The sequence below is a fragment of the Indicator indicator genome, chromosome 10 (genome assembly GCF_027791375.1).
Source record: "Indicator indicator isolate 239-I01 chromosome 10, UM_Iind_1.1, whole genome shotgun sequence".
NCBI classification, from domain to species: Eukaryota; Metazoa; Chordata; class Aves; order Piciformes; family Indicatoridae; genus Indicator; species Indicator indicator.
Genome location: NC_072019.1, coordinates 34,396,404 through 34,537,748, shown reverse-complemented (window position 1 = coordinate 34,537,748; position 141,345 = coordinate 34,396,404). Strand labels below are relative to the sequence as shown.

Below are 141,345 nucleotides of genomic sequence, written 5' to 3'. Positions count from 1 at the left end.
TTATTCAGTCGTGATTAGAAGATGGTGGAGGTTTCCTGAAGTGATTTGGAAATGAAACTGAACCACTGTGAATTATGACAGTGGAGTCTCTGTGCATGTTTCAGATGTTCAGTGGGAATGGAAGTGTTGAATTTGAGAAGTACTTGGTCATTTTTGTATACAAATTTATAGTAAATACTTCATTGTCTTTTCTTTAGATCTTGCTGCAGGAGATGTGCAGGATTATATAATGGAAAGTGATAGAAAGCTTTGCCATGAAACTTCAGATGAGACAGTTAAGCAATAGAGGGGAAAAGACAAATTGATTATTGTTTGTAAAGGGCATTGTAAGGAAACCAGCTTGCCCTGGACTTTTCCTGCTTTTTGGCTGGCTGACTGCATGGGGAACACTTACAACCAGATTGTGTGTTTTGGCCTGGGAACTCTTCAAATGAATCCTAGAGCTTTGCATCATGATAGAATAGAGTATTTTTGATCTTCATCAAGACAGAATAGCTCGTTTCTCCTCTTTCTCCTTTGGGTTGGAAGAGAAAGGTGTGGTTTTGTTGGTGTTTTTTTTCCCTTTTATTTGTTTGGTTTTTATACCTTTCTGTGCAAAGGAAACTTGTGGATGGAGGGAGTGGGCAGACTGGGAGTTATATCTTACTACACATAAATGCCTGTGTGCCAGAGGGATGAACATGTGGGGTTATAAAAGCTTGATTGACAATAGAAGATGAAAAAACTTGAGTGTTGCTGTCCCTGAAGGTGTTTTAATTTCTGGGTCAGTACTCTCAAGTTCATATATTTGTGGCAAAGGTTATGATTACTAGAACAGATGTTACTCTCATGAAATGAGAAACTTTGAAATGGAACCATCATAAGGTTTCTGTTTTCCTATGCTGTGGTGTCTGACCTTTTCTACCTCCTTCTTTTTTGCATTGTAAATAAATTGAATTTGCTCTCTGCAATTGGTTGTTACAAATCCTGTGAAAAGAATTTTGCCAGGTAAGTTGTACAGCAGCACTGTGAAAGATGTTGAGCAGTGTTCTTCTGATCCCAGAAGAGTATCTTAGACTATATTTGTATCTGTTGTTTTATTGTGGGGTGTGCTTTGAAGGAAAACCAAGTCTGTCGCTAGTAAAACACCTTGGAAAATGTCTTCACTGCTTCACAGGAAAGTTTAGTGACTACTGTGATACTGATGTTCATAGGATCACAGGATGGTAGGGGTTGGAAGGGACTTCTGGAGATCTTCCAGTCCAACCCCCCTGCTAGAGCAGGACCAGAGAATCCAGCACAGGTCACACAGGAACACATCCAGACAGGGCTGGAAAGTCTCCAGAGAAGGAGACTCCACAACCTCTCTGGGCAGCCTGTTCCAGTGCTCTGAGACCCTCACAGTAAAGAAGTTCCTCCTCATGTTGAGGTGTCCCTTGTCCTATCACAGGGTGCAACTGAGGAGAGCTTGTCCCCTGCCTCTTGACATCTCACCCTCAGATAATTATAAACATTTATTAAATCTCCTCTCAATCTTCTCCAGACTAAAAACCCCCAGGGCTCTCAGCCTTTCTTCCTCAGGCAGTGCTCCAGTCCCTTAATTATCCTTGTAGCCTTCAATTGAATTCTCTTGAATAGATCCCTGTCCCTCTTGAACTGGGGAGCCCAGAACTGGATGCAATATTCCAGGTGAGGTCTCACCAGGGCAGAGTAGAGGTGGAGGAGAACCTCCCTTGATCTGCTGGACACACTTCTCCTAATGCACCCCAGGATACTGTTTGTTGGCCCTCTTGGCCACCAGGGCACATTGCATGTTAAAATGAATGCTGGGAACACTGAGGAAAGCAATGAGAATTACTGGTGTGTGCTCTCAAGTGCCGAACAAAAAGATTGTTTTGCCTGTAGTGTTTTCATTGCAGGACTTGAACAGAATGTTTCCTGTCCAGGAGTGCCAATGATCAGTTTGGCTGTAGGAATGAAAGAAACGTTTGGCTGAACAAAGGGTGATATTGGGCAAGAGGGATGATGCATGACAGCTGAGACTTTCAGCATATGTGCTGGCCAGCTCTCTTCTGGTTTTCTTCTCATAGCTTTGATTTGATTCTCTGCCTATATTTTTACACTGTAATGAAATAGTACTTGTTAAATAAAAGATGTGAATGTTTAGAACTCCCCCTCTAGAATGCTATCCAAAGTGGGGCTGAGTTGGTGAGTTGTCCTGGTTTGAGCTAGAACAGAACCAGTTCGCTATTCAGGGATTTTACTTTTCAGGTAATTTTCTTCTGTAAGTGACTTCGCTTTCTGTAGTCAATGGCAAAATTTTGCAGTCAGTGTCTGCTTCTAGAAGTGATGGTGTCTGATGTTTGTGGTAGCTACCAAGGGCTGGGGTGTAGAAAGGCTCTTGCTTATACTTCTGTATAGACCAAGGTCAGTGCTAAATCTTGTGTGCCACAGTATGGGGGGCATAAGCAAAAGGGTCAAGTATGTAAAACAGTTGTACTTGTGGGGGGAGTGAACAGGGCAGGTGGCCCACACCTAATCAACAAAATACTCCCTTCCATGTTTGTCATATTTAGTATAAACCTGAGGGATCACAGGGGTCAAACCCTCTTCTACTACTGCCAGTGTCTGAGGAGGACTCTGTTCTGCCTTTGATCCCCACCTGTGAGCTCCTGAATCCATTTCCCAAATCCAGTTTCGGAATCCCATTCCCATCTGCTGCTGAGTCCAGCCTGGACTCAAGGGGAATTTGGTATTTGTTTTCTGTATATATTTGTAAATATTTCATTATTTTCTTATTAAGATTATTTTATTTTCTTTGTATTGATACTGTTTTATTAGAGCTGTTCTTGTTGTGTTGTTTTGTTTTTTCCCCCACCCATAAGTCTCTATCCCTTACTCTTTTTCCTTCTGGGAAGAGAGAGGAGTTAGAGAGCATCATTTAGTGCCTGGCTCAGCCTCGACCCTTTACATAAGTGCAGTATTTGAGGTTTTGTTCAGAAAATTCAGTGTGGTTTGGAGCGTGCTGGAAAAGGATTGGAAGTGTTGTTTGTTGTGCCAGTGTTGTGGTGGTCAGAGGTTTGGCAAAACTGGGGAGTATTTCATTGGGCTATTTTAAGGGATGTGTCAGTGCATGCTTCCTCGATGACTGAGTGTCTTTGGGTAGCAGAGCAAAGTCAGAGCCAGGTTAAGCTGTGTAACTGGAAGTGTTACAGCGAATACCAATCATGGTTTCCCAGCAGACATAATACTGCAGGAGACACTTCCCTCACCCCTCCCTGACACACTCACTGATCTTCCCCCCAGCAGGACAGGCTGGGAGGTGATCTGCTAGGGAGCAGCCCTGTGGAGAAGGACCTCGGAGTGCTGGTAGACAACAAGTTCTGCATGGGACAGCAATGTGCCCTGGTGGCCAAGAAGGCCAATGGGGTCCTGGGGTGCATTCAGAGGAGTGTGTCCAGCAAATCCAGGGAGGTTTTCCTCCCCCTCTACTCTGCCCTGCTGAGACCTCACCTGGGATATTGCATCCAGTTCTGGACTCTCCAGTTCAAGAGGGACAGGGATCTGCTGGAGAGAGACCAACAGAGGGCTACAAGGATGCTGAAGGGACTGGAGCACTGCCTGATGAGAGGCTGAGAGCCCTGGGGCTGTGCAGTCTGGAGGGGAGAAGACTGAGAGAGGATTTAATAAATGTTTCTAAATATCTGAGGGCTGGGGGTCAAGAGGGGAGGGGACAGGCTCTGCTCACTTGCACCCTGTGATAGGATAAGAGGCAATGGATATAAGCACAGGAGGTTCCACCTCAACATGAGGAAGAACTTCTTCACAGTGAGGATCCCAGAGATGTTGTGGAGTCTCCTTCTCTGGAGACTTTCAAGCCCTGTCTGGATGTATTCCTGTGGGACCTGTGCTAGATTCTATGGTCCTGCTCTGGCAGGGGCATTGGACTTGATCTCCAGAGGTCCCTTCCAACCTCTAACATCCTGTGATCCCTCTGCAAATCAAACCAACCAATCAAAAATCCCCAAAAAAGCAGAGAATCAGAAACATTGTGTGGCTCTGGAAGAAACTGCCTGTCCCAGAGGCAGTGTGCTTACTGAGCAAGCAGGTGTCAAGCTCTGAATGAAAGTTCTCCTGTTCTTTCTAGCAGTTTTTTGTCATTCTTCTTTCAGCATGCTCTGGTGATGCTGCATGCTTTCTGTAGTTGAGCAGGATCACACTCAGCCCTTGATTTCTACCAAACATTCTCTTTCAGTGTTCTTTGCTAATTGGCATTTGTGAGCACCCAAGTGCCTGGCTGCAAGAGCAGCCTGGTTAGCTGTTGCTATGGGAAAATGTGTGTGGCTTTACTTGAGTTGTAAGCATTTGTGCCTGCTGTAGTGAAGTGTTTTCTACAGCAGTGTGATTGCCAGCTCTGCTGTACTCTCGGTCTCCGTATTTCAGTGCAAGCTTCTGAATTTTAAAGTCAAGATGGCTTGTTGGATTTGGTTTGTCCCAAGGTCTGAAAATCTGAGGTTTTAAGATCGTGTTCCTCTTGAGGGAGAGAGTTGGATTTTTGGATCATACTTCTGTTAGGTGGTTTGAGGTTTTTTTACTGTGTAATGGACTTTTATTACGCTCAGATCACAGTCTCACAATATATCAGAGGTTGGAAGGGACCTCAAGAGATCATCAGGTCCAACTCCCCCTGCCAGAGCAGGATCACCCAGGGGAGTCTGCACAGGAATGCATCCAGGTGGGTTTGGAAAGTCTCCAGAGAAGGAGACTCCACAACCCCCCTGGGCAGCCTGTTCCAGAGCTCTGTCACCCTCACTGTAAAGAAGTTTCTCCTCATGTGAGGTGAAATCTTCTGTGTTCAAGTTTGAACCCATTGTTCCTTGGCTTATCACTGTGCACCACCCAAAAGAGCCTGGCCCCCTCCACTTGACACCCACCCCTCAGATATTGACAGACATTGATCAGATCCCCTCTCAGTCTTCTCCAGACTGAACAGCCCCAGGGCTCTCAGTCTCTCTTCATAGGGGAGATGCTCAAGTCCCCTAAGCATCCTTGTGGCTCTTCCCAGCTAGGTTTGTGGGGGCAGCACATTGCAATGATTCCAGGGTTATCTTCTGCATAACTGCACCCAGCTGTGTGTGCAGTCTTGGGGCTAGGCAGCAGGAGCCTCACGCAGACAGTGGCTGGGTTTGTCCCCCTGACACTCCATTTCCTGGGAGTGTATTTGGTGTAGGCCAAGATGTTAAGTTTTCTGAGGTTTCAGGCCTTGGGCTTTTTTAGACTTTCTAAGAGTGCTTTAAAAAGCTGGTAAAGAAGAGGTCTGTTCCATCCTTGTTCACCTAAGCTTAGGTGAGCACTGGGTGTCTGCTAGATGGCAGTGCAGTGAAGGGAGACATTACCCCTGCAAAGGTTCCAGTTACAAAAAAACTGAGTTAAAATGCTGCTCTGTCTTTATTTGGTAGCATTGCTGTGGGTTTAGTTATGAATCTAGGAGTTCATTTGTGTAGCTAAAAACTGCACACAAGCTAGCTGCATATCATGCTAAAATCAAAAGAATGATGTATGATTAGATACCAAAATAAAACTCTATTGCTTTGTCCTTCCTAACTGCATCATTTCAGGTCTTTCTTTTGCCTAGAGATGATCTTGCTCAGGAATTTTTGTTTCATAGTGCTTACAAAATCACACAGAATCACAGAATCAGTAAGGTTGGAAAAGACCTCAAGGATCATCAAAGTCCAACCTGTCACCCAAGACCTCATGACTGCTAAACCATGTCACCAAGTGCTGACCTGTCTGATGATCTGGTACTGCTCAGTATCACTGAGCTCAAAACAGGACTTCTGGAAGCCGCAGCATGAAAAGCTGTTGTGGTCCTCATAAACACACTTATAGGAATGCCTAATGCTTGTTTGAAGACCAGTAAGAAGTGGTTTAGATACTTACCTAGAGACAGGGGAATTGAAATATGGATCCTTGGGCTTAATTCTCTCTCTTTCTCTCTCTCTGTCTTTTACAGCTGTCGAGTGCAAATGCGGTGTACGAGAAGTTCTACCGGCAGGTGTGTATCTGCTCCCTGGGGATCTAGTGAGATGAAGTCAGATTCTTTGGCTGTGGACAGCAGCATGGCCAGCTGTACCTAAACACAAGTTCAAGGAAAATTGTTCTGCTTTACAAGCTATTTCTACAGTAACTAACACGTCTGAGCTGTATCAGTAGAACCTTAATATTGGTTGTAAGGTGGTTTGCTTACTTTGCTGGGGAGCTACCTGTGGGTGGGTTTGGGAACTACCTCCCCCCAAACATAAATTACCCCCAAAATAAATCACCAGACTAGCTCAGAAGGTTTAGAAGTAAATGCAACTCTATTTACAAGCAAACTAAAATCTAGAACTATGAAATGCAATGAGTATGTACAAAATATATTTATAAACAGCACAAAGACCCCTCTGGACAAGCCAGGGGGCTACCAACAGCCTCCTTCTCCCCCCTTCCCCTCTTTCCCCCATTCCCTCCCTGTACAAGGAAGAGAGGAGAAAGCAGTTAGTATAGCCTGCTAGTACTTAGCCACACAAAGGAACACAGCCAAGGTCAGCAAAGCCAAGCAAAGCACCAGCTAGTAGCAGCTAGAGTGAAGAGGTGAAAAGAGACATAAATGTTTATGCAACTACTTTTTATCCCTATTAGCAACCCAATGGAATTATTTAGACCTTATCATTATTTTTCTTTTATATACAATGGTAATTTATTTATCTTTAGCTGTTTTCTGTTTCTGTTTACCTTTAACTGTTCAAGGTCTCTGGAATTTTCCTAGGCATCAGCTTCTAGCTGTGACAGTACCAGATATGTGTAGACATACATCACTTTACAGCTAGAGCAGGCTGTTAGCTCTTGGAGTGGAGTAGGCTCTTGCAAAATACTCTCTTGGTACATTCTTTGTTTCTTTGTACAAAGGAAGCTGCATTTCTTGTGTTTGTAGTGCAGTTAGTGTTAGGCAAGTGTTGTATCTCTCTCCCAGAGTATCCCCAGGGGTTCTTACAGGATGCTACAAGAAGTGAAATTTGGATGGAAGGCCACTGAATGCCACAAGATTGTGTGCAGTGCTTGCAGCTTCACCCAACAGATACAAATCTTTTAGACTTCAGTGTAAAAATAACATAAATGTAAAAATAATATCTATATGTAAAAATATAATAATGTAGATTTTTGTTGATCACCTCACTTTCATATTTAGGCACAGCAAGAAAATAAGTAAGGTGCAGTAATTCGAATAAATACAACTTTCTTTAAGAAATAGCTGTCTCAACTGCCCTGTCATGGCAGTGTTTTGTGTTCTGTGCATAATGCACATTATTGCGCAAACAGGCAAGATGAAAGCTTTAAAGGAAAAGCAAACTTAAATCAGTGACTTTCTAAAACAGTTCATTAGGTTTTATTTCATTTTCTTAATAGAAAGATCTGATGAGTAATTGATGAACCCTGTGGGGAAGAAATATAATAAAGGGAGGGGGAGAAACAAAAACACGTGGGAAGTTTCTTTTCCTTTGTGCAGCTGCTAACTTTGTCCTAAACCAGGATATAGTGTGCATGACCTCTTCATTTCTTTGGAGTGTCAACATTAGAATGTAAGCTTATCTGCTGGGGAAGGGAGAAGACCATGATTTCTATCCACACTCTAGTTGTGGCTGGTGCTTAGAGGATTAGCACATAAATCAGCTGTTCAAGCGTGTCCAGTGATGCCTGGGAAGTTTGTGCTTTCTGTTTGATTTGAACAAGAGTTTTTCCTCCACTGCAGGAGAGTAGCAGATTTGAAATTGCTAAACAAGAAGAGAGTTTACTGTGATCCAAGTTCAGGTGGCTCCTAAAGGTTGAAAGAGATGGTTCCACCCTCACAATATTCTCCTTCTGGTGGACAAATCCACTGTGCATCTGTTGGTAGGCATTGGATTATGTGGTGGCTTGAAAATTGCCTCCCCTCCCCCCCAACATTAAATTTGCCAGACCAGCTCAGTTGGAAGCAAATGAAGCTGTAGTTACAAGCAAACCTACAATCTACAATAAAATGCAATGAACATGTACAAAATATTTACAGTAGGACAAAGGATTTACAGTATTTACAGGTATTTACAATTAATAAACAGCACAAGGACCCCCTTGGCCAAAGACCACGGGAATAGCTTCCCCTCCCTGCCCCCCCCCCCCTTACCCCTTTGTACACAAAAGGGACAAGAGAAGGGAGCAGAGAGATGTTAGAACTTAACCAAAACAATGCAGCCAAGGTCAAGCAGAAGCACAATGTTAGTATCTCCCAGCCCAAGGAAGTGAGAAGAGAGAGAGATTGTTTTGGTACCGCTAGTTTAAGTCCCTTATCTCTCCAATGGGATTGTTTAGAACTGTCATGATTTTCCTTTTTACACCCAGTAGGAATTCATTTACATTTTACCACTTTCTGATCAAGATCTGTGGAAAATTCTTAAAGGCATAGCCTAAAACTACCGCAGATTAAAAGCCTTAGAGTCTCTCATATCGTGGTGGGTTGAAATTATCCCCCAACTAATTTGGAGAAAACTACCCCCAAAGTAAATTGCCAGACCAGCTCAGTTTGGGAGGGAAGCAAATGAAGCTCTCTTTACAAGCAAACTAAACCCTAGACATGTGAAATGCAATGAATGTGTATAAAATGTACAATACATAGGAGAAAAGAGAGCAAGAACTGTTTATGCCTCTGCTCTATATCCCCATTAGCAAGCCAATGAATTATATAGACCTTATCTTTCTTTTACAGCCAATGGTAATTTATTTTACTTTCAGTCTTTGCAGTCAGGGACTAGGCTAAAGTTCTTCCTTCCAGCTGTAACAACAAGGTCACAGAAAAGTCAAGGAACTAATTTTTTTGCATGTTAGATTTGCTAGCTCAATACTACTGTTACTATCACCTATCATTTCTGCCCTGTGCCTGTCTGTCTCTTCCCTGACTGCAGTTGCTTAACCACTGAAGTGTCACACACAAGGTTGGTTAAAGAAGCTGAATATAAGCACAAATAGGTTTCTAAGTCACTTAGTGTCTTGCATTCACTGGAACTTACAACCTAGTGAAACTGGAGCACTGCTTGTTGCCCAGCAGTCTCAGAACAGGCATGGGGATTCCTTAAGCCTGGTGTTACTGTTAGTGAAGCTGTGCCAATGCATTTGCATTCCAGAGGATTAATTTTGTGACTTGCTCAACCAAACTCTCTTCTGCTGGCATTTGTCCTAAAGAGTAGCTTTCAGATGTACTATGTGAAAGCCTCCAGTGGCACTAGGTAATGTTTTCCTTCTCTCCCTTAAATAAAATGTCAACTTTGGGAACAGAAACCTTAGAAAGACATTTCATATGTTGTCCTGGGATGATGGGGTTTTTTCTTCCATGCTAGAAGCACTTCAGAGCCTTCCTTGCAACTTGAGAATCTCAAGTTAATCACCTGAAACATCTCCAATGCTTAGTACACCTTCAGGTCTCTCACAGTCTTCAAGTAATTAGCAGAATGTGTGCTGTGCAAGAGGAGCAAATCCTGGTCCTTGTGCTTGGTATCCACTGAAATCTTCATTTTTTCAGTGGGGGATGTTTTTCTTTCAAATAAGTTTGTTTTTCTGTTTAACCTTTTCTAGACTGACTCAAAGGAGGGTGAGATTAAAGGGTTTGTTTAAATACCTGTGATGAAGTAGTAAAGCACGGCAAGGTTAAAGGATAAACTTAAATAAGTATGATAAAGTAGTAGGAAATTACTGCCTCATGTGATGCAGTGTAGCAGATAAGGAGTATGCCTGAGCTGCTGATTAATTCTTGATGAATCTGGAGCTGAAGTCCTCACTGGTCCCTTGTGACCTCATGACATCAGATCCACTTTGGAATTTTTAATTGCTTCTGACTCTGCTGGAGACAACTTGCAACAAGAGAGTTACTGGCTGCCAGCTCTCTGCAGTGTTTTAGTGTTTACCAGGTACCCCCATCCCAGCCTGCAAGGCTCCAGGAGTTTGTAAAGAAACTTACATCAACCCTTCAAAAAAGAAAGTCACTGACATTTAGGTAATTAGTTGCTCGAAATTAAATGGTATCCACATTGGGTGAAGTAAGAATCCTGCTTAAATCCATTAAAATCACTTTCCTCTGGGTTGGAGGTGGAGCAATAAAAAGTAAACGCAGCAGTGTTGCTTTGTGACTTGTCCAAAAGAGTAGAAAGGTCCTGGGCTGGAGGGTTCTTGCGTGGGTGCCAGGGTGCCTGTGCTAACGTGCAAGGTCAGCTCTGCTAACTGAAAAGAGGATTTGGTGCAGTGCCTTGGCAACTTTTTTTCCTAGAATATGAAGAACTCTCCCATGGAGATTGAATTAGCTGTTTGCAGAATCCAGGGAGCAGGCTGACTACAATTTGTAGTGTTTGTAATCTTGCTGCCTTGACCCGGGAATCCTCAATGATAGGAAACAACCACTCCTAATTAAAATCACGTCAGGTCCCTTGGAAACAAAGGAGGTTTTCACTTCCTGATTAAGCGATGCTTTGGGGATTGCTTTGTGAGTTGTTTTTTCTCTTTGCTTTCAGAAGTGCCTAGAGGCAACCTTTCTCTGCTGCAGAGTGCTTTCCAGATGACCAGTTCCCCACAGTCTTCCACTAGCTAGTTCTAGGCCTGTCTTTGGGCTGTTTTATTTCGTACTCACGTTTTGTGTCCTATCTGAAGCAGTAGTTGTCACTAGGCATTTCAAAGACAGCCAGGATGACTCAGTGTTCACCCAGAGCTCCGAAAACAGTTATCTTTCCAAAGCCATCTTCAAAAGGGGTACTGGGAAATCTAATGCTAGCATCAGGTTATTTCTTCTGTGCATTGCTTCAGTTGTCCATGCATTCTTTTTTATTTGAACAATTTCAGTTCTGATGCTCTGTCTCCTTCTCCCCAGAAAGACTGGAAAGTTAATGACCTCTGTTGCCTCTTTTCTGTCCTTTGTTTGTCAGGTTACAAATTCATCAGAGTTTCAGGACATCTCAGCTGATCCTAGATAGGAAGACTGTTTATTAGATAATATTACATCATTTTTATCTATAAAATGCAATGTATTATTTAATCTTTAGATCTTGTAGGGCCTGTGCATCTACCTGGCTGATGTAGTAAGCCTGACAATTTGAATTGACTGAAGATACCTTTAGACATCTTCTCCATGCTGTGCCCTCTTTAGGCATCCTTTTACTTTAGACGCTCAAAGACTGGCAGCTTTTCCTCTCTTTCCCATGTCCTCTCTTTCCCATGTCCTCTCTTTCCCATGTCCTCTCTTTCCCATGTCGAAGGAAGTGATTCTCCCCCTCTATTCCACTCTGGTGAGACCCCACCTGGAGTACTGCATCCAGTTCTGGAGCCTCTATTACAAGAGGGATATGGACAGGGAAGGTGTCCAGAGAAGGGCCACCAGGATGAGCAGAGGGTTGGAGCACCTCTGCTATGAGGACAGACTGAAAGAGTTGGGGCTGTTCAGTCTGGAGAAGAGAAGGCTCCGAGGTGGCCTGATTGTGGCCTTCCAGTATCTGAAGGGGGCTCCAAGAAAGCTGGGGAGGGACTTTTTAGGCTATCGGGGAGTGACAGGACTGGGGGGAATGGAATAAATGTGGAAGTGGGGAGATTCAAACTGGAAGTGAGGAAGAAGTTCTTCCCCATGAGAGTGGTGAGACCCTGGAATGGTTGCCCAGGGAGGTGGTTGAGGCCCCGTCCCTGGAGGTGTTTGCAGCCAGGCTGGATGAGGCTGTGGCCAGCCTGATGTAGTTTGAGGTGTCCCTGGCCATGGCAGGGGGGTTGGAACTGGATGATCCTTGTGGTCCCTTCCAACCCTGACTGATTCTATGTAGCTGACACAAGCTACTGCTCACTTCTTCCACTTGAAGGTGTAGCTGTGGAATTTGAATAATGATCTGTTTTGAAGACCTCCTTATTGACTCCAGAAAGCATGCATGCTGTTTGATATTCTAACAAAGCTATTAACAACAACTTCATTCTGTAGATCAGTTTCACTTTAGGGGGTAAACATTTCCTGCTTCTTAGGGTAGTGAAGATACCTGGAAGCAGAGTCTTCTTTTATAGGCCATAAGAGTAATGAATTCAGAGCTGGAAAATTAAATGCTACCAAAGGCTGGGATTTCTCCCTTAGAATAGAATGCTTTGCAGGCATCAAGAAGAAAATCCTGTGGTTGTGGAGGGTTAATTAAGATAGGTTCAGATGATGGCCTAGTGTGAGCAAGGAGCCCTCAATACAGGAAGGACATGGACCTGATGGAGCAGGTCCAGAGGAGGACCATGAGAATGCTCAGGGGGTTGGAGCACCTCTGCTACAATGACAGGCTGAGGGAGCTGGGGGTGTTCAACCTGGAGAAGAGGAGGCTCTGGGGAGACCTAAGAGCAGCCTGCCAGTACCTGAAGGGGGCTACAGGAAGGCTGGAGAGAGACTGTTTGCAAAGGCCTGCAGTGACAGGAGGAGGGACAATGGCTTCAAACTAGAGCAGAGCAGATTTAGATTGGATGTTAGGAACAAGTTCTGCACCATGAGGGTAGTGGAACACTGGAACAGGTTTCCCAGGGAGGTGGTTGAGGCTTCTTCCCTGGAGATGTTCAAGGTGAGGCTTGATGAGGCCCTGGGCAACTTGATCTAATGGAGGATGTCCCTGCTGACTGCAGAGGGGGGGTTGGACTGGATGACCTTCAGACGTCCTTTCCAACTGAGACTGTTCTATGATTTCCTATCTGCTGCATAATGTGAGAAATTCTTAGGCCTTTGTACTTGAATCTACTACTAGAGACCTTGAAATCCAGCCATAGTCCATTCTTAGAAACTCTGAGCAGTGGACATTTGATTGTTTGCATGTCTGTTAGTGGTTTTCTCTCTATTTGTAAGTGGAATTAATCTAATTCTTCCCTGATGACCTGTAAGCATGAGCTTGTGCTGGGTTGCTAGTTTGTGACTTGGGTGACCTGGGTTGCCTTCCTTGCTGCTGCCCCAAACTGAGTCACCTAGGCAAGATTTATTCCTCTCTGTGTCTTAGCTGTGTACAGACAGGTGAGCATAGTGGTGTGTTTTTCTGGGATGCTGGAAAACATATCAGAGTGTGAAAGAAGCTTAGATAGAGATGTATAATGTATCTTTAACTTGCCAGTGTTCAGTGAAGATACCAACTTCAACTTCCGAAGCATGCCTATAATTATTAAATCTGGAGCCCCCAGTTCAAAATGCCTTAATTGTAATGTGAGAGGAGTTTTCAATGAAAGAGAATTTAGTTAAAGCGTGAGTGCCAAGAGGATGGAGCCAGGCTCTGCTCAGTGATGCCCAATGCCAGCACAAGGGGCAATGGTGGAAGTTGAGGCATAGGAAGTTCCATGGAAACATGAGAAAGAATTATTTCCCTGTGAGTGAGGCAGAAGACTGGGATGGGCTGCCCAGGGGGGGTTGTGGAGTCTCCCTCTCTGGAGATATTCAAAGCCTGTCTGGATGTGTTCCTGTGTGATCTGTTCTAGGTGCTTCTGCTCTTCAATGGGGTTGGACTAGATGATCTTTCAAGGTCCTTTCCTGCCCCTGACATTCTGTGATTCTGTGATGTTATAAAAGAAGTCTGAAGATTGTTCTCAAGGTGACTGCAGTCACTGGAGCATTCTTCTTTAGTTTTTGAGAGCCTGTGTGGAGAGGATGCATAATTCCAAAGCTGGTTTATCATCTGAGGGTGTTTTTCTCTCCCCAGGTTGATTCTGCCAATACTGGAAGAGTGTTAGCTTCTGATGCAGCTGTTTTCTTGAAAAGATCTGGATTGACAGATTTGGTACTTGGAAAGGTATTTAACAACCCTTGGTTAATTATCCTGTCTCACACTTCAATTAGTAGCCACTGTAAATTAAAATCCTTGGTGGTACTGCAGGATACTTGATCTGCCCTCGTGTTTACAGTTGTGCTCTCTGGTAATGTCCAGTGTCAGTGTCCTTGCTAACTCTGTGGTGTTTGCAGCTTCTGGGCAAAGTTAAACCAGTGCTAAAATTAGTCACCAAATTATTTGTCACCAAAATAAGTGCTAGAAGGAAAGTTAAGACCTGAACTTTGATCCAAGAATGCATTGTTAAATGGAGTAAGAACTTGCCAGCTTCTTCTCAGTGTTGTGCGCCACTTTGTGTCTGTTGGTTTTGTGTTTCAGATTTGGGACTTAGCTGACACTGATGGCAAAGGTATCCTGAATAAGCAGGTATGATTATTTTATAGCATATATGAGGTTACTCTTAACCATTAGCAAGCCTTGAAATAAGATTGGTGGTTCAGGAAGGCAGGGTTTCTTACTAACACCTGTCAGAGTTTTCTAACTGGAACTAAATGGAACAAAACTAGAAATGGGTAGGTTCAGATTGGATGCTAGAAAGAAGTTCTTCACCATAAGGGTGATGAGACACTGGAACAAGTTGCCTGGGAGGTGGTAGAAGCCTCATCGCTGGAGGTTTTTAAGGCCAGACTGGATGTTGTTCTGAGCAACCTGATCTAGTGTGAGGTGTCCCTGGCCATGGCAGGGGGAGTTGGAACTAGATGATTCTTGGGGTCCCTTTCGACCCTAACAATTCTATGATTCTGCTTCCCACTTCCATGTTATGTATTTCCCAATTCCTTGTTTTGTACTTCACACTTAAATGTAAGCTACAATAAATGAAGCAGCTTTCAGCTACCTCAACAGTTTTCCCTTGAATCACAAAATGAGCTCCTGCATAGCTGTGAAATACAACATACTGAGAAGTAATTTGAGGGTTGATGAACTCTATTTACTACAAAGGTTGACTTTTCCTCTTAGTCTTGGAGGAAACAATGCAGAAATTAAAATTACAGTAAAGTCTTAAAAATTCTTCCTTTTCTCATTTTGCTGGCCTTGACATGAGTACATTTTGTTTGGAGTTTTCTCCCAACGTTGCAGCAATGAGCAGTGTGGCATTCAGACTTGTGTGTTGGTGGTCTGCTGAAAAGCTCTGATGTGTGTTGCTGTTCAGCTTGAAGTACAGTTACTCAAATAATGGCCTGTGGAGTGGGAACTGCTCTGACCCATGGTAGGAAAAGGAGGAGCTTGGAGCATCTGTCAAAGCAGGGTTTTAATTTTTTGGGTGTGGTGTTTTTTTTTTTTCTTTCCCTAACTCCTTTCTTTTCCCTCTATTCTGATGAATGAGAAGCTGGACACGAGCAGGCAGTGTGAGCTTGCAGCCCAGAAGGCAAATCACATCCTGGGCTGCATCAAAAGCAGCATTGCCAGCAGATCCAGAGAGGTGATTCTGCCACTTTGCTCTGCTCTGGTGAGACCTCACATGGAGTACTGTGTACAGGTCTGGAGCCCTCAATACACGAAGGACATGGACCTGATGGAGCAGGTCCAGAGGAGGACCATGAGAATGCTCAGGGGGTTGGAGCACCTCTGCTACAATGACAGGCTGAGGGAGCTGGGGGTGTTCAACCTGGAGAAGAGGAGGCTCTGGGGAGACCTAAGAGCAGCCTGCCAGTACCTGAAGGGGGCTACAGGAAGGCTGGAGAGAGACTGTTTGCAAAGGCCTGCAGTGACAGGAGGAGGGACAATGGTTTCAAACTAGAGCAGAGCAGGTTTAGATTGGTTGTTAGGAACAAGTTCTGCACCATGAGGGTGGTGGAACACTGGAACAGGTTGCCCAGGGAGGTGGTTTTGAGGCTCCTTCCCTGGAGATATTCAAGGTGAGGTTTGACGAGGCCTTGGGCAACCTGATCTAGCTGAGGATGTCCCTGCTGACTGCAGGGAGGTCGGATTGGATGACTTTTGGAGGTCCCTTCCAGCCTGGACTATTCTGTGATTCTATAACTGCACCTCTGGGATCAATTCAGCTCATCCAAGATGAGCACAGAACTGAGCACTGAGAACTAACTGTGCTTGCCAGGAAGCTGCTGCTTGTTTGGAGCTAGTGATGACAAACACTGCCTGGCTAGAGGAATCCAGCAGTGCTTCCCTGCTGTTCTCTGTCCCTTTGTGACACCACACCCATCCCTTTTTGAAGCCCTTTGCAGCCCTATTGCTCTACAGCAATACCGGCAAAACTCTGAGTTGTTTTGAGATCTGAGTGTTTTCATTTATTCAACCCTTTAAAATTCCATTTTTCCTTTAGGAGTTCTTTGTGGCTTTACGACTCGTAGCATGTGCACAGAATGGACTGGATGTTTCCCTGAGTAGTCTTAATTTGCCTGTTCCTCCACCCAGATTTGTAAGATTTCTCCTTTTTTATTTTTTTTTTACTTCAACATACCGACTCATTAGTAAGAATTGCTTTGAAGTGAACAATTAGCAAGGTTTGATATAAATACCAAACCCTGCTGGTGTTGAAGGGCCTCTACAACAGGAAAATTAAGCAATGTGGAATCAAGTGCCACATGTTCTAGTGGGGGTTTGATATAAATCTTTGTATAATGTCAATATATCTATATGGTGTTGGTTCTATAAATGTTGTCCTCAAAGGAGGAAACATTTTAAATTTCTTACTCTAATTTTTGGTGTCTTTAACTAAGATAAGAGTGCTTAAAGTGCAGCTCTGGCTTTGAGAAGGAATAAGGGACTGGTTTTGCAAGGTCGGAACTGCATCTCTGTTCATGTTTCTCTTTTCCTGTTTTTTTTTTTTTTTTCCTCAGACTGATACTAATAGTCCTTTGCTACTCAGTGCAACAGCATCAAGTGATGTACCATGGGCTGTTAAGGTAAAGTGAGGCTCAAGCTCCACTTAGAACAGCGACGTGGTTTGCAAGAAAGGATGAATCTGTTTGAGACAGAGTGCTCCTGCTAGCTGTAGTTTATAAAGTATTATTCATGTCACATCTGTAAATGGGCTGGTAGACCTAATTTGAATAAAAACCCTTGACCCTTGGGAAATCTCTTCACATTTAGCAATGTGGAAGATAACAACAAAACAAACAAACAAAAAAGAGTAGTTAACTGGGGCTGTGAAAATATTTGAAGAATAAATGAGAGACTGAAGAGGGACTGAGGGAGCTGGGTCTCTTTAGCTTAGAGAAAGGGGGACTAAGGGGTGACCTCATTCATGCTTATGAAGATGTGCAGGGTGAATGCCCAGAGGCTGGAGCCAGGCGCTGCTGAGTGATGCCAGCACAAGGGGCAGTGGTGGAAGTTGAGGCATAGGAAGTTCCATGGAAAAGGAGGAAAGAGCTTTTCCCTGTGAGGGTGACAGAACACTGGAACAGGCTGCCCAGGGGGGTTGTGGAGTCTCCTTTTCTGGAGATACTCAAAACCCACCTGGATGTGTTCCTGTGTGACCTGCTCTAGGTACTCCTGCTCTGGCAGGGGGTTTGGACTGGATAAGCTTTTGAGGTCCCTTCCAACCCCTGCCATCTGTGATTCTGTGATAAATCTGGCTGGATTTTGGATGAGTTTCTGGCTGACTTAGAAATAGTATTTTTCTTATCTTTTCTTTTAAGCATCAGGAACTGCAATATGTGTGTTTCCCCCTGTAGCTTAGAAGTTCACATTTCTGAAAGAACTACTGCTTCTTAGGCTCCAAGTGTGACTGTTTCCATAAGTAACTTTCTTTCCCTCCTGCAGCTGGAAGACAAGGCCAAGTATGATTCTATTTTTGACAGCCTAAATCCTGTTAATGGACTGTTGTCAGGTGACAAGGTGAAACCTGTGCTCCTGAACTCAAAACTGCCAGTGGATATCTTAGGACGAGTAAGAATATCTTTCTTTTTAATGGTTCATTCACCAATGGTAACTGTGCTACACTCAGCAACATCTCTTTTTCTGACTGAAGATTGTAGTAATGAGCTGAACTATGAAATGCAATCTCATGGAGTGGCCACACATTGTGTCAGTGCATTGTACTGTTTAACACTTGGTCCATAGTGCACTTGGACTGCAGTTTAAGAATCTCTCTGCTTTTTGCATGGTTTGTATGAGTGGCTCACTGAAGACTAAAGCTGTTAAGAGAATTTAGGATATGCTGGAGGGAGGTTGTTTTCATATTTCTTTATGAGGAAGTTTTAAGTAGGAAGCTGCTACAGTTCAGGCAAGCATCCCTGTGTTCTGCTTTTTATTGGTAGGTGTGGGAATTGAGTGATATTGACCGTGATGGCATGTTGGATCGAGATGAGTTTGCAGTTGTAAGTATCTTTTTACCCCTTTTGAAAGCCTCATGTCAGGGATTTCAACTAGATGCTCTGTGTGTTCCTTTTTGACTGTTTGTATGATTCATTTATTGCCTTTATTCAGAGACCATTAATCAAATTTTAGTGCTATTTAACTATTCTGTTAGTTTGTTTGGATGAATGTCTCTCAACACACAGCAGTAACCACTTTTTTGGGCTAAAGTAGCCATTAAAAGTAGATCTGTGATCTGCTGTCCTACAAGAGTCTGAGTGTTTTCACTGAAGAAGTTTTACCTTAGCTGTCAGTGTACATAAGTACTTGGATGCCTCAAGGTATCTTTGAGGAAAGTTTTGAAGAACTTGTACATGAAACTCTTCAAAAGTGTGGAGCAAGGTAGAATTTTAACACTCTTAATGCCAGGACTGGTTAAATAACTGAGAAGCAGTAAATGAGTTTCACTCATGTTCATCCAACAGAGAGTCACAATTAGGGAACTTGAACATCTCCCCTTTGAGGAGAGGCTGAGAGTCCTGGGACTGTTCAGTCTGAAAAAGAGAAGACTGAGAGGGGATCTGATCAATGTCTATCAGTATCTGAGGGGTGGGTGTCAAGTGGAGGGAGCCAAGCTCTTTTCAATGGTGCACATTAATAAGACAAGAAACAACAGGTTCAAACTAGAACATAGAAGATTTCACCTCAACATGAGGAGAAACTTTTTACAGTGAGGGTGTTGGAGCAGACAGCCCAGAGAGGTTGTGGAGTCTCCTTCTCTGGAGACTTTCAAATCCCACCTGGATGCATTCCTGTGCAGACTACCCTGGGTGATTCTGCTTTGGCAGGGGGGTTGGACTTGATGATCTCTGGAGGTCCCTTCCAACCTCTAATACACTGTGAGACTGTGAGGCTTCTCCCCAGAGACGGCAAGGGGGAAGAGAGTAAGGGACTTTTGGTTTTGACAATTAAGCCTTGAAGGGGATAGCATTCACTCATCAACTGTCTCAAACTTTGGAGCTTGTTCTTATATGTAAGTGAATTGAAGAGGAAGGAATTATGCATTCAGCCTGGAGGAGAGGCTCTCATTCCATGTAGAGAAATACTAAACCTGCGTTTTGCACTGCAGGAATCTGGAAAAAGTCATGTGACATCTCTGTCCTCAGCTGGGACTGAAGGCAGCCTTCAGTTTGAATTTCTGCATGCTGAACTTCTGCTTATCCTTTCAGAGTAAAAGATTAAAATTAAAAAAAAATTAAAAGTACCTCTTTAATTGCCACGAATTTGTCCTGGACGACATCAAATCCTTGCTTTGTTCCTTTGTAATACAAATGCCATGGATTTTCCTTTTTCTGCAGTCATGTGTGTCTTTGAAAAATGATAAAAAGTGTCAAAATTTGCTTTCTTGAATGCTGTTCTGGTCATCTTCAGGCACCTGTATGCTTCAGTCTCCTTTGAAACCAAACCCCTTTAAGACCCTAGTAGTTAATACTTGGTGTATTTGATTTCCTGCCTTTATGCTGTAATCCTGCAGAAATTTAGCTTTGAGATCAGAGGGTTGAGATGCTTTAGGGAAATGTTTGAGATCAATTCTAAAATGTCTTTAATATGCAGTTTGTGTTGAACAGCAGTCATAAAATTGTTAATGTACAGCTACAACAAAAGAATAAATGGTAAATGAAGCAATTCCTGGGGGAAAAAAAAAACCCAGTGAACACATTAAAATCAAGCGTTGGAAGTGTTCTCTCAAATAAAATTCAAAGAGTGGTGTGGTACAGGCTTTGTAGTATTTAGGAGAATCTTTTTAATGTTCTGAAAGATGCTGACCTTCACGTGCTGAGCACTGAACCTCCAAAGAAAGTAGTAATGGAAAACACAGGTCAACAGGCAGTGAGCTGCATTTCAGTTGAGTGTGCTTGTAAAGGAGAAGCATAATGCAAACCCCCCTCCTGAATGGTATCTTAACTGATTCTTGACACATATTTATTATTTCTTTTCATGCACACACTTTGTTTTCTCATTCAGGCCATGTTTTTGGTGTACTGTGCTTTGGAGAAAGAGCCAGTGCCAATGTCCTTGCCTCCAGCTTTGGTGCCACCATCCAAGAGAAAACCTCTTAGTTTTCCAGGGCAAATGCCATTAATTCCATCTTCAGCATCTACCAAAGAGTCTCATCAGTCATTGCCACCTGTGGGCATTCTTGCTGCCAAAACACCATTGACACAGGTATGGTTCTGAAGTTCCCTGGGGTAATGAGATTTTGATTTTTGCTTTTAATGCTTTGCTTTGGAGACTGCCAGTATGAAGAGTCTTGAAGACACCAAACTCAACCCAAAGGTCAGAATATTAGGAAAGCAGTTTAACAAAAATGTAGTGCAGGCACACATCTGCAGAACCTTCTGGCTGGAGACTGATTTGAGTATGGACAAGCTGTTAAATTGTGGCAGGTGTGTGTGTGTGTGTGTGCAGTCTGGTGTGTGAGCACTTGTGCAGTTTCCAGCAATGAAAATGGAATAGAGAAATACAAGCAGTGGGACAAAAAAGTAAAAGGTCTGGGATGCCCACCTAACCAAATCAGATTTGGTGTTTGTTTCAAATGTGATTATTAAGAAGCTTGATGCCTTCCACCCCTCCCCCAGGCATCTTGTTTAATTCTGGTTCTTTTAGAATCCAGAGTTTGGGAAAACATCTTTCCAAGTAGATGACAACTAACTTGTTCTGTTCAAAATAAGACAAAATTAAGAAGGGGATCTAAGGTGAGAACTTCAGTACTTCAGTAAGGACTGAAGCTCCTTCTCTGGAGACTTTCAAAACCCACCTGGATGCATTCCTGTGCAGACTACCCTAAGTGATCCTGCTTTGGCAGGGTGTTGGACCTGATGATCTCTTGAGGTCCCTTCCAACCTCTGATATACTGTGAGACTGTGAACTGCAGTACTTAATGCATAAGATGCTGCTTGGACATTTGGGTACCCATGTTTGGAGGTGCCAAGGTTTTCATCTGGCAGTTTGCTGGGTGCTGGTAAGTGTTGCTGTACATAGTACAAAGCAGTGCCATGCTGGATGCATGTTGCAGTATTTTGTGTAGAGCACCATTTGGTATTCATCTGTTAAGTGTCCTTGTGTGCTGAAATTAATTAGTGTTCTTAAGCATGCACTTGAAGCCATTTTCACCCCAAAAAACCCAGACATCTTTATAGCTCCTCGGTGTCTGGAAGAATTGCTGAAGTGAGGGAAGTAGCTTTAATTCCCATCTTTACCCTGATTGGAGGTAAACTTTACAAATTAGAATGTGCCAACTCTGAACAGTCTGGGCTTGAGCAGTTTTTCAGAAAGCTCTGCAGCTGTGTAAAGAGGAATAAAATGGGTAGAGCCAGCCAGTAAGCAGGACTGTGACTGAGTACAGTGATGAGGGCACAACCTCATGCTGGGAGATATGGCTCCAGCAGGCACTTTTAATACCTAGACAGAGGCAGAGCTGTGCCAGCCAGCCTTGGTGCTTCACTGCTCTAAATACTGTGTCTGCTTTTGGTGTTGCTTGTGGATCTCTGTCTCTCTCTTTTGGTGGGTAAAACTGGTTCATGAACCAGGCACCTGTACTAGTTTTTAGGTCTGTGCTGCAGTCCTTGAGTCTCTAACTGCAGACAGAACTGCTTCTGCCTTAGTGCTGTGGCTTTGAGGTTTTTTGTTGTTTTCCCCCCCTACAGTGGGTTGTATCGCCTGCAGACAAAATGAAGTATGATGAGATCTTTGTGAAGACTGACAAGGACATGGATGGATTTGTGTCAGGCGTGGAAGCCAGAGAACTATTCTTGAAGACAGGACTGCCTTCTGCTCTTCTTGCACATATCTGGTAGGGGCTTTTTTTTTTTTTTTTCCCCCATGACAGCTGTTCAGACGGTGGCGTGGTTCTGGCTCCTGCCCTGCAGCTTGCCTGCAAAGTGCTATGTTGACATTTCTGGAAAGCGGAAGTTGTTCCTTCTGTATCATAGCATGGCCTCTGTATAAGCAGTGGAAACTCATCTGGTTCTACTTCTGGACAGAAATGAAGGGAAAACAGGTCTATGCTGAGCATCATGTCTTAGGGGAGGAGGTGAAGTGCCTGAACACAGATGGTTACAACAGCTAAGTCTACATATTCAAGGCATGATGGTGTTGCTGTGTATCTGAACACTGATGCTGTCCATTCACTGGGTAAAGAGAATTACCTGTGGAGAATTCTTATCATGTGAGACTTATGGCTCATCTCATTCTGCAGCTCCTTTGTCTTTCAGTATAGCTAGTAATGACATCCACTGCTTTTTTGATTCTTTCCCCACTCTAAGCTGTTGCAGGGCACTCAGATTAAAAAAAAAATGAGCTTTTTTCCCAATTTCAAAGGCTGGTCAACACAACTCTCTAATGTAGGAAAATGTAGATAAACTGTGATGGCTGTGAGAAGTTCTTGCATTTAGAAAGAAGTTCAGTTAGAGGTTCTCTGTTGCTGTTAGTGACTTAGAGCCCTGATTCTGTCTTTCCCAGCTCAGAACTTACTGTAACAGAGCCGTGAATTGTAGCATGTGAAGTGGTTGTGTATGTTTAGGTAATGTTTCCTAATTATTACCCCATGCCTTAATTCTGGTTTGCATTTTTTTTAGAGGAGTGAGGCTGGAGCCAGGCTCTGCTGAGTGATGCTCAAGGACAGCACAAGGGGCAGTGGTGGAAGTTGAGGCACAGGAAGTTCTGTGGAAATATGAGGAAATTTTTTTTCCCTGTGAGGGTGACAGAACACTGCCCAGGGGGGTTGTAGAGACTCCCTCTCTGGAGGGCCGTGAGGGCTGGAGCACCTCTCCTATGAAGAGAGATTGAGAAGGTTGGGGCTGTTGAGTCTGGAGAAGAGAAGGCTCTGAAGTGACCTTATTGTGGCCTTCCAGTATCTGAAGTGGGCTACAAGAAAGCTGGGGAGAGACTTTTTAGGGTGTCTAGGGTGTATGGAGCAAAAGTAGATTCAGATTGGATGTTAGGAAGAAGTTCTTCCCCAGGAGGGTGGTGAGTGACTGGAAGAAGTTGCCCAGGGAGGTGGTGGAAGCCTCATCCCTGGAGGTTTTTGCATCCAGGCTGGATGTGGCTCTGAGGTGTGTGGTGTGTGAGGTAGTGTGAGGTGTCCCTGCTCATGGAAGGGTAGTTGGAACTGGATGATCCTGAATTCCCTTCCAACCTTGACAATTCTATGATGGTATATTCAAAACCCACCTGGCTGTGTTCCTGTGTGACCTGCTCTAGGTGCTCCTGCTCTGGCAGGGGGTTGGACTGGATGAGCTGTGGAGGTCCCTTCCAGCCCCTAACGTTCTGTGATTCTGTGGTACACAGTAGCGATTTTCACCTCTTAAAATGACAGCAAGTACAGGAAACAGGGCTGCACTTGCACAAACTGGGATTTGATTTATTTCCTGTGCATCTCTCTACAGGGCTCTTTGTGACACAAAGGACTGTGGAAAGCTTTCAAAGGAACAGTTTGCTTTGGCTTTCTATTTGATTAATCAGAAGCTAACAAAGGGCATTGATCCACCTCAGGCTCTGACTCCAGAAATGATTCCACCTTCAGACAGAGGTGTAAGCTTACAGAAGGTAATGAGGGGGTTGGCATTTTGGGTACAGATCTCAAACAAATAATGTTAATTTCAAAAGCTATGCAAGAAGCATCTCAAGTACTGGCCTACCTTAAATTTGTCATATTAGGAAAAAAAACCCCAAGTCTTAAGTGCAAAGAATTGACAAAAAAACTACTCCATCCATGCTCCAAAATGAAGCTGCCATTTATTATGCCTGCCAACCAAGCAGAGAGATCTTATGTTGAGAAAGCATTACTGTCTGTTTCAGTAGAACAATCCTTCTACTGCCTATCTAAAGAAATGTTGGGTTGCACCTGAAATAACCTGCACAAATTCACTGTCTTTCACCTAATGTGTTCACAGTTACCTCTTTCACATTGATCTTTTTTAAGAAGTCTGGAAACTGTGTGAACTACATAGAGTTCAGAATTATTTGAAGTCTTAAAAGGAAGTGGTCCTCCATTTATACTTCACAGAGAGTGTAACTGTCTCCATAGTCTTTTGATTGCCATCTATCCTAATCCAGCAGTTGACTGTCCCTCAGCAGTCCTAGTGGTAGTTACCAAAATGGTAGAAGTCCTCTCAAATTCTTACTTGACATGTGAAGTCTGATGTGAGTTACCTTTTCTTGGTTGTGCAAAACATTGACCTAAGTCTATAACTTTCTTAAACAGAATGAAAAATTTGCTCCTGACAAAAGCAGAAACTCAAAATTTGGCACTGCTTTTGAGTTTCTGTAACTGGCACCTAATTCCTTTTTACATTCTGTTTTTAAATAGTAATTGCTTTATTTGCAACTCTACTAATCTTTTTTGTATGTTTGCTTTCCTTTCTATGTCTCTTTTCTAGTTTGGACTGTTTTTTCCATTCTGCACCACTCTGCTTTTCATCCTTATTATTCTGTCAGTTTGTTAACTCTGCTTTCTCAAGGTTAGAGAATCTTTGCTTTTCTAATATTTACTGTCTGTTGGTTTAATAATGAACATCCTTCTAAGACTCTTGCCTAATCATTGAAGTAGCACAGCACTTCTCTGAAGTGTCACAGTTGTGTTATGATCTCAGATTATTGCTCATTTTCATGAGTTCTTCATTTGGAAGAGCCCCAAGGTTCTTCCTTGAGCCCAGACCTCTGTGCCTGTTACCTGTGGTAATTAATCTGTGCTTTTTAGACTAAAGAGAAAAAAATGCTGTGTCCTCCGCTGCTACAAACGTTGGGGAGGTGATGACAGTAGTAGCCCAACGTGACAGGTATCACTAAGGCTAATACCTATGATTGCAAAGATTCAGTGATTAGCCCTTATTAGATGAGCTCAGTGCTGGTTATTGCTGTTCTGTGGAAGCTGTTTTTACAGAATGCTTGGAGGCTTCAGTGTGTTTTCTTTGGTTTTGCATTGCTAACATAAATGATAAGAGTAGAATATTGTGCAAGGTAAATTAGCTTTTAGTTAGCCCTAGTAAGTGGTCACCAAGGATTTGTTGTACTAGATTGAGCTGAACCTTCAGTTTATCTTGAGCTTTTTCAAAAGAATGTTGTCTTGTTGGCATGAAAGAACCTGTTTGCCCAAGATTACTGCTCAAGAATTGAGCCCCAAGGATAAGATAAGAGAGGTAGGCAGAAATAGGCTTTTTGCTGCTTTTCTTGAAGTGGTAGCTTACATTGTCAAGAGAGAATCCCAAAACAAATGAAAGCCAAAACCAAACCCAAACAAACCAACTTCCCCCTCCTCCTAAAACTCCCAACGCCCCAGAAACCAGCCTGGGCTGCATCTTCTGGACTGGCCACTATAAAGGTAGAACCAGCATCAGTAAGTATCATGGCCATCCCTTCCGCTGAACTAGGGAAAGTTACCTTGTGATCCTTCCTGGTAGATGTTCAGAGTGCCTGTGTACGTATTTGTTGTTACCTGCTGTTTGGTTTCCTTGCAGAGTTCTGTTTCTCTGGCAGTGTAATTATTGCAGTTTTGAGGCCTGAAGGCAGATGCCATGAACAGGATAGAGCAGCACTCTGGTGCTTGTTGCTCTCTCCTTACCTAGGACTATTTGTCGTCACCGAATTGCATTTGCATCACCAGCTGTAAAATGTGAACTTACATGCAAGATTTTCTTCAAGGATTTTTGACAGAATTGACGTTTATTACTATTTAGAGTTAAAAATTCGAAGTGCTGTTTGTGTGCATGTTGCAGTGTAGTAAAAAGCAAATAGTTCTAACCTTTGTCTTTGCTAATTTGTGCATTGAAGTTAAAACTGTTGGTTCTCATGTTCTTCCCCCACACCACAGAATCATAGAATTGTCAGGGTTGGAAGGGACCTCAAGGATCATCCAGTTCCAACTCCCCTGCCATGGCCAGGGACACCTCACACCACATCAGGTTGCTCACAGCCACATCCAGCCTGGCTGCAAAAACCTCCAGGGATGAGGCTTCCACCACCTCCTTGGGCAACCTCTTCCAGTGTCTCACCACCCTCGTGGGGAAGAATTTCTTCCTAATATCCAATCTGAATCTACTCATTTCTAGTTTTGCTCCATTCCCCCCAGTCCTATCACTACCTGACACCCTGTAAAGTCCCTCACCAGCTCACCTGTAGGCTCCCTTACGGTACTGTTCTCCTGAACATAAGATTGAACTGAGATTGAACATAAGACTGAACTACATTTTGTTCAAGTTCAGTGCTGGCCTTGGCATGCAAAATGTCTCTAACTGCTGAAAGGAGGAGGCCTGGAAAGAATTTGTACTTGTAGGTAAAAGCTCCATGTTTTCCTTGTGTTCCCTTCCATGGAGTAGTAAAAACTTTCTCATTGGAACCCCATGAGCAGCTCTGCAAAACTCCTGTGTAATTCCTTTAGAAAAGGAATGACCTTGGTAGCTATTTTGCCTTGTTGAGAAGCCAGTTTAAGAACAGCTGTATGAGGTGGGTTCATGCTCTTTATTCTAGTAAAATATGCAGGAATAGTCTATAGCTGTGTTGAGTAATATTTGTGCTGTATTCAGATTTACTGCTTAAATCTTTTCGTGTTGGGTTGGTTTGGTTTTTGTTTTTTTTCCTAGAGTATAAGCTTGCATAAATGTGGTTAATGGCACCTTGATTTATTTCTAGAGAAACTTCAGCATTTAAAGACTCCTGTGTTATTTGTGGGGTTTTAAAAATTACATGCTTTTCCTCTGAGGTTTGTTTGGTCCTGGATGACTGTATTCAGGACTTCAAGAAACTGATGTATTCATAGCAGGGAGGTAACAGTGGCTGTGGTTTCCTAAACGTGTTGGTGGTGTTACAAGGCACACCAGAACAATTACAGCATTTACTACTTTGTCTTCATTTGTGTTTGTGTACTTGAAAAAGAAGAATTTATATTGTAGTCATCTTATTATGAAGTCATTGAGTAAATGGGAACTAGTGGATGTAATTTACCTATGACTTTGCATTATCAAAGTTTCATGCAGTACTCTGGAGATCCACATTAAACTAGCTCAGTATCCCTTAAAGCATTGCCAGTAAGTGTCTATACTCTGCAACAGGAGCATCACCAAGGTGAAGAAATCTGTACAAGTAGTAAACAAACTAACCTGCTCTTAATGGAAGCCAAGCTAAGTGTTAACTGCAAGATAAATCTCATTTTAGACCTAGATTTTTGTGTGGTTGGGGTTTTTTAGTATGATCAGGTAGTCCTGTGCTGTTGTGGAAGTTGTCTTCAAGAATTTACAGGAGACAAACCCTGAATTAGCAGCTGCATTGGATGTGTGTTTTGCTCTGTGAATATAGCATCTGCACTGTTTGGGGTTTTTTTAAGACTGAAGAATTGAAACACAATGCTGCCAACAGTTGTCACAGAGTGAAGTGAAAAAGGATGTTGGACAGCATAAGCTCTACCCTAACAGGATTGGTTGTTTTATCTTTCAGACTGTTCAAGGACCGAGTTCTGCAGCAGATTTTTCTGCAATTAAAGAACTGGATACATTAAACAATGAAATAGTAGACCTGCAAAGGTAGGTAAAGGAGGAATAGTCATAGCTGCCTTCAATTCAGTTGTGCTACTTACTGGTTTTAGAAAACCACAGTTCAGTGCATAAGAGGTGGTAATAGTCTGCTTTGCTAAAACAAATGCTTATCAAGTCTGTAAATGTCTGTAATGCTGTTGAACATTTCTACTCTTTGCTCATACAGATAAGTGCATTTAATAACAGTAAGACTGTGAAAAGTCTGTCCCATCCTGCCTTCTGCATACCTTAGCATCTTGAGATATTCCTCCTCGTTGTCTTTATTGGCAGCTGAGAATGCAGCAGATCTTCAGGATGCTGGAACTATGACAAGAATTGGTATTAGTTGTCTCTGATTTGCAGAGGGAATTCTAAGGACTTTTTTCTGGTGGCAGTAAGGAAGTGAGAGGGGAAAGATAAAGTATGTAGAGTGTGTTAGGTTTTTGATGGTGGTAAAGACAGACATGCCTCTCATGTTCAGTAAAAAAATTATTGCACTGACAAAAAAATGTTTTAATTGAGGTCTGCAGATCCTTGGCTTCCATTAATTAGTTCTAAGGTAATTAAGACAATTTCAAGATACTAAAAGAAATCAAGTCCTTACTGTCTTCATTATACTCTCAACATACAGCAAATATTTTTCTTCAGTCTATCATAAACCTACTGGAACTTCTATTAAGAACAATTATTTCTGCTGATTTCTAACTGAGGGTGCTTTGTTGTGATGAAATCTGCCTGCCTTATTCTTGTCACTTGCAGGAATGATTTAATTTGGCACTGTGCCAGAGCACAGTCTGTTTCCTAAATACAGAAATGCCTTTGACTTCAGCTGCTTGTTCTCCCTTTTATTACTTCCACTGTCTCCTCGCTACTCCCTGCTCTGCCTTCCTCTGCTGTTGTTTGTGTTGTATTAATTCCAGTTTGGGACTCTCACATTTAATAACCTGGAATACCATTTACAACCATGTGTATTTGCTCTTAGTATCATAGAGGGAAATAGATTGTTCACTAGCATGAATTTCAGGTGAAGGTGGCTTGTGGCAGCCACCCATGCAAGCAGCATGCTCTGTTTGTATCTCAGGCACCCATGACCTTTGACAGTCATTGCTTCTGTTTCTGCAGTGGCAAACACACTCCAACAATTCTTGAAGATGTGTGAATGGGATTAGGTTGTTGAATGGATGGTAGGGGCAACTGTTAGTATGTATTTCTTTTTAGAAAGGTGAAATTTACTTCAGCATGCTTTGGAGGCTCAGAGTTAACAGGCAGAGGCTTGAGCCTGTGTGGCCAAACTGAAGCAAAACAGTAAGAGGTTTGTGTGGGTTCATTGGGAATGAATGTAATAAACTGCCTCATGAAGTGAGTTGTGGCTCAAATGAAATTGTTTTCATTTTAATTTTTTCTGAGGAAATTAATTTTTGATTACTTTGGAAGTCTTTTAGCCACTGCAGAAGAGTTAATTTGGTAGCAGATTAAATGTTACTCTTCTGTGCCTTTCCTAAGCACAGGCTGCAGTGCCCAGCAGCAGGTTAATCTTTGTGGTAAATGTAGGAAACATGGTTTTCATCTTTGGCTAATCCACTTTTCAGTTCTACGTGGTGAAGTATAATTTCAGTCTTGATAGTTATCATCTAGACATGTTATTTAAATTATTTTTGCTTATTATTAAACAAGATGCCTTGTTCATGGATAATTCTCATCCATGATTCCATTGAGAACTACATTTTGGAGAGCATTAGAAGGTGAACCTGATTTTGAAGTGTACTTAACAGGCAGCAGAAGAAATGACTAAAGGATATGAACTCCAGCACAGGAGGTTCCACCTCAACACGAGGAGGAACCTCTTCATTGTGAGGATCCCAGAGCACTACAACAGGCTCCCCAAAGAGGTTGGAGTCCTCTTTTCTGGAGCCTTTCAGGACCCATCTGGATGTGTTCCTGTGTGACCTGTGCTAGATTCTATGGTCCTGCTCTGGCAAAGGGGTTGGACTTGATGATGTTTGGAGGTCCCTTCCAACCCCTGTTGCAGTCCTCTGGGACCCTCACAGTGAAGAAGTTCCTCCTCATGTTGAGGTGGAACCTCCTGTGCTGGAGTTTCCATCCATTGCCCCTTGTCCTATTCCAGGGTGCAACTGAGCAGAGCCTGTCCCCTGCCTCTTGACCCCCAGCTCTCAGATATTTATAAACATTTATTAAATCCCCTCTCAGCCTCTCCTCATCAGGCAGTGCTCCAGTCCCTTCAGCATCCTTGTAGCCCTCCCTTGGACTCTCCAGCAGATCCCTGTCCCTCTTGAACTGGGGAGCCCAGAACTGGATGCAATATTCCAGGTGTGGCCTCACCAGGGCAGAGTAGAGGGGGAGGAGAACCTCCCTGGATCTGCTGGACACACTCCTCTGAATGCACCCCAGGACCCCATTGGCCTTCTTGGCCACCAGGGCACATTGCTGTCCCATGCAGAACTTGTTGTCCACCAGCACTCCCAGGTCCTTCTGCACAGGGCTACTCTCCAGCAGATCACCTCCCAGCCTGTCCTGCTGCAGTTTATTCTTCCTTCCCAGGTGCAGGACTCTGCACTTCTCCTTGTTGAACCTCATTAGGTTTCATTCAAGCTTCACCAGTACTCCACTGCTCTCTGAGCATGTGAGGTAGTTGAGTTAACTTGGTGTATCTCCCCAAGGATACATGTGTTGTACAGCAACAATTAGATTGGCTTGAGTATAGATCAAGTTAAAAGGACCGTAAAACTGGTTAAGTTGGCCTCTCAAAAGTAAGGAAGAAGCAAAACATTCCCAGAAAAACCCTTATGGGAAAGGAGGAGAGATTTTTTTTTTTTTTTTTTTTTTTTTTTGGTGCCATGCACTGGATCCCATTTACAAATTGCTCCATTCACAAATTCATCTTAGGGATTTCTCTAAGTGTTATACTTTTGGGATATTAACCATGAAATGCCTGTATTTGGAAACCCATCTACTAGTTTGGGATTTTTTTTTTTTAATCATTGCTTTTCATTTCTTTGATGTGAAATTCAGACTGGATGTTAGGAAGAAGTTCTTCCCCATGAGGTTGGTGAGACACTGGAAGAGGTTGCCCAGGGAGGTGGTGGAAGCCTCATCCCTGGAGGTTTTTGCAGCCAGGCTGGATGTGGCTGTGAGCAACCTGCTGTAGTGTGAGGAGTCCATGGCAGGGGGGGTTGGAAGTGGATGAGCCTTGATGTCCTTTCCAACCCTGACAATTCTATGATTCTTCTGTCATGAATGCTATTAGAATCCATAAGGAAATGGTTTTGTGTTCAGGAATTGAATTGGTTGCAAGTGACCCTTCTTGGCAAGACTACAGTTCTTTTTCTGTTGTGCCTTTTTTGGGGTTTTTTTGTTTGTTTTATTTTTTCAAGTGCTCCCATGAAAAGAGATTTTCTGATCCAGGAAATCTTTCATGTCCAATAAATCAACTTCTGTTACTTGGGGTTTTTTTTGGTTATTTCAGTTGCTGAGCTACAGGGGCATACCAGATAGTTTGTAAAAGAAATGGAGGCATTCAGAAGAATTAGTGAATTAAGTAGGTCTGTGTTGTCTTTGCTTTTGAAACAAAGAGGCATTACTGGGAGGGGAGGAAGTGTTGTGTGTAGGCTGTGTACACTCAGCTTGTTTTCCTTTGCTGCCTGAGCTTTTCTTGTTCTGCCTGACAATACTTCTTTCACTTGATTTGATTTTTTTTTTCCCCAAGTTCATTGTTTGTGTTGTGATTTGGCCAGAATAAGCTGCTGTGGGTGGGTATTGTGTCCTGTGGCTTGCTTAGCATAGCCCAGATTGCAAGGTTTAGGTGTACCTGACTTCCACTGAAATAAAAGGGAAGTGATCTTCATCTCTGACAGTCCCTTAGGCAGGTCAGTGACAGCAGTGTGGAAAGGCTATTAAAGCATACCCAGCTGCTTGCATTGCTATTTTCTGCTCAGTTTTCATACCTGAGCAGGAAAAGTGACAAGCGTTTGTTTACCTAGTCAGTTGTTCTCTTTTATCTTCAATCAGGAATAATATGCCTGAATGTTTGCTGTGCCTGGTGCATGTCTGAGGGCTGGGAGGTGTTTTTTCATCTTGATCTGTGGAAGGGCTTTATTGAGGTTGAGGCTCTTTGGTCATGGAAAGATGTGGAAGGCAAAATCAACAGAAGTTGTTTCAGCCCTGTGTTGCAGTGTTTTAAATACGGAAGTACAGATATGCTACAGGTACTAGTTTATGGAGCTAGAGGAGTGTGCTGTAGCTTTGGAAATGGTAAAGATTTAGTTAGAATTTCCATGACGTTTTTTTCTGATGAATGGAGACTGCAGAATTTGATGGAACTTGGAGGTGCAGAATTCCTTTTTCCTTCAAAGTTCCTTTTTCCACATTCAGGATCTGTGACATTTGAATTTGTTATTTACCTCTCTTAATTTCCATTGTACCTTGTTTAGCAGTAAACAAGAATTCCTCAGCTTGAGTGAAGAGAACTTAGAGTAGTTGCATCCTGCTGGAGACAGAAATGCTTTTTCCTGTATTAGAGTAAACAATAACATTAGTCATTTTAGCTTAATTATTAATCTGCTGTTATTAAAATACAAAGTTACCTGAATTTCAATATGCTGCAATTGGTAGCATTTCACGCTGGTATTTCATTTAGAAGTGCTAGGTTTGTAATTTTTCCAATTCTAACTTTTAAGGTGTGTGCTGATTTTATTGCCAACAAACTCTTTGTGAAAGCAGATGCCTGTTTGCAGAAGGTAGTGTTAAAAGTGTAAAGCTTAATACTTCCCTGCATCTGTGAGGGGAAAAGAGAGTCCTTGGGCTGTCTGGAGAGAAACACTCCTCCTTTGAAACAGGAACATTCTTCAGTCTTATGTTTGGGGTTTTGGTTGTTGTTTTTTTTTTTTTTCCTTTCTTAAAGCTATTTTTATCTCTGATTGCCAAGAATGAATTGCAGATAATTCCCCTGTCATCAGTAGTCACGTTTAAACCTGAATAAAGGTGTGTGTAGAGCCAGCCTTGCTATGACACAGCACAGCCCTCCCTGCAGAGCCCGTGAGCAGCCAGCCCCCCTGCGAGCCAACCTCCTCTTGGGTCTGAAATCTGACAGGCAGAGCTGGGTAAGCAGCAAGGCTGGCCTGCTGGAAGCGTTCTCCAGCTGCCCTTAGCATAGCAATCGGCGTGTCTGCAGGGGTTAAGAGCTGGAATCTGATGCAATCCCTCCCCCTTTGGCCAGCAGCTGTCATTAGAGGAGGCTCCATAGCAACAGTGAGATCACTGCAGACAGCACTTCATTGATTCCGCCCTCCCGCCCCCTCCCATTTCGGAGCTTTCTTATCGCCCAAGTGCAGCTGGGTGAAGAGAGGGGAGGGCTTGTGCAGGACACTTGGCGTGGGTTCTGTCTTGTAAATCATCTGGGAAGCAGAACTCCCTCACGTCCTTTGTGTTTAATGTTCCGCTATGTATTTAAAGAGAGACGCAGGCTTAGGGGGCTGGATAACTGTACCTGCTGTAGCTGATGTTCTGAAGTATTCTTGCATTGTTTGCTGGTCTTCTAGGGAAAAGAATAATGTAGAGCAAGACCTGAAGGAGAAAGAAGATACCATCAAGCAGAGGACAAGTGAGGTCCAGGTAAATAAGACACAAAATTCCTGTTTGGACACCTGCTAACTGCCCCATGTGGTGCTTTAATGGCAGTGGGATTGCTGAGCCTTTTCAGATCACAGCACTTAGTGCTGTGTAAAGAATCTCGGTGGCTAAGAAAATGAAAGCAGTCTGAAGTGTGTTTTCTAGACAAATGTGGGTTGGTATAGGTGTCTGTATTTATATCTGTGTGCCAGTTTCTCAGATCTGGTAGCCTGCATGAAGTTGTAAATGGAAAATATTACAAAAGACCAGATTTTGGGGTTGTTTTTGGTTGTTGCTTGTTTTAGCAAGGCTCTCTAATGTATAATTAAAACTGAAGAAGACACTGTGGCAGTACAAATCAGTAAACTTAAGTGGCTGAATTAAAAGGGCTTCTATATGGGGCTGCTTCTTAAGAGTCACAGTAATTACCAGCTTGGCGGGAATATTGCCTCAAGTGAATCTGAAAAATAATCTGTTTGATTCTTTTTTTTTTTTTTTTTAAAGGATAACATTGACTTTCCAGAGTATTGGGAAATGTAATTTTTTCCAAGTGCTTTACAGGGATTAAGCATGATACAGTCAGCATCAGTGTTTAGGGTGCTACAGTCTAGCCAGGCTCTGAATAAAATGCTGCAAAGCAATATTCCAGTTGAATTTCAAGCTGCAAAAGCAGCTGGAGTTGCTGCTTTCAGAAAAAAAAACCTTCAGTGTGATGTCTGATCATTTACATTTATGTCTACGTTTATTTTAGGAATCTTTCCTTACTTTAAATAATCTTTGTTGGATTAAGAGCAAATGCAAGGTTTTTCCTGCCTGACATAAAGTAAAAGTGCAGAAGAGCCAACGTGTTACAACCGTCTCTGAATTTTGGGCTTGGCTGTTTAATATCCTTAAAGCCAGGGTGATAATTAATAGTCTGACCTTTCAGATGCTAATCAGATGCTGGCCTGTCAGTCCTGATGGCAGCCAGATTCAGCAGCTGCAGGAGTGCACACAGGAGTTGCCTATGCCTGTGATTCTGTCCCTGCTCTGCGCTTTGCCTTTTCACACTCTGCAAAACCCTTGTGGGGATTCCTGGCTTTGCACACAAGATAATGCTTTTGTTGATGTGTCCTCAACCTGTGTGTGTGTGGAGGCTGTGTGCTCTGGTGCCTTTGTCCAAAAGGTGCATAGAGCTAAAGAAATCCCTTCCCTTTGATGTTACAGCCTTGGTGTCATCCCATAGCTTTTTACCTCAGTTTAGTGTTTGATCAGCAGCATCACAGAAGCAATAAAGTCATTTTATCTCGAGCAGTCATGATGGAAGCAACCATCTCAGGTCTTTAACCTCTTAGCGATCACACAGGCTGCTTGTCCCTTCTTAAACAGAGAGTTACAGAACTCTGTCAGTCTGCAGAGAAGGAGCAGTCTATACTGGCTTGTCAGGAAAAAAAGCAACCATCAGGATCAAAGAGGAAATGGCTGCAGCATTTATTTAAGCTGGTGGCCCTTTTATCTCTGGTCTCTTTCTTGCTCCCAAATCTTAGAGGACCTGCATGTTTCAGGAAGCTTTCTAGAACTTCAGAGAACAGTGGTGATAGACTAAGGATCTTCACATCATAGAATCGTTAGAGACCTCAAGGATCATCCAGTTCCAACCATCCTGCCATGGGCAGGGACACCTTACACTACAGCAGGTTGCTCAGAGCCACATCCAGCCTGGCTGCAAAAACCTCCAGGGATGAGCCTTCCACCACCTCCCTGGGCAACCTGTGCCAGTGTCTCACCACCCTGATGTTGAAGAACTTCCTAATATCCAATCTCAATCTACCCAATTCTATTTTTTTCCCACTCCTCCCAGTCCTATCACCCTAAAAAGTCCCTCCCCAGCTTTCTTGTAGCCTCCTTCAGATACTGGAAGGCCACAAGAAGGTCTCCTTGGAGCCTTCTCTTCTCCAGACTGAACAGCCCCAACTCTCTGTCTGTCCTCATAGGAGAGGAGTTCCAGCCCTCTGCTCATCCTCATGGTCCTTCTCTGGACATCTTCCAGCATGTCCAGATGCCTCTTGTAATCATGTTTTTTGTTATTGTTTTTCTTCCTTCTGGTTTTATTCTAACAGTGACACTTCTAAAGGTGTTGTGTAAAACCAGTGCATTCTAACCTGACACCTTGGATCAAGCTCATTTTGTGCCAGGGTTTCCCATACCAGAATTAATTTTGTGGGCACAAGTTATAACCTCAAATACAGCCTTGGTCTGAGATGGAACAAACTGATTTATATGGCAGGAGGGAAAGAATGACAGCTTTTTTTTCCATAATTTATATAGTGTGTAAATAAATGCTAAAAAGCAAAGACAAAGGCTTGGAAGGAAAGCAGAGTGAACTGCTAGGTTTTAATATACTTACTACATGATCAACTGGTTAAGAAAAATCCCCCCCTAGTCTTTGCTGCTCTAGTTATGGGCAGACTACCAGAGGTAAGAAACTTCTAAAACACCATTTTTTTAGCTTTCTCTATGACTGGATTAGCATTTTCCTATAAATATCAGAGTAACAAACTCAGATATAAAATGCCCCTCTTGGCAGTGGAGAACTTTGTTTTACAGAGTTAATGTGTAAATACAGCATAAGATTTTGACCAAGTGGCATCTGACAGTGCCTTTACCTGGCTGTCTCCTTGCCCTCTCATCTCTAGCTCTTCTAGCCACAAGTGTTGGAGCTCCAGCAGCTAGAACACTGCCTCAGGCAGTGGGCTTTGGACACAGTCACAAGGCTCTCATCTTCCATCTCGTGCTTCAAATCCATGGGCATGGTTTGTCAGTCTGTCTGCTAAGACTCTGCAAATAAGTGGTGATTCTCTTGGCTTTCTAACAGTTAGGTTTGCCCTAGAATTTTACCCAGCTGAAGTCAAAAGGTCTGTTTTGCCTTGCAGTGGGACAATGAAACTTTGTCAAGAAATCTTTATAATAAATGCTTGTAACTCCTGAACAGAGCATAATACATGGTTATATCAGCTGGGGAGAAAAGGAGCTGCATGGCAGACGCTACTTCAAGGAGGGCAGGGGTGAGGAAGGAGGTGAGAAGTTAACAGTATTTTGGGATTGTGGCCTTCTAAATATTCCAGAATATTTCTGGTTTTCTCCCTCAGGCTTTTAATCCTCCTGTTGGCCTGAGGCTTTTTAAAACAGATTTGTTCCAAGTATCCCACTCAGCATTGAATTTTTTCTGTTCTATGGTTGTTGCAGTGCACCAAAGCCATTAGAAAGTGGCTCCTTCAGGCTTCACAGTTCTTAGCACCTGAGTTGTTTGGTGAAGTACAGACTAGCAAGCTATTAAATCCACTGGCTGGCTGTGCAAATCACAGAATCACAGAAACATTCAGCTTGGGAAAGACCCTCAGGATCACCAAGTCCAACCCAGAACCCTACTCTACAAGGGTCACCCCTGAACCATAGCCCCAAGCACCACATCCAAACCACCTTTAAACACATCCAAGGTTGGGGACTCCACCACCTCCCTGGGAAATACAGACCTCTAGACTTTCCTCATCCTATACTAAGTTAGCATGGAGGATTAATGATCATAAATCTAATGCCAGGATTACTATTATCATCAAAGTGTTAGCTTGTGCCACCTCAAATGCATTTATGAATCTCATTCAGTGCTTGAACATTAAGATGATGCTTCTCTGCTGAGGGTGTTCTTTGAAATCAAAGATTAGTTAGAGCCTGGTTTGCTTCCTGGCATCTTTGAGTATTCTCCTCACTTGGGTATTTACTTCACAGCATCACAAAATGTTAGGGCCTGGAAGGGACCTCAAGAGATTATCCAGTCCCCCCCTCCTGCCAGAGCAGGATCTCCTAGAGCAGGTCACACAGGAACTCATCCAGGCAGGTCTTGAATATCTCCAGAGAGGGAGACTCCACAACCCCCCTGGGCAGCCTGTTCCAGTGTTCTGTCACCCTCACAGGGAAATAATTCTTCCTATTTCCATGGAACTTCTATGCCTCAACTTCCACCATTGCCCCTTGTGCTGTCATTGGGCATCAACCAATCAGCCTTTAATCTTTGGGGTGGTTGTATGAATGTGTTTGGTATTTTTGTTTTGGTTGGGTTTTTTCTTTTCTTTTTCCTGGGAGTCATCAGGCCCAGTCAGGTCTCTACAGTGCTGCTGTGCCTAGGACAGACATTGGGGTGGGGGAGCAGTGAGATTTGAGGTGATCTGTATTTAGCTTGTGTGCATGTGAATTCTTGCTGCCTTTCGGAGGAAGGAGACTGAAATCTCTTTTAAGCTGTTACTTTTTTCCTTGCTGCTTTTGTGGAGGCCAGCTGATACTTGGCTTTTCAAATTGGTGTGAAAAAAAAAGAGTGGATCAAGAGCGCCCCAGTTATCGAAGTTAGTAGCTGCTGTAGGAGGTTTTTCTTTCATGGATTAGAAATAGCCAGTGATGCACCTGGTTTGCCTGCTGTACATCACTCATACACCCTTTCATGAGCTCCAGGTTTGATTTGAGGCAGTTTGTGTGGAGTTTTTGGTGGTGGTTTTTTTCCTTTGTTGTTGTTAATCTCTCCCTTTAGGTAGTCTTCCATTTATCCTGAGGTTTCCTATTTCCTTAGCATCTGTCTGCTGCACCATATGCCTTTCTATTTCTAGCTGGAGTTCTTCAGCCTGATCTTCTGAAGGTGCTAGCACAGATGGGTAAAATACATCCCTCACCAAAAAAACCCAAACCAAGCTAAGAAAGGACAACAGGGTCTTAGCTTAGAGCAGCACACAATGATCTAATCAGAAATTCATGGCAGTTTGTTTTCTTATCCTCCTTGATTTTCTCTCTATTAGTTTTTAACTGTTGTTCATGATTCTTCCTTCAACTGCTATGTTTTCTCAGGCTGCAATCTTCTTTTTTCATCTGATACTTTTCCTTTTGTATTAATCCTTTTTGATCTCCCTGTATTATCTTTTCCTCTTGACCTTGATTCTTTCTTCTTCCTGAAGTATTTCTTGACCTTTTTTTTCTCAGTGTTGTCCCTGCAGTTTGTTGAGGTTCCTGTGGCTCAGAAATGAATTAGTTTCCATGTGATGTTACTTGGAACACCTGGGACATGCTTACTGGTCTTTCATAAATTAAAAGATGCCATGCTGCTGTATATGCAATTTGCATTTCTTGTCAGTGCTGTTATGTGGAAAATTCAGGTTCTGGCTGATTTTTGCAAATATTCTAGAAGGGAGGGGATTTGGGTTAATAATGCATCAGTTTGGTTCTTTACTGTGTTGCTAAAACAAGTTCCTATTTTTGGCAATGTTTTTGAACGGGGAAGGAGCAGAATCAAGAATTTCTGTTATTAAGGAGCTCAGTAAAGCATGCTGCTAAAACACAGGAGAGAGGCAAGGTAGCAGCCTGAGTAAAGACAACTTTAAATTCAGAATGAAACACCAACCTTCTCCTGGGGCTTCTCAGTCTGGAGAGGAGATGACTGAGAGGGGACCTAATCAATGTCTATCAATATCTGAGGGCTGGGGGTCAGGAAGGAAGGGACAGGGACAGCCTCTGCTCACTTGTGCCCTATGATAGGACAAGGGGTAATGGATATAAACTCCAGCACAGGAGGTTCCACCTCAACACGAGGAAGAACTTCTTCAATGTGAGGGTCTCAGAGCACTGGAACAGGCTGCCCGGAGAGGTTGTGGAGTCTCCTTCTCTGGAGGCTTTCCAGCCCTGTCTGGATGTGTTCCTGTGTGACCTGTGCTGGATTCTCTGGTCCTGCTCTAGCAGGGGGGTTGGACTGAAGGATCTCCAGAGGTCCCTTCCAACCCCTAACATCCTGTGATCCTGAGTGGAATAGTTAATGTGTTGATGCACAACCTTCAATGAGGTTCCTATCACTGAAGGAAACCCCCCAAACAAGCTGATTAGTTTTGATTATTTTTGCATGGTAGACTCAGAGAACGCTGCCTTGTCTGGTGTATCATAAATGCTAGCTCTTGGAAGATGCTTTGAACCAGTACTGCAGCTTATGCTGCAGCTGAGTGGCTAGGAGAAGAGAGGGAACAAGCACCAAGCTCCTCTGTTTTGTTACAGGATCTACAGGACGAAGTAAAGCAGGAGAGCAGTAACCTGCAAAAGCTGCAAGCTCAGAAGCAGGAGGCACAGGAAATCCTTAATGACCTGGATGAGCAGAAGGCCAAGTTGGAAGAGCAGCTGAATGATATCAGGCAGAAATGTGCAGAGGAGGCCCGTTTGGTAAGGTCTGGGGGCTTAGGCCTCATTGTGAAGAATTCAGCCTTGCAGTGTCTGAGTTGTGGGGGCAGGAAAAAACATTTAATATGCTGTGTGTCAGGATTTTGTGCCCAACTGAGAATAGGAATTGTTCACTCACTTCAGTAACCTCCTATTTTAGTATCAGTGTGTCAACAATATGCTGAGACACTTGCACACAAGGGTGAGTGCAAACAAGTGATGCAGGATTGCCAAGTGTAGTTAGCATTAATTACTGGGACTGATGTGTTTAATGCTTTAAAAAAAAATCATAATGATGTGGATTTTATCTAATATAAAACAATAGTATTTTTTTCAAGGTCTAAAATGATATTTTCAATGTTAGAAATATCCGTGTTGCTCAGGAAAACAGAGTGCTGTGATCTGATTGTAACCAACAGAGACTTAACCTTTTGTTCGGGTCTAATCCCTACAATAGCTATAAGGTTTTCTTTCTTTTTCTGGCCATAAATAATGGTATTTGGAAATGTTGGTGGGGTTTGGTTTGGTTTTTTGCCTGGCTTTTGAAATGTTGTTGATGCTTTAGATTGCTATGCTGAAGGCTGAAATAACAAGCCAGGAATCAAAGATTTCAGCATATGAAGATGAACTGACCAAAGCTCAAGAGGAGCTGAGTCGCCTGCAGCAAGAAACTGCAGAGCTGGAGCATTGCATAGAGTCTGGGAAAGCACAGCTGGGACCTCTTCAGCAACATCTGCAGGATTCACAACAGGAAATCAATTCAGTAAGGCAGTGTGGAAGACACACCCCACCCCTTCCCCCAAAAAGTTGTAGCTGCCAACCTTTAGTGTGGTTTTCTTTAAGGGGAAAGTGTTTTCTTTCTTCACTGTTTGCTGGTCTTTAGTTGCTTACATTTGTGTTCTGTGCCAGTAGTTGTTAGGATTCTTAGAGGGTGACTCAAGGTACTTCATGATTTTTCTCCAAGTTTTGTTACTAAAAAGGGATTAATTGATTAGACTTCATGAATAATCTGTCTTAATGTAATGCATGCAGAATGGATGAGGCATGTTTAAATCCTGGCCAGTGGTTACTTAAGCTTTCTGCCCCAGCTGTGCCTGGGGCATGTTCTCACTAATCTTCAACTGGTGTGAAGTTAGTGTAAAATGAGTAATGTAACATTTACTTAGTGCATTGTTTAAGGGGGAAAGTGAGGTGAATGCAAGACTAAATTGGATTGAGACTAGACACTGAGAAGCTTAAAACCCATTTTTAAGCACTGTGCTTTGAACTGTCAGCTCTTGCCTTAAAGGAACCTTTTAGGTCCTGTCTGTAAGCAGTGATTTATTACTTCAGTGATGTTGGTTGGCACACCCTTTCCTCATCATTCTTCTCCTTCTCTAACTTGCCTTCTGTCTGGCATATTAGCCAGAATGACCTTGTTACCAAGTTAAAAACAAAATGAAAAGTCTTCCTATTAATTTTGAACCCTGGAAATGGTTGATTTTTGGATTGGTCATTTCGCACAATTCATGTCTGTAACTTGCTAACAATTGCATTTTCTTGATTTCCCCCCCGCCCCCCGCTGGTGTTCATGCAAGAACACTTTCTTAGAATCATAGAATCATAGAATCAAGAAGGCTGGAAGAGACCTCAAAGATCGAGTCCAACCTGTCACCCTAAACCTCATGACTATCTAAACCATGGCACCAAGTGCCACGTCCAATCCCCTCTTGAACACCTCCAGGGATGGTGACTCTACCACCTCCCTGGGCAGCACATTCCAATGGCCAACCACTCTCTCTGTGAAGAACTTTCTCCTCACCTCCAGCCTAAACCTCCCCTGGCACAGCTTGAGACTGTGTCCTCTTGTTCTGGTGCTGGTTGCCTGGCAGAAGAGACCAACCCCCTCCTGGTTACAACCTCCCTTCAGGTAGTTGTAGACAGCAATGAGGTCTGCCCTGAGCCTCCTCTTCTCCAGGCTAAACACCCCCAGCTCCCTCAGCCTCTCCTCAAAGGGCTTGTGCTCAAGGCCTCTCCCCAGCCTCGTTGCCCTTCTCTGGACATGCTCCAGCAATTCAACATCTTTCCTAAACTGAGGGGCCCAGAACTGGACACAGGACTCAAGGAGCCTTAGAACACATTCATAAATTTTGAATTTGGCTTTTTTGGTTTAGAAACTGAGAAATAAACAAATGGGTTTTCCATTGTTTCCCTGCAGGTGAAGAGAAGGTTTGTGCTGGTTTAATATAGTAGTAAGAGGTCCCTGTAGTGTACAGATTGGAGGCTGATCATTGAGTGTGCTTGACTGTACTACAAACTTCTTTAATAGGTTTTATATCAGGACTCCTGATTTTATTGCTCTTGACTCACAAATAATGACAATAGGTGTTCATTTGTGCTTTAGGTACCAGCCTCTAATGGTTGGTCTGAGAACAGTGTATTTGAAAGACTCTCAGTGTTGTCTTTGCCACCTGGCTTATGACATGTGCAAGGAAATGAAAACTCTATTAAGGTGACTGACCTAGCAGAAGTCAGTGGAATTTAGACACTTAAACCTGTGCTGTATGTCCCTCCTTCTGCATAATCCACCAGATCAAGGAATTTCTTTATAGGTGGCAGGTTGTACAAATTTGCTGTAAGGCCCTTCCTTCATGAAGCAGGTTGCTGAAACAGTAGCATGTGAATGTAACCCTCTGCTTAGGAAGATAAACTCCAGGGTTTGTGGCCTTCAAAAGCGATGAAAGAGATGATAATGGTTTGTAATTTTCCTTCTTGGAAGTTGAAAGTTCTATGAGGCAGCCTTACATATGCCAACACGTAACTAACCACAACACCCTCCAGAGCACTTCCTCCACCAAAAGCCCCAAGCAAAACTGAAGGAAGAAAGCCCTGAAAGCTTTGCAGCTCATCTTGTCAGTTTGGGTAGAAACAAAGCAACAAATTTCCATACTGCCAATGATGCAGGCAGCTTCCCTGGTTCTCAGGGAAGGTTCTCAGGTCTGTCCTTCAACAGCCATGTTGCATCTCTTCTGAATGACATTGGGGCTCAAGTCTCAAGTTGCACTCCTCGACTGAAGGAATGTGGGTTTGTTGCATCTGCTTTTGAAATCAGACTTTCAGACAAATCTTCTGCCTTACATTTCAGAGGGGATGGTTATATGCTAGCTAGATGGTTATGTGCTAGACAGCAGCCCTGTGCAGAAGGACCTGTGAGTCTTGGTGGACAACAACTTCTGCATGGGACAGCAATGTGCCCTTGTGGCCAAGAAGGCCAATGGGGTCCTGGGGTGCATTCAGAGGAGTGTGTCCAGCAGATCCGGGGAGGTTCTCCTCCCCCTCTACTCTGCCCTGCTGAGACCTCACCTGGAATATTGCATCCAGTTCTGGGCTTCCCAGTTCAAGAGGGACAGGGATCTGCTGGAGAGAGTCCAAGGGAGGACTACAAGGATGCTGAAGGGCCTGAAGCACTGCCCTGTGAGGAGAGGCTGAGAGCCCTGGGGCTGTGCAGTCTGGGGAGGAGAAGGCTGAGAAGGGATTTAATAAATGCTTATAAATATCTGAGGGCTGGGGGTCAAGAGGGAGGGGACAGGCTCTGCTCAGTTGCACCCTGGGATAGGACAAGGGGCAATGGATGTAAACTCCAGCACAGGAGGTTCCACCTCCACATGAGGAGGAACTTCTTCACTGTGAGGGTCCCAGAGCACTGGAACAGGCTGCCCAGAGAGGTTGTGGAGTCTCCTTCTCTGGAGACTTTCAAGCCCTGTCTGGATGTGTTCCTGTGTGACCTGTGCTGGATTCTCTGCTCCTGCTCTGGCAGGGGGGGGTTGGACTCGATGACCTCCTGAGGTCCCTTCCAACCCTTTACATCCTGTGATCCGGTGTCCTGCCAAACTGATGCATTGTGTCAGTGTGAGCTGAAATTCCCCCCCACAGACAATGACCAGGCTAGCCCAGTCTGGAAGCAAATGAAAAGCTGTATTTACAAGCAGAGTCTAAAATCTACGATGAAATGCAATGAATATATACAAATATACAAAATTCACAACATTTACAAATATATATACAATCAACAGAAAAAGCACAACCAATCTCCCTTTGCTTCCCCCAAAAAGGGGACCCTCCCCAGAGGGGCCTCTCTCTCTCCCAGGAGCTTCCCCCCCAGACCCCCCTTGGACACAGAAGCAGAGTTTGTTAAGCAGAAAGTTGTTAACTTAGCTGCCAAGGTCAGTGTGTTATCTTCAGCCAGAAGAGAAGAAGAAACAGCAGCCAGACAGCTCAGCAACTGCCCCCACTGCCGAACGCAGAATGTGCAGAGTGCCTACTTTGTTTTGGGTAATAGTTCTTAAACATTTCTATCTATCCAATGGAAGTGTTTAGAACAATCGTTATTTTGCTTTCTTACACCCAATAGTGACTTATTTACATTCTTTCACTTTCTCTGTTCTGAACTTTGCAAGGAAAAATTAAAAAGACAGTTTCAAACCATCACATGCATACACAATTATTTCTGTTTTACAGGTGCAGACAAAACTTCTTGAGCTGAAAGAAGTGGAAAATAACCAATTTGGTTGGCACTCTAAGCCACACAATGCTCTGGTTAACGGAGCTGTGGATCAGCCCAGCCTGAGCAACAGCAGCAGCGAAACCACCAACCTCAACGAGAATGCTGAAGGGGAAAGCATAGCAGGAGATGACCAAATGAACTGTGTGTCTTCAGTGAGTAGTTCTGTCTGCTTGATGGTGAGGCAGTGCAGCTCTGCAGCTGGAATAAGTTAATGGCTCAAGACTGAGCATGTTTTTAAACAGCTGCACCAGGAGAAATGTCAGGGTGTCCTGGGGGGCACACTGTGTTTCTGGTGTTCCTGGCTGGGGGGAACTGTGTTCCTGGAAGGAGGGGACACTGTGTTTCTGGTGTTCCTGGGTGGGGACACGGGGCTGTGTTTCGGGCTGGGGGGACACAAGACTCTGTTTCTGCAGTCTGAAAGTTGATAAACTGAGGAGGAGGCAAATTTAGCTTGGCTGGAAAGTGGCAATAAAAATGTGCTGTGGAAACATACATGAAAAAAATACCTCAAGTTGAATAGTAGAACTAAGAGTAAAGGAGAACAGCTGTCTCCTTATTCCATTCTTGTTGCACCAACAGGAATAGTGCAGAAAATCTCAAGCTGTCTTCCTTTGAATGACCCTCTGTATGCCCAAGTAGACTCTTGCTACCTTGTGGTGGTGTCTTTCAGAAGCTTTCCCAGGGAGCACCAGTGTGTTCTGTTAAAGTGTGAACCTCTTGAAGTATACTTCAGTGTATTCTTTTAGCTATTTAATACTTAAAATCCTGTTCTCCTCACCTGTTTTACCCTTCTATAGGTACGGAATAGTCCTGAAACAACAACCTCTGTTGTGGAAGAAGAAAAAGAGACCCCAGCTGCAACTGGTACCAAAAAAGTGAGTGTATGCAGATCTAGGGGAAGAAAAAATAAATTAAAGCTACTGAAACCATTTCAGGCTTGTAGCATGTCCCTTGCTACAAGCAAGGGACCAGAGAGAACCACAGAGAAAGAAAACTGTCAGGTTTTTGTTGTTTTTATTTAGAGTGTGAGGTCTTGAAAACATTTCATCTGGTACAGCAAGCAAGTAGTTAATGAAAACTCTTCTTGTATCTCACCATTTACTCCGCTCTGGTGAGACCACACCTGGAGTACTGCATCCAGTTCTGGAGCCCCTGTTACAAGAGGGATATGGACATGCTGGAAGGTGTCCAGAGAAGGGCCACCAGGATGAGCAGAGGGCTGGAGCACCTCTGCTGTGAGGACAGACTGAGAGAGTTGGGGCTGTTCAGTCTGGAGAAAAGAAGGCTCTGAGGTGACCTTCTTGTGGCCTTCCAGTATCTGAAGGGGGTTACGAGAAAGCTGGGGAGGGACTTTTTAGGATATCAGGTAGTGACAGGACTGGGGGGAATGGAACAAAGCAGGAAGTGGGGAGATTCAGGCTGGACATAAGGAAGAAGTTCTTCCCCATGAGAGTGGTGAGAACCTGGAATGGGTTGCACAAGGAGGTGGTTGAGGCCCCATCCCTGGAGGTGTTTAAGGCCAGGCTGGATGAGGCTCTGGCCAGCCTGACCTAGTGTGAGGTGTGCCTGCCCATGGCAGGGGGGTTGGAACTGGATGATCCTTGAGATCCCTTCCAACCCTGACTGAGTCTCTGATTCTGTGATTGATGAGCCACGTAGAATTCTAGCTGTCTCTTTTTTTTTTTTTTTTTTCCCTAGCTTTAAGAAGCTACTAAGTGGCAACACAAGATGACAGAAGTGTTTTCCATCCTGTAGGTCTTTAACAATTAATACCTTTCTCTACTTCTTTTGCATTGCCCAGGAAGATCCATTTGATGCTGAATCTCATCCATTGCCCGATCTGGTTTCTGAAAGCAGTTTAGAGTTCTTTCAGTCTGACCCTTTTGTTGGCAGTAAGTAAACTTCTCTTTCTAAGTGCAGATTTGCAGAAACAGGTCTTGTGCAAACACATCTCAGACTAATCTTCCCCTTGGAGCTGTTCTTTATAGAATATAGGTTAAGATGTTTGAATGACAGGAGTGTAGAGCCAGTAGCATTACGAAAGTAGGAGTGACAGGAGTGAGCTTTCCAGGGCATTTCTTCCTCCTTCATCTGTGGACTCTCTGAATGGCTGTGAAAGTGGCACCCTTCCCTTCCTGCTATTCCTGAGTGCTTGCCTTGCCCCTCTGCCTCCTGAGCTGCCTTTTGGTCTTAAAGGTGTGGGCATACTTGTGATGCATGTGGTGTCCCTAATGTGATTTGCAGCACAGCTCCACCAACAGATCAGCTGAAGGTTCAGCCTGTGGTGTGGGGTGGCTGTGGGTGGTGGAGAATGAATGGCTGTGGCCTACTTAGGGTGAGTTTGGCACTCAGGAAAAGGTAATGTGGAACTGCACCATCTGCTCAGCCATGGAAGTGCTATGTTTTATTTTAAGCACTTGCCACTTAAAAATGCTGTTGCTCAGCTTTAATTTATGTATTTTTTGAGTTGGAAGAAGTGGTCTGTCTATATGGAGCCGCTTGGAGAAGGAGAAGTAATTTGGATGAGCTCCTGAAGCAGATGTTTTCAGCCACATTACAATGATTTTACATGCTTTCAGAATCAATGTGGGCTGATCAGTTTAGCTCATACCACATCAAAATTAAAATAAACAAAATTTGGTTTGGATGATTTGGCTTCTTGAAAGAATGTCGGTGCAGATTTAATAATTTTCATTAACAAATTAAATTTAAAACAGCTTGAATGTTTCCATCTAGATTTTGCTTGATTTTTTTTTTCTTTTTTTTCTCTGTTGGTGTTCCTACTTAGAGCACATGACAAGGGCTTTCTCTCAGAGGAAAAGGGTAATTACATGTTGGTAGCCACCCTTTTGGGCTTTGTGTGCTCACTGTGTTCAGAGGCAGACACCTACAGCTAAGAGCTGGTACCCCTGTCTCTCAGGTGTAAGTAAGGGAGCAGAACTGGAGCACGGCCCTGTGAGGAGAAGCTGGGAGCCATGGGGCTGTTTAGTCTGAAGAGAAGACTGAGAGGGGATCTGATCAATGTCTATCACTATCTGAGGGCTGGGGGTCAGGAAGGAAGGGACAGCCTCTGCTCACTTGTGCCCTGTGATAGGACAAGGGGCAATGGATGTAAACTCCAGCACAGGAGGTTCCACCTCAACATGAGGAGGAACTTCTTCACTGTAAGGGTCCCAGAGCACTGGAACAGGCTGCCCAGAGAGGTTGTGGAGTCTCCTTCTCTGGAGACTTTCAAGCCCTGTCTGGATGTGTTCCTGTGTGACCTGTGCTGGATTCTCTGCTCCTGCTCTGGCAGGGGGGTTGGACTGGAAGATCTCCAGAGGTCCTTTCCAACCCCTAACACCCTGTGAACTGATGCAGCTGGGCCCTTGCCTGCAGTACAGACAGTAACACTGAGGAGCTAAGATGCATGGTGCCTTGTATGAATTAATTAAAACTGGGGCTAAGCTTCTACCAGTGGCTCGCCTGGATTGCTGTGGTGGTGAATAGTGTACTGTGGGTGTTTATGGACAGCAGCCAAGAGAAACATCTCTGGGATGGCTGCTTCTGTGTTTCACCAGGGTAAAGTGCTGCTTTTAATGAATATTTGCTTCATGTAATGCTAGCTCTTGGAGTACCACTGCAAAGAGGGAAACTGCTCCTCTGAGAGTTTTGAATTCAAGCTGTAGAAGTGAGTTTGTGTCTAGAAGACTTCAATTCAATGCATGCTTCATGACAAGTATCTTTTCCTTTTTTTAACCAAAACCCTCAAACGCAACAGGTGATCCCTTCAAAGATGACCCTTTTGGGAAAATTGGTAAGTAACTTTGTAACTTCTTATGTGTTGTTCTAAATAATTCCCACTAAGGAAAATTATCACATTTCCATCACAAAAAAGGTGGCTAGGCTGTAGGATATGCCCATGGGATAGACAAATACATGGCAGTAGCAGCAGGCCAGTTGAGTTAAAGCTTTTCAGAGCAGCTGTTGGAAGCATCCTCAGTTGGGATTCAGGTATGTGAAGGTGGAGAACAGAAGGCCTCAGTCTCTTGCTGCCTGTTTTCCATGCCAAGTACTCTTTTGAAGGCTCTCAGTTTACCAACTTTCTTCAGAACCAAACACTGAAAAAGGTGGGAAGCCTCTCTTCAGGCTGGCTGCACAGGCAATACCATTGCATTATTTGCTTGGTCCTGAATGGAGTCACTGGTGACAAAAAAAGGCAAAATGGCCAGAAGGAAGGTTTATGGCAAAACAGTGGTGAGTGCCAACAGCCAAATAACAAAACATTAATTGGGGGGGGGGGGGAGAGTGAAGGAAAGAGAAGGGTAGGAGAGTTGAGAGAACCCTCGAAAGATTCTTCATTGTTAGGGTAAAAGGAAGGGCTTGGTTCAAGCACCTATATGCTCAGATTATTCTGGACCTGAACCACTGGCACAATCCCAAGTTTTCGTGATGTGCAGAAAATTTTGGCTTCTCTTAATATTTTGAATCACAAATACAAATTTATTCACAGACGAAGTTCACACTTCAAAGATCCTTGGTCTCAGATGTGTCACCTTGTTGCAGCCTGAAAAAAGCACTGTAATGTTTCGTTTTGAAGACATCAAGTTAAGTAAAGCCAGCAGAAGTGATAATGAGATGTTTGCTTTTTAGATCCCTTTGGTGGTGATCCCTTCAAAGGTTCAGATCCTTTTGCAGCTGACTGTTTTTTCAAACAATCTCCCACTGATCCTTTTGTGACTGCTGGCACTGATCCATTTAGCACTGCAGACAACAGTAATAATACCACAGTAAGTTGGGTAACAAACCTTTAACTTCTAGATATGATCTGGGCAAAATAAGCAGTTTGGGGCACTTGCACACCATGATTGGAAACACTGAACTGATATTTAGAAATCATACAGATAGAAGGTTGCTTCTTACCCTATGGCTCTGTCTTGTCTTTGTGTCCTATTTTCTAGAAACACTCAGATTCCAGCATCTGAAGGGGGCTACAAGAAAGCTGGGGAGGGACTTTTTAGCATATCAGGTAGTGACAGGACTGGGGGGAATGAACAAAGCTGGAAGTGGGGAGATTCAGACTTGGACATAAGGAAGAAGCTCTTCCCCATGAGAGTGGTGAGAGCCTGGAATGGGTTGTCCAGGGAGGCGGTTGAGGCCCCATCCCTGGAGGTGTTTAAGGCCAGGCTGGATGTGGCTGTGAGCAACCTGCTGTAGTGTGAGGTGTCCCTGCCCATGGCAGGGGGGTTGGAACTGCATGATCCTTGTGGTCCCTTCCAACCCTGACCCATTCTATGATTAAATAGAAAACATTTTATAAATGTTTCAGTGGGGAGCTTCATTGCTCCACATATTAAAAACCTTTGAGAACAATGAACTAAGCTCACTTGGTAGCTGGTGGAACTTAAACATTGAAAAACCCCCAAGATTAAGCTGACCAAGATATGTCAAGACATGATGTTTTTGCCTGAGAAGCTTACAGGGTTAATAAGTGTGTTCTGTATCTTGTCTGAAATCTGAGGTGGGTATGGGGTTCCCCTCTGAGAAGACAAGTTGTTCTGTAGCTGTCTGTTGTTCGGATGTTGTTGGGGTTTTTTCCATAAGAGTCATTGAAGCCCTCTCATCATGTGGGGATTACTTCTAACTGAATGTGCCTCTTTCAGGTGTACTTGGGGTGTAGCTTTTAGCTGCTTTCACTTTGTAGCCAAGCAGTTGTTTGATTAGTCTTGAGCCCATAACAAGTGTAGAGTTGGGCATGAAGTCTCTGATAGAAGACAGAACCTGGTGAAGATGAGGTAATATTTAGGGCTGACAGACAAAGCAAACCAGGAAGCTGAAATTCTTCATGGTGTTAAGTTTGTCTTCATCTCCTTTTGACACCTCCTTTCCTGCCTGGGGCTGCTTCTCTTCAGTTTGTATGCATACACAAAAATTAAGGATAGGCTTGTGCATTAGGAGCCAAGTGGCTGCAGAGACTGCCTGCTGGGAACCCAGCACAGCCAAGACAGTGAGAAACCATTGCACCTAACAGTGGTGGTGTCCCTCTGGGTGGGGTGTACGTTTGACAGATCACTGGGTCATACTATACAACACAGCCTACACCTCCAGCCTTCAATTACTTTTCTCCAATCTTCAATACTGTTCTTTCCCAAGTCTTGATGCTCTGCTAGAAGCAATTCTTGGCCACAGTACACTCTGATAATAAGAGTACAGAAGAGAAGGGGGGGAAAAAAGCTGGCGGGGGGAATGTTTAGCAGTGGATTCTGGAGATCAGGTGAAGTTATGCATTCATGTGGAATACTTTAAGGCACCTTTGTGGTGTTGGTATCTTGCAGTTACACCTTCATGAAGATGGTTGTGGTGGTAGAAATCTGAGCCCAAAAAGAGTGGTAGATATTCTTAAGCATTGCATTAGTGGTTACTCAGCATGTTAAAGGTTTTGTAGCTTCTTTGTGCCCTAGGAAAGTACTAAGGGTTTTAAGGTTTTGAGGAGTTTCTGTTAACAAGCTTGTTCACTGGTGCTGATAAAAGCTACTTCCACAATATTTAAAATTTCTAAACTGAAATAAATTGTGATTGTGCTCTCAGAATGAGGAATCTTGTAAGATGAAGCCTAAATTTCCCTCCCAAAGACTTATTTTTATTTTTAGACAGAGATCTCGAAGAAGAACGACCCTTTTGCTCCGGGTGGAACAGCTGTTGCTGCATCAAATGATTTAGGTAAAACAGATGATACACAGACTTCTTGGAGTTGGGGTTTGTTTGCTTTTGCTTACTCTTGTTTCTAGGCTTTTACCTGAATTTCACAGAAACATTCAGGTTGGAAAAGTCCCTCATGATCACCAAGTCCAACCCAGAACCCTACTCTACAAGGGTCACCCCTAAACCATAGCCCCAAGCACCACATCCAAACCACCCTGAAACACATCCAGGCTTGGGGACTCCACCACCTCCCTGGGCAGCACATTCCAATCCCTGACCACTCTTGCCCTGAAAAAATTCTCCCTACTGTCCAGTCTAAACCTACCCAGTCACAGCTTGAGGCCATTCCCTCTTGTTCTATCACTAATTACCTGTGAGAAGAGACCAGTGCCAGCCTCTCCACACTGCCCCTTCAGGTAGTTGTAGAGAGCCATGAGGTTTCCCCTCAGCCTCCTCTTTTCCAAACTAAGCAGCCCCAGCTCCTGTCTGGGCTGTGTGAAGGGTTTGTACTGCTCCCCATTAGGGTGTTTTAGTAACACACAAGCTAGCTTTGTACTTAGAAAAGGTAGAACAACTGCTTCTGCACCAGCTATACTGCTAAAGTTTGCTCCTTTTGTTTGCTGTGACCCTCTCTCATCTGAGGGTTAAAGAGGTTTTAGGGGAGACTCTGATCTCCTGTTTTCCCAAGATGCAATGACAAATGATAATCCAAAACATGAATCCTGGTGTGATTTCAGGTTGTAAACCTGTTCAGTTTAATGGTAGGAAAAGAAGTAATTTTCTAGAGATGCAGAAGTGAGCACTGATACTGACAGGACACTTGTGTGTGGGCACTGGTATGGATAGGGCACTTGTGCTTCACAGCACACTAGCAGCTCTGACATACTTTGAGGCACATAAGAACGAAAGGCTGCTGCTGAATTAGACTGAGCTGACAGGAGGTCAGGAAGTTCCACCTCAACATGAGGAAGAACTTCCCTACTGTAAGAGTCACAGAGCACTGAAACAGGCTGCCCAGAGAGGTTGTGGAGTCTCCTTCTCTGGGGACTTGTAAGCCCCACATCATTCCTGTGCAATCTGTGCTGGATTCTCTGGTCCTGCTCTGGCAGGGGGGGTGGACTCGAAGATCTCCAGAGGTCTCTTCCAACCCCTAACATCCTGTGAGCCTGTGAGGTTTCGATACTCGATTCCACAAGTGTCTGCAGTCTAGAGTGACCCCTTGTTTCTGTTTAACACCGAGGTCTGTGTATGTGCATGCACACAAAAATACCTGTGTGTGTACCCATACCTGGCAGAGCATCCCCTAGTGTGAATGATAGTCACAGTGGAATGGAACTTTTTTAATGTAGCAAACCAGAATGTCAGTGTTTCTTTGGAATGGCTCGCTGCTCAGGAGAGGCATTATTTCACAGAATCACAGAATGTTAGGGCCTGGAAGGGACCTCCTGAGATCATCCAGTCCAAGCTTCTGCCAGAGCAGGATCACCTAGAGCAGGTCACCCAGGAACACATCCAGGCAGGTCTTGAGTATCTCCAGAAAGGGAGACTCCACAACCCCCCTGGGCAGCCTGCTCCAGTGTTCTGTCACCTCACAGGGAAATAATTCTTTCTCATGTTTCCATGGAACTTCTATGCTTCAGCTTCCACCACTGCCCCTTGTGCTGTCATTGGGCATCACCCAGCAGAGCCTGGCTCCAGCCTCTTGGCACTCACCCTGCACATCTTTATCAATATGATTGAGGTCACCCCAAAGTCTCCTTTTCTCCAAGCTACAGCCCCAGCTCCCTCAGTCTTTCCTCATAAGGAAGATGTTCCACTCCCCTTATCATTTTTGTGGCTCTCTGCTGGACTCTTTCAAGCAGTTCCCTGAGGTCCTTCCTGAACTGAGTGTCCCAGAACCGGACACAATATTCCAGATGCAGCCTCACCAGGGCAGAGTAGAGGGGGAGGAGAACCTCTCTTAACCTACTCATAAAACATTTCACTTGAATTAGTCTGTCCTGCAGGGTGTGGAACAGTTGCTTTTTTGTTGTGGGATTTTTTCAGTCCCTTTCATATTTAACTTCTCATTCTGTTTGCCTGATTTCTGTGTTTTTAGCTACAGATACCTTTGCCTCTCTGTTTGGAAGTGAATCCTTTGGAAGTGACTTTGCTGACTTCAGGTCCCTGTCAAAGGTAACAGGAAGCTACTGCTACTTGTAGAAGTGCTTGAAACTCTGCAGTGACAAGACAGCAGCTTTGGGACAGTTTGGCCACTGCTAAGAACTGCTAATGGCCCACTTCATAGTAAATTGTCCTGCAATTCCAGTGTGAAGAATGCAGGGTCACCTTTGTGGCTTTCTAAGTATTGCTTCTCCATTTGAAGTGCTGTCATAATTCTTATTTTTAAAATTGGCCAAGTTTAAGAGTGAAACTGCTTTTGCAAGTTTTACTTGCACTCACTGTCCTAGTTCAAAGCAGGACAGATTGCTCTCTTGCTCAGAAGAATAAGGCTCACACAAATGGATTGGAGAGTCATGGAAAGGTTAAATGGAAAAGCAATTCAGAGACTACAAAAACTACAGAGCATAGTGGGGAGCATAGCAAAGCATAGAAAGTTCAAAGAAATCCCCAGTCTAATCTTAACACACAAGTTCCTTTACACCAGATCAAAAAAAACTAACACTCCCCTTGTCCCCACCTGGGGTTCACCAAAAAACCTCGGGGCTCTTTCTTCCCCCTCTCCATTGCTAGGCTGGTTTCAGGCTGGCCAGGCCTGAACTGCCCCCCAACCCCTCTTTTCACCCTGGCATTAGGCTTAAACAGGTCAAGATTGCACAGGAAAAGAAAAGTGTTACTGAGGCCAAGAAAGCCTGGGATAGTCCCCCACTGTTACCAGACAGGAGAGTCTCTCTCCCAGGAGCAGAGGGAAGAAAGAGCAAGACAGTAACTTTGCAGGCAGATGTATAAAGGTGGAGGATTTATGGGTAGCAATGCACTATTGCCTGTGTCGACCCACTGGGCTGGACACTGCAGGTCTCAACTCTGTGGCTTCTTTTTTGGAGGCATCTAGCCTAAACAGACACACCATCATGGAGCTGTCTTGATTTTCAGTCTTCTGCAGTTACGTGGATGATAGGTGTAAAAAACAAAAGTGGTTTTGTTTTGTCTTAGTCCAAAACTTCAGTTCTAACTAAGTGCTGCATTATTGTGCTGAAGGCAAGTCCAGCACTGTAAATGTGTGTGTTGCTCTTGTTCTTTGTTGAAGGCCAACAATGAGGATCCCTTCAGCAAATCCACATCAGGTTCTGTCAGCAACATGATCATAACTAAAAACGTGTTTGAGGAGCCACCAGCTAAAAACGAGGATGTTCCTCCTGCATTGCCCCCCAAAACAGGAACTCCCACAAGGCCCTGTCCACCACCCCCTGGTAAGACACTGAAGGGTTGTTAACAATCAGCTTGTTAAATGTTAGCAGTGGGGCAATAGTTGGGAGGGGATGGTGAAGGGTTTGAATTTAGAATGAATGAGCAAGATGGGAAATGAGTCTGTTCCTAATCCATCTGTGGTTTCCTCAGAGCTACACTTTGCGTGATGTTTGGGATCATTTTTGGAAGAGATGAAGGATTTAGAAACCAGGGAAAAGTAGCTATTAAAAGATCTGCAAAAACATAGCATGGCTGCAAATTAAGTGGTTACTAATGTGGTATATTGTGAACGTGGCATTAAATTATACTTAAAGTGAGCCTTCAGTGTTGTATTATTGCAAAACCTCTGGGTTTGAAGCAAAATGAATTCAATGACTGTCTCAGGTTTTCAGATCGGCTTTTTCCAGGTGGCCTTGCCAAAGGTCTGTAGAAGTAAGCCTTCCCCATGTAGGAGTAATAAACCCAGTTTCCCATGCTGGTTTTTCTGTTCTGTGATAGCTGAGTTCTCTGGTCTGTTCCATGACACAAGCCACTCTGTTTTCCAGAAAAGGTCATCATTATAACCCCACTTTCTTGTGGCTGTGACAGGCCCATGTTACAACAGATTCCTCACTCTCTCGTTTTTTTTTTCCATAGATTGGCATTACTAGAGTTCCTTTTGAAGTTTCTGTCCTGTTTCATTTTCTTTAAAGCCTCTACTGCATCATTTTTTTCCCCCTCTTACACTTTCCAGATGAATCTTAAGGTCCTTTGGAAAACTGTAGCATGAAACTTAAACACAGAATCACAGAATCATAGAATTGTTAGGGTTGGAAGGGACCTCAAGGATCATCCAGTTCCAACCCCTCTGCCATGGGCAGGGACACCTCACACTACAGCAGGTTGCTCACAGCCACCTCCAGCCTGGCTGCAAAAACCTCCAGGGATGTGGCTGGGCCACCTGTGCCAGTGTCTCACCACCCTCATGGGGAAGAATTTCTTCCTAACATCCAATCTGAATCTCCCCATTTCTAGTTTTGTTCCATTCCCCCCAGTCCTGTCACTCCCTGACACCTCAAAACGTCCCTCCCCAGCTTTCTTGTAGCCCCCTTCAGATACTGGAAGGCCACAATAAGGTCTGCTTGGAGCCTTCGCTTCTTTGTCATGCTAGGAAAATTGCTTAGCCCCAAATTCCTTTTTCCTATGGGTGTTTTTCCAGGAGAGAGTCAGAATGATACTTAGAATTCAGGGCTACCACCTTCCTTGCAGGACCTGGAACCAGATATAAGCATTTTTGAAGCAGAGACCTTTCTGGGCCAAATAGCAACAAAGTGGAACATTTGAGGTTTATAAGCTAAAGGAAAAGGCCTAGCCCCAAATTCCTTTTTCCTATGGGTGTGTTACCAGGAGGGAGTCATGCTGTGGGACAGTGCAGCAGCAAGCTCTGACATCCATTGCCTTTCCAGATACTGATAAGCCACCTTCATTTAATTATTTTTGGGGGGCAGATTTGGAGGTTGTACACTTCATATTTTTACACTTACTGATCCTTAACATGTAGAAATAAAATTACCTAGATGCCATTTGAAGTTCCTTCTTCCACATGCTTTGTTTTCCAGTAACAGAACATAATCATTGAGTGAGAGCTCTGGTGGCAAAGCTGTCTGGGAAGTGTCTAAGTAAATCCCATACTCTAAATCACTGCGGTCTGTGAAAGAAGACTTTTACTAACTTGCACCGGTGATACACAAAATAATAAACACTTGGGATTCATTCTGTAGGTTTAGTCTAAAGTGGCAACAGAAGCAAGTTTTGAAGTACAACCATTTGAAGTGTCAAACCTCTTGCAATGAAGCCTTTTCTGTGAGCAGTAACATATGGAGAGAATGGTTGGATGAAACTTTTTTTGAAAGTATTTGGGTTAATGTCCTTAAGTTGTTGAAAGCTGACTATGGTTAAGGTGAAAAAGGAAGAGGAGAAGTGGGGACTTATTCTGTTCTATCTGTGGTTACTTTGGCAAGGATTAACAAAATAGGCCCTTGGGTTCTTGTTCTCCTACTCTTTCATTCTCTTAGTTTAGAAAGTTCAGAAATTCCAGGTGTTAGCAGAGAGAGAGGATAGGGTGCTTTGAGGACTTACAAAGATGTTTCTGGTTTCTGTGTTAACTTGATCCAAACAAAAAAGCCTTGCTGGAATGATCACAGACAGCTAATAAGCAAAGGAAAGAAATATGGTGCTGATAGAATAGGGGTTCAAAACTCCTCCCCAAATAGCTGAGTAGTACATGAGTGGGTTCTTGAGTCATTAACATGCCCAAGTCACTCCTTTAGAAACTGGGGACCATAACCTCATTTTTTCAGTTGGCTTCCTCTGAAGTCACTGCAACTCCACTACTTGGGGTTGCATTCCGAGTAGCTTTTGAATTGGTGGTTTGGTGTTTTTTTGGTTTTGGGTGTTTTGTTTTGTTTTTGGCATGTTGTTACCTACTATCTTAAATCCATTTTAAATTTTCTAAGGGAAAAGACCTATCAATCAAATAGACTCTTCAGATTCCTTTAAACCGAGCGATCCATTTCAGCCTTTCCCCACCCCAGACATTCCCAAAGAACAAGAAGCAGATCTATTCTGTGATCCATTTGCTCCCACCAGCATCAGTAAAGAGGCTGACCCCAACAATTTTGCAAACTTCAGTACTGTGAGTAAACACTTTTTCCATTTGTTTCAGTATAATGACAGCTTTGAATCATTCACACTGAAGTCCTCAGTCTAATTTGATAGTAAACCATATCCCATGTACAAAGGGGAGAGCACCTGCAGTTAAAACAGGATTGACATTTCCTTTACAGCTGAGGCTGTCCTAGACCAAAAGATTGACAAGAAATGTTGTAGTCAATGTTGCTTTGCTTTTGTGAGGTTTCTTATGAAAACCTCCCAGATCTTAGAAAATGGGAGATTAGCCATGGGCTCTAGGCATTAGCCATTTTATCAGTGCATGCATCAGATATCAATGATCTCTAACAAGCATATTAATCACCCTATTAAAACTGAAAGGTCTGATTTTAGTTTAGCTGTCACCCAACTGTTTGGCCATCATTTCAGTGTACTAAAATCCTGATCAGAAGCCTCATAGTGGTGTGTCTTAATGAATACAGTGTGGTTAGTTTTGAACAGCTAGGAAATGCCAGACTGATGTACAATGAAGTAAAAAGTAGCAAGTGTCTCTTTATAACCAGAATCCATTCCATAGAAGGCGTGGTGTCCAAGCAGTAGGAGCAAATCTAAAGGTTTGTGCATGCCTATATATTTATTTTCATTTTTTTCCTGAGCTTTTGCCAGTAGGAGTGTTGAAAGGCATCATCTCACTTTCAAGCTCCATACCTGCTTCTCCTAGGTTAACAGAGACTGCTCTCACAAGCCCCCCCCACCTTTCTCCCCACACAGACAGGAGGGAAAGTAACACAAAAAACCCCTCTGGGCTGACAGAGTTGTAATGAAGAGTTTTGCTGGAAATGATCCAGTGCACAATGACTTGAGCCTAATTGCAGAGAAGTGCAGCAAAATGCAGAAGCAGCAGGAGAAGCCAGCCATAAAACAGTGCCCCCCACCCAAGCATGCAGACCAAGCCCCCATACATAGAAACTGGCAGCAGCAACCCGAAGAGGAAGCCTCTCACATTCCAACCTGAACTTCAAGCCCCAGGGTGCTTTGCTCCAGCCAGCACTTGGGAGTTTGAGGCTGGCATGACACAGCATGGGATTGAATAGTAGCAGCAGATTGAGCTCAAGCCAGGACACACGTTAAATGCAAACTGCATTTACAGTGTCTGCATCACACTGCTTATTTTTGTTTTCAGGTCTAATAAGCTATGTGCTTGATTGAAGCAAAGTGAGTGTTGACAGGCTTTCAAAACTGACTTGCACTGTAGCAGAAATTTCTGGAATGCTATTAGTTAAAGGGACTGAGAAGCCAGTTTGGAGGAGAGAATCTGAAATGGGGAGAAGAAAGCAAAAATATTAATTATCTTTATAAAGGAAAAAAAGTATTACTTTCCAGCTTCATTTACTGAAAATAGTAAGGGAACTGTGAAGAAAAAACAAGCTTTGCTCTGTTTCCCACAGAAGCAACTCAAAGCAAAAACTAGCTGGAGTCCATTGTAACTCTCAGACTTTACATGGGGTGTCCCAAGAAGCTGAGGGTTTCACCTGCCTCTTAACTTTTTTTTTTTTTGGCATGCTGAATAAAAACAACTTGTAGCATAATCTTTTTGCATTTTCTTTCATACCCTTACTGTCTCTGATTTATAATCATTGTTCCACAGAAAGGTAGCTCACATTCTATTCACATACTCAGAAAGGATCTGTTCTTTTTTATTTCCTCCTTGTATCACACTGACCTTTCTCTGTGTTCCTGCTGGGCTTCTAACTGTACAGTCACCTTATTGTGCTGCTCAGTGCTAGAAGTGTTTGTCATCTGCACAGTTAAAACCATTAAAATTCTACAGCTAATTTGTGCAGTCATTGTCACCTGGAAAAATCATCCCTGCTGAGAGCAGGCTAAATCAGGATGTCCCACAGTGTGGATGGGGGGGGGAGGGTGTTCTGCAGAATGTTCTCCTGATTTACTCAGAGTTTTTCTTGTACAAACTGGGTTTTATCCAGATTAGTTAGAATTTAAAAGATAGCATTTTCTGCTCAGTAACTTTTTAGAAACTGAATTTTGAGAGGTGGCATCTTTCAGAAGAATACATCTGTTGGGTGGCTTCAGTTGCAGTTCTTGATAGCTAAACCTTAAGCTAATCTGAAGTAATATTTGAAGACTAGAATAGATACAGTTGCAGCTGTGCCTTATGCCAAGGCCTTGGCCAGTGATAGTTATCATTGTGCTATTAATGTGGTTTATTTTGTCTTTTTAAAATGCAGTATTCCACTGAGGAAGACATGATTGAATGGGCTAAGAGGGAAAGCGAGAGAGAAGAGAAGGAAAGATTGGCAAGATTAAAACAGCAAGAGCAAGAAGACCTGGAACTGGCTATTGCACTGAGTAAATCTGAAATATCAGAAGCATGAAGTTTAGAGTAAGATTTTTGTCTGAAATCAACAGTTTTGTCCCTTTTTCTGACTACCTAACCCATTCAAATGTTAATCAGAAAAATACATGTATACAAGAAACTGTGGAATGACTGAGGTTTCTGGAAGTGGTGTGAATGTTTCTGCTAAATTTAATCCTTTTGGTTATTAAGCTGAGCATACGACTGCTCTCAAGTTTTCAGGAGAACAAAGTACTTTTCCCAGCTGTAAACAAATCAGTTTAAAACACAGTTAGTGAGATTGTAGTTTGACTGTAATCTGCCAGCCGTTGGTAATTGAGCATAAAGTGAACACAGCAATTACTCTGCCGTGGCTGGCTGTCTCCCATCAAGCAGTTAGTCATTTGATACCTTTACCTCTCTGAAGAGACTTTAGTAATGCCAGAGCTGTGGAGTGCTTTGTTTTATATATATGCAATATAAATTCTTTTGGTTTTTTCCTCCTCATGGAAGGTCCTGCATTTGGATTTGAAACAACAATCATCACGTTGTCTACATCAGAAAGAGTGAGTCTTTCTGAAACCTTTTAATGCTTTTCTTGCATGGGCATAGGTTTGAAGACAGACTTGGTGTTTTGTTTTGTAAAGCAAGTAAGCTGAAGATTCCTGTGCTTGCTGTTGGCCAGGATGACTGTCAAGGAGACCCCACTGCTATGTGAGCCGCTTTTGCCTGTGAAATATGCAGCTCAACTGGTGAGTTCCTAAGATCAGTTTGAAATAGGATTGAGAATAGAAAGGGGAAACAGGTAGTCTGCTTTTTCTTTTTTTTTAAACCACAGTTGTCTTCTGTATATGTAATTTATTGTATGCCAACTGAGAGTTGCACCTTAAACCAAATGATTTCTTTATGGTCACTGAGTTCAGAGTAGGATTGATAGAATGTTAATGAAAATTAAGTTATTGTTCATTTGTGAAAGAACTCTCTTCTGGAAAAGCAGTTTCATTAAAAAATTTTTAAAAAGAACAGTTTTGCCCTGCCTAAGAAAAATGGATGGCAACAGCATAAGCATCAAGAAAAAACAATGTTTGTTTTCCTTGCACTTTTAACCTGTGGTATTTCTGTTGAGGAAATGGAAGCATTTCAACACACAGCACTGAGGTGGAGAAGAGGAGGTCTCAGCCATGCTTCAGTATATTTAAGCTCTTCCCATTACCTCTCAGTGTTGCTGTTGTGTGAATTTTTTGAGGGTAGCTTTCAGGTTTTGTCAGGAAAAATGGATAACCTGACTGGGATGGTTTGTTGTGGGCTTTTTTTTTCTTTTGCACTGGGAAATGAGCATTCAAACACCTGCTCAAAACAAACAAAAAGGTAACTTAAAATTTTGCAAGTATTAAATAGTTACAACTTACCTATACCTCTTTGTAAGGAGTGTACACTAATCTTGGCAATCATATACTGAACTGGATTACCTGGTTTCTCACCTTGTGTTCAAAATGTATCCTCAGTGGACCAACACGCTACCCTGTGTATATATTATATATATGTGCCTGCTTTCCTTTCTGGGATCTCCACTTCTGAGTCACTGGATGTTACATTTCATGTTACTGACTCTGACTATAGTACTTTTACTCAGACTACCAACAAACCACTGCTGTGAGCTAAATGGCATTACTTTTATGAAGTTTTAACTATTTGTTGTTTGGGGCTTTTGTTTGTTTGTTTTTAAAACAACTTGTTCAGGGTGGGATTTAGCCTCTATTTATAGACATCCCTTTTGTTTAAAAATTCTAACAATAGCCTGTAATTATGAATAAATAAAGTTTAAGTACATAAAGTGTGAACTCTTTGCCTGTTGTTTTTTTTTTTTTGGGGGGGGGGGGTTGGTTGTTAGTTTTTGTGGTTTGTTTGTTGTTTGTTTTTTTTTTTTTCCCAAAAGGGTGCTGTGACCTGCAGAGCAACGCATAAGGGTAATGCAGACAATATAGATAATATGAAAAGTTCTGACTGTAGCTGGATGGGAGTGGGTTAACTTTCAACAAAAAAAAGCTGCCTGGATCTTGAGGTTAGCTGCAGTGCACACTAATCCTAGCTGTCCCCTGCTGCAGTAGTTGTGACAGGTGCAAAAAAAACCCTCAGGCTGCTCTTGACCAAAGATTGCTGCTTGCATGAGGGTTGCAGAGTCCAAATGTTTAGATACTTGTGATTTATCTGAAGATGTGTAAGCATTCTCTCCTGCTGTCAGCATACAGGGCCTTAGACCTGCAGTTCAAGCCAGCATACAAGATTCTGCTGACTGGCAGCATCTGGGTCAGGGCAATCCCAAGCACCAATATAGGCTGGGCAGGGACTGGCTTGAGAGCAGCCCTGAAGAAAAGGCCTTGGGGGTGCTGGGGGATGAGAAGCTCAACAGGAGCCAGCAGTGAGCACTTGCAGCCCAGAGAGCCAAGCAGAGCCTGGGCTGCAGCAAGAGAAGTGTGGCCAGCAGGGCCAGGGAGGGGATTCTCCCCCTCTGCTCCACTCTGCTGAGACCACACCTGGAGCACTGTGTCCAGTTCATGAGCCCCTCTTCCAGGAAGGATCTGGAGGTGCTGGAATGTGTCCAGAGAAGGGCCATGAGGATGATCAGAGGGCTGGAGCTGCTCTGCTATGAGGACAGACTGAGAGAGTTGGGGCTCTTCCGTCTGGAGAAGAGAAGGCTCTGAGGTGACCTTCTTGTGGCCTTCCAGTATCTGAAGGGGGCTACAAGAAAGCTGGGGAGGGACTTTTTAGGGTGTCAGGGAGTGATAGGACTGGGGGGAATGGAGCAAAACTAGAAATGGGTAGATTCAGATTGGATGTTAGGAAGAAATTCTTCCCCATGAGGGTGGTGAGACACTGGCACAGGTTGCCCAGGGAGGTGGTGGAAGCCTCATCCCTGGAGGTTTTTGCAGCCAGGCTGGATGTGGCTCTGAGCAACCTGCTGTAGTGTGAGGAGGGGTTGGGACTAGATGATCCTTGAGGTCCCTTACAGCCCTAACAATTCTATGAATCTATAATGTCTCTTATGTCAAGGCATAAACTGCTTGGTCAGAGGTTTAGGAGGCCCAACAACCACTCACTTGTGGTTTTGATCCTTTTGTTACAGTAGTGCCAGATTCCAACAGTGGACCCCAACCTCTTTGCCTGTTTTCTTTCAGCTGTGTTAGGCAATGGAACATCTCCATTAATTATCTCAGGGTCACACACGTTCTTGAGCATACAAGAATGTTGGCTTTCAGAGGCATCCTGGTTGTTTTTAAATTATAAAGGGGAAGAGGATGTTTGCCTTGTGCAATTACAAAATGCAAAACAATGTCAAATGAAAAGCACATAGCCAACAGTTTGTTATCCAAGTAGACAGTAATTGTCACAAACTGAAGATCTTTCTTGATGCAAGCTTGAGATTGAATGTTTTGGCAGGCAGAATGGAGCCATAATTACCTATGTGACTGTTACTGAACTCTTAAGCTCCCTGCAGAACAGATTGCTTGTGTTGTCTTCCTTGTCTTGTCAGCAGCAAGGTGCAGGTGTTGACATTTAAAGGCAGGAGAGGAGGAGGAAGTGAAACCAATCTCTGAAGTGGTGGGTAATGGGACAGCTACCAGCTGGGGCGAGACAGACTTACACAGAATCAACCAGGTTGGAAAAGACCTCAGAGATCATCAAGTCCAACCTATTACCTAATACCTCCTGACAACTAAAGCATGGCTCCAAGTGCCACATCCACTCTTTTTTTTTTTTTCAACACTTCCAGGGATGGTGACTCCACCACCTCCCTGGGCAGCACATTCCAATGGCCAATTACTCTTTCTGGGAAGAACTTTCTCCTCACCTCGAGCCTAAACTTCCCCTGGCACTGCTTGAGACTGTGTCCTCTTGTTCTGTTGCTGGTTGCCTGGGAGAAGAGACCAATCCCCACCTGGCTACAACCTCCCTTCAGGTAGTTGTAGAGAGCAATGAGGTCACCCCTGAGCCTCCTCTTCTCCAGGCTAAACACCCCCCCAGCTCCCTCAGTGTCTTATAGGGTTTGTGCTCCAGACCTCTCCCCAGCCTCGTTGCCCTTCTCTGGACATGTTCAAGTATCTCAACGTTCTTCTTAAAGTGAGGAGCCCAGAACTGCACACAGTACTCAATTATGGTCAAACCAGTGCTGAGTATAGGGGCAGAATGACTTCCCAGCTTCTGCTGGCCACGCTATTTCTGATGCAGGCCAGGATGCCATTGGCTTTCCTGGCCACCTGGGCCCATTGCTGGCTCATGTTCAAAGCTTGTAGCACCTAAGCCTTAATTCAACCATCAAACATTCTTTGCATCTTTCTGCCCCAATGATACCTCTGCAATTCATTGTACCTATTGAACTCTCATGCTTGTGTTTCTGGGGAGCTCTGAGGCTGAAATGGAGGAAGCTGCTGTCTGCATTCATATCCATGTAACTGGTAGCTGTGCAGGGAGGGAAGACAGCATCATCTTGGGAAGTCCCTTATGTGGAGAAAAAAAAAAAAAAAGGTAAAAATACTTTCTTCTTGTGCTTAAGGACCGGTGGATGAGTGTGAGAATGCCTTTGTTGCAGGTTTCTGTGGGAAGCCTCACAGACTACTGTTTGTTATTCCAGAAAAGATGGAAAGGAACTTTTAATTTCTCAGGTGATAATCCATCAGGTCTAGGTCAGTAAAATCCTCAAAGATAAATAATTTCCATCTGAAATCTCTTTAAAGAAACATGAACAACAACAAAACAAACAACCCACTGCACCACCACCAACAAAAAAAGCCCCACACCAAACCAAAAAACCACCACCATAAATCATGACAGTTGCATTGCCATTCCTTGCTCAGAATACTTAAGAATTTCTGTTGTGCTAAATTTGAGTGATCTAGAGCTGCTAGGATCTTAGATTTTAAACTGGAAAAAAGAGAAGGGGACATTAGTTTTTAAGGCAGGTGATCTGGCAGCTAGCAGATAAGGGGGAAAATGGTGCATTGTTTGGATGTATATTCAAGAGGTCAGAATGTTGTTTCTGGTTATCTCTTACTGATTTATTAAGTGATTTTTGGACAAACCACTTCTTCATGCTAATCTGCTTCCTCCTTTCTAAAGGACAGTGGGTCTGGTAGCACATTCACCTAACTGCTAGGATTTGGAAAAGTGATTGTGCAGACTAAAGCAGTTTTATCTTATTTTACTTGTATCTTACAGGTAAGGGAGGTGTTAAAATGTGTTTTCTCTGTTAGTATGAGCAGACAGTTGCACTACTGGAGTACACAGATAACTGGAAATAAGAATTTGACAGAAGTGCTGCAAGGAAAATAACTTGTTCAATGAAGATTTAGTTTGCTGATAATACAGGGTGAAATTATTTTGACTTCAGAGGTCTGTACGAGCTGGAATTAGTCAACAAGAGATCCTTGGTGCACTGTCTGCAAACTGTCAGCTGTCTCAAGTTTGTATCTGACAGTTCCCAAGTCAATAAAAGGATTCATCCTTCCTGATCCACATACTCAAATTCATCTTCCTGTAGGGATAGAGTCAATATTTATTCTGTTGAGCTATGTAGTATTCAACTTCTTATATTCAAATAAAATAAAAAACTCTTTAGGATTGTTTTCCCCAGAATGCAATGTCTCATGAAATGTTCACATGAAGAAGTGTGGGGCTCTTAGAATAAATAAAAAAAAAAACAAAACACCTAATTTGGAAAGGCTGAATGGATTTTTAGATAAACCAAAAACATCCCAAACAAAACAACGAACACAAAACCCCCCACCCACACACAAAAAAACCCAAACCCCCAAAACCAATCAAGCAAAAAACCACACAAACTCCCCCCCAACAACACAAAAAATCCCCATACAAAAAAAAAAAAACAAACAAAAAAAAACCAACCCCACAAAACCCACCCACCTACCCAAAAACCCCAAACAAACAAATAAAAAACCCCCAACAAACCTAAACCACCAAATCTGAAGATCTGTTAGTACCTCTTGGTTCTTTACTCTTTGAGTTCTAAACAGTTCTGGGGAGCTTGGAGTATGAATCCCATTTTAGGCCCACACCCAGTAGTAACTTTTACTGAATAAATAACTCAGGGTTCAAAGCAGTGACCCAGAACCTTGAAAATTTTATGTAAAAGTGCTAGTGAAATGTTAAGGGTTGTAGATTTTAATTATCTATTTTTCCTTTATATGCTATCAGTTTATCTCAAAATACTTAGTTTTTAGCATCAGATACTAAAAGCACAACTGTCCTGTTCATGAACCTACAGTATTATGCTCAGGATGTTAGGGGTTGAAAGAGACCTCTAGAGATCAAGTCCAACCCCCCTGCCAGAGCAGGATCGTAGAATCCAGCACAGGTCACACAGGAACACATCCAGATGGGTCTGGAAAGTCTCCAGAGAAGGAGACTCCACAACCTCTCTGGTGAGCCTGTTACAGTGCTCTGTTACCCTTACAGTGAAGAAGTTCTTCCTGATGCTGAGGTGGAACCTCCTGTGCTGTAGTTTCCATCCATTGCCCCTTCTCCTATCCCAGGGAGCAACTGAGCAGAGCCTGTCCCCTCCTTCTTGACACCCAGCCCTCAGACAATAATTCAAGTTGTACTTAAGCTAATGATGCAAATTTGTCCATCTGCTTTAGCTTTCCCAACTTAGTCTCTGCAACACAGAATTCCTAAAAGTCATAAAAAACAATTTATAGTATATTCTGGGGTGGTGTCCTAGTTCAAAGCAGGACAGATTGCTCTGTTGCTCCAAAAGGGGCAAAAGAGTAATGCTCACAGAAACGTATTGGAGAGTCATGGAAAGGTTAAATGGAAAAGCAATTCAGAGACTACAAAAACTACAGAGCATAGTGGGGAGCATAGCAAAGCATAGAAAGTTCAAAGAAATCCCCAGTCTAATCTTAACACACAAGTTCCTTTACACCAGATCAAAAAAACCCAACACTCCCCTTGTCCCCAAATGAGGTTCACCAAAAGCCTCAGGGCTCTTTCTTCCCCCTCTCCATTGCTAGGCTGGTTTCAGGCTGGCCAGGCCTGAACTGCCCCCCCATCCCACTAGATTACACAAGGAAAAAGGAGTTACTCAGGCCAAAGAGGCCTGGGATACTCCCCCATTGTTACCAGATAAGAGAGACAGTCTCTATCCCATGTGAGCAGAGGGAAAAAAAGAGAGACAATAACTTTACAGCCAGATGTATAAGGATGCAGGATTTATGGGTAGCAATACACTATCACCTGTGTCCACCCCCTGGGCTGGACACTCTGGACACTAGAGGTCTCAACTCTGGGGCTTCTTTTTTGGAGGCACCCAGCCTAAATGGCCACAAGTGGTTATTAATAAAAATGTTCTTTAGGTTAAATATGACAGGCTGTTGAAAATAGTCACATCTGAAGAGCAGAACTAGATCAGAAGTCCCTCTCCATTCTGAAAGAGTGTCCAGAGAAGGGCCACGAGGATGATCAGAGGGCTGGAGCTCCTCTCCTATGAGGACAGACTAAGAGAGTTGGGGCTGTTCAGTCTGGAGAAGAGACGGCTCCGAGGTGAACTTCTTGTGGCCTTCCTTAAGGGGGCCAAGGGGGGCCAAGAAAGATAGGAAGGGATGTTTTAGGCTGTCAGGTAGCGATAGGACTAGGGGAAATGGAGCAAAACTAGAAATGGGTAGATTTCAGATTGGATGTTAGGAAGTTTTACACCATGAGAGTGGTGAGACGCTGGAACAGGTTGCCCAGGGAGGTGGTGGAAGCCTCATCCCTGGAGGTTTTTAAGGCCAGGTTGGATGTGACTGTGAGCAACCTGATGTAGTTTGAGGTGTCCCTGCCCATGGCAGGGAGGTTGGAACTGGCTGATCCTTGAGGTCCCTTCCAACCCTGACAATTCTATGATTCTATGAATGCTGTGAGCTGGTATGTGCAAGCTTCACAATCCAGAGAACTAATTGCAACAGGTATTTTATGCTGAAAAAACGTGGCTCTGCAGCTGCCAACATAGCTCTTGGAAGGTGCTTTTCACTGCTCCTTCCAACGGCCCACGTTATTCTAAAACGTTTGATTTTTGCCTCTTGCTGGCCTAAAGGGTCATGCTTAAGTGGATCAGATGTGCTCTCCTGTTCTCTGGGAGCAGCTGCACACCGGAGCGTGCAGCAGGCCTGCCGCCTACCTCCCACTCTGCACATCACGAACCTCATTGTTGGTGCTCAGCTAATCATTTTATTCTTTTTTTCACCCTTACACACCCACTGTTCTCATTAATGCGCCCATTGTTTCTTGATGTCAGCCAAGTCCTTCTGTTTGCCCTGCCGCTCCCTCTGCCCTCTGTATACCTTTGCCTTCTTTCCCCCTGTTTAACTTCCTTCCACAGCCTCTTTTGTTAATCTCTTCGGAAGTGTTATTATCCCTGCATCATTGGTATGATTGTAACATAGGGAAAGGCCAAATAACTTTTTTTTTTCTGTTTTGCATACCTAATCACAATATCAATTGGTTTAGCTTTTAAACTACGTATGTTATATAATTTGTTTGTAAACTGAGAAATTGGAACTGTAAACACCCTTGGGTGTTGCTGCTCACCTACAATTAATTTCCTGACCATTGTGTTTTGGGGCAGCGGGCACCACCCAGGCAAACACTTTCTCAGATGCAGGTTAGGATCACAGTACATTAGAGGTTGGAAGGGACCTCCAGAGATCATCAAATCCAGCCCCCCTGCCAGAGCAGGATCACCCAGGGTAGTCCACACAGGAATGCATCCAGGTGGGTTTGGAAAGTCTCCAGAGAAGGAGACTCCACAGCCTCTCTGGGAAGCCTGTTCAGTGCTCTGTCACCCTCACTGTGGAGAAATTTCTCCTCATGCTGAGGTGAAACCTTCCATGTTCAAGCTTGTTCCTGTTGTTCCTTGTCTTACTAGTGCACACCACCGGAAAGAGCCTGGACCCCTCCACTTGACACCCACCCCTTAGATATTTATACATACTGATGAGATCCCCTCTCAGTCTCAAGACTAAACAGCCCCAGGGCTCTCAGTAGTAGAGTGTGCAAGCTAACAGAATTGATATTAGTCAAGTTTTAAATTTTGTTTCCTTCTCTCAAGAGGAATTCATTCCAGCACACACTAATACTGCATACTTTCCCCTCACCTGTGCCGGGGCCCGCCCAGGCTCACCGCAGGCCTCCCTCCCCTCATGTAACAGCTGCCCACAGCAAAAGCCTCTTGTGCCGGACCAGTGAACTGTCCGGCTCTAGCTCAAGCGCTGCCTTATCACCATAACCCAGTTTCCCGCACTGCCCTGGGCTTCTCCTGCCCCGCCGCCTCCCCTCTGGCACGAAGGCAGCAGGCCCCCTTGACCAGCCCTCGCGGCGCCGGCAGCCTGCCACGGCGGGCGCAGAGCCGGAGCAGGGGCGGGCACTGCCGCAGCCGCTCACCTGCGGAGGCGGCTCCTGCGCCCGGGGCCGGCCCTGCCCGAACATGCGCCGAGGCTCGCCGCTGCTTCACACCATGCGAGGTGACTGCGGCTGCCGCCCGCGCCGGGGAACAGCAGCGCTGCCAGCTCTCGGTCCTGGCCTCCCCTCTCACGGCTTCTGGAGCACTTCGCGACGCTTCCATGGACTCCCGCGCGGCCAGCAGCGGGAGTGGCGACGCCCGGTATGGGGCTGAGGGGGGGCAGGAGGGTCGCGGCCGTTACTTTGGGCCTGGACAGGTAGTGGGGTCTCTGCCGTCACAGCCAACGCCTGCAGCCTCCGGCGGCGCCGGATGGGACTTCCCCTGGGAGCAGCACTTCTTCCCCCGGGGCTGTGGGAAAGCTCCGTTCCGGGCGGGAGGTGGGGCAGCGCGGCGGGAACACCTGTCCCGGTGCCGGCCGAAGCCGAGGGGCTGGTCGCAAGAGGCGCCAAGTGCCTCGGTGAAGGGGCAATTTGTTTCCCGGATAACAGCCCGCCTTGGTCCGAAGCCTGTAAATCGAGTTCGTTCCCTTTCAGTGCTCCGGCTGGCAGTGGCCAGTCGGTGCCTTTGTAGCTTCAGCCCGCCTGGTCGCTGTGGGTTTAGGGAGCGCCAGGCAGGTGCTGCCCAGATGCAGCCCAAAGTGGGGCCGAGCCGCCCGTGGGTCCTCTTCTGCCGCCAGACTGCACATAGCTTTGGCCAGAGGACTCTGTGAATTTGTGAGCCCAGGGACCCACCTGCATGCAGCGACTGCAGGGCCAGGAACTGCTTGTTTGCACTTCTCAGGGCTTTTTTTTTCCTCTTAGACAAAAGCATTAAGCTTAACCAAATTACGTACCTGTGCCGCAGCCCTTCAGGAGGCTCATACAAATTAACTGGTCTTCAAAGTGGTGTTTAAGAGTGGTGTCGTGTCTCTGAAGTCCGGGAAGCCCAAGTCCTTTTCCTTGAGCTCCTGTTTGCACAGCTCACAACACGCCTTGACAGACAAATGTTAATCCGTGAGTGGCTGTAATTCCGTGCCTTTTGCTCACCCTTCTGGACAAGCTGCAGGTGGTTAACTTCCCTTTCTCTTTTCCACGTGTGCACTCCCGCTGCCCATAAAATACGTAAACTTCCATTGTGTGTGTGTGAGGCAGTTGTTTTTCCAGAGGCTGAATCAATGTGCAAATACCATTTTTCCCTGGTGATGATGGCATGTTAACAGTGAGATGTGGCTGTGCGAAGGGCCTGTTCGTGGATTCCCTGTCTGACATCAGGGTTTTGAAATTAATCTGCTTGATAATCCACACAGGAGTAGAAACTTCTGAGGTGTTTGAGAGGTCAGCAAACTGTTTCTTTGCTTAGAAGAGTGGTAAAGGACCCGTTGTGGCTCTTTGTGAAGTCTGGGTAGCAGTGTCTTTGCCAAAGTGCTTTCCCTGTGTCTCTTCCCACAGGTGATCAGATATTGAACTGAGCACCATAATGGCCAAGGAAGAGTCATAGAATCACAGAATTGTCAGGGTTGGAAGGAACCTCAGGGATCATCGACTTCCAACCTCCCTGCCATGGGCAGGGACACCTCACACTACAGCAGGTTGCTCACAGCCACATCCAGCCTGGCTGCAAAAGCCTCCAGGGATGAGGCTTCCACTACCTCTGTGGGCAACCTGTGCCAGTGTCTCACCACCCTCATGGGGAAAAATTTCTTCCTAACACCCAATCTGAATCTACCTATTTCTAGTTTTGTTCCGTTCTCCCCAATCCTATCATTGCCTGACATCCTAAAAAGTCCCTCCCCAGCTTTCTTGTAGGCCCCCTTCAGATACTGGAAGGCCACAAGAAGATCTCCTCAGAGCCTTCTCTTCTCCAGACTGAATGGCCCCAACTCTCTCTCTTTGAGAGTTGTGATAGAACAAGAGGGAATGGCCTCAAGCTGCAACTGGGTAGGTTTAGACTAGACATTAGAAAAATTTTTTTTCCCAGCAAGAGTGGTCAGGGATTGGAATGTGCTGCCCAGGTGGAGTCCCCAAGACTAGATGTGTTTAAAGGTGGTTTGGATATGGTGCTTGTACCCTTGTAGAGTAGGGTTCTGGGTTGGACTTGGTGATCCTGAGGGTCTTTTCGGGCCTGAAAGTTTCTGTGAAAGTTGACAGCAGTGAACATCAGCCTGAGATGTTAATTGGTCTGGAGAATCCATAGTGGAAAATGTTCCCTGAACTTAAAATTATATAAGGCATCATCTTATGCAGTAGTGCTCATCTTTCAGTGGCACCTATATGAAGGTTAGAGTTATGATGGAGCAGAGGTAGGCTAGACCTGATAATGATGCAGAATTGGGCATGTATTAGCATCTGTAAGAGCTTTATACAGCTCTGATGGCCTGGCCTGTCTTGAAAGCTCTTTAATGGGCCAGCACTTTTTTTAACTAACCTTTTTTTAACTCTTTAGGGTGGGAAGAATGGTCAGAGGGCTGGAGCACCTCTCCTATGAGGACAGACTGAAAGAGTTGGGGCTATTCAGTCTGGAGAAGAGAAGGCTCTGAGGAGACCTGATTGTGGCCTTCCAGTATCTTAAAAGGGGGCTACAAGAAAGCTGGGGAGGGACTTTTTAGGGTGTCAGGTAGTGATAGGACTGGAGGGAATGGAGTGGAATTAGAAATGGGTAGATTCAGATTGGGTGTTAGGAAGAAATTCTTCCCCATGAGGGTGGTGAGACACTGGCACAGGTTGCCCGGGGAGGTGGTGGAAGCCTCATCCCTGGAGGTTTTTGCAGCCAGGCTGGATGTGGCTGTGAGCAACCTGCTGTAGTGTGAGGTGTCCCTGCCCATGGCAGGGAGGTTGGAAGTCGATGATCCCTGAGTACCCTTCTAACCCTAACAATTCTATGATCCTATGATTCTTTATGTTTGGAGTAATGATTTTAAATCGCATCATGAAATGACTTCCAGGTCTTGTGTTTGCACTGGCAGACAGCAGTGGCAGCAAAGGCTGAGAGGTTGTTGTTGCATTGTGCTTCAGGCAGTTTTGGATGCACAGAGAAATGTTTGCAAAAGCATTCAGAAGCAAGGGGGAAGGAGTTTGCTGAATTTTGCTGGATGGTGCAGTTTGTGTTGCTGAAACTGCTGGAGAGCTTAGCTAAGTGCTGCGTCCTCATCAGCTTTCTGCAGCTCCATCTGCTGGAGCTGGCCGCTACATTCCAGCGCCGCCCCAGGATGGGAAGCGCTTCAGGTGTTCAGTTTCTGTACCACAAAACGCCAAACCCATATACGACAGGAATTTTGCTGGCTTTTTTTGGAAAAAGATACTGCTAGTCCCCTATGCTAGTGTTCATCTTATTTAAAAGGCTTTTTAAAATCTCTAGTCAAGCTCCTGGACAGTGTTTCTGCACAGCTGAGCTTGTGCTTTGTTAGGTTTCAGATGTGTTTGGGGAATAGATTGACATTATTAGCCCACAGACAGATGACAGGATCATAGGATGTTAGAGGTTGGAAGGGACCGCTGGAGATCTTTGAGTCCAACTCCCCTGCCGGAGCAGGACCATGGAAGCTAGCACAGGTCACACAGGAACACATCCAGATGTGTCTTGAATGTTTCCCCACAACCTCTCTGGGGAGCCTGTTCCAGTGTTCCGTGACCCTCGCAGTATGATACTCTAATGATACTTCCAGTGGTTGGAACTGAACAGTAAATGTCTTTTTGTTTTTTAGTAGGAGTAATAAAAAATGACCTCCCAGTCTGCAGGTTTTCAGCTTTCGTCTTCATTTTGATAATAAAACTTTGATTCATCTTTTGTGGAAAAAACAATTTCACAGAATATATCAGAGGTTGGAAGGGACCTCCAGAGATCATCAGGTCCAACCCCCCTGCCAGAGCAGGATCACCCAGGGTAGTCTGCACAGGAATGCATCCAGGTGGGTTTGGAAAGTCTCCAGAGAAGGAGACTCCACAACCTCTCTGGGCAGCCTGTTCTAGGGCTCTGTCACCCTCACTGTAGAGAAATTTCTCCTCATGCTGAGGTGAAACCTTCTGTGTTCAGGTTTGTGTCCACTGTTCTTTGTCTTATTACTGCACACCACCAAAAAAGGGTTGCTGGAAAAGAGTTTGAATGTTGGGATGGTCTTCCATATGTTCTTGTTTTAATGGCTTGAATCACAAATGTAGCTCAAATAGAATACAGTACTAAACTTGCAGGTAATTTTGTCTGTCTTTGCTTTGTTGTTCTGTGCTGATGAAATCTTCTCTCACTACATCTGCGTGAAAGTTTCTTATTTGGAAAATAAAACTCTGGTTAAAAATATGCCAGAAGGATCCTAAACTGCTCTGATTCAAAGTTCAAAATCAGCCTGGCTTGTTTGGTTTGGTTTGGTTATGTTTGGTTGGATTTTATTGCTGGCTTTTGGGGTTTTTTTGTGTTTGGAGGTTTTTTTTTGGCTTCTGTGGTGTTTTGGTTTGTTTTGTTTTTTATCCTCAGGTAGCTTGCTGAGTTGTTTTTGCACCCTGAAATGGAGGAGATTGTAACTGTCTGCTGCTTGAAGTTGGTCTGCATAAGAATGTGGCTACAGAAATACTGAGTGCCAAGAAAACTACCTACTAGTACTTTTTCCCTGTTTTGAGTAATGATCGGGCAATGGTTTCAAACTAGAGCAGGGTAGATTTAAACTGGGCATTAGAAAGAAGCTCTTTGCTATGAAGCTGGTGGAACACTGGAACAGGTTACCCAGGAAGGTAGGGGAGGTCCCAGCCGTGGGGATATTCAAGGTCAGGCTTGATTGAAGTTTGAGCAGCCTGATCTAGTTGGAGATGTCCCTGCTTCCTGGGTAGGACTAGATGACCTTTAAAGGTCCCTTCCAACCCAGTACATTCTATGATTTTTGTGATTGGTTCAATAGGCAGATTCAAGGGAGTTACAAAGGCTGTAGTGCTGTGCCTGAGTTTTTATTTAATTGGAGAGAAGGTGGCATTGTTATTGGTCAAGGTGGTGTGATGTATGCTGTGCAGATGACTTCTGAAATACGAAGTCACTTTGTTGGAAGCTGTCAGGGAAGCATAATCTGAAATGTCATGTAAAGCAATGATTAATGGCAAAGCAACAATCCCCCATTTGTTAAAGTATTTTGGGTCATTCCTGGGTTTTATTTATTTTATTTTTTATAAAAACCCAGAAGACTGCTCAGCAATGGATTTATCCAGCAGAGTGTAGTCTCTGCATGATACAGCACTGGCTGGACAAACAGGCCCAAAGAGTGGTGCTCAATGGAGTTAAATCCAGCTGGCAGTCGGTCACAAGTGGTGTTCCTCAGGGCTCAGTGTTGGGACCACTTCTGTTTAACATCTTTATTGATGACCTAGACGAAGACACAGAGTGTGTCAGCAGTAAGTGTGCAGATGACACCAAGTTAGGTGCAGTGTTGATCTGCACCAGGGGAGGGAGGCTCTGCAGAGGGACTTGGACAGATTGGATCCATGGCCAATGTGACCAGGATGAGCTTCTACAAGGTCAAGTGCCAGGTCCTGCACTTGGGTCACAACAACCCCAAGCAATGCTACAGGCTTGGGGCAGTGTGGCTGGAAAGCTGTCTGGCAGAAAGGGACTTGGGGGTGCTCATGGACAAGCAGCTGAAGAGGAGCCAGCAGTGTGCCCAGGTGGCCAAGAAAGCCAAAGGCATCCTGGCTGGGATCAGAAATGCTGTGTCCAGCAGGAGCAGGGAGGGGATTGTCCCCTGGGACTCAGCTCTGCTGAGGCCACACCTTGAGTGTTGTGTCCAGTTTTGGGCACCTCAATCCCAGAGAGAAAGGAGGTGCTGGAGGCAGGGCAGAGGAGGGCAAGGAAGCTGTGAAGGGCCTGGAGAATAAATCTGATGAAGAGCAACTGAAGGAGCTGGGGATGGTTAGTTTGAAAAAGAGGAGGCTGAGGGGAGACCTCATGGCTCTCTACAACTCCCTGAAAGGACCTTGTGGAGAGGTTGGTGCTGGTCTGTTCTCACAGGTAATTAGTGATAGAACAAGAGGGAACAGCGTCAAGCTGCGACTGGGTAGGTTTAGACTGGACAGTAGGAAGAAGTTTTCCATGGGAGGAGCGGTCAGGGATTGGAATGTGCTGCCCAGGGAGGTGGTGGAGTCCCCAAGCCTGGATGTGTTTCAAGGTGGTTTGGATGTGGTGCTTGGGGCTATGGTTTAGGGGTGACCCTTGTAGAGTAGGGTTCTGGGTTGGACTTGGTGATCATGAGGGACTTTTCCAACCTGAATGTTTCTGTGTTTCTGTGAAACAAAGACATGATTAGTTCTTTTTAAATTGTGATAAGCCACATTACAATTTACTTTTAATTGCTGCAGTCCTCTAAAGTTGTGTGCTGCTGGATGTATTTGTTTTAATTCTGACCGTGTGAGAGCTAGATTTTTCTTAGTACATTCAAATAGGTTAGTGCAGGTCCAAGATCCTGGGATTGATAGTTTGTAGTTTGCCAGACTATACTGTCTGTTTTGGGCTTTTCATTGTTTTTCCTTAGTGTTTGATGTAGGCAGTCCTACTGACTGGGAATCATAGCTCACCGTGGTGCATTTATCCCTGCAGTACAACACGGAAAGGGAACTGCAGAAACCACACCAATGCTTTTTATTTGTCCAAGCAAACCTATTTTAATGAATTTATTGCATTGTTTGCCTGTTCAAATACAGGATAGGAACTGACTGTGAACGTAATGCAGCCTAGATCCTGCTGGATGTAAGTTAAACAGCAGCGGAACCAAGGGCAGAGCACAGGTCTACTGATTCCCTGGACTTTGTTCTGCTCACATGGCTGCTCTGCCACATCCCTGTGTTTTGTGAGTCTTTGCTGAAACAGAAAGGCCAAGACCCTGAGCACCATTTAACGAAAGACCTTTGACATTGCTGAGGCATCAACAACTTGTCCCATGGACAAGAAGTTCTGCATGGGACAGCAATGTGCCCCTGTGGCCAAGAAGGCAAATGGGATCCTGGGGTGCATTCAGAGGGGTGTGTACAGCAGATCGAGGAAAATTCTCCTCTCCCTCTACTCTGCCCTAGTAAGGGCCCCACCTGGAATATTCCATCTAGTTCTGGGCTCCCCAGTTCAAGAGGGACAGGGACCTAGTTAAGAGAGTCCAAGGGAGAGCTACAGGGATGCTGAAGGGACTGGAGCACTGCCTGGTGAGGAGAGGCTGAGAGCCCTGGGGCTGTTTAGTCTGGAGAGGAGAATATTGAGAGAGGATCTAATCAATGTTTATAAATATGAGAGTGGGTGTCAGGAAGGAAGGGACAGGCTCTGCTCAGTTGCACCCTGTGACAGGACAAGGGGCAATGGATGTAAACTGCAGCAGAGGAAGTTCCACCTCACCATGAGGAAAAACTTCTTCACTGTGAGGGTCCAAGAGCTCTGGAACAGGCTGCCCAGAGAGGTTGTGGAGACTTTCAAGCCCTATCTGGATACATTCCTGTGCAACCTGTGCTAGATTCTGTGGTCCTGCTCTGACAGGGGGGTTGGACTGGAAGATCTGGAGGTCCCTTCCAACCCCTAACGTTCTGTGATCCTTTGTTTGAGAGATGAATTAACATCTAAAATAAACTGTGTTGTGCTCCGTGTACAACTTGAAATAGTACCATCTCCTGAATTCCAGAATTGCATCCCTGTTGTGCCTCTGTACAGAGTGTTTGGAGAACATGAGCACTGAATCCTTTCCAGTTGCTTTGTTAGAAGTAATGGTTTGTCTGCAGCGCAGAAGAGTCTTAGGCACAGGCCAGAAACCTGTTCAGGAACACACACACAAAAAAAAGATAAATACTGAGGTATTACTGGCTTGGCACAGAAAACAGGAAAGGTTATGGTAGAATTCATTTTCTTGCATCAACTTACTTGCTTTTGAATTGTGAAGAAATTCCTATATTGTCTGAAAACTGAATACGAACAAATTATTGTGGGAACTGCTTACTGGTTCTCCTTTTCATGGTAATGAGAGAGGTATTTCTGATCTCCTGTGGTTTTGGGAAAAGCATTCTTCCCAAGTGATGTGCTTTTTGTTTTCTTTGTGTAGGCCTTTTGTCAGGCTCAGGCCATTTGTGTGGCTGGGAGCAGTTGTCTGTTTAGAAAAACACTAGTCATCAATCCAGGAGTGACCTGTCAAACCTGAAAAGGCTAAGGAAAGTAACTCCAGGTGCTTCCTGCTTTCTGGTAAGGGCTGTGTGGTTATCCTGCCTGGTGAGAGCAGAAAGCAGTGGCAGGGCAAGAATTTCTGTCAGTGATGGTATTTCTGGAAACATGCAATGAGAGGAGCACCTGGGTGTCAGCCACATGGTGGCCTGCATATCAGCAAGCCAGTTTGTGTTCCTGTGGTGGAGGTCTCTTTAGATGTTCCTTTGTTAAGAACTGAAATGCAGACCCCTGAAATGTGTTTTGGGGATGCTCTTCATATCTGTGAGTGGTTGAAGTGTTTGTGCTGGTGAAGCTTTGGTAGCCCAAGTGGCACGGTGTTTGTAGGGAGCAATATGACTTACTACTCCTTCCTCTTTGGAAGAAATGAAGCCACTTGGAGCACGTAAGACTAATTTCTCTTCAGTTCCATTTTATAGTCTGTAAAGAGGTAGCTTAAGAATTTATTACTTTTTCTGACTACGTGGTTAGAAGTATTTGGATGTTAGGAAGATAGTGATAGGACTAGGAGGAATGGAGCAAAACTAGAAATGGGTAGGTTCAGGTTGGATGTTAGGAAGAAATTCTTCCCCATGAGGGTGGTGAGATACTGGAACAGGTTGCCCAGGGAGGTAGTGGAAGCCTCATCCCTGGAGGTTAAGGCCAGGCTGGATGTGGCTGTGAGCAACCTGATGTAGTGTCAAGTGTCCCTGGCCATGGCAGGGGGGTTGAACCTGGATAATCCTTGAGGTCTCTTCCAACCCTGATAATTCTAGATTCCAGGTAACCCTCTCTAATCTCTTTATAAAGACAGAGAGGTTGTATAGTTGTTTCCAGAGAATTGCTTCAAATAAAAACCTGCCAATTCAATCTGGAAGAACTTGGCAGAAACAGCCTGAGCCTTCACCATACAGAACTTTAAAGACCCTTTGGAGAAGTGCAGTGTCAGTTAGAAATTGTATAAAAAGGTAGTGAGGATGAGGAGTAATCATTTCAGAGCAGCTCATGATACTGCCATGGCAGCACTCTGGTGAATTTTAGGTTGTCACCAGTAGTTATTCGCAACTGGGGGAAAAAAACCCCAGCCAGCCACATCTTTTATCTCCTGCTGTGGCCCAGGTGCATTGTGCTGTTACAGGCATGTAATTGAGTCATTAACAGGGCAGCCTGTGGATCTCTTGCAATAATTCTTACACCAAATGCAGCAGAGGCTTTTCCTGTGCAGGTTGTCATAAAACCAGCGAGAGATATCATCAGGTATATTAATGTCTTCACAGAGTACCTTCCAGAAATTATCCTTCACTTATTTATCATCTTTGGGTCTTCCTTTGGCAGTTGATGTCTCGATTATTGCTACTGTTTTGTGTAATCTCACATGTAGGAGAAAAGAGATGTATAATTTTTAACGTTAAATGTTCTTGGGGGAGCCAACTTACCTAAATAGATCTTAGCTGATCAGCTTCTACAGTGCAGCTGTTGTAATGAGCAAGATGACAGCTTCTGATGCCCATAACTGCTCTTGTTGTGTACAGTACCAGTACTGCTAATGTGCCAGCAAAGCAGTTTGGGAGCATGCACACTATTTTATTTGGGACAAAATCAGCTCAATGAGCTCGCTTCACTGATTAAAATGTTTAACCAACCTCATCTTGCATGACATTAAAGAGAGGCTTTCACAAAGAACACTAGCCCCCAAAGTTGAAGGAACCAACAGAAAACAATGGTTTGGCTGGTGGGTGGAAGCTTGTTTTTCAGAGATTCCTTGCTGGGCAGAAGTCCTGTCTTGTCTCCCTCTCACCTCTCTCTCACGTTTCCAGCAATGAATGTCTCGGTTCTGCCTGCCAGTCAGCCTTGTTTGACTCTGTTTTGGTTCACTGCTGTTACAGTCTGAAGGGGAAACTTCAGCCTAGTCCCTGACTGCAAACACTGAAAGTGAAATAAATTACCATTGGATTTATAATAAAAATAATGATAAGGTCGATATAATTCATTGGCTTGATAATGGGATATAGAGCAGAGGCATAAACAGATCTCTTCTTTTAATGTCACTTCTGCTTGCAGCTTTCCTCTCTCTCTCTTCCTTGGCCTTGCCAGGGGATCTCTGTTTTAACTACTGTATTGAGGTAACAGGAAGGAGGGAGGGAGTGGGGGAGAAGGTGAACAGTCCCCCTGGAGCCATCCAGGGGGGGTCTGAGGAGTTTGTGTTGTTTATAAATTGTAAATATATCTATGTGTTGTACATATATTGTACGTTTTGTACATAGCCATTGCATTTCCTATTTCTAGATTGTAGTTTGCTTGTAAATAGAGCTTCATTTGCTTTCATCCCAAACTGAGTTGGTCTGGCAATTTTATTTTGGGGGAAATTTCTCTAAATTAGTTGGGGGGTAATTTCAACCCACCACAACAGCTTTGTTGTTCCACATCTGTAAGGACAGGGATGTTTGACTTGTGTCTGGTATGTACTGAATGAAGGACAGCTGATGCTGCCACTAATTGCAGACAGGTCCATAGATCAAAGGTACACTGGCAGCTGCCAGCACCTCCTACATTAGTAGTATCACAGTACATTAGAGGTTGGAAGGGACCTCCAGAGATCATTGAGTCCAGCCCCCCTGCCAAAGCAGGAGCACCCAGGGTAGTCCACACAGGAATGCATCCAGACAGGGTGTGAAAGTCTCCAGAGAAGGAGACTCCACAACCTCTCTGGGCAGCCTGCTCCAGTGCTGTCTGCTTTACCCTCACTGTAAAGAAGTTTCTCCTCATGTTGAGGTGAAACCTTCTCTATTCGAGCTTGTACCTGTTGTTCCTTCTCTTATTAGTGCACAGCACGGAAAAGAGCCTGGCCACCTCCACTTGACCCCCACCCCTCAGCTATTGATAGAGATTTATCAGATCTCCTCTCAGTCTTCTCTTCTCCAGACTGAACAGCCCCAGGGCTCTCAGTCTCTCTTCACAGGGAAGATGCTCAAGTCCCCTAAGCATCCTCCTGGCTCTCCCTTGGATTCTCTCCAGCAGGTCTCTGTCTCTCTTGAACTGGGGAGCCCAAAACTGGACACAATATTCCAGGTGTGTTCTCAGCAGGGCGGAGTAGAGGGGGAGAAGAACCTCCCTAGCCCTGCTGGCTACACTTTCTTGATGCACGCCAGGATCCCATTGGCTCTCTTGGGCACAAGGGCACATTGCTGTCCCATGGCACATTGTGTCCAGAGATATACGAACTTCACGTGTCATGGACTGGCTTCCACTTGCTCTTTTGTAGTACTCTGTACGTGAACTGGCCGTGCTCGGAACTCTCCTCCTGTCATCCCTCAAGACCAATCAGAGAGGAAGCATCGCGGGCAGGCACTTCCCTGCTCGCAGCCTGAGCGCCGCGCCGAGCGGGGCTAGTAGCACCGAGTGCTGCTGTTGGATGTTCGTGCCCAGGGTGCTAAGTGGGCACACAAATGACTATGTCAGAAAACACGAGAGGTGTAGCAGAGAGGTAAGTAGCAGTGCACAGCGTTTTGCATCGGGCTTAGAGGCAGTTCTGATCTTGCTGTTGAAAGCAGGAGAGAATCTGCAGCCCACTGAAGCATGACTAATCAGTTTGCTAATGTGCTTAGCACTCTCCAGTTTAAAGTATCTCTGCCCTATTGTTAACGGCAACGACCGATGTTTTGTAGCGTTTATGTAGTGTGCAGATTGTGTTCAGGTCTTCAGCCCTTTACTTGGGAGCTACATCAAATGTCAGCTTTCCTTGGAGCATGAGGGAAGTGTGCAACTTGTATTTTGGCTGCTGCTGGGGGTGTTAGTAATTCCTACTCCAGAAAAGATGCCAGGTAATGAATATGTCTTATTTGTGCTTTGAGCTTCAACAGTGTATTTTTGCTTGCCATCTTTCTGTTTCAAAGGAGTATTTTGAAGAGGTTTATTTGTATTGAATGGGGTAACTCTCCTGCATGACAAGAAACAAACAAACCAAGAACTCAGGAAAAATGATGCCAGTCTAAAAATTTTAAAGCAGTTGAGAATATGTATCATAGAGTACTAAATGTGCTGTTTGGGTCAGGGGCACAGATTTTTGAAAAGGCAGTAAGAGTTACAATCCAGGTCCATAGTAATTGGCAAAGTTTTAATTATTACAGTAAGCAAGGCTCAGAATAGTTGGGCAGACATGATACTGCATATTGTGTGAGACAGATGCCAAGACTTGGTTAAACAGCATTTACAAAGCACTCGGAGAGTCTCTTGGGTGCAGAAGGATTTGCAGTGTGTGTGAAGTGTGATGACAACAACCACTATGAACAGTCATAAGATGTTTCTCTCATTTATAATCCTGTTTTCTTATATATAATGATGTTCTTTCCCCCCCCTGCCCCCCTTCCCTTTGCAGTAATTTTTTTCTTCAAAACAAATCCAAACAACTGCTGCAGTCAGTGGTTATTGCTGATGCTATCTTTTCTGTGCTCCTCTGTCCTTTCCTTAAGAGACACCAGGACTTTGCTTTCTGGTGTTCCTTCCAGCCAGCTGTGTGCTGTGCCATTATTTTAAGGAAGTAACATAGTTTCTAAATCACAAGACAGATGACATCAGTTAAAGCTGTTTGGAGTTAAGAATATGATGATTTGTTTGTATTTTGTCGGGGGAACTTTTTTTGAACAGACGGGTATACAACATGTTGGTGTAGTAGAGCTCTCTGATCTTTAGATGCAGGTGTTTCAACTGCCCAAACACTGGCCAGGTGACTTTAATTTTGCTACTGCAAGGCCTTACTGTTTCTCCTGTGGATTTTTTTTTAAATTTTTTTTTGTCCAGCAGTTCTGGTGGTAATGAAATTGGGCCAAACTTACTCAGCTGCTCTGTGTTATCCTGTTGCCAGTAATCCAAAGACCAGCTGAGAACCCTTGTGATGGGTCAGGATGACATGTGAATCTTGTAAAGGGGTAAACTACAGCCAGAGTAAGCCACTGAGAATCTTCTGACTTTGAGAAGCTGTACTTCTGAGGGACAGTGGAGCATGTACAATGTGAAATTTTAACCCGCCTGTAAATAATGATCTGCAATGGATGTTCCAGCAGCAGTCGATATCATAACCTAATGCAGTTCGACAGCATCTCATCCTTAAAGTGACAGCATGACCAGAATGTCACTAGCCTGTAGGCTCTGTCAGCCTTAGTCAGATGTGTGTTGTTGTCACCCAGTGCTTTTGTGTTCCTGATGCCTGAGCTCATCAAATTACAACACATGATAACTTCTGCATGGCCAAGTTCTTATTTACAGTAAGTGCAGTTTGTCTTACTGTCAGAAAGGACAAAACTTGATTTGCTTTCCATGTGTCACAGGGTAAGAGCATAGTTAAAAGACCCTAGACACAGACAGAATGGAAATCACTTTCAGTTTTTGCAGTCACTAGAAAGCAGATTATACATGAGAATAAGGCTAGAAATGAAGAAAGGGAGTTCAAATGTGGAATCTCCCTCTCTGGAGATATTCAAAACCCACCTGGATACATTCCTGTGTGAGCTGCTCTAGGTGATGCTGCTCTGGCAGGGGGTTTGGACTGGATGAGCTTTTGAGGTCCCTTCCAACCCCTAACATTCTGTGACTCTGTGAAATGTAGCAGTAATGCAGTAGAAGGACAAATGTGCTGAGTTTGTTCTCTTCTTCTGACAGGTCACCTACATCAGACCTCAATGTGGCACTGCATGAGTGTATGGCAGCTTTGGATTTATTTCTTAACAACAAGTTCTCGGATGCTTTGGCTTCTTTACAAGCAAAGTAAGTTCTGTTATTTCTCCCACTCTCCCCCAGTATTTTTTTGCACATTTGAGAACATATAGGTTTGTATCTAGAAGAAAAACTGACCAAGAATTGCAAGTTCTGAGACACATTTATTTTCTGTTATTTTAAAATAACTACTGGCAAAAACTTTCTCACAGCTTCTTTTGCAATTCGGTCTTGTGGTCATGCAGGCTTTTTCCTGATTGCATTGCAGAACAGCATGTAGGGAGTGGCCCAGCTGCAAGCAGTGAAGTCATGAAATAGCTTCTAAAAATTGTTGTGTCTTTACAGCATCTGTCACTTTTCATACCCTGTCCTGAAGCTACCTGTGTTCTTGGCTTCTTGAGTCTGTGGTTAATTCAGTTTTCCTTCTAATTTGCTCCATTTATTTTTTCGAGCCACAGGCATATTACATTGTGCCTTCTTTCAGGCCACTAGGATATGAATCAAGACAGGCTGGAGAGGTGGACACAAGCCAACCTCATGAGGTTCAACAAGACCAAGTGCAAGGTCCTGCAGCTGGGTCGAGGCAATCCCAAGCACAAATATAGGCTGGGCAGGGACTGGCTTGAGAGCAGCCCTGAGGAGAGGGACTTGGGGGTGCTGGTGGATGAGAAACTCAACATGAGCTGTCAGTGAGCACTTGCAGCCCAGAAAGCCAACCAGAGCCTGGGCTGCATCAAGAGAAGTGTGGCCAGCAGGTCAAGGGAGGTGATTCTCCCCCTCAGCTCTGCTGAGACCCCACCTGGAGTACTGCATCCACTTCTGGAGCCTCTATTACAAGAGGGATATGGACATGCTGGAAGGTGTCCAGAGAAGGGCCACAAGGATGATCAGAGGGTTGGAGCACCTCTGCTATGAGGACAGACTGAAAGAGTTGGGGTTGTTCAGTCTGGAGAAGAGAAGGTTCCGAGATGACCTTCTTGTGGCCTTCCAGTATCTGAAGGGGGCTACAAGAAAGCTGGGGAGGGACTTTTTAGGATATCAGGTAGTGACAGGACCGGGGGGAATGGAATAAAACTACAAGTGGGAGATTCAGACTGGACATGAGGAAGAAGTTCTTCCCCATGAGAGTGGTGAGACCCTGGAATGGTTGTCCAGGGAGGTGGTTGAGGCCCCATCCCTGGAGGTGTTTAAGGCCAGGCTGGATGAGGCTGTGAGCAACCTGCTGTAGTGTGAGGTGTCCCTGGGCATGGCAGGGGGGTTGGAACTGGATGATCCTTGTGGTCCCTTCCAACCCTGACTGATTCTATGGTTCTATGATTCTATGAAATTCATAGGTAATGCAGCAGTGTGTGTTGGATATGCATCACAGGTAACTGTAGTCAGTGCACCACATCTGGTTTGCTGAGATACCAACCTCACTTTTTTCCTGCCAGAAGCTGTAGCTTAACTATGTAAGCACACTCTGTGAAAGACATTGATGATAAATTGGAGGCTGAGCTATATTAATAATACTGGTTTTATTCACTGTAGTGTTGTTTTGTGTTTATATATCATCAGAAGAGATCATAAAAATGATAAGAAGTGTGTTTTCATTAAATTTTGACAGTAAAGGCCCTGTGCCCATCTGGAAATGCTTACTAGGTGCTTAATTGAAAATAGGGAGGTGTTTTACTGAAGGAGGTTTCCCAAGCACTGCAAAAGCCAGTGAGGCTGGGGTGTTTGTTTTTCTTCTACTCTGTAGGGTTTCATTCAGCTTTTGTTGGGCCCTGCAGTGCATATTTCATGAGCTGATACTTGTACCTGACTAAATTCCACACTGCAAAACCATTTTGAAACTGATTTTTTTTTTTCATTTTAGCTTGTTGTTAACAGGAAGTCCTTAATCCTGTTGCCTTTGGCAGTGAGGAAAGCACATACTTACGATCTTTGTGAGTGTAATGCAGAAACAGGATACAAAATATCCCTGCAGATGATATCCATTATGGACACACTCCACCTCTTTAGGGAAGGAAAAAGAAGTAATGTAGGCATATGTGGTAATGTTCTTTAAGAGTCATCAGTTCCCCACTGTTGCCTTTTAGTGTGCTGAGATTTGAAACTGGTTTTCACAGTCCATAACCGTCTGTTTTAAGAGCAGGCTGCCCAGGAGGGTTGTGGAGTCTCCCTCTCTGGAGGTACTCAAAACCTGCCTAGATGGGTTCCTGTGTGATCTGTTCTAGGTGATCCTGCTCTGGCAGGGAGGTTGGACTTGGATGATCTTTCAAGGAGCATTGCAGTCCCTAACATTCTGTTATTCTGTGATTCTTCTGTTTTCACATGCTTGTAAAGAATTTCATATCCTAGATGTCACAGTTTTGCAGCTTAGACTGGAGGAGATACTCTGCTCTGTATCACATCATTGCAGATCAACTAAATTACTCACTTTTGGCTTCCACAATAAGTGTATTTTCAACTAATTTGTGCCATATGTAGCTGAGAGCAGATCTGGCAATGTACAAGAGTTAAAATTGGAAAAATCGTTCTTAGCAGCTTTAAAATAAATATCTGAGGAGGATGTCTAGACTTGTGAGGAAGCAAAGCTCTTCCTGTTATAAAAGCAAATGCAGCATGAAGAAGAGATCTCATTTCATAAAACAAAAAAAAAATTGATCTGGTGGTTTTGCTTCATGAAGATAAACCGTTTTTCTTGTTTTCTCAATAAATAATAAACTGCAGCAGGACAGGTTGGGAGGTGATCTGCTGGAGAGCAGCCCTGGGGAGAAGGACCTGGGAGTGCTGGTGGACAACAAGTTCTGCATGGGACAGCAATGTGCCCTGTGGCCAAGAAGGCCAATGGGGTCCTGGGGTGCATTCAGAGGAGTGTGTCCAGCAGATCCAGGGAGGTTCTCTTCCCCCTCTACTCTGCCCTGGTGAGACCTCACCTGGAATATTGCATCCAGTTTTGGGCTCCCCAGTTCAAGAGGGACAGGGATCTGCTGGAGAGAGCCCAACAGAGGACTACGAAGATGCTGAAGGGACTGGAGCACTGCCTGATGAGGAGAGGCTGAGAGCCCTGGGGCTGTTTAGTCTGGAGAGGAGAACACTTAGAGGGGATCTAATCAATGTCTACAAATATCTGAGGGCTGGGTGTCAGGAAGGAAGGGACAGCCTTTGCTCACTTGTGTCCTGTGATAGGACAAGGGGCAGTGGATGTAAACTACAGCACAGGAAGTTCCACCTCAACATGAGGAGGAACTTCTTCACTGTGAGGGTCACAGAGCACTGGAACAGGCTGTTCAGAGAGATTCTGGAGTCTCCTTCTCTGGAGACTTTCCCAGCCCTGTCTGGATGTGTTCCTGTGTGAGTGATGCTGGATTCTGTGGTCCTGCTCTGGCGGCCAGGTTGGACTAGAATATCTCCAGAGGTCCTTTTCCAACCTCTAGCATGATCCTGTGATCCTCATCTACCTTGTAGTTTTTGGGGTCAGTTTTCTTTATTACTAGCAATCACTATACAATAATGGGCTCCAATTATCTTGCAGTTCCTGAGTAAGTTTAATTAATCTTTTATATGTAGTGTTCATAGGAGGTCTAAGAGCTCTTAAGAAATTCCTTAGATTTAATTGCCAAACACAGCAGTGGTTTTCAGTTTGTGAGCTGTTGACCATGGCAATGAATAACACTGAAATTGTCTAGTCACTGAAGTGGGGAGAAAAAAAAATTTTTTTCCTTCTCAACACCAAGATGTGTAGAGTAAGTCAATTAATAGCAGGCTAGATTCTATCCTTTGTCTGATTTGTGGTGGTTTGGAAGCTCTGGTGCCTTTAGTATAACTACAAAGAAAACGTCCTCCAAAAGACAGAAAGGGTATTATAATGTGTTACTCTATTACATTTGGAGTCCCTCAGGGATCAGTGCTGGGACCAGTCCTGTTTAACATCTTTGGTGGTGACATGGACAGTGGCACTGAGGCACCCTCAGTAAGTTCACCAATGACACCAAACTGTGTGGTGCAGCTGAAAGCTGGAGGGAAGGGATCCATCCAGAGGGACCTGGACAGGCTGCAGAGGTGAGCCCAAGCCAACCTCCTGAGGTTCAACAAGACCAAGTGCAAGGTCCTGCAGCTGGGTCAGGGCAATCCCAAGCACAAATCCAGGCTGGGCAGGGACTGGCTTGAGAGCAGCCCTGAGGAGAGGGACTTGGGGGTGCTGGTGGATGAGAAGCTCAACAGGAGCCAGCAGTGAGCACTTGCAGCCCAGAGAGCCAAGCAGAGCCTGGGCTGGTTGAGAAGTGTGGCCAGCAGGGCCAGGGAGGTGAATCTCCCCCTGTGCTCCACTCTGCTGAGACCCTACCTGGAGTACTGTGTCCAGTTCTGGAGTCCCTGAGGAAGGATCTGGAGGTGCTGGAAGAGTGTCCAGAGAAGGGCCATGAGGATGATCAGAGGGCTGGAGCTGCTCTGCTATGAGGACAGACTGAGAGAGTTGGGGCTGTTCAGTCTGGAGAAGAGAAGGCTCCGAGGTGACCTTATTGTGGCCTTCTAGCATCTGAAGGGGGTTTACAAGAGAGCTGGGGAGGGACTTTTGAGGCTGTCAGGGAGTGATAGGACTGGGGGGAATGGACAAAACTACAAGTGGGTAGATTCAGATTGGATGTCAGGGAGAAGTTCTTCCCCTCTCCCCATGAGGGTGGTGAGACACTGGCACAGGTTGCCCAGGGAGGTGGTGGAAGCCTCATCCCTGGAGGTTTTTGCAGCCAGGCTGGATGTGGCTTTGAGCAACCTGCTGTAGTGTGAGGTGTCCCTGGGCATGGCAGGGGGGTTGGAACTGGATGATCCTTGAGGTCCCTTCCAACCCTGACAGTTCTGTGATTCTATGATTTCCTGATGTTCCCTGTATTTAAGGGAACACACAACTGATACTGCTCTCTCCTCAAGTGTCTTGGTTTGTGTGGGGGAGAGACAGCTTTGGCTGGCAGGGGAGTTTGAGCTCTGCCACAGGGCCTGGTGAAGCCTGGTAGGCCTGAGGTGGGGGATGCAGTCCTGGCCTGTTCTTGGGCCTGAGGGTGCTGGGTGGAGTGGAGGCTTTGGGAAGGCTTTGGCCTAGTAGGCTCAGCCTAGTTTGTGGACTTATTCATTCTACCTGAATGCCTTTTGTATATATGCTTGCAAATAGAATCTCCATTTAATCTTCCAATCCAGTCATGTGGCATTTAATTTCTTTTTTTTTTTTTTATTTTTACTCCCCAGAAAGGAGTAAAATATCTTTTCTGTCCTCGGGTCCTGAGTAGCTTGGACAAAACCAGGACATGATTGAAAACAGATCATCACCAGAGCTGATTCTGGTGAAACGGCCTCTTAGCTTCCCCAAGAGAAATGTTTAATGGTTTTGATAATTATCCTGAGGGAAAGCATGACATGGGTCACCTGATAGTTTGCTGATGCCTAATTGCTTGGAAGAATGGTAAATAATAAAGATAAATTCATGGCATGGAGTACTCTGGTTGATTGGATGAGCTGCAACGTATTTGTGTTGCTGCTTGTGGTGTTATGAGAACAATATGAGCATGATTCATTCTGGGAAGTTGACTTTATTCCTAAAGTCGTCTCAAAGAGCATTTGATGTTCTTTGGTGGAATCTTAATTCTAGAATGACTGTGTCTGAAAGGTAAATTCAGTCCTTTGATGGAGTGGGACAGGTGCATGTGAAGAGATTGTGTGACTGCTCTGCTAGTGATTTGTGCAGGTCTGACTGGAATTAGGGTAGTTGTGTGCTACCTAGGTGCTGTCACTGGAATTGTTAACGTGAGCCAAGTGTACAATACTCAGTGTTGTCTTGTATATTCTGCTCTTTGAAGTGAGTTGGCTACACGTGTATCCCAGCCCATAAGCATCATGCTCCTTGGAAAGGAGGAAATTTGCTGAAAATGCGGGGGGGCTTCCTCCACAGGGCCCTGCTTCCTCCTTGGGCTTCTCCTCACTCTTTTCTTCTTCTGCTTTTGAGGACTGTCTCCCCATTTATCATGACCACAGTACATTTGCTGGGCTGATCATAACTTTGTAAACTTAATCTTGGCATTGGTGTTGCTTTTGCTGCCTCATTTGGATGTTAGGAACAACTATGAGGGTGATGGAACACTGGAACAGGTTGCCCAAGGAGGTGGTTGAGGCTCCTTCCCTGGAGGTATTCAAGGTGAGGCTCGATGAGGCCTTGGGCAACCTGATCTAGCTGGGGATGTCCCTGCTGACTGTGGGGAGGTTGGACTGGATGACCTTTGGAGGTCCCTTCTGGCCTGGACCATTTCATGATTAAATCTGTTTCATTTCAACCCAAGGGTCTTCTTTCCTTTCCTGATTTCTCTTCTCAGCTGGAGAGGAGTCATGGGGTGATAGAGCAGCTGCTGTAGTGTAGCCCCAGATATGGGCTAAACATAGGCAAAAATTTTAAAGAGGGTACTGAGGAGTGGAAGCTTTTTGTAATGGCTGCCTTCACGATGCAGTGAAGTGTTCTTGCCCTTGTAGAACAAAATCAAGCATGAAGTTGTTCAGTAGGGTGGAAGGGCTTTCTCTGAGAGAGAAGATAGTGTGTGATTGTTCCACTGGGAGTGTTGAAGGAGTAAGGGAAAACACATGGAGGTAGAATGAAGCTCCAGACAGTGCTAGGATAAAGATGGTGCACAGTGCTGCTGTTTATTGTAAGGCATGTCAAGAACAGGAAGAAGGGAATTACTTCTAGGATGTTTTTATCATTTTATGCCTGAAGTTAGGATACCACAGCTTCTGTAGTCTTTGTAAATGCATACCGTTCTTCCAAAACATGGCTTAGTTGCTGCTTTCACCTCCTAGCTGCTAAAACCTCCTAGATCTGAATTTTGCAGAGTAGCTTAGATCAAAAAGGCTGAGGTGTTCCTCATTGAACTACAGCATTTTGACTTAGACCAGACTTAGACCATTCTGGTGGCTTGTGATGATCAGGGAACCAGGCTGATGGAAATAGTCTTTTCTACTTGTAAAACTAATGCTGTTGAGGATTTTTCATAGAAAACAGGGGTTTCTTGGAAAATGCCAATCCATCAAAACAGAGCCTGCACAGAGGGTCTGGTGGGTTGTGTGGATGTTGGGTGGAACTTCTGATCTAGGGTGACAAAAGCTTTCAGGCCCTGCCTGATCACATCTGCCTGATGCAGGTTTGATTTGGGCCTTGATCTCTCAGTCTGGGATATGCTGGGATGAATGGACTGATGGCTGGTCTGTGGAGGACCTTTCTGTGCTGTTGGATTTGTTTTACTTGTTAGAAGCATCTTGCTACTACATCAGAGCATGGGCTTTGAACCTGGGCTTTTCGTAACCTGGTGATGCATGTGCTGCTTGCTGGAGTGCACGGCAAAGGATCCCCAAAAGTATTTTGGGCACTGTTTCTCACACAAAAAAAAAAAAAAATACTATGCCCTGGGTTAATTTTGAAGTCAAAGCATGCCAAGCCACTTTCCTTCTACTGCGTGTCTTCTCCATGGCACTACCAGCCCTGGGAGCATGTGCCAGTGCTAGTGAAGCTGGTTTTCTGTGTGACCTGACAGTCTGGCCTGAAATTCTGCTGGGGGAGGTTTAGGCTGGATATTAGGAAAAACGTCTTTGCTGCAAGAGTGGTGAGGCATTGGAACAGGCTGCCCAGGGAGACGCTGGAGTCACCATGCCTGGAGGTGTTCAAGAAGTGTGTGGACATGGCACTCACTTCAGGAGGTGGTTTAATGGCTGTGGTGGTCTTAGCTTGCCAGTCGGACTTGATGATCTTAGTGGTCTTTCCAACTGAAACAATTCCATGGTTCTGTGATTTTCATACTTCAGCAAGAGGGGGAGAGCTGTCACCTTCCTCACTTAGGTACTTGTTTTCAAGCAGAAATAAAAATGTCCTCCAAAAGCTCTTGAGAGAGGGCAGTGCTGCAAGATGGTAATGGTTGCATTGTAGCAGGAGAAGAGGCTCATGGCATAACTCCATATGGGCCTAAAGATATTACTCATAATCCTCTTACCCAGCCACATGCTACTGAGTGCTGGGGTAAGTCATTAGTCAGAATATTAGTTGTAGTTATGTCATAAAGGCTTGCTGATTCCAGCAGTGTTGCGGGGGAAGCGCTGCTGAGGAATCCACAGAAAAAGCAAAAAGCTATCAAGTTCCATTCCATATTGGCTGGGTAAAACACAGGCCTTAAAACTGCTGGCAATGTGCCAGGATGTCACTGGCAACTGTAATTGTGTGGTTAGTGTAAACAGCAGGGGTAACTATTACATGGGCTGTGTTTCTACCCACCTCCCAGCCCCTGGAAAAGCAGAGTTAATTTGAGTGCTGATAAATACTACTTAACTAATGATAAATGTTAATTATTATCTCCCTCAAATATCAGAAGTAAAACAGATGAAACCATTGATTAGGGCAGGGGTGATTTGGTATCAGAATTACTGGAGAGGGAAATCCCTCTTCACTATATATGTGAGAAGTATAAACTTTTCTGTTATTTCAATGGATTTCCTGTTTTTTCTGTTTGAATTTTGAAAGCAAATTTTGATAATTTTGGAAGGGGACTATTTCAGTGCCTCCCCCTGTACCATGAATTTGTATCTTTGGAAGGGTTTTATTTAAATAAATAAATAAATGATGAAGTGTTTCTCTGTGCCTGCTGAGGCTGATGAGTAATCAAACGAACAGGAACACTTCATCAGGCTGGCATTTTATTCTACACTCATTTTTTTCCCCCCTGCTTTATCAATCTACTGAAAGAATTGTGGTGTAGGAGGCCTAGACAGAGCTGTCTTAACACCGCTGGATTTTAAACTAATTTCAGTGAATCACAGATTGGTCTGGGCTGGAAGGGACCTCCAAAGCTCATCCAGTCCAATCCCCCTGCAGTCAGCAGGGACATCCCCCACTAGATCAGGCTGCCCAGGGCCTTGTTGAGCCTGACCTAGAATATCTCCAGGAATGGGGCCTCAACCACCTCCCAAGGCAACCTGTTCCAGTGTTCCACCACCCTCATAGTGAAGAACTTCTTCCTGATATCCAATCTAAATCTGTTCTTCTCTAGTTTGAAGCCATTGTCCCTCCTCCTGTCCCTGCAGGCCTTTGCAAACAGTCTCTCTGCAGCCTTCCTGTAGCCCCCTTCAGGTACTGGCAGGCTGCTATTAGGTCTCCCCAGAGCCTCCTCTTCTCCAGGCTGAACACCCCCAGCTCCCTCAGTCTGTCCTCGTAGCAGAGCTGCTCCAACCCCCTGATCATTTTCATGGCTCTCCTCTGGACCCTCTCCATCAGGTCCATGTCCTTCCTATCTTGAGGGCTCCAGACCTGTACACAGCACTCCAGGTGAGGTCTCAGCAGAGCAGAGCACAGTGGCAGAATCACCTCTCTGGATCTGCTGATAACACATCTTTGGATGCAGCCCAGGCTGCCATTGGCCTTCTGTGCTGCAATCTCACACTGCCTGCTCATGTCTAGCTTCTCATCCATCAGCACTCCAAGTCCTTTATTTCACTGTTAGTTTCACTGTTATCTGTCTGTTTTTCTTCTTGGAGATGAGATGGATGTTAGCATAGTTTGGGTCTCTCAGCACTTACAGCATTAGTGAATTACCAAAATGTTTGGGGTTTTTTGCTAGAGTGCTTTAGATGTTGGTTAAAGCAGCTTGTTAGGTAACCTGTGGACATGGTGAGGGCAAATAGGAATTAAGGGCAGCCAGAAAACAGACTGCAGTGGGATTTAAATATGTATACTGCAAATTTCTTCAATACAGCCAACCTGCTTTTTGCTGGGTGTATTGGAAGAAGTCAGCGTGAGGGCTGGAAAGGGAAACACCAGGTGTGTGTGCCAGCACTGGGTGTTATTGTAACCCCAGAACTCAAAAAAATACATCCACAAAGTAAGTCAGGATCATATCATCACTTGAATTTTACTTTGGTGATTTTATTGCATGATGTCCTTGAGAAGAGGTGACTTCAGATGTAGACAAGGTTATCAACAGCAGGAGCTCCTGAGGGTACTTAAGAGGCCAAGACTCTGGAAGCATTCTGGATGACCTGTATCAGTTCTTGGTCACCCTGGTAGTAAAAACGTGTTTCCTGATGTTCAGACAGAGCCTCCTGTGTTTCAGTTTGTGCCCATTGCCTCTTCCTCTCACTGGGCACCAATGAAAAGAGCCTAGCTCCATCCTCTCTGCATCCTCCCTTCAGGTATTTCTATGTTACAAGACCCCCCTGTGCTTTCCCTTGTCTGGGCAGAACAGTCCCAGCTCTCTTGGCCTTTCCTCATAGAAGTCCCATGATCATCCTCATCATCCTTCACTGGACTTTCTCAAGTATGTCCACGTTCTGAGAGGCCCAGAACTGGACACAGCATTCCAGGTGTGGCTTCACCAGTGCTGAGCAGAGGGGAAGGATCACCTGCCTCGACCTGCTGGCAGCTGCACTCTTCTTAATGCAGCCAATCAGCTTTCTCTGCAGCAAGGTGAGGATTGGTCTCTTCTCCTGGGCAATCAGCAATGGAACAAGAAGACACAGTCTCAAGCTGTGCAGGGGGAAGTTTAGGCTTGATGTTAGAAAAAAATTCTTCACAGAAAGAGGGATTGCCCTTTGAGATGGGCTCCCCAGGGAGGTGGTGGGGTCAGTGTCCCTGGTAATGTTTAAGAAAAGCCTGGATGAGGCACTTAGTGCCATGGTCTGGTTGATTAGATATGGTTAGGTGATGGGTTGGACTTGATGATCTTGGAGGTCTCATCCAACCTGGCTGATTGTGTCATCCTGTGCAGGATGCACTGCTGGCACACCACTTTCTCCTGGAAAGAAAAGGAAGTAGCTTATTTTAAAGAACAAACACCTGGATTACATATCTTGAGCATAGGTGTGCTGAGGGTGGAGGTCTTGTTGAAAGCACATCCTTCTTTGACTGCAAGTACTTTGGAATATGGTCTGCCATGTTAGAACCATCTGATCCATCCTAAAAGGGTGGACAGTGGAAACAGCAGTTGCTCTTCAGCAGTGTTTGTCTAAGTCATGCTGTTTGTCAAGGGTGGATTATCAAGGTCTGCAGAGAGTTTCTGTGGCAGGAATTCATCTGAGCTTGCTTTCAACATATTTCTCAAGTCACCTTTATTTACCCTCTATGCCTGAAGCTATTTTGGTTCATTTGCAGAGGGTGATACCACACACACTGGTACTGTCTGGCTGCAGCAGCTGTGTGCAATATATAAACCCTGCTTCCTGCCAGAGGAAAGGTGCTGGTGATAGCTGCATGAAGGATTGATTGTTTTCCTTGCAGTAATGTCAGATTGTTTTACATTCTGCATAGGTGGCACCATCTGAAATCCCACAGAGTAATATTTAAGTTGACCAGGCTGGGGTGAAAGATTGGCAGAAGGGGATAGGAGGACAGTGCTGTAATGTCTGACATAGGCTGGAATGCTTCTGGTGGGAATACCTGTTTGAAGATCACAGAATCACAGTATCAACAAGGTTGGAAAAGACCTCAAGGATCATCAAGTCCAATCTGTCACCCAAGACCTCCTGACTACTAAACCATGTCACCAAGTGCCATGTCCAATCCCCTCTTGAACACCTCCAGGGATGGTGACTCCACCACCTCCCTGGGCAGCACATTCCAATGTCTAAGAACTCTCTCCATGAAGAACTTTCTCCTCACCTCCAGCCTAAACCTCCCCTGGCACAGCTTGAGACTGTGTCCTCTTGTTTGGCCATGTTACAATGTTGTGATGCTTATCTCCTTGACTCTGTCCTGAGAAACTGACTCAGGTTAGAAGAAGAATATGTGGATTTGTTTCCTATGTTGTAGTAGTCATTGCATACTCCATTAAAAATCCCACTATGGTTTTAGGGTGTTAGGTAATGATAGGACTAGGGGGAATGGAACAAAACTACAAGTGGGTAGATTCAGATTGGATGTCAGGGAGAAGTTCTTCCCCATGAGGGTGGTGAGACACTGGCACAGGTTGCCCAGGGAGGTGGTGGAAACCTTATCCCTGGAGGTTTTTGCAGCCAGGCTGGATGTGGCTGTGAGCAACCTGCTGTAGTGTGAGGTGTCCCTGTCCATGGCAGGGGGGTTGGAACTGGATGATCCTTGAGGTCCCTTCCAACCTTAACAGTTCTATGATTCTTTCTTTTCTGGATGGTCGGCCACGTGGTTGATTCCTTTCCTTTATATTAACATCCTATCCTCAACTCACAATTTGAACATTTGAGAACAGTTACTGAAACTGGAGCTGCAGACAAATCTCTAGCTGTTAGTGTTTCTGGTGGAAATCTCTAGCTGTTAGTGTTTCTGGTGGAAATCTCTAGCTGTTAGTGTTTCTGGTGGAAATCTCTAGCTGTTAGTGTTTCTGGTGGAAATCTCTAGCTGTTAGTGTTTCTGGTGGAAATCTCTAGCTGTTAGTGTTTCTGGTGGAAATCTCTAGCTGTTAGTGTTTCTGGTGGAAATCTCTAGCTGTTAGTGTTTCTTGATTATTTTGTGTGCTTCCTGTTGGATTTTTAGTTTGTTTGGACCTCACGCCCATGGGGTTGGAATTGGATTTGTAGTCTGTCTTTTAAAGCAATAATGCAATCCAATCAGCTGTGCTTTGCATCTGATGTTTCCTTTCAGAACTAAAGATAGCATGTATCATGCACTGACTTATGCCACCATATTGGAAATGCAAGCTATGATGACATTTGATCCTCAGGACATTTTAAATGCTGGAAACACAATGAAGGAAGCTCAAGCCACTTGTCAAAAGTAAGTGTGGATCAATTCAGTCAATAAATAGTTCTTTCATGGGAAAGTTTGGAAAGACATCCAGGGGCTTATGAAGGAGAGAGGAGCCTTTACCTTGCTCCAGTGCCCACTTCTAGCTGTGAAATGTTTTCTGTTAGCTTGCGGGGTGGTCTTGGTTGGTTTTCTTTAATCTGACTTTAAGATTAATGACTTAAGGAATAGGAGGTGAAAATGTCATAGGAAAGTTGAGGTCGGAGGGGACATCAGGAAGCCATCTAGTCCAGCCTCCTGCTCAGAGGAGGGCCAGTTGTGAGGTCACACCACATAACAGGTTTTTCAACAGTCTAGTTTTGAAAACTTTGTTTTACTGCAATGTCTAATTTTTCTTGTCAGTTAGTTTTTTTTTTTTCCTACCTATAGCCCCACCCCAGTTCTGCAAAGTCTGGAAGTTCTTTCCCATTTACAGACACTAAAGAATCCTCCCACTTGGTGATGGTTGTACTGTAAGCTACCTGTCTTTGAGTCAACCATGCTTCTGTACAGCTGTGCACAAGCACACATACAGAAGAAAGCAAAAAAGCCCCCTTAGCCCTTTCCTTCCTCAAGACAGATTTCTGCACAGAAAAAGATGGATCCCAGGAGGACCATGTTGACTAACTTCTTATGTATATATGGTAAGATGAGAGAGGGTTGGTGAGCAGCACTAGAGGTACATTAGTGACTGTATGGGTGGCCAGCTGAAAGATGGGGTTCTCTGTTCTTGATGCTTCCTGTGGAGAATGACCAAACAACTTCTGTGCAGATTTAGGAAGAAATCTACAGTAGCTGATTCTATCACCAACCTTGTGCATAGACAAAGCCTTGAACACTTTACTGAAGGTAACATTATCCATCAATGCATCCTGTTTTCCTCTTTTTTTTTTTTTTTTTTCCCCTGCAGTTTGAACTCTATAGGATTGTTCACCCAATGTTTCTTTGCAGATTGTGGGTTCACTGACACAGTTACTGATTTGGTGTTTCCAGAATTGCTGGGTCAGTGTTGTGGCACTTGCTGTGTCACCACATCCAAAATCACTGGGTTTTTTTGTTGTTGTTGAGTGCTGAGTCAGCATTTCCCAAAATTACTGAGTAAAGAAATACCTAGAAAGGATTATTGAAATGCCTAGAAATGCTCTAGATCCAGGAGTTCTTGGAAAGCACTAGAAAAAAATCCTACAAAGTTTCTAGAAATGTTCTATTTCTGTTTGGAGTTACTTCAGTAATCCAGAGCTGAAAGATGACAGCAAATTTGGGAAAGACTTTGCTCAGCTTCAACTTTGTGATTTTATTCCTGTGTTAAGTGGCTGTGTTTTCTAATTAACTTTTTGTCTGATTGATTTTTATTTCTCTCCTCTGTGTGATACTAGAGGAAATCCATGCAGAAATTTGCTATGCTGAATGTTTACTTCAGAGAGCAGCACTCACATTTCTCCAGGTATGGATTCTTATGTGGCTCTTTGGAGAAAAAAACATGTGCACACCACACAGGCTTCCTTTCTTAAAATTAATGAAGTGGTAGAAGACACTAATTTGACTCTTTCATCTGGGCTAAATCTGGATTTGATCTGGACCATCTGCTGATGAGATGAAAGACTCTTTTGTTGTCCTTCATGATGATCTAAAAACGTTTATCCTATGGCCAGCAGGGATGGAATTCTGCCCTGTGCTCGGCACTTGTGAGGCCTCACCTCCAGCACTGTCTGCAGCTCTGGGCCCCTCACTGCAGGAAAGGTCTTGAGGTGCTGGAGCAGGTCCAGAGGAGAGCAACCAGACTGGGAAGGGACTGGAGGGAAAGTCTGATGAGGAGAGGCTGAGGGAGCTGGGGGTGTTCAGCCTGGAGAAGAAGAGACTCTGGGGGGACCTTATCACTCTCTACAACTACCTAAAAGGAAGTTGTAGTCAGGTGGCGGTCAGGCTCTTCTCCCAGGCAACTTGTGACAGGACAAGAGGGCATGGGATGAAGCTGTGCCAGGGGAGGGTTAGGTTGGATGTTAGGAAGCACTTCCTCAGGGAAAGGGGAATGAGACACTGGGATGGACTGCCCAGGGAGGTGGTGGAGTTGCTGTCCTGGATGTGTTTAAGGATAGCTTGGATGTGGCACTCAGTGACATGGTCTGGTTGATGTGGTGGTGTCAGGTCATGATGATCTGGACTTGATGATCTCAGAGGTCTATTCCAGCCTCAATAATTCTGTGATTCTGTAGCACAGAGTGTCCTGTGCTGCCTACTGCAGTCAGTTTTGGGTGTGTGAAATGTCACCCCAGTAGGCACTGATTTTCAAATGATGTGTGTTAGGGCATCAGATTGAGAAAAGGAAAAAAAATGAAAAAAAAAAAAAGAATTAGTCATTAAAGATGTGCTGGACTGCAAGCAAGAGTTTTGTGTCAGATTGGTGTTTGCTTTCCCAGGACTGCTTTTTCACTTGCTTGTTCTTCAACAGCTATTATGGTCTGCAGAGCTATTAGGCTTCACACATGCTTTTTGCTAAACTCTGCTGTCTGTCTTTAAAAGAAAGAGAGCTGTCCCTCTTCTTTGAGCATTATCTGTACTAATGAAGCTTGATTTGGTTGACAAGTCAACATTTACTTGGGATTCAGCTTGCAATTTAAATTGTTCATTGTAGTTGGAATACTGATTTTTTTCTCCTTGATTTGTCTGTACTTGATGTCTGTGGGCCTCTTCATCTCTCTATACAAAGGGGATAATAAAAGTCTCATTCACTAAGAGCTTCAGCTTCTTAGCTCAAAGATAATCACAGGGAGTGAAATCAGGTGGTGATTTTTAGAATGCTTGGGAGTCATCAGATAGGCTGATTTCCCATGGTAGTTTATGAACCATGTAACCTTTTCTAGTGATCTGCCAAAAACTCTTGTTGTGTAGCAAAACCAGTAACCAGAGTAGCTTCTTCTAAAGGTTTTGAGAATGCTGCTGCTGCTGATTCCATGACAAGAAATTACTTTATGGTAGGCCTTTGAAATGGACAAGATACGGCTGCCTCTTTCCATGTTCGTGGGGGGTAGGTAGCCTCTAGCACTGGGGACAGTTTGAACAATAGCTGGAGCTATGGAAGCAGGGCTCTTCAGAGCATCTTCATTGTGCCTGTAAGAAAAGAGTGCTTTAATGCATTTTGAGCACTATTTTTGCTCTTAAAGAATCATAGAATTGTTTCAGTTGGAAAAGACCTCTAAGACTGTCAAGTCCAACCACTGACCTAGCACCACCATGGCCATTAAACCATGTCCCTGATTGCCATGTCCCCGAGTTTCTTGAACACCTCCCAGGAAGGGTGACTCCACCACCTTCCTAGGCAGCCTGTTCCAGCACTCTTCCAGGAAAGAAATTTTTCCTAATCCCCAACTTAAACCTGCCTGGCACAATTTCAGGCCATTTTTACAGAGATCTGTTTTTTGAAATGTTTATAAATACCTGAGAGATTGAGGAGTAAGGAAATATTCTCTTGTCCTCTTCTGCATTTAAAAAAAAAAAAAAAATCTGTTTGCCTCCTCTGCTGTTCTGTGTTGAATTTTTCATGCACACATGAACTGGTTTTAAAATTTAAAACAAAGGCACTTGGTTCCAACAGCTATTGAAGTGGCTTAGTTTTAATGCTTCATGCAAATGACCAAATCCAGTTGAAAACATAAAAATGAGCCTGGGGATTTTTCAAGGGCTGGGCTGTCCTCCTGTTGGTTATCTTTGTTGGCTGGTATCATGAGTATTCTGAAATTAAACATTTAAAAACAGTCTTCCTTCCTCTGGCCATTTGCCATTCAAAGGCAAACCTAGCTGACTTTACACAGGGGTAGGTATGCTGTACACCACCACACCACCCTCCCTGCTGCAAATGAACACCCAACTACACAACAAAGGAAAACGTGATCCCATTCTTTTCTGGTTGTTTGGCTTGCATGTGGTTAGTAGTTCAGTTCTCTGGGGATACATCATCAGGAATTACATCTTCATTGATGATGCATAATTTCTGTCCTCAGTTATCATTGCTGATAATGTTGCTTAAGGATGACTGCAAAGGACACAGGCTAGTGGTGGTGGTGCAGGCTGCAGGTGTAAGCTCCTGCACCAGCAGCTCAGGCCAGCAGGTTTCCTGTGCTCCTTCATAGAAAGCAGAGTCTAGAATTAACTTTGGGACTGAGTTGTCCTCCTAACTTATAGGAGGATGGAAAGCTCTTCAAGGCAGGTGCCCTGTCTCTGTTTACATATCAGTGGGCACAACTGGACCCTATTTTCTTAACAATAACAGTGAATCAACCAAATGTTCCTTTCATCTATGCTGTTTTCTTCACAATACAGCCTCTTAAAATACCCTCACAGCAATACTACCTGCAAAAACACCTGTAGTGTTCCTATCTCAAAGTAAAAGCAGATATCAAAACAAACTAGGATGATTATATAGGATGAGGGAGGAAGCAAGAAGCTGCCACCTGAAAGTTCTGTCTGTAGGATAAAACTATAAACTAATGGTCCCCCAGATATACTTTGTTATAGCTTGTCAGGGCACAAGGCTTGGATCAGTGCACCCTGCATTGGATTAAAACCTGGCTGCATGTCCGGGCCCAAAGAGTGGTGGAGCATGAAATTAAGTCTGCCTGGTGCCCACTCACCAATGGTGTCCCCCAGGGTTCAGTACTGGGGCCTGTCCTCTAATATCTTCATCAGTGATCTGGGTGAGGGCATTGAGGCATCCTCAGTAAGTTTGCAGATGACACCAAGCTGGGTGGCTGTGTTGATCTGCTAGAGGGCAGGGAGGCTTTGCAGCGGGACCTGGACAGCTCAGACCCATGGGCCAAGGCTGACTGAAGTTTAACAAGGCCAAGTGCCAGGTGCTGCACCTGGGTCACAACCACCCCATGGTGAGCTACCCACTTGGGGATGTGTGTTTGGAAAGCTGTGACTCAGAGAGGGACCTGGGGGCTCTGGTTAATAGTTGATTAAATATGAGCCAGCAATGCCCAGGTGGCCAAGAAAGCCAAGGGCATCCTGGCTTGGGTTAGAAACAGGGTGGGCAGCAGGGATAGGAGGTGACCATCCCCCTGTGCTCAGCACTGCTGAGGCCACACCTTGAGTGCTGTGTTCAGCTCTGGGCCCTCACTGCAAGAAGGACATTGAGGGGCTGGAGTGTGTCCAGAGAAGGGCAATGAGGCTGGAGAAGGGCCTGGAACCCCTGGGCTAGAGGAGGGGCTGAGGGAGCTGGGGGTGTTCAGGCTGGAGAAGAGGAGGCTGAGGGAGACCTCAGTGCTCTCTACAGCTCCCCGAAGGGAGGTTGGAGTGAGGAGGGGGCAGCCTCTGCTCCTTGGTGGCAAGAGACAGGAGCAGATGAAATGGTTTCAAGCTGCACCAGGGGAGGTTCAGGCTGGATGCTAGGAAATATTCCTTCACAGGGAGGGTTCTCAAACATTGGAATGATTTGCCCAGGGCAGTGCTGGAGTCACCATCCCTGGAGGTGTTTAAGCAGCCTGTGGAGCTGGTGCTTAGAGACATAATTTAGGATTGACCCTAAACTGGGTCGAGGGTTGGACTGGATGAGCTTTGAGGTCTCTTCCAACTGGATGTTTTCTGTGATTCTGTAGCATGTTACCGTGGATCTCATAAATACTTGATTAATCGCTCCAGAAAGGACATATCCTGCATAACTTCACTTACCCTGCTTCCTTTTTAGGATGTTAAACCCTATTCTGTAGACTCCTGAGGACAGGCAGTTACTTGCCTCTGGTGCTGATGTTCAGATCCCAACTGTGCTGTAGGACAACTGAGAGGAAGCTGTATTTTTAAAAAAGCCACAAATGGCTGTACCTTAAAGTTCATTAGCATAATCCTCATCAAGGCAAATTCAGGTTGTCCAAAGCTCACAACAATTCCAGAAGGCATCAAAATAAAGTCTGTATGTCTGAACAGGGTAACAATACTGTAATAGAGAGAGGAAATCCGAAATCCATGTTTTGGTTCTCAGAGACTTACATTGTCTGTGTCACAGTAGCTATGGTCAAGGCACATTTCCATCTCTAGAAGACAAAAGCTCTTCCTAATGCTTGTAACTCATATTGCTAATGTATTTCCTCTCTAACAGGATGAGAATATGGTTAGCTTCATCAAAGGAGGCATCAAGGTCCGAAACAGTTACCAAACGTACAGGTAAGTGAGGGGGATGATGTGAGCCGGCACGCTCGTTCAGTGAAAAGTGCTGCTGGACAAATTGTCTAATTCACAAATTAATTACTGATCAATTTATTACAGCCTTCACTGTGGACCTCATGTCCGCAGCTTTTCTCATCTCACACAAATTCCTCCTCTGCATAGCAAAGAACGCTGCATATTGGAGCTGATTTGGGTTGTAAAGGTAGTGGACCCTAACCCTGTGAACTCCTGGAGTTTGCCTACTTCAGATACTATATCCTTGAAATGATGGCAAAAAAATAATTCTTCTCTGTGATGTCGTGCTGCTTGTGACTGCAGAGCATGATTTGGAGGTCTTGGCAGGCATTAAGCATATGAAAGGGCTTTTCTCTATAGTTCTAGCTGCAGCTTTTTTGGACATTCAAAACCAGTAGCTGAAGCAAAAGTAATCCCATTAAAAAGTAGATGAAACTGAAACAAAATTCAAGCGACAGTAAGCTGAAGAGCTTGCAATGGAAAGTATAAATGGCTTCAGACACTGGCTTGAAACAAAGATTAAACAATGTTACAGGAGGTTTTTAAGGCCAGACTGGATGTGGCTCTGAGCAACCTGATCTAGTGTGAGGTGTCCCTGTCCATGGCAGGGGGGTTAGATGATCCTTGAGGTCCCTTCCAACCCTAACAATTCTATGATTCTATGAAATAGGTTTATAGGGACTAGTTAGCACAGTAGAGCAGATGCAGTCCCTAGGCATCATGAAGTCCCTAAACAGGCAATTCCTAGAGGATGCTGTTCCAAGCATATGCCACTGGCTGAATGAAACATCTGGTTATCTAGACTTTTGACCTGGTTAAGTATGGTAGTTGTTCTGCTCTAAAGAGAAGGTGTATGCTGGGGCTGTTTAGTCTGGAGAGAAGATGACAGAGGGATCTGATCAATGTCTATCAATATCTGAGGGCTGGGGTTCAGGAAGGAAGGGACAGCCTCCACTCACTTGTGCCCTGTGATAGGACAAAGGACAATGGATGGAAACTGCAGCACAGGAGGTTCCACCTCACTTGAGGAGGAACTTCTTTCCTGTAAGGGTCCCAGAGCCCTGGAACAGGCTGCTCAGAGAGGTTGTGGAGTCTCCTTCTCTGGAGACTTTCCAGCCCCATCTGGATGTGTTCCTGTGTGACCTGTGCTGGATTCTCTGGTCCTGCTCTACTAGCAGGGCTAGACTGGAAGATTTCCTGAGGTCCCTTCCAACCCCTAACATTTTGTGATCTGTGACAAGCAGAGTTTCTTTTCTGAATTCACAATATGCCCGTTACTTAGTGTCTATAAGCCAAAACATCTATCACAGTCTCACAGTATATCAGAGGTTGGAAGGGACCTCAAGAGATCATCAGGTCCAACCCCCCTGCCAGAGCAGGATCACCCAAGGTAGTCTGCACAGGAACGCATCCAAGTGGGTTTTGAAAGCCTCCAGAGAAGGAGACTCCACAACCTCTCTGGGCAGCCTGTTCCAGTGCTCTGTCACCCTCACTGTAAAGAAGCTTCTCCTCATGTTGAGGTGAAATCTTCTATGTTCAAGTTTGAACCCATTGTTCCTTGGCTTATCACTGCGAACCACCGAAATCTGCTTAAGCAGATTTCTTTTGATCCAGGAAATTACAGAGAGTAACTCTCAATATGTGCCAAAGCTTTTGAAGTGCAGAAATAAATTCTAAAAATGGCATCAAAATGTACCCCATGGGAAGCACACTCAGTTGTGCCTCAGTACACTAAGATCAGCTCTAGTGCACGTGAAGACAAAGCATTACGTATCCAGTCACTATTGGGTGATCTTCAAAGGAATGCTTTTTATCATGCAGAAACGTGGTTGCAAGTTGACTGTGTCTGTTGGACAGGAGTTACTCTCCAAGACTCCCTGTTTTTTCCTGGATAATCCTGTAACAGGTGTTGTAAATACTTTGTCTAATATAGCCAATAAACTATCATAGGTGCTGTTCACCTGGATGAGGTCACAGATCACAGGCTCACAGGATGTTAGGGGTTGGAAGGGACTTCTGGAGATCTTCCAGTCCAACCCCCCTGCCAGAGCAGGACCAGAGAATCTAGCACAAGGTGCACAGGAACGCATCCAGATGGGTCTTGAAAGTCTCCAGAGAAGGAGACTCCACAACCTCTCTGGGCAGCCTGTTCCAGTGCTCTGGGACCCTCAGGGTAAAGAAGTTCCTCCTCATGTTGAGGTGGAACCTCCTGTGCTGTAGTTTCCATCCATTACCCCTTGTCCTGTCGCAGGGCGCAAGTGAGCAGAGCCTGTCCCCTCCCTCCTGACCCCCAGCCCTCAGCTATTGATAGACATTGATCAGATCCCCTTTCAGTCTTCTCTTCTCCAGACTAAACAGCCCCAGGGCTCTCAACCTCTCCTCATAGGGCAGTGCTCCAGCCCCTTTGTCATCCTTTTAGCCCTTCATTGGATTCAAGTAGATTCCAGGTGTGGCCTCACCAGGGCAGAGCAGAGGGGGAGAAAAACCTCCCTGGATCTGCTGGACACACTCCTCTGAATGCACCCCAGGATCCCATTGGCCTTCTTGGCCACAAGAGCACATTGCTGTCCCATGCAGAACTTGTTGTCCACCAGGACTCCCAGGTCCTTCTGCACAGGGATGCCCCCCTCCTGACCTGTACTGGTGCAGGTGACCTGATTGTTTTGAGCTACTGTGTAGTTCAAGGCAGTGGGGTTGCTTTCTTACCGAGTTGTAGTGAATCAGTTTTGTTTACTGGCAGTGTGACCAAGTGCTGTGTATTTGCAGGGAGCTGGACAGTCTCATACAGTCACCACATTATGTCAAAGGAGAAAACCATCTTCATTTTGAGGGAGGTGTAAAACTTGGAGTTGGAGCATTTAATCTGGTATGTACCAACAGTCCTCTTGAGCTGAAGTTCTGCTACCTCCTGAAAATGTTCTTAACTTAAACACCTGGGAAGTTCTGCTGACATGAGTATCACTAATTTTATGATTAAAAAGAAGATAGTGTATGTTGACACTTGTAGGATCCCAGCCTCTGGTGCAAGAACAACAGCAAATACACTTTAGAAGTAAAGAGACTACTACCTGCAACATAGGCAGCATTGCCTTGTGGGGAGTCTCATCTGAAAATGAGCTCATCTGACAAGGGCTAAGGGCATGCTCCTGAGAATGCTGCTGAGGGCCTGTGCCCACCTTCCAGTAAGGTTGTTCAGTAGCCAGGCGACCAGTGCTTGGGAGAAGGCTCCTGAACAGGACCCACTGGCATGAGGGCAGGAGAAGCCTTGTGCAGAAGCATCAGTCGCCTGTGCTCGTTGACTTCCACTTACTGTTGGACTGGCACTGGGAAGCAGCCAGGGACTTGGCTGTTAGCAGGGAAGTTGATGGGGCAGGGTACATGAACAGGGTCTGAGGTGCTGCTCAGCTTGCTGCTGGCTGTTGTCTGTGTTCTGGTCAGAAATGGTAGAGGATGGTTCCTGGTGTGTCAGAGAGGCTCTGACAAAGAGGTGGCAAGGGGTGATGTGGTTGTTCAGGTGACGGGCTGTAGAAAATGCATGGTGATTCCACTTCTTTGCATTACTTGACACGAGTCTGGCACATGCCCACATGTCAGATTTACTGCACAAAGAGCTGTGCATATGGTGTGGTCTGCACCCAGTGTTTGAAACAACCAAGAGGTACTGGAGTTACTGAGCACGTGCTGTGTAAACGTAACCCTGTGCTGGGAACCCTCTGCAGGGGCTCTGTATTGAACACATACTTTTGTTTCACTTGTATGTAAAACACAGCAGGTGTCTCCATTTACCCAGGAAGCTGTCAGCCATATAAAGATGGTTTTTAGTAATTTTAGTGATGATTTCTTGTGCTTGGAGAAGCTGTAGGAGGCAGCTGGTAGCTGAAGGGCAGAAAGTCTCTTACTGTGTATCTGCCACATTTCTCTCTGTAGACATTGTCCATGTTTCCTGCACGGATTCTGAGACTACTGGAGTTTGTTGGGTTTTCTGGAAACAAGGTAAGTGTCAGCTAAAATATTATTGGTACATTGTCCTCTTGAATTAAAAACCAGAGACAGGAGTTTCTGCCTTCTTCCTCACATCAAGCTGTAACCCTCTGAAACACTCTGACTGGGATCACATGTGCACTGCTGGCACTGATGCATTTCTGCAGCTCAGTTTTCCTTTATTTTTTTGTCTGAAGTATTACACTTCCCAGATTGTGATACCATTGTTCAAAGATGATACACTTGTGAAGCCTGATAAAGACAGTGGCTGATACAATGGTGTCTACGTATTTAGTGTCTGCCACTGATCTTGTGATGTATGCTTGTACTTAAAAATCCATAGCCAGAAATGCATTCTTAGGCTTTAATATATTAGCTGACTTGATAGTTGCTATCATTATGGTAGCTGAATGTCCCTGACAGGCTCCTGCATGACATCCAATTGGGGAAAAAAAATTCAATTTCATTTCTGACTTTTTTTTTTCCTCTTTATGTCTTTAATAGCAACTGATAACTTGAGTGTGGCACCTAAATTCTCTTTGCTTAAAAGAGTAGGTGTTTTTTTGCCTAGTGAGTAACCAGTCTGACCTGTTGTTTGTGCATGAAGTTTAAGGACGGGACTTTAGGGATGAAGCAGCAGTGAACTCGCATGAACCTGAGTTATTCTTCAGGACAGATACCCAGAAAGAGCTGTGTTAGTGTTTTGTGGCTTTATTGTTTGGAAATAGGGCACTAAATTGATGGGAATATCTTAGTCTTGATACCTTGTACCTGCCTTGTCTCTCATTCTACCAACAGAATGTGAGATTCACACAGAGTTGAGTTACTGGATAAAGGAAACTCAGTCCCTTTAACCTAAACCATTAGTCTCATTTATTCAACAGATGCTGGGGAAAGTAAATCACAGAATGTTAGGGGCTGGAAGGGACCTCAAAAGTTCATCTAAATGTTTGATGTCCTTCAGACACAACAAAAACTGTATCAACAAGTTAAAACTTAACTTTTTGGTAATATTTTTAAATTTAGATTTCGAGGAGGAAAATGTTTCCTTAATCAGAGCTGCAAGTGGATAAAGTGTCATCAGCATTGTGTTAGTTTACAGGAAAAATACTAAATCTGAAAATAAAATGCCTAGTTTAAAAGCCAAGGAGCTTTTGGCAGAACTTGAAAAATTCCAGGAGCTGACCAGGAGCAATTTCACAAGTATTGGCAAAAACCCAAATAGTCCTAGTCTGTCAGTAATGAAAACAAAGAGCATCTAAAGCAAAATTCTAGAACTGTAAGGGCAATTCATGTACCAGCAGAGTTCTGAGAATACCTTGCTGAGCACTCATTTTACTGCTGCAGATGAAAATTGCCTCTCTAATTGAATTTCTGTTGTTTTCATTTGGCCCTGGGATTTCTTGTGTGGCTGTGAGTGGGCTGATATTTGTGCTGATGAGTCAGTTTGTGCTGATTCCAGTTTTTAATAATACACTGAAACATGACCTAAATTACCATAAATTTAAGCAAAAACTTGCTCTCTGCACACAACAACAAAGGAGTATTTTAAACACATTGATCAAAGCTCATTGGTCATTTATTTTAAAATGCTGTTATAAAAAAAAAGTCCTTCTGCATTTAACGTTTGTGAGTCAAATGTCTAAAGCCAGAAGCAAAACTGCAGTTGTATTTGCAGTCCTTTCCACCAGTGGTGGTTTCCCAAAGCCTACAAAGAGAAGCTGTCCCCTGCAGTACAGACAAGAGTGTAGAAGGTGAAGAAACAGTGACAGAGGATGAGAGGGAGAGTTGGTATATCGTGTGGTGCAGCCCATCCAGGAGAAAGGAGTTTTGAATATGTGGGTTTCATGTGGGTCTGGGCTGGAGGGGACCTCCAAAGGTCATCTAGTCCAACCTCCCTGCAGTCAGGAGCTAGATCAGCTTGCCCAGGGCCTCACCTTGAGTATTTCCAGGAAAAGGGCCTCAACTACCTCCCTGGGCAACCTGTTCCAGTCATTCATCACCCTCATAGTAAAGAACTTCCTAACATCCAATCTAAATCTGCTCTTCTTCAGCTTAAAGCCACTGTCCCTCATCCTGTCACTGCAGGCCTTTGCAAACAGTCTCTCCCCATCCTTCTTATAGGTCTCCTTTCAGGTACTGGCAGGCTGCTACTAAATCTCCCCAGAGCCTCCTCTTCTCCAGCCTCAACACCCCCAGCTCCCTCAGCCTGTCCTTGTAGCAGAGCTGCTCCAACCCCCTGATCATTTTCATGGCTCTCCTCTGGACCCTCTCCATCAGGTCCATGTCCTGCCTATATTGTGAGCTCCAGACCTGTACACAGTTCTCCAGGTGAGGTCTCAGCAGAGCAAAGTGGCAGAATCCCCTCTCTGGATCTGCTGGTAGCACATCTTTTGATAGAGCCCAGGCTGCCATTTGCCTTCTGTGCTGCAAGCTCACACTGCCTGCTCATCTTCTGATCTTTTCCATTAAGTGCTCACAGTGAGCATCAGATGGTGCAAAAGTCAAAAGAGCCATGGTTAGTATTGTGAGCTGTTTACAGTCTGTCTGAGCCTGCTGCAGTGCACTGGAGGACAGCTTGCTTCAGGTGTGGTCCCTGCATTTATCCAAAGTGGTAGAAATTGTGTATCTTCCACAATATTAATCTGCCCTGACGCCAGCAGGTTTGCCCTGAGGCCCTCTTCTTGTCTCTCAGACATGTCATGTCTGATAGTAAATGAGGACAAACCTGAAGCTCCATTAATTCCTAAGCCATTTGTGGGCACTGTGGACAGCATGATCAACTTAACAGCAGTCTGGAGTCTCAAAATAGTAGGTAGGATAAGATAAGAAAGTATAGAAGTTGCCCAAGGCTGTGTTTGTTCCCTTTCAGTCCAAGATGTGCCAGTTGTGCCCTTCTCACTGCTCGAGCTCCTTTCCCCTGTTATCATCAGTCAAAATATAGTCTTCTTTGTTTCATGGCATAGGCTCTGTGTTTGAACAATGCAGTTTGGCCCCCTTTTGTGAGAAGTATTTTGTTGGCAGAAATATGTAAATATAAATGTCTATAAATATCTGAGGGCTAAGTGTCAGGAAGGGGGAGCGTCTGCCCGTCTTGGACCCTGTGATGGGACAATGGATATAAACTACAGCACAGGAGGTTCCACCTCAACGTGAAGAAGAATTTCTTTACTGTGAGGGTCCCAGAGCACTGGAACAGGCTGCCCAGAGAGGTTGTGGAGTCTCCTTCTCTGGAGACTTTCCAACCCCATCTGGATGTGTTCCTGTGTGACCTGTGCTGGATTCTATGGCCCTGCCCTGGCAGGGGGGTTGGACTGGAAGAACTCTGAAGGTCCCTTCCAACCCTTAACATGGTGTGATGCTGTATGTATTGTACACCATTGGCTAGGCTGTGCTGGGGAGGCATGCCCTCCTCACTCACTGGGCAGGAGGTAGGCTATGGGTCCCATCTGCACTTGTATTTAGTGATAACTGATTTCTGATGCCAGATCAGAAGAGTCCCTGAAGAGTCTTTCACATAAGCACTGAACCCTTCTTCCTGATTCCTCTGCCAGGTCTCAGGCTGATATTGACTGTTGTTGTTATTTTAGAGGGACTTAGAGATACCATCTTCCTGAGCTGCAGAGACATTTGATATCAGCCCACCATTTGTTAAGTGCAGTGTCTCAGGGAAGGTCAGATGACAGCATGATTTCAGGGGAAGGCTGGAAAACTCTGAGATAGAACCAATTGCTTCCAAATTATACTTCTTGATGTGGGAGGACATTTTTCCCAAAGCATCTGAGCTGTAGAATATTTTTGATGTGTCAATTTGTAATAAATTAGATTCCAGTTTCCCACTGAGTGTCTTTTTTGATTGCATTTTGCTCTCTTCTGCAGATTTTAAAAGATTAAAGCTGCAGTTATTTCGTAGGAGGCATTAGCTCTACATAAAAGCTGTTAGCAGTATCCATCCTTCTTGCTAAACCTGCAGTGCTGTGGTCAGGTTATGGATCATGAATGATGACCTTGCTTTGATTTCATTGTCAAGATCCCTGATTAAAAGACAGTGATTAAAAAATATCATTGGAGAGCTTTCAGTTCAGGAAAGTAGATGGATTTTAGTCAGTGGCAGCTGAAATAAATACTCAACACTGCCTGATAATGGCTTTGAGCACTGTCCTTGTTCGCCCTGCTTTCACTGTGGGAATCCCCACTGCTCCTGAATGCAGCAGTGGGTGTCTTGGGCCAAGGGTCATGTGATATAATGTAGGGACAGTCCTGGGAATGAGCAGATCGTGGGACGTTAGGAGGAGCTTGCACAGAAAGGTGAGAGTTACTGTACTGGAGCACATTTTTCTCCAAGAAGTGGCATTGCAGCCTGGTTTGTGCTGCATCTTGTGCCCTTCAGAGTAACTTACACTTTGCCAGAAAACATCTCCTAAATATGTTGATGTCACTTTACCCTTTTGGGAAAGTTATGAGCACTCACTGCCTTGACAAGTTCTGCATGGGACAGCAATGTGCCCTGGTGGCCAAGAAGGCCAATGGGGTCCTGGGGTGCATTCAGAAGTGTGTCCAGCAGGTCCAGGGAGGTTCTCCTCCCCCTCTACTCTGCCCTAGTGAGGCTCCACCTGGAATATTGCATCCAGTTCTGGGCTCCCCAGTTCAAGAGGGACAGGGATCTGCTGGAGAGAGTCCAAGGGAGGGCTACAAGGATGGTGAAGGGACTGGAGCACTGCCTGGTGAGGAGAGGCTGAGAGCCCTGGGGCTGTTTAGTCTGGAGAAGACTGAGAGGGGATCTGATCAATGTGTATAAACATCTGAGAGCTGGGTGTCAGAAAGGGTGCCCAGTCAGATGGGTGCCCTGTGACAGGACAAGGGGCAATGGATATAAACTGTAGCACAAGAAGTTCCACCTCAACTTTCTCAATGAGGAAGAACTTCTTTGCTGTAAGTGTCCCAGAGCACTGGAGCAGGCTGCTCAGAGAGGTTGTGGAGTCTCCTTCTCTGGAGACTTCCCAGCCCCATCTGGATGCATTCCTGTGTGATCTGTGCTGGATTCTCTGGTCCTGCTCTGGCAGTAGGGTTGGACTGGGACATCTCCAGAGGTCCGTTCCAACCCCTAACATCCTGTGATCCTGTGACATCTGGCTTATGTTGTAGCAATATACCCTGTAATAGACTTTGTAAGATCATTCCTGGTGTTGTGGGATTTCTTCTGTCACCTGTGGCATGGGTGTGGGAGGTATCTATGGGTTATTTATGGTTAGAAGGTGTGTCCCCACAAACATGCTCAGTGACTGGTGCTAGTGACTATATCTCTTTGCAGGGTTTCTCCTTAGCCTCTCACAGCAGCTGCTTTTTGATTTAGTTCTGAGATGCTCAGTTTGATCCCAGTGGGGATTAGATGGGGGTTATTGCCCAACTCATTTAGCTGATGCAGTTTGCTGGCTAATCTGTGTAGGCTCCTCACGGAGGAGTAGGCCCTTGAAAATGTGATTCATAATGTCTTAGCTTGCCTTCTGTGCTGAACTGTTCCTTGGAGGAGTATGTCTGCCTCTGCTAGCTACAGGGAGAGCCTAGGGAGGCTTGCTGTCTGAATGTGGTATCTAAAACATGTTTCCCAGCTACACCCTTCATCACCCTGCTTTTCTGGGGATCTCATCACAACAGAAAACAGTTTGCAAGAGGATTTTTTTTGAGAAGCAGCTTTGTTGCAGCCTTTTCTACAAGCAAGTGTTGTGAGACTAATAACAACTACTGCTAGATTTCTTTTTTTTTTTCAGGTTGTCCACAGATTGTCTTGTTACTTTAATTTAGAAATCTTGGGGTATTTGAGTGGCAGAGCAAAAAGTAAGCCCTCTTTAATGGACAAAATAGGGTTACAGACATACCAGAGAGTGAAGTGACTTGCTCTGAGAGCTTTCCATACCTGTGTATTTGCTCTATTTAAGAATTTGGGCTGAAGTATACCAGGTTTGCAGCCCTTTTCTGATCAATGGGCAATATTTTTAATGCTGTTACTTCACAGTTGCTGCTTTCCAGGGTGCAGTCCAATGGAGGGTAAGTGTGGGTTGCATTCCTTGTCTGTACAGATGCTAACTTTGTGTTTGAATGTATTCAAATACATATTTGAGGCCAAAATACCTAAGAGAGATCACCTTGGCAAGTGATTCTATTATCCTGTATGACTAACAATCCCAAGCATTGATATAGGCTGGGCAGGGACTAGCTTAGAGCAGCCCTGAAGAAAAGGCCTTGGGGGTGCTGGGGGATGAGAAGCTCAACAGGAGCCAGCAGTGAGCACTTGCAGCCCAGAGAGCCAAGCAGAGCCTGGGCTGCAGCAAGAGAAGTGTGGCCAGCAGGGCCAGGGAGGGGATTCTCCCCCTCTGCTCCACTCTGATGAGACCACACCTGGAGCTCTGTGTTCAGTTCTGGAGCCTCTATTACAAAAATGATCTGGAGGTGCTGGAAGGTGTCCAGAGAAGGGCCACGAGGATGAGCAGAGAGGTGGAGCTGCTCTGCTATGGAGACAGACTGAGAGAGTTGGGGTTGTGCACTATGGAGAAGAGAAGGCTCTGAGGAGACCTTCTTGTGGCCTTCCAGTATCTGAAGGGGGCTACAAGAAAGCTGGGGAGGGACTTTTGAGGGTGTGTCAGGGAGTGATAGGAGTGGGGGGAATGGAAAAAAAATGGAAATGGGTAGATTCAGATTGGTTATTAGAAAGAAGTTCTTCCCCATGAGGGTGGTGAGACACTGGCACAGGTTGCCCAGGGAGTTTTTTGCAGCCAGGCTGGATGTGGCTTTGAGCAACCTGCTGTAGTGTGAGGTGTCCCTGGCCATGGCAGAGCAGTTGGAACTGGATGATCCTTGAGGTCCCTTCCAACCCTAACAATTCTATAATTCTATAATTGCTGTGTCATTCTTAGTGCTGTTCACAAATGTGATCACCATTCATTGTAGATAACATTTTTATATTTTGTGTATTTTATATTTATATTAAGGCCTGGTACTGATGTCAGTAAAGGCTCAGTGCAATATCCAGCCTGAAGATTTTTCACTTTAAAAAAATGTACTTTATAAATCCACTTCATAATTTTTTTCCTGCCAGCAGTTCATGCCACAGATGATTTGTTTGTCTTTAACCTTGCAGCACTATAGTGCTACTTTTTTTTTTTATTTAACCCAAATATTTGTGGGCTTCTCTGGGCAGGTTAAAGAAGTTGAATATATCATATTTTATTACTTACCTGGGTTACAATTAAAGGGGTAATAAGGTGAGAAGTTAATAATAATATATTAAATATTTATTAGTTTGGCTCTGCCTCCCACGTAACTACGTAATAAAGGTTAGGTATTTGGTTGAGATTATCTTCACAATAGGAATGGTTTGGGAATAGTATTTGGAAAAAGATTAATCCAAAAGCTTTAAATATTACCCCACTAACAAAAGGAAGGAAGTTCCTGGAGACTTTAAGGAATATATGAGTTACTCACAGCACTGCTTGCTGATTGAGGGAATTCCTCTTACTGTCTCTTTTTATCAGAAACTCCTCCTGAACTGCTTATAATCCATGTGTGTGGAGGGCAGAGACCCAAGAGAGATGAGCCTCGTGCTCTGCAGCTTACCTATTTTATCAAGCCAGGCTAATTTTTGTGTCACATGTTACCATAAAGCATGTCCAAAGCTGAAACAAAAGGCCAGAAACCAATAACCATCAGTTCTCTGCCCAACCATGCTCAGAGTTGTACCACCATGGGGTCTGTGCCTGGCACATGGCTTTGGGGAAGGGGCCATGTGTGTCCCAGCTTCTCTGTTTCACAGAATCACAGAATGTTAGGAGCTGGAGGGGACCTCGAGAGGTCATCCAGTCTAACCTCCCCTGCTAGAGCAGGATCACCTATGCCAGGTCACACAGGAACTCATCCAGGCAGGTCTTGAATATCTCCAGAGAGGGAGACTCCACAACCCCCTGGGCAGCCTGTTCCAGTGTTCTGTCACCCTCACAGGGAAATAATTCTTCCTCATGTTTCCATGGAACTTCCTGTGCCTTAACTTCCACCATCGCCCCTTGTGCTGTCATTGGGCATCACCCAGCAGAGCCTGGCTCCAGCCTCTGGGCACTCACCCTTTACATATTTGTAAACATGAATGAGGTCACCCCTTAGTCTCCTCTTCTCCAAGCTGAAGAGCCCCAGCTCCCTCAGGCTCTCCTCAGGTGTCCCTGCCCATGGCAGGGGGGTTGGAACTAGATGATCCTTGTGGTCCCTTCCAACCCTGACTGATTCTATGATTCTCATAAGAAAGATGTTCCACTCCATTAATAATTTTCATGGCTCTGCAATGGACTCTCTCAAGCAGTTCCCTGAGGTCCTTCTTGAACTGAGGGGCCCAGAACTGGACACAATATTCCAGATGTGGCCTCACCAGGGCAGAGTAGAGAGGGAGGAGAACCTCTCTGACCTACTAACCACAGCCCTTCTAATACAACCCAGGATGCCCTTGGCCTCCCATCCACCAGGACCCCCAGGTCCTTTTCCCCTTCACTGCTCTCCAACAGTTCAGTCCCCGACCTATCCTGCTCCCTGGGGTTGTTCTTTCCCAGGTGCAGGAATCTACACCTGCCCTTGTTGAACTTCATTAAATTTCTCCCTGTCCAACTCTCAACCTGTCCAAGTCTTGCTGACTGGCAGCACAACCCTCCTGTGTGTCAGCCACTCCACCCAGTTTGGAGTCATCAGCAAACTTGCTGACAGTGCTCTCTGTGCCCTCATGCAGGTCGTTTCCCCCTATCCCATCTTTGCAGGGGGGTGGGGAGGAGAGGTTTTGGATGTGCTGCCACAACCTGTATCAGTCAAAATCTTGCTCTCAGCAGAAAATGGAGTTGGCTTTGTTTTGCCTAGTGCTCAATTTCCAACAAGTCATTAATTTTCAGTAATGATTTTACTCTCTCTAATTTCTTCTGAAGTGCCATGCAAGTGAATATTTTCATTATTTTGTCCAGACTAGATGTTACACTAATTGACCTGCAAATATGTGTGCTAATGGTACCTTCCCTTGTAACAGTAATTAATGTAATAAATTAAGATTTATTTTTTTGAAACATAAAATAGGTGGTTTTATGTGAAAACACTTTACCATGCTAGTTAAGTGAAAAAATAGATCTATGATGAAAATAAGAACATGATTACAGGTGTCAGGCTTTACACAGCAAGTGGTAGAGCATAACACCTCTCTGTCAGCAAGGACACAGAAAAGATGAAAATCGTTGTGGAAGTCATGCTCTGAGTGCTCTCTCTGATACTTTCTGCAGTGGCTCTGATAGACATCCCCCAGGGTCCCTATTTATAGGGTAGCTGGTTGGAAGTGATGTCCTTAGGGTCACACAGATCATGTTCCAGTAACTTTCCATTACTGTCATGGTGTAACTTTTAAACAAAATTCTCTCCAGCACACAGTGGACTCCTCACTGTACACATTTACTAGCAGGCAGATCTCATGTTTAATGCATTTGTATATTCATATTCTTTCTCATGATATCATAAAAGCAGTCCAAGAGTGGGCTACTAAATGCTCTTGCCTGAGGAGCTGGAATCCCTAGGGTTGGTTTGCAGAATTGATTCTGATCCCTGGGGTTGGTTATCAGTCACGCTGGTGCTGAATGTGAATGCAGCCTTACACATGGTTGTTCCCCACACAGACACCTTCTTCTCTTCATCATATTTGTCCACTGTTGGTAGCAGGCCAGCATCATTGCAAAGCTCCTTTTTGTTCTTAGCCCTGTCCTTTTGTCTTTTTGTCCTGTCATCCTTTTGTCCAGCTAGTTGCAGATTAAATTGCTTTTCTTTGTTTCTTTACCTTGCTTGTGCAGAGACTACTGAACACGGATCCGCTGCACAGTGCCCACAGGTTATTCACCTGGTGTTTCAAAGCTCCCTGATTTTTGTTCCTGGAATGCTGTTTAGCAGCACTTGGATGATGGGGATAAGTTGTCTCTCATTCTCTTATGTTCACCACACAATAACCTCCTAAGTTGCTGTTATGTCATCAGATGTTTTCCAGGCTAAGGAGCAGCTCCATGAATTATTACAAGATAACTTCACATGTGTATTTTTATCTCTGGTGGCAGTGTGTGCAGTGTGTGTGCAGTGTGTGTCAGTGCATTCCAGGAATCTGTAGCAATCTGTAGATGCCACTGTAGAGGTTAAAAAATGAGGGAAGCATAGCTTTGGTTCTTTCCCATTACTCTGTCCTCCTCATCTCTGTTTGCACAGGAGCGTGGTCTGCTGCAGCTTCAAGAGGGAGCATCATCTTACAGCTTTAGGTCGGTGCTGTGTACCATGCTGTTGCTTTGCTATCATACTTTCATGACCTTTGTGTTAGGTAAGATTATTTGTAATAACTCTTGGATTTGATTAGTTCTTGTGGGGCATAGAGGGGGGAAAAAAGATGCTTCCATCACCTATTAGTTGGTGAATTACTTGTTCATAAACAGCATGAATGTGGTTCATTTGTGGGTAGTTTTACAATAGCAATCACAGCTGAAGAGAGTGTTTAATCTTCAAGGTGGAGGCCCAACATGTGGCTAATTTTACAATAGCGATCACAGCTGAAAGGAGTGTCTTCATCTTCAAGGTGGAGGCTCAACATGTAAGAAAGGAGACAGTGGGAGTAGAAAAGGAAGCTCTGAGACCTGAATCTGGCTTCAGTAGTGTAATGGGTTGGATTGGATCCCCCTATTAACTGTTTTAGAATCTGCCCCAAAGAGCAAATTCACCACACTCAGAATTTGGAAGTAAAAATGAAATTGCATTTACAAAAGAAACTAAATATAAAGGTATAAAAGGGTAATAACCATGTATTAAGTGTGTTTGCATATATGTGCACAGCTTAACGACATCACAGCCCCCCTTGCACCCCAATTCAGCTCTTATATTCCCTCCCAGGGACAAAAGGGCCCCCAGGAGGCTACACAACCACACACACTCCCTCTCCACCCCTGCTGTACCTTAGAGAATCCAAAATAGAGAAGCCCAAGGTCAGAGGGAGAATAGCAGAGCCCAAAACCCAAAGTGAAGCAGGGAGAGCGATCAGCAAAGAGAAGGAACAAACTGTGCTACAAGATACAAGGTTTCCAATACTCCAATGGAATGATATTAACCTATCTATTGTTATTAATGTGTCCAATCCCTACATTATTTATCTTTTACTCAAAGTCTCTGGAAGTTTCCCATTTACAATTAGTGTTTAAGCTAGGGACTAGCTCCAACTGCTACAAGTAGTCAGCATTATTTGAGAGGTTAAAATAGAATCATAGAATTGTTAGGGTTGGAAGGGACCTCAAGGATCATCTACTTCCAACCCCTCTGCCATGGGCAGGGACACCTCACACTAAATCAGGTTGCTCAGAGCCACATCCAGCCTGGCCTTAAAAACCTCCAGGGATGGGACCTCAACTAATAATGTCTGAAAGTTTCCATGTTATATGCTGTCCCTGATGTTTTGGGAGGTGATAACTTACTACTGAGACACTTCCCTCTTCTCTCCAGCTGAATCATTCCGCAGCCCCTGCAGGCCTGCACACAAGTGAGCATTCAGGCCGATGAGCACAGTGCTGTGAGGCACTGCTGCTGGCTGGCACAGTGCATCACCAACCTGTATTTACACCTTCCTTAGCAGAGAGGGGAACTGACACAGTGGCCAGATGAGGATGGCTGATCAGTACCTTGTGTTCCTGTGCTGTGTTGGTTTGGTTTTTTTTTCCTTTTCTTACTGTTCTTATCACTTGCATTTTTATGCATTCTAGGTACAGGGAAAGGAAACGTTGAAGAGGCAGAGAAACTACTTAAGCCTTACTTGGCTCGCTATCCAAAGGTAAAATGAATCCTAATTTCATTTGATGGGATTGTTTCATGTTTTCTTGCCAAATAACAGAGATCTAGACTGTATGGTCAGCTTGAGAGCTGTTATGGAATGCTCGCATTTTTATTATTATTATTTATTACAGGGAGCCATATTCCTGTTTTTTGCAGGCAGGATAGAGACACTAAAGGGTAATATTGATGAGGTAAGTAATCCTTTTGCTCTGGGGAAAGGAAGTTTCAAAAGCTTCAGGAAAAAACCCTACAGGAACAATGTTTCATTTTTGGCTAATGTTTGGTGTGGTTTTGGTCTATGTGTAATTTATAGTTTATGAATTACAAATAGGGATTTTGAAACCTATTTTGACTAACTTGTTTGATCAGTTAGTTTTGCTGCCATTCCTAATTTCTGGTGATAATCTGTTCCAGCAGTATTAATGACAATTTTCTCATTGTCTTTCCTATCCTGTAGCAAGTTGTGCCTTTGATAACATCCAGTGGTAATGATTTGCCATGAGTCTGAGTGGAGTCATACAAGACTTGAAAGAAGTAGGGAGGTGAAGGAAGCACATCCAGAATATGCTGAGACAGAGTATCAGCTGGTGTGCAATGCAGTGGCTCCCTTGGAAGGGCTTCTTTGGAGCTGCAACGATAAATGTCAGCTTAGCATCTGTCCTCTGACTTCAGTTTTCTAATTTCCCTAGACACAAAAATTCACTCTTCCCATGCTTACAGATTAATATATTAACTTCCAGGAAGGGGGAAGCTCTGTAGCAGGGTTAAACTTGCTAACACCAGGATGACTGTGGGGCCAGGAACCTCTCATGTGAAGCCAACAGATGTGGCTGTTTTGGGGAATACTGGGCTATTAATAATTTGCAGGAGCTATGCTGGCAGCTCTGTTACAACACTGGTGTTTGTGTGTTTACACATAACTAAGGCAGCGTTTGGAAATCTCTGTGTTCAGGCAGTTAATAGGTATGAAGAATGTTGTGAGGCTCAGCAGTACTGGAAGCAGTTTCACCACATGTGTTACTGGGAGCTGATGTGGTGCTTCACCTACAAGCGCCAGTGGAAGATGGCTTTCTTCTATGCAGACCTGCTAAGCAAAGAAAACACTTGGTCAAAGGTAAGTTAAGCAAAACAGAAGGGCAGAACACCCTGTAGTGTCTCTGAACTTTCAATTAGATTGGGTTGATTTATTTTTTTTGCAGCTTTGAAGACAAGGATTGTAAAACAAAACTGGCCTGCTGTGGCTCTTAGAGAACACTGTGAATTGCAGACATTCAAATCTGTACAGATTGTGGGCAAACGAAGCTTTTGGGGCCTGGCTTGGTGATGAAGAACAGTTCATTAGACCTCTCTATAGAGCTCTGGTTGTGTCATCACAAATCGCAGTTAATGGCCCAGTTGCCACTTCTTTCATTACATTATGCATATGAGTACTTTGGTGATGACTGAGGTCAGCCATGGTGGTACTTCCAGGATAATAAATGTAATTAGAAGAGGCGCCTTGCCCTGTGCATCTGAAAGGCAGAAGCTCTTCCATCCAGGACCCTGGTAGCTTTCCTCCCTTGTCTTCCTCTGAGCCCTAGGGAAATTTGTCAATAGGGGTTAAGTTTGGGGGTGGGCAGAGCAGGAGGTGTGTGGTTGATAGGAGTTTGTTTCTTCCTGGTGTGACCAGATTATGTGTGTGTGAAGGGTCTCTCTCTGGTTTTCTACTGTACACTGTATGTATTGGCCAAGTGGAACCAAACCACTCCAAGCATCAATGTGAGAGGAATTCTCAGCACTCTGGCTTGGCTGACACCTGCAGTATGAACCCAGGGTGGCCCTGGCCATTCCAGCTCCATGTTCAGCCATGTGCATGAGTCCCACAGAACTCCCACAGCCAGGGGTGCACCACCTGGCTAAAAGCTGTAATATCCTGAAATGCTGTGGGCTGCTGTTAATGTGTCCTTTTAAACTGAATGTAGAGTTTTACACTCTGTTGCAGGGGGCGTAGAGAAGCAGAGAAGATGTTTCCTGTTAATACTTATTCTGGACATGAGCAGGCAGTGTGAGTGTGCAGCGCAGAAGGCCAATGGCAGCCTGGGCTGTATCAAAAGATGTGTTATCAGCAGATCCAGAGAGGGGATTCTGCCTCTTTGCTCTGCTGAGACCTCACCTGGAGTACTGTGTACAGGTCTGGAGCCCTCAAGATAGGAAGGACATGGACCTGATGGAGAGGGTCCAGAGGAAAGCCATGAAAATGATCAGAGGGTTGGAGTACCTCTGCTACAAGGACAGGCTGAGGGAGCTGGGGGTGTTCAGCCTGGGGAAGAGAAGGCTCCAGGGACACCTAATAGCAGCCTGCCAGTACCTGAAGGGGGCTACAGGAAGGCTGCAGAGAGACTGTTTGCAAAGGCCTGCAGTGACAGGAGGAGGGACAATGGCTTCAAACTAGAGAAGAGCAGATTTAGATTGGATATCAGGAAGAAGCTCTTTACTATGAGGACAGTGGTGGAACACTGGAACAGGTTGCCCAGGGAGGTGGTTGAGGCTCCTTCCCTGGAGATATTCAAGGTGAGGCTCGGCGAGGCCCTGGGCAGCCTGATCTAGTTGGGGATGTCCCTGCTGACTGTGGGGAGGTCGGACTGGATGAGCTTTGGAGGTCCCTTCCGGCCTGGCCCATTCTATGATTCTACAGCAGAATGTGGAAGTAGCAAGCTAATAACTACATGAGCTAAAGGAAAAGTGATCATGTGTATGCACTGTTAGATTCCAGTGTAAATAAATAATCGCAGCTTAAAATACTCCAGAAAAGTCCTGGAACTTATGATTACTGTAGACTCCTTAAGGCAGCACTGGAGAACTCACCAACTGCTTTTCTCTGCTATTGGAAAAGTTGTAATGTTGTCTGCTACTTTGCTTTCCTTGGTTGCTCAGGAATCTCCATGGAATCAGTACTTTTCATAAACTGAAATCATGAAACACTTCAAAAACCTCTAGAACCTAAAATCTCAGATATGCCACCAAGTTTTGACTGCACAATAATTTATTTATTCTTTTTCTCTGAGCATCACCTTTTTGTAAGTTTTCCAGCATGCATTCCTGAGACTAATAAAAGTTCACTTTACACAAATGTAACATTTGTTCTGGGAATTTGGACATAAATTCTAAGATGATGCAAAGTAAATCAGTGGATATAAACTACAGCACAGGAGGTTCCACCTCAACATGAGGAGGAACTTCTTCCCTGTGAGGCTCACAGAGCACTGGAACAGGCTGCCCAGAGAGGTTGTGGAGTCTCCTCTTCCAGACACTTTCAAGACACGTCTGGATGTTCCTGTTCAACCTGTGCTAGATTCTGTGGCCCTGCTCTGCAGGGGGGGTTGGATTCAATGATCTCCTGAGGTCCCTTCCAACCCCTAACATCCTGTGATCCTGTGAAGACACACCTGATAAAAAGGTGTATGCTTCACTCTCTGAAATGCACACCTCATGCTCAAAATTTCCTAGGGTTACTTCTGTTTGTGATCAAAAGTAGCAGCTTCTTCCTCTTTGCTATGTTTGTGCTTTATCTCCATACTGGGGATGCTGTAAATTCGTTTTTCTGCATAGATGTTCTTGGTTGCACTTGCAGGCTACTTACATTTACATGAAAGCTGCCTATCTCAGTATGTTTGGACCAGAAGACTGCAGTCCTTTTGGCGACAGCGAAGTCGAGTTATTTAGGTAAGCTCCCAGTTTATAGTTTCCTATTACAATGCTGGGGGAAGAGAGGCAAAATGAATCATTGTGCAGTTTGGAAGATCTGAGCAACAGCAGCATGGGATTGTGAGAAAATGCAGAATGAAACAGTCCCTTACACTGAAGTGGACCCTGGGTTCAGACAGCAGATTTCTCCTGGGCTGGAAATACTTCAGGGGCAGCACATTAGGTCTGTCAGCTAGGCAGTGGCTGTTGCTGTTGCATGTAATGTTCACATTCTTTTTCAGTTATTTCCTTTAATGAAAATGGCATGTAAGAGATTAAAGTCTTTAATGGATTATGCTAGAAGATATGAAACAGTTAAATGTACAAGTGAAGTATGCATTATTAGCACCATGAGTTAACCCAGTTGGAAGATTCAAGCTCAAACAAGCCTAAACCTTGCTGGGGCAAAGAAAAGTGATCATTGATTTTCACAATTTTTCTATATTTTTTTTAATGTGGTTACAACATATTGATACTCTTTGGGTTTTCTGTCTCTTACATAATCATTGCAAGCAGGTCTCACTGGATTTGGGATTCATTATGAAGTGAATAGCTTTGATCTTTGAAAGAATGGGAGGAACACTGACAAAATGTAGCTTCCCTCTTTCTTTAGTCTGTGGAGATGTGCCTGTATTTAAGTCAGGTGCATCATCTAATTTATTCTTTGAGCAGGAAGACTCCCTCTTCCTCCTGCTTGATTGAAGAGGAAGCCTAGAAATAATAGATGCTGTGAATAAAAACAGCTGTTGTGAATATGTATTGCTCAGCTTCCTCAGAGATAGAAGCAGTTTATAACAGCTTTTTAAAGTTCTTTCCTGTTTTGTTTTGTTCCTTTTTTTTTTTCTTTTTAGTTTGAATGTGGTTTGGTTTTGTGTTTTTGGTTGTTTTTTCTTTCTTTGTTGTGTTGCTTTTTTTTTCCCCTAGAGGTTTACAGAAGAAAAGTTCCTTACATTTTCCTTTAAACTTTCAGGATTGTTCCCAGTTTGAAACTGAAAATTGCAGGGAAGTCTCTCCCTACAGAAAAGTTTGCAATTCGGAAAGCACGCCGGTATCTTTCTGCAAACCCCATTCCTTTGCCTGTTCCACCTCTGGTGAGTTAGAAATATCCACCCCCCTCCTCCTTATTAACGTGGTTTTAATGTATGGAAATAAAATCAAGAGAATCAGAATAGCATCTTTCCATGTTTCTAAGGTAAAACCTCTGCAGGAGACTGGAATGTTCCCAAAGCAAAGCCAAATGAATGCGAGGAATGCTGTAAAACGGGGGGCATGCACCAGCCACAGGAGCTAAGCCAGCTGGTTGTGACACATCAATGTGCTCTGTGTGTGTAACTCATTATTGCACCTCTAGAACAGCATGCTCCTAACAGCTTGCTTTGGATTCTCTTTTGAGGAAATTTGCCCTAGGTCTTTTCTGCCATGTATCTACTTGAGAGAGTCCAAGGGAGGGCTACAAGGATGCTGAAGGGACTGGAGCACTGCCCTATGAGGAAAGGCTGAGAGCCCTGGGGCTGTGCAGTCTGGAGAGGAGAAGACTGAGAGGATAGACATTAATCAATGACTATCAATATTTGAGGACTGGGGGTCAGGAAGGAAGGGACAGGCTCTGCTCAGTGGTGCCCTGTGACAGGACAAGGGGCAAGAGATGTAAACCACAGCACAGGAAGTTCCACCTCAACGTGAGGAAGAACTCCTTTACTGTGAGGCTCACAGAGCACTGGAATAGGCTGCCCGAGAGGTTGTGGAGTCTCCTTCTCTGGAGACTTTCTAGCCCTGTCTGGATGTGTTCCTGTGTGACCTGTGCTAGAGTCTATGGTCCTGCTCTGGCAGGGGGTTTGGACTGGAAGATCTCCAGAGGTCTGCACCCAGAATGCTCCTTGGCGGGGCTGGGCGCCGCGTCCCCTGGTGCCGTTGCAGTTGCGTGCCTGGGGCAGCAGGTGCCGCAGCTGAGCAGTTAACAGCCGGCCGAGGCTGTAGCGCTGTGGGGAGAATCCCACCGATAGGATTTTCTTTCCGCTGCGAAGGGTCTTGCTGAGGGAAGCGTGTCCTCAGGCGAGTCTTAGCTCGGAAATACAGCCTCGAGTAAATGTCGTGTGAATCCTTCTGTTTCCTTCTACACCGCTCTCGTGAGACCCCACCGGTACCGCTGTGTCCAGTTCTGGAGCCGCTATTACAAGAAGGATCTGGAAGTGCTGGAAGGTGTCCAGAGAAGGGGCATGAGGATGAGCGAGCAGAGGGCTGGAGACTGAAAGAGCTGGGGCTGTTCAGCCTGGAGAAGAGAAGGCTCTGGGGAGGCCTTATTGTGGCCTTCCAATATCTGAAGGGGGCTGAGAAGAAAGCTGGGGAGGGACTTTTTAGGGTGTCAGGGAGTGATAGGACTGGGGGGGAATGGATCCAAGCTAGAGTAGGGAAGATTTAGATTAGACCTTAGGAAGAAGCTCTTCACCTTGAGGGTGGTGAGACACTGGCACAGGTTGCCCAGGGCGGTGGTGGAAACCTCATCCCTGTAAGTTTTTAAGACCATGCTGGATGTGGCTCTGAGCAATCTGCTGTAGTGTGAGGTGTCCCTGCCCATGGCAGGGGGGTTGGAACTGGATGATCCTTGAGGTCCTTTCCAACCCTGACAATTCTGTGATTCTGTTTCAAAAGCAGTTAACAAATCTACCCTGGATACAGGAAGTTCAGCACTTGTTTTCCAGATGGTGAAAGCAGCAGTGCTGGGGTGAGCATGCTGTTCCAGCCATGCTAGGCTGACACCTTTTTCTGCTGTGGTTCCAAAACTCAGTTATCCTGCATAGAATTTTTATCAAAAAGCTTTAAATTATCAAATACAGACTAGGTCATATGCATAAACAATAAATAACTTGTCATGAGGAGCAATTTTAAGTGGCAGTGGGCAGATTTGATCTGGAGCTGAACTCTAAGAGAGAACTTCAATAGGAATTAAACCAATAGTTTTTAGTAAAATTTACTCCTAAGAAAGCTGAATAAGAAAAATTGCTTTCTGTGAGAACGTCAGACTCGAGGAATTCAAGGGATTTACAGTTCAGCTCTAAAATTCTCTTGCTTGTTCTGAAGCCTGACTTAAAGGTTGGGGTTTATTTTGTTTTTTCCTGTCCTGAGATTGGAGTGGTTTGTTTTGTTTTGTTTTTCTGTGGAAGCACTACATTACAGTCAGTTATTATTACATTGCAGTCAGTTATTACTACATTACAGTCAGTTATTATTTGACCTCTTTCATGTTTATAAAGATGTGCAGGGTGAGTGCCAAAAGGCTGGAGCCAGGCTCTGCTGGGTGATGCCCAATGACAGCACAAGGGTCAGTGGTGGAGTTGAGGCATAGGAAGTTCCATGGAAACAGGAGGAAAACTTTTTCCCTGTGAGGGTGACAGAACACTGGAAGAGGCTGCCCAGGGGGGTTGTGGAGTCTCCCTCTCTGGAGATATTCAAAACCTGCCTGGATGTCTTTCTGTGTGACCTGGTGTAGGTGATCCTGCTCTGGCAGGGGGTTGGACTGGATGATCTCAGGAGGTCCCTTCCAGCCCCTAACATTCTGTGATTTTTCTGATTACTACTCTGGCTAGGATAGAACTGAAAACCAATTATCTTAACCCATTGACACCTAGCCATATGCCATGAGTGTTTTAAGTCTGCCTCTTCTGTTGATATTTGCCTTCATCAATGAGTGAGATTGTTTTTGTATTCTGCTGAAGCAATCCTTGCATTGTGTAACTGGCTCTTAAGTTGTTTTCCAGGGCTACTTTGTTCTGAAAACCAATGTGACAAGTTTTCAGTTGCAATGAAAATATTTTGACAAACTAACTGTTTATTTAAGGGATCTGTAACGTTTTCATCATACAGAGATAAAATAAAGCTTTTGATGACTGCATTTACCTGGTGCTGCAATTAATGATGCTGTCATTTCTCCCTTATCCTAGGAAATGATGTATATCTGGAATGGCTATGCTGTAATTGGAAAATGTCCCAAGTTAACAGAAGGCATGTTAGAGACTTTAAATGAAGCAGAAGAAGCATTGGCAAACAGTTCAGGTAATCAGTGATACAGTTTTGGGCCAGAACAATCCTCACTATCAAGACAGGCTAGGGGAGAGAAAGCAGTCCAGGGGAAAAGGACCTGGGTCTTCTGGTGGTGAGAAGCTGGATGTGAACCAACAATGTGCACTTGCAGCCCAGAAGGCAAATGGCAGCCTGGGCTGCATCAAAAGCAGTGTGGGCAGCAGGTTGAAAGAGGTGATTCTGCCATATTGCTCTGGTGAGACCACACCTGCAGCACTGCGTCCACCTCTGGAGCACTCAACATCAGAAGGGTATGGGCCTGATTGAGTGGGTCTAGAAGAGGGTCATGAAGAAATGATCAGGGGGCTGGAACACCTCTGCTGTGAGGACAGGCTGAGGGAGCTGGAGTTGTTCAGCCTGGAGAAGAGAAGGCTCTGGGGAGACCTAATAGCAGCCTGCCAGTACCTGAGGGGACTATAAGGAGGCTTTAGAGAAATTGTTTGCAAAGGCCTGCAGTGACAGGACGAGGGACAATGGCTTCAAACTAGAGAAGAGCAGATTTAGATTGGATGTTAGGAAGAAGTTCTTTACTATGAGGGTAGTGGAATGCTGGAACAAGTTGCCCGGGGAGGTGTTTGGGGCCCCATCCCTGGAGATACTCAATGTGAGGCTCAGTGAGGGCCTGGGCGACCTGATCTAGTTGGGGATGTCCCTGCTGACTGCAGAGGGCGTTGGACTGGATGACCTTTGGAGGTCCCTTCCAGCCCAAACCATTCTATGATTCTGTAATAGAAGATGTGAAAGGAAGCCTGCTAGTGGGAGTAACATTTAGAAATACAATTATATGCAGATCAGTTTTACATTTAGGATAGGTCCCTAAATGTTTGCTTACACAGTCCAGGACAGTTTGTAGGGCGAGTTGTACGTAGAGACAAGTGACATGTCCAGAAGAGACAACTGATCTGTTTGTTTTTTTTTTTTTTTTTAATTCTTATGAAGTAACTCTTCCATGGCCCTGAATCGCTTCACTGTGTACATACTTAGTGTGCCAACTTTTGCCCTCTTCCTTGCGCTTCCAGTTTAGTTTGCTCCATAGATTTTGGCCATTTTCCCAGGGCTTTGCTTCAGTGACATGTGTAGGGGCCTCTGTGGGGCTTAGCAATAGAAGTGACTCCAGTTACAGGATCAAGGCCTCCAGCTGCACAGTTCAAAGGGAAGCAGCTATTAATCAGAAGATGAAGGGATGTGAGGTGCAGAGACCAAAGCCTGGAATATTTTTGTTCAGGCAAACAAAGATGGAGACTTTATGAAACTCATGCATATGAATAGGTTAGGTGAGTTTTTAGGTGTCAGACAGTAAGTTTGTGGAATTGCCTTTCAGGAAGAGTAGGGAGGGAAAGAGCAGCCCAGCAGTTTTAAGAGGAAGTTTGATCCTTTGATGAAAAGCTTGGTGTGTGTGTGTCTCTGCATTAAATGAACTGAATAGACCAGTTAGTTCCTTCTGTCCTGTGCTCCAGGAAACCCAATGTGCTCACACCTACCTATGTAAAAGTTTATTTACAGGTAGGAAAGTCTCTGCTGCTCTGGAATTTTCTAAAATGTGCCTTTTACTTCACCTTGCAGCTACAGAATTGCTAGCAGATGACCAGTGTGTGATAAAGCTGTTGAAGGGCTTATGCCTCAAGCATCTGGGCAAGATCTCAGAAGCAGAAGACCATTTTAATTACATCTGTTTAAAGTAAGTTTTGATGCCTGGCGTACAGGAGAGCTCTTGAATTTCTCAGTAACTGTTCAAGTAAGGAGAGATGCATAGGAGTAGAAGGGAGAGCACTACATTGTCAGTAGTTGTTGTTTTAGTATCAAGGAATTGAAGTTTTACCCATGTATGGAAGAAGAATTGCAAATGTGAACCTTTTGCTGATATATTTTCTCCTTTTAAGGAACTGTAGGTGCACAAAATGTTTGAGATACCACTTCCCTTTTTGTGCCCTCTTCCTCTTACTAATCATGAGGAAGCTGTACCCAAAACCCAGAAGCAGTCTGCAGAGACAGGTGGCACTATGATTACACTTGGAACTTGTGTACATCATGCAGTGAATGGCATCTCTTTTTGTCAGATCACATGGACAGAGCTCATAATGTTTCATCTTTTCTAATACTTCCCTGATAACAAACAAATGTTTTGTAATCCTGAGAAATAATAAGACAGGTAGGATGGTTGTGCACAATGCACATTTACAAGCTTGGAAGGTGGCTTTGGATAGAGAACCTGACAAGTGTTGTAATAGATTGATGACTCTCTCTGAGCTTAGCTGATCTCCTGTTCATTTGTGTTTGGAGCTGTTACATGAGGGAAACGTCATTTCAAGGTCTTGAGGCTATTTCTTTTCCAATGCAGTGAGAAGAAGATAAGATATGATCATTATCTAATTCCAAATGCCATGCTGGAGCTGGCAATACTGTATCTAGACCAGGACAGAAGAGAAGAAGCAATAAAACTACTGGAAAGAGCAAAGTGAGTGAGTGAAAAGCTCTGTGCTGATGTCAGTCTGGTGTCTCACTGGATAGCAGGAAGCAGAACCATTTCATTAATACCATGGAAACTCATTGCTTTTTTTTCAGTGCAAGCACACTAGCCTTGGCTTCTGTTGGGGCTTTACTAGACTTTATTCAGTCTGTAAATTACACATCCATTCTGCTAAGAGGGAAAACAAGATGTTAATAGGAATGTCAGAGGCTTCCATGAGAAATAATCCTCGTGTAGCAAAATGCAGTAATCTTTATAGTCTGTTTACTTATTCATAACAGATGTAGTCAATGAAGTCCAAGCTCTTGTGCTTTGGCTAACATTACTCACGCTGATGGCTGCCAGTGCTGTTTATCAAAATACCATTTTTGCCTGTCTCTCAGCCTTTACTTCTCCAATGAGCCAAAATTTCTTGCGGGGAGGGAATCCAAACCCAACAGCCCTTGCCCTCTTCAGGCATCCTGCAGCAGGCTAGATACTGATTAAGTGCAGATGTCTGCATCTTTCCAAATGCAGAGTCATGCCAGTCACTGCCACAGGTGTGAGTAGCTACTGAGGGGCCAAACTGAGGTCTGGCCCCAAGCTTCAAAGGGGTTGGAGTTTTTGTGTTGAGTTTTTAGCACAGAATCATAGAATGGTCCAGGCTGGGAAGGACCTCCAAAGGTCATCCAATCCAACCTCCCTGCAGTCAGCAGGGACATCCCCAACTGGATCAGGTTACCCAGGGCCTCACCTTGAATATCTCCAGGGATGGGGCCCCAACCACCTCCCCGGGCAACTTGCTCCAGCCTTCCATTACACAGTAAAGAACTTGTTCCTAACATCCAGTCTAAATCTGCCCTTCTTTAGTTTGAAGCCATTGTCCCTTGTCCTGTCACTGCAGGCCTTTGTAAACAGTCTCTCTGCAGCCTTCCTGTAGCCCCCTTCAGGTACTGAAAGGCTTCTATCAGGTCTCCCAGAACCTTCTCTTCTCCAGGCTGAACACCCCCAGCTCCCTCAGCCTGTCCTTGTAGCAGAGATGCTCCAACCCTCTGATCATTTTCATGGCCCTCCTCTGGACCTGCTCCATCAGGTCCATGTCCTTCCTATCTTGAGGGCTCTATACAGTACACAGTGTCCAAGTCAGTCCACTATGCAAGGCAGGGTGGTGAATCAGCCTGCCAGAGATGATGCCAAAAGCCTGTCAACACAAAAATTCAAATACTGGAATTCTTAGTCTCCTGTGCCTATGACCCTGATTCTCTGTAGGCTCATGGAAGATATTAAAAGAGCTGCAAAGATTGCTTTTCAAAACACCATGGAAAGTATTTCACATTCCTCAAAGCATGCCTCTCCTCCTGTCCTCATTTCCTTTGTTCAGATTTCTCTTAAGGAGAGATCTAGAAGTGAATGATTCAGAGCTTCCCATTCCAGCTGGTACTTCTCTTCTGTCTCTTCCTACTCACCCGTGGCACCTTTTCCCTGATGGTTTCACGGCCCAGCCACAGGCTTTCTCAAGGGAAGATGTTAAAGAGCACCAGCAGACAGCAGCTCTTATAACTTTCTTGTTACCCAGTGTATGAAAAGCTAATATTCAGTGCTGAATGCACTCAGGGAAGCTGTAATGATACACACACAAAACAACCCCCAGCACCACAATCTCCCCCTGGTATCAGAAAAAACCCCAAATGTGCAGTCCTTACATTTCCACTTGTAGCTGTTGCACCTCATCAGAGTGCTGGTGGCTGATAAGCTTTCAGCTGAAAAGGCTGCTGCTGGCCTGTGCAGCCAGCAGAGGGAGGATGCCTTGTCCCTGCTGGGGTCAGGACTGCAGAGTTGTGTTTGCCTTTGGCAGGAGTGCAGAGGAGAGCTTGGCTCGTGCATGACGCCTGATTTGCTTGACCTAAATCCACAGAGTGCTGCTGGCTGGAACGTTGCAGGTCGGGGAGAAAGAGTGGAATGAGATGATAAACAGTTTTGGCTTGGTCATGCATTTCTATTTATGTGACTGTAAAGTCCAAGCAAGGATGTTAGCCTCCTGATGAGAAGTACAATACCTGCATGGCAAAATCTGCTTTGTTTAAGGACAGCTCTCTGTCAGCTCAGCATGCAGCAGAACCCGGTCACCTCCTTTCCTCAGCCAACCTTTTGGGTGCTGCACACAGAAAATTATGAGCTGGTGTAGGATGGATGTGGAATCCCTTGTTTTTACAAAGAGACTGCTGCTGCCATGGTGACAGATGCCATGATTCTATGCTCCATATGAATTCTGCAGTGAAATGCTTTTAAAGTACACAGACTATTTAGTACTTGGTGCTGTGTTTCTGTAAAGGTGACCAATATCTTCCACAAGAAAATTAGCATGGTCTAATCCTCTTTGGTGTCTGGATTCTGTATCCATCCTGAGGGAGAATCAGAATTATAGAATGGTCCAGGCTGGAAGGGACCTCCAAAGCTCATCCGGTCCAACCTCCCCACAGCCAGCAGGGACATCCCCAACTAGATCAGGCTGCCCAGGGCCTCATCGAGCCTCACCTTGAATATCTCCAGGGAAGGAATCTCAACCACCTCCCTGGGCAACCTGATTCAGTGATCAACCGCCCTCATGGTGCAGAACTTGTTCCGGACATCCAATCTAAATCTGCCTTTCTCTAGTTTGAAGCCATTGCTCCTCATTCTGTCACTGCAGGCCTTTGTAAACAGTCTTTCCCCATCCTTCCTGTAGGCCCCTTCAGGTACTGGCAGGCTGTTATTAGGTCTCCCCAGAGCCTCCTCCAGGCTGAACACCCCCAGCTCTCTCAGCATGTTAATTCCTGCTAAGTAAGAGCTGCACTTTCTGTGTGGTGCTAGGGCCACATTTTTACATTAGCTTTTCCATGAAAATACAAATTTTTTGCATGTTTCGTTAAGTCATTAGAACATGACACAGCTACTGAAGACTACAGGTAGACACTACTGAGTCAGCCACTAGATGTCTGTTGGGGAAGTCCTGCCAGCCTTTTTCTGAAAGGCTGCTGAATTGCTCCTCAAAAGCTGATCTGGAGTTTTTTATATGCCCAACTTTCTCTTTCTAAGCTTCTAGGGTGGAAAATTATCTGGTCTCATTTTCTACACACAGTGCACATCATTGGCAACCGTAGGATGAGAGATGAGATGTTTCCCTCTTTGTCTAGTTGATTAGTTAGGGTTGGGTGTTTGGTTGGACTTGATGATCTTGGAGGCCTCTTCCAACCTGGTTGATTCTGTGGTTCGGGACAGATTCTCCCTCTCTCTCTCCCCTCCTCCCCCACCTTGAGATGTGTCTGCTGAATTTATCTTATTACTGGTTTAAAACCAAAACCAAACCAAGCCAAGCCATTGAGAATTTGTGATTCAGATTTTATCAGTTATACTTTGAGAGAGAGAAAAAAAAATTAATTTCTGAATGTAAAGTAAGTTGATTTTATAGATATTTAATATGAAGTCAACTGTTGCAGCCACTGTTCTGAGGGCAGCTGCTGGATGTGTGCAGAGTGCAGGATTCCTTAGCTGACCAATTGCACACTGCAAAAACCAAACCAGTAACATTGGCTGTGTGACAAGAACAGCATCCTCATGTTGGCACCCTGGGATTGAAACATGCTGCAGAAGCCACCTCCTTGACATGCTGGCATCTCTCATTGGGAAAACATTTTAGCTGAGAGATGTGGTTGGGTTTTGCTGGTTAAGGGATTGATAACAAAGAGAATAGAAACAGCAATAGTTACTTAAGTTAGGGAATTAGGTTAGGAATGGCTTGGGAGGTTTAGGGCTGCCAGGGACTTCTGCTTCTGTTAGTTCACAGGATCACAGGATGTTAGGGGTTGGAAGGGATCATCGAGTCCAACCCCGCTGCCAGAGCAGGACCATAGAATCTAGTGCAGGTTACACAGGAATGCGTCCAGATAGGGCTGGAAAGTCTCCAGAGAAGGAGGCTCCACAACCTCTCTGGGCAGCCTGTTCCAGTGCTCTGGGACCCTTACAGTAGAGAAGTTCTTCCTCATGTTGAGGTGGAACCTCCTGTGCTGTAGTTTATATCCATTGCCCCTTGGCTATTCCAGGGTGCAGCTGAGAGCTACTGCTGGTCAAGGCTTTGGTGTTGGGATGCTGCTAGGGATATGCTCAGAACTTGTACTTCTGTTAGCTGCTTTGTCTGTTAAGGAAACTTTAAGACTCGAATGCAAGGGATTCTACAACACAGCATAAAAGGGCTTCTGAGAGAACTTCTGAGATTCTCTGCTCTCTGCATTTCTGGAATCTCATTGCTATATGGCAGCAGGGTTCCTGCCTTCATTCATCACCCAATGGCCCCCAAACTGGGGGAAGCACAACAGTCAATATTTTGATTGAGTGCAGCAGATTTAATTTCTTATGAAGCTGTATTTTTCTGGTAATTGTCAGACAGTGGAGCCACAAATCAAGTACAAAGAGCTGCGTTGTCTGGCTAGGAACACATGCCTGGTATTTTAGAGGGGGCAACAAAGAAGCTGGTGGAGAAAGGCTTTTTTGCTGCCTTACAGTTGTTTTGCTTAGAACAGTAACATAAAGATAACTTGAGCACATTCCTAAAATACCTATTGATCAGAATGGATCTGCTTTTGTTTCAGACAAAACTACAAGAATTACTCCATGGAAACAAGAACTCATTTCAGAATTCAAGCTGCCCTGCACCAAGCCAAATCCGCCCCAGAAAACGGAATGCACTCTGGAGCCTCAGCAGTGTCATAACTTTTTCTTCTTTGATGTCCTCTTTGTTGCAGACTTCAGTGCAGAAAATCACTGACACTTTAGAACGATTTTTTTCCTTCTCTTTCAAGTCAGTGAGAAACCAAATAATTTAAAAATTTCAAAGGTGATGCATAAAACATTAATCTAGTGTAATAACATGGCACCACCCCCCTCCCCCAAAGACAAATCATAACCCTGACAGCACTGTTTTGCCAGCAGTGGCTTTTTGAATGCTCACAGCTGTGTAACTCCTTTTTCAGTCCTGTCTGCCTTTTCTGGTGTTCACCACGCTTACTAAGCAAGCTGCAACATAAAAGGGGAACAGCTGAAAGAAGATAAACTTGAAAGGTTCACAGATTTAGTCTCAGTTAGCCATGAAACTTGTTTGAAGCACCTGAGAAAGAAGCATCACTTTTTCCAAGGGCCTGCTTAGTTGAAACGTTGAGAAAAAAATCTCTGTGCGCAAGAGACACAGCAGGGAGGAGCTCTGAGTCTTGGGCATTTCTAGTTGTGCACAGAAAGCTACTGCTTTTTTTTTTTTTTTCCCCCAGTCACATTTTTGCTTCTATAAGAAACTTTTAGGTGCAAACAATGTTCTCCCTTATGGAAGTAGCTTCAATTTTTTCTTAATTCAGTTTTTATGTCAAGTCTGCTGAATAATTTGCTAAGAATTTGGGTGGGGGGGAAGGTGGTGAAAGTACAAAACTGCATCACTTCTTCTTTGACAAGTTTAAAAATGGGAGGATGAACATGATCTGAGGCTTATATCAGATTTGAAGCACAAATCCTTGAAGGTCACTTAAGAACCAGTGATACTGCACTGCTGCACAACAGTACAGGAGTTACTGTGGCAGTTGATTCTTTATTAAAATGATTGTTCTTAGGTTTGCCTTAGGTTTGGCTAGGTTTAAGGAGACTGTGTGGCAGTGTTTCCTGTGTTAGGAAACTGGGGTTGGAGAGAGCTCCTGTGGCACAAGTGCTCTGCTTTTCATAAGGGGAACCCTTGATCTTTTTGCTCTGTCTTGATTTTTGGGGGGGAATTTCTACGTGAAGGGGTTTTGAGGCTAGCGTGGTGAGCTAGGTCTGCTTTCCAGTGCTGTCTGCCATAGGATTGCTGCTTCTCCACAGAACTGGTGGTCAGACATATTTGACTCCTAATTACTTTTCTCCAGGCTAGCTCCATTTTTGTGTGCCTGTTTGGTTTTGAGGCACACTTCTACCTCCCTTTTGAAAGAGCTTCTTCCCCATGATCCATTCTGATACGTGGAGATGGGAGGTCTTCTGACAGCCCTTTTTCTCCAATGGAGATGTTCTTCAGAAAGTATGCTATCTCTGTACCTCACAGTGGATATTCATTCTAAAGTGATTGTTCCCAGCAGAAGAGAAAAGTGGCAGTTTCTAGCTCTGCTTTTACCTCCTCCTTTAAGGAAATGACACTGTTGTATCATTGCAAATTAAGATGCAAGGAGACAGAACCGCCTGTTCCTCAACACAGGGAACTCGCTTTGTCTTAAAAATAGACACCCTTTATAAAAGTCTTCCCAAGTTAGATGAAAAATACATTTTTTTTTTCCAAATGGCTTTCTCAGATAAATTCAGTTCAGATAAAATTAAGTATGAACAGTTACACTTTTACTTACACATTGCACATCAAGGCTTAAGTGTAAAAATCCAGTCCTTCTTTGTATAGAATAAAAAGAGATTCTTGTTCTATTTCATGCCTGTGATGCCTCTTCTTCCCATTGTGTCCTTTGCAAATATTTTGGCACCTTAGCACCTTTGAAGCAAGTGATGCCATGAAAATTAGCATGGATTGTACTCTGCAGCAAGTGAACGATCCTTCTGACTATAGATTCAGCTCTTGAGGCCACTGAAAAGCTCTTGGAAATGTCACCCACACTCAAGCATTGCCTCATCTGAGCTGCAGTGCACAAAGGACACACTGTGCAGCAGGCAGTCCACTTTCTTCAATCTTTGCAGCAATGGAGATCCTCCCATTTTCATAGTCAGCTTTGGTGGAGCATGAACACCATTCACATCTTGGAGCTGATCTCTGGTTTCAGCTGAGAACTGTGTCGTTAGCTGTGACCAAGTAGCTTTCGCTCTGGCTTTTTAGCTCCCAACCAATAGCAAATACCTTCCTGACTCAACAACAAGGATCTGTGGACTAGTGTGGTGAACTCACTGAAGGAGGGTAACAGCTTGCTTGCTAGAGGATGAACAGAAAGTCTGGCATGTTGTCACTGTGCCTTTTCCAATGTGTTAGTGCTGAATTGCTCACCATTACTCTTTGTTCATCGACATAGTTCATTTTGATGCTCTTCCATGGCAGGGATCTAAAACTCTGAGGTGTCAGTCTGGGCTGGAAGGCCTGTGCTGGGCTTGTTTTTCCATTATTCCTTCTCCTGAAGCTGCTGCGGTCTGCCTGAATGAGCTCTGCAGTGTGGTAAATTGCTTCATCCGTCTGGACTCCCAAGTACAATGAGTTAGGGAGAGCACAACTGGTGCAAGTTCTCAGACAGCTTCAGTGTTCCCCCTATTCACCTATCAGAAACCAGCAGTTACCCTCTTGGAATCACAAATCAAGGATTTTCCTCATGGCCTTTGCAGAAGGAGCACTTTGCTTTCAAACATTGACTTGTTTGACTAACGCTAGGGAAACCTACTCTGTCTGCAAGGCTTTAGCCAGCCATTGCTGCTATCAACTCTTCTCTGTCCCCAGCAGTTCTAGAGAAGTTAACTAATGAGAAGCTACTAAATCATTAGTAGAAAACAGTTTTCTGCACTCAGCTGGGACGTTTATCCTAAAGCTTAGAAACTCTATGTATTTTTCTATTTTTTTTTTTTTAGTAGCACTGAAAAGGGGGTTCCATCCAGTCTCTGAGGAGGGGTGGAAATTCCTGCTCAGTTTCCTGGATGGCTGCAGCAGTGGCTGTGTTGCCCCATGTGATAGTGCAGCCACATCAGGAAGTGCAACCCATTAGCAGTGAAATGAGCATCACTTTTATCTGCTCCATGGAATCCATGTATGTATGGTCTGGCATTAAACTGAAGGGAGGACATGGGCTGAAGAGCCAGCAGCTTAGGCTGAGGTCTAATGAGCCTCAATAAATAACACCAGGTGAAGTAACCTGTTGGGTGAAGAATGCTGGTCACAGCTTTCCTTGACAATCAGCAGAGATTTTTGATGAAGTCATAAACATGGATCCAACTACTATGATTTGGAAACACCCAGCTGTGATTGTTCAGCTAAAGCAGTAGCCCAGGATCATGCTTTGATTCATCACTGACACAGCTCTATTACAATCTACAATGAACACATGCTGTCATGGATGGGTCATCAAAAGACTCTCCTGTTCTGGCAGTGCCTTGCCTCAGGTTGTCTCCCACTGTAGTGATACAGCACTCAAAGCTTGGCTTGGGAAACTGCCTTTTAGAAAATATAGCAGCGTAGAAGAGGATCAGATCAAACATTTCCTCCCATTTTAGCATTAAACTCTACACTGAGTTGCCTTTAGTGTTTTCAGTTCATTTGTGGCCTGGGTCCAAAGATGGTGGGATGGTAGCTTTGACAGCTTGCATGCCTCTGGCCCAACAGAAGCATTGTGTAATGCTCCTCAGTGTTGAAAAGGGCTTCACTAGAGGTCAGACCCAGAGAGCAAAAGGCACTCCCAGGAGTTTAAATACAACTCTCTTGCCCTCCTCTTCCACCTCCGAGATGCATTTCTTCACCTCCTCAAGCACGAAAACACAGCAGCAAATGTGATGACCATGAGATGACCAAGACACAGCTGCCCCTCAGGGAGGAAGAGGAGAAGATAAAGAGGTGAGTCACATTGTTTACTGCTGCACAGGGGAATGGGTAATGGTTGGAAACATCACCCATGAACAAGAAGGAAAAGCCTGAAGAGCCTCAGCCTGTATTGCTGCTTTTCTCATGATGTCTGCAGCTGGCTCCCTGTGACAGGCTGCATGCCAGTGTGCTTTGTCAGCACAAAATATTTGTTAAAGATGCTATCTGGGTTTCCTGCAGGTGTTTAACAAAAGAATTGCTTTACAAAGCTGCCCAGTCAATCCCTTGTCTCCAAGATGTATGAACAGCAAAGCAGCCAATACCTGCGGTGCACCGTGGTGAAGTTGTGCATGGTGTTTGCTCTTCAGTTTAGGACTGGGCTGCTGTGCTGTTAGGGAAGACATGGACCTGATGGAGCAGGTCCAGAGGAGGGCCACCAAAATGATCAGGGGGTTGGAGCTGCTCTGCTGTGAGGACAGGCTGAGGGAGCTGGGGGTGTTCAGCCTGGATGAGTTCCTGTGTGATGGTATAGGTGATCCTGCTCTGCCAGGGGGGTTGGACTGGATGATCTCTCAAGGTCCCTTCCAGCCCCTGACATTCTGTGATTCTGTGTTCAACCTGGAGAAGAGGAGGCTCCAGGGAAACCTAATAGCAGCCTGCCAGTACCTGAAGGGGGCTACAGGAAGGCTGGAGAGAGACTGTTTGCAAAGGCCTGCAGTGACAGGAGGAGGGACAATGGCTTCAAACTAGAGAAGAGCAGATTTAGATTGGATGTTAGGAACAAGTTCTTCACTATGAGGGTGGTGGAACACTGGAACAGGTTGCCCAGGGAGGTGGTTGAGGCTCCTTCCCCAGAGATATTCAAGGTCAGGCTTAGCAAGGCCCTGGGCAACCTGATCTAGTTGGGGATGTCCCTGCTGACTGCAGGGAGGTTGGACTGGATGAGCTTTGGAGGTGCCTTCCAGCCTGGACCATTCTGTGATTTTCTGGAGTTTTTACATCTCTGGCCCTACTCCCTTGCATTGCTGGTGAAACATAGGTAAAAATGCTTATTTAGAATTCTGCTTGTGTTGAAATTCTGGTGTCTCCTTGGCTGTGTCACAGAAAGAATACAAACCAAAACAGTCATGAGCCCCACCCCTGGCATGTTCTCCTTAGGGCCTGCTTGAATTCAAAAAAAGAAAAAAAAAAGGAAAAAAAGGAGGAAAAAAACCCCCACAACTAACACACAAAACCCCAACCCCCCACATTCTCTCATGTTAATCAGGTGCCGTAACAACAGCTGCAGGTCTGTGGCTGAAAATCAGTGTACAATGTGGTGAGACTAAGAGGCTAGGTGGAGGCTCTAATCTTCTGGCCAGTTTTCTCTCACTGTTGCTCTGATCCTGTAGCACACAGGGTCTGGAAGGAAAGGAACACAGGATCACAGGATGCTACGGGTTGGAAGGCACCTCTGGAGATCTTTGAGTCCAACCCCCCTACCAGAGTAAGGCCATACAGTCACAGTACTAAGGAACATCTTCCTTAGCCCTGGTGGTGTGTGGTGCTGGGGCCACAGGGGCTGTTCTTTGGTGCTGCTAGTGTCACAGGTGCAGCTCTAGGCTGAGCTGGTGTTTTGTTGGTGAATGTGATGCTTTTCCTGATACCTTGGGAAAGGTACTGGTGTGAACTTTGAAGACAGCCTCTACTATGCAGAAATGCAGAATGGGAACTTGATCTCCAGCAGTTAGCAGAGTTCAGTACATCAGTGGAGGCAGGCGAAGCAATGTCATTTAACTCTGGAAGAGAAAATAGCTGGCTCATGTTCAGGGTCATCTTCATGTAGCCAATACTGCTGGCATCACTGCCCAGGTTGCAGCACACCTTCTGTTGGGCAGCTGCAAAGCCTTTTAGAAGCACCCAGAAGGGTCAGTTTCAGTCATAGAATTCCAGGTTGGAAAGGACCTCAAGGATCATCTGGTCCAACCTTTCCTGGCAAAAGCCCAGCACCCTGTCCAGCCAAATCTTAGAACTATCCAATGCTGGGGACTCCACCAATGCCTTGGGGAGCTTATTCCAATGGCTGATTGTTCTTGCTGTGAAAAACCTGCTGGTTTCATTCTTCTGGCTTGTGGATGGGTGTCTGGGTCCTGGGTCAGCTTCTGCTCGTTCCGTGGTGCTGGGCTCATCGCTGATGCAAGTCATTGTTGGTACTGCTGAGGATCAGCAGCAATCCCAGGTGTGGTGCCTTTGCTCCACCTGCATGGAAGTGTGTGAGCTGTCACATGGACAGGTGAAGAAAGGGCATGCAGGGATGTAGCCAAATCTGCTGGGAAAGGGATCAGAACCGTTGGAACTCGTACACTCAGCACCTTAAGAAAGGTGAGCTGCAGTTGTGACAAAGGTTTGACACCTTTGCAGGTGATGGCTGAGGAGGACGGGGGGAAGTTAAAGACCTTTGCTAATAGTTTGCTGTGGGATGGTGTGCAGTGTCTATGGCCTTCTGCAGGCAGAAATCCCAAGACAAATCTACAAGAGCCCTTCGGTGAGCTAACCTCACCAGAACAGCAGTTTTAGGCTGCAGTTGAAGGGCATCAGTTTCTACTCTGGAAGAGCAGAGCTCTGCCTCATAGGGACAGTGTCTGGGACAGCTCCATCCTGCTCAGAAAATAGTTTTGGAGGGATGGATCTTTTTTTTTTCTTTTTTTCTTTTTCCCCTTGGATTTCTGCTGTGTCCATCTCCCTCCATCTGCTTACCTGATGTGAATTCTTGATGAGACAAACAGCTAACACTAATGTGGCAGAAGGGTAGGAAAAACATGGTAAAAAGGGGAGAGTTTGTCTTTCTCTAGTGAGAACCCTGGTAAAAGTGCCTCTAAGTGAGGAAAAGCCTGGCCTGTAGTGTCTATGGAAAATGCCTGCCCAGCCATTGGGGACTGAGCAGAAACTGTTGGATGCTGAGTTGTTGTTGAAATGCCTTAGTTTAAATGAAGGCAAAAATATTTGAGGGGTTGGTGCTGCAAAGAAGTTTCTGCTGTTATTGCTGGTGCTTGTCCAGCTGAGAGGACAGAAGGGGTCCTGACTGAGATGGGTTAAAAACTGGCTGGAGGGCCAGGCCCAGAGAGTGGTGGTGAATGGTGCCACATCCAGCTGGCAGCCTGTCACTAGTGGTGTCCCCCAGGGATCACTGCTGGGCCCCATCCTGTTCAATATCTTTATTGATGATCTGGACAAGGGGATTGAGTCCATCATCAGTAAATTTGCAGATGACACCAAGCTGGGAGCAGGTGTTGATCTGTTGGAGGGTAGGAGAGCTCTGCAGAGGGACCTGGACAGGCTGGATGGGTGGGCAGAGGCCAATGGGATGAGATTGAACAAGGCTAAGTGCAGGGTTCTACACTTTGGCCACAACAACCCCAAGCAGCGCTACAGGCTAGGGACAGAGTGGCTGGAGAGCAGCCAGGCAGAGAGGGACCCTGGGGGTGCTGGTTGATAGTAGCTGAACATGAGCCAGCAGTGTGCCCAGGGGGCCAAGAAGGCCAATGGCATCCTGGCCTGTGTCAGGAGTAGTGTAGCCAGCAGGACAAGGGAGGTTATTCTTCCCCTGTACTCAGCACTGGTCAGGCCACACCTTGAGTCCTGTGTCCAGTTCTGGGCTCCTCAATTCAAGAGAGATGTTGAGGTACTGGAAGGTGTCCAGAGAAGGGCAACAAGGCTGGGGAGGGGTCTGGAGCACAGCCCTGTGAGGAGAGGCTGAGGGAGCTGGGGGTGTTTAGCCTGGAGAAGAGGAGGCTCAGGGCAGACCTCATTGCTGTCTACAACTACCTGAAGGGAGGTTGTAGCCAGGTGGGGGTTGGTCTCTTCTCCCAGGCAACCAGCAGCAGAAGGAGGGGACACAGTCTCAAGCTGTGCCAGGGGAGGTCTAGGCTGGATGTTAGGAGGAAGTTCTTCACAGAGAGAGATTGGCCATTGGAATGTGCTGCCCAGGGAGGTGGTGGAGTCACCATCCCTGGAGATGTTCAAGAGAAGCCTGGATGAGGCACTTAGTGCCATGGTCTAGTTGATTGGAAAGGGCTGGGTGATAGGTTGGACTGGAGGATCCTGGAGGTCTCTTCCAACCTGGTTGATTCTATGATTCTAAGGGTGAGGGCTTTGGGGTTTGTTTGTGGCACGGTCAGTGCCCCCTTGCTGAGGAAGTGCCTTCATGCTGCTGGGAACATGTGCAGGCATCTTCACAAACCTTTTCTTCATTTCACATTCCTCTTTGCAGCTTTCCCTTAGCTAACTGCCAGTGCAGAGAGGAGATTGTAATGTATCAGGTGCCAGCATCCAAATTTTGGATGCCTAAATCAAAAATAGGCTTTGTTGCAGAGTATGCTTAGCCTCTTTTTTTATTCAAAAGGCAATAATTACCTTTGCATTTCATACCACGAATGCCAAAGCCCCTACCTCTTATCCCAGAACAAGTTTAGAAGCAAGATAATCTTCAAGGGAGGGATAGCATAAATTATGTTCTTTAAATGCTATATAAAAGGAGAAGTTAATCCTTGCAGTGAAATTTTATTCTGGGTATTAAGAAAAGTTCTTCAGCTCAGATTTTCTTCATGGGTTGTTTGGTTTTTTTTTTTTTTAATAGGTCATCAACTGCTATGTATGTTTTTAATAAAAATGTGGTGTCTGCAATAAACTCTTATTTGTAAGAAGCCAGCAGCCCCTTTGTTCCCAAGTCCCTTTCATCCCAGGATTCAGCTGAGAGGAGGTCTTGTGTGTTTGGTTTCAGCTTCTTGCCATTTACTGACCCCACAGCCTGCCTCAGAAGAATTGGCATCTTCACCACCATTGCACAAGGACAGGAAATCTCGAAGGCTTGAAACTGTGGCAGCTGAAGCAAGTTCAGGTATTTCACCATCAGCCTCTAAAAGCAGAGTTCTGCCACTGTGAAGAGAGCCTTCCCAACACCCATTTGCTTTAACCACTGGGAAGCTGTGAGACAGTTGGAGCTATTAAAATCAACGTGCTTAAAAACCCTTCTGCAGCACTAGCTCCTCACACAGACATTCTCTGGGTCTCTTTATGTTCACATTTTACAATTCTCTCCCAGATTTAGCTAAGGACCTGACAAGAAGTCCTAAGGATTAGCAGCCTCAGATAGAAAATTATTGCATTGGTAATCCCAGCAGCATGCAAGTTTTTCAGCATCAAGGTCTCTATAAAATTGAGTATTCATTACCTGTCATTGCATTGCTCTTGCCTCACATGTGTAGGGATTTTGGGTTTGCCTGCTGTATGACATAAGAGTCCATTTCCTACACTCTGCAAATATAATTTAACAATTTCCTTGCTGTGGAAGCATCTGGGATGTTGTTAGTGCTCTTGGTCCCTACCTG

The 141,345-nt window shown here is 44.7% G+C and overlaps 2 protein-coding genes across 2 annotated transcripts; both read left to right on the top strand.

Annotated features, from left to right (window-relative positions):
* Positions 1 to 33,077: 33,077 nt before the first annotated feature.
* Positions 33,078 to 60,946, top strand: EPS15 (epidermal growth factor receptor pathway substrate 15). Its single transcript, XM_054384394.1, has 13 exons — positions 33,078 to 33,298; positions 39,356 to 39,517; positions 40,080 to 40,277; positions 44,012 to 44,209; positions 44,855 to 44,932; positions 45,859 to 45,949; positions 47,818 to 47,853; positions 48,690 to 48,826; positions 50,687 to 50,756; positions 52,837 to 52,913; positions 53,986 to 54,148; positions 56,642 to 56,820; positions 59,045 to 60,946. The coding sequence occupies exons 1-13, from the start codon at positions 33,128 to 33,130 to the stop codon at positions 59,189 to 59,191; spliced, it is 1,707 nt and encodes a 568-aa protein (XP_054240369.1). The 5' UTR covers positions 33,078 to 33,127; the 3' UTR covers positions 59,192 to 60,946.
* A 7,683-nt stretch (positions 60,947 to 68,629) lies between these two features.
* Positions 68,630 to 132,186, top strand: TTC39A (tetratricopeptide repeat domain 39A). Its single transcript, XM_054384579.1, has 20 exons — positions 68,630 to 68,806; positions 79,983 to 80,109; positions 80,156 to 80,204; positions 82,376 to 82,480; positions 95,040 to 95,171; positions 95,953 to 96,029; positions 96,557 to 96,624; positions 101,272 to 101,336; positions 104,121 to 104,220; positions 105,282 to 105,347; positions 115,593 to 115,701; positions 117,125 to 117,192; positions 117,326 to 117,385; positions 118,147 to 118,308; positions 120,805 to 120,896; positions 121,888 to 122,008; positions 124,856 to 124,967; positions 126,558 to 126,672; positions 127,333 to 127,449; positions 132,066 to 132,186. The coding sequence occupies exons 1-20, from the start codon at positions 68,630 to 68,632 to the stop codon at positions 132,184 to 132,186; spliced, it is 2,043 nt and encodes a 680-aa protein (XP_054240554.1).
* Positions 132,187 to 141,345: the final 9,159 nt, after the last annotated feature.

Excerpts from the sequence above, each read along its gene's own strand:
- EPS15 (XM_054384394.1), top strand. The coding sequence starts at position 33,128 with ATGTATTTAAAGAGAGACGCAGGCTTAGGGGGCTGGATAACTGTACCT. Across the intron at positions 44,210-44,854 it reads AAATGAACTGTGTGTCTTCA|GTACGGAATAGTCCTGAAAC; the intron begins GTGAGTAGTTCT and ends ACCCTTCTATAG. Across the intron at positions 48,827-50,686 it reads ACAACAGTAATAATACCACA|ACAGAGATCTCGAAGAAGAA; the intron begins GTAAGTTGGGTA and ends TTTTATTTTTAG.
- TTC39A (XM_054384579.1), top strand. The coding sequence starts at position 68,630 with ATGCGCCGAGGCTCGCCGCTGCTTCACACCATGCGAGGTGACTGCGGC. Across the intron at positions 95,172-95,952 it reads GCTCAAGCCACTTGTCAAAA|ATTTAGGAAGAAATCTACAG; the intron begins GTAAGTGTGGAT and ends ACTTCTGTGCAG. Across the intron at positions 117,193-117,325 it reads ACTTGGCTCGCTATCCAAAG|GGAGCCATATTCCTGTTTTT; the intron begins GTAAAATGAATC and ends TATTTATTACAG.